Source organism: Malus domestica, chromosome 10, assembly GCF_042453785.1.
Source record: "Malus domestica chromosome 10, GDT2T_hap1".
In the NCBI taxonomy this organism is placed as follows: Eukaryota; Viridiplantae; Streptophyta; class Magnoliopsida; order Rosales; family Rosaceae; genus Malus; species Malus domestica.
Window position 1 is genome coordinate 4,050,808 of NC_091670.1, and position 144,179 is coordinate 4,194,986.

Here is a 144,179-nt window from a genome sequence, read left to right on the forward strand (position 1 = left end):
CCGTGGGAAGGCAGACTAGCAAAAATGCCCAACCTTTACTCACATTCGAGAAAACACTCCCAACAAGATTGCTTGCTCAAAAATCGAAGAGGTATCGCCCTCCGAATCTCAAGAGCCAGACTCCCAACAGGTTTCTCAAAAATCGAAGAGACACTGCTCTCTAAATCTCAAGAGTCAGACTCCCAACATGATTGCTTTCTTAAAAATCCAAGAGGCACCACTCTCCGAATCTCGAGAGCCAGACTCCTAACAGGATTATGTGCTCAAAAATCGAAGAAGCACAGCCCTCCGAATCTCGAGAGCCAGACTCCCAACAGGATTACTTTCTCAAAAATCGAAGAGACATTGCTCTCCGAATCTCAAGAGTCAGACTCCCAACAGGATTGCTTTCTCAAAAAATCGAAGAGGCACCGTTCTCTGAATCTCGAGAGCCAGATCTCCGACATGATTGCTTGTTCGAAAACCAAAGAGGCACCGCTCTCTGAACTTCGAGAGCCAGATTTCCTTGGATAAAGCTTGTCTGTAATCTTCACACGCAACATCAACTTTCCAGATACCACATACCACTTTTTCAAAGTGCTTTGACAAAGTTAAAACACGTGAAGCTTGCAGCTCCCACTACATTGATATGACCAAGAAGGGTAAAGGAATAGCACTACTACTTGTTGTTAGAGAGACTCCTATATATGTCGACCTCCATCCTCCACAGCCAGGTAGACCTGCAAATAAAAAAAATGCTCAACTTTTCTTCACATCCGAGAGGGCACTCTGAGCAGTCTCTCGAAATACTCAGCTTCTTTTCCTCCCAATAATATCTCTGCAAACAAGCCATACCAAAGCAAAAGTATCTCATATTATCAAGGTTAAAAGCAAGAGTATCCCATATCATGCTTTTTCCTTGTTTTATCCTTTGGCCTTGTTCTTACCTGTAAGACAAAGAGAAAGAGAACAATTAGTCAGCATTTGAAATCAAGCTTCCAGTCAAGAACTGACTTCCTAGAACCCCTTGCCTAATTACTTACCTGGCATTACTCTCGAGTACTCATCTTCAACATTTTATGCTTCCAGATAAGATACCACATCTACTTGAGGAACAAATAGGGCAAGTGAGAAGGATACAAGGAAACATGTGGAGACAAGCGTAACAGAACAAGTGCCGATACATCCACTACTTTGTCAACAACAAAAGTATCCCATATCATTAGGGTTGAACGTACTCTAGATTTGATGGACTTATTTTGACCCTCAAATTCTTGAGTCGGCCTTATACTCTGAAGGAAACCAAAAAACCCTTCAGCCCAGTTCAAGAATAAGCTTGTGGAAAGTTACTTCTTCAAAAGTAAAAGTATCTCATATCATCTCTTCTTTATTTGCTTCTCCTTATCCTTGTTGCTGTTTACGACACAAGGAGAAGGAGAACAATCAACTGGAAGCCGAAGTCGAACCTCCGATCCAGGTTGCTTGCTTGGAAGTCTGATTGTTTACCTTGTCTGTTACCTCATTTGGCAAATCTCCTAGCTCGGCGACTTGGGGGACTCCTACTTTAGGGTTTGTATCGCACTTGACCAAGCCTGAAACTACAAGTAAGCTTCAAGTGAAATTGATACATTACCTTGTGTATCTTCATCAGTTAAAGATACCACCACTGGATGGAGCAAAAGTACTTCCAGAGAAGATGCGACATCTACATATGAGACAGATAAGGCAAGTGAAAATGATACCACACTTCGGTACTTAGAAGTTTCGTGATTACTCAATAGCTTGGATCTTGCAAGTCCCCAACTGAGGAGCTTCCCTTACTCGGGAACTTAGGGGAGCACTGTTTGTACCATACTTGACCAATCCCGAAACTACTGAGCACTGGTCAACGTTATACCGTCAAGGACCCAGAAGAGTTTTCCCTCCAACCAGGAGGCCAATCACAGCATGACACGTGTCGACATCAGAAGCTAATCATAGCGCGACACATGTCAACATCAGAAGTCAATCACAACACGACACGTGTCAATGTCAGAATGAAACTAGAAACTCTATTCTATAAATAGAGATCATTCTCTCACAATATTTCCGAATGTCATTTGTACTAAATCATTCACTAGTACTCACTAAATGAGAGTTTGAACCTATATACTTATGTAAACCCTTCACAATTAATGAGAACTCCTTTACTCCGTGGACGTTGCCAATCTGGGTGAACCACGTATATCTTATGTTTGCTTCCCTGTCTCTATCCATTTACTTACTTATCCACACTAGTGATCGGAGCAATCTAGCGAATGTCACAAACTTAACATTTTCTGTTGTACCAAAATCTTCGCTGATTTTGTGCATCAACAGGTATTGTTCCGACAAGTATAGGAAATGCCTTACACATTAACTCCATTTACATTGGTTGGGGGGGGGGTCTTCAATTTAATCTTTTTCTTTTCCATTGAAACCTTTAAAATTATTATTTTATTAATTATTCTCTCTTATCACTGCTTAAATTTCTTTATAGCTTATTTGATATAATTTGAATATATTGATGAGAGAAATAATATAAAGTTTAAGGGCGTGTTTACTAATCCGTAATCAGATTGAGATGAATTGGATTGAGGAGGAATTGGAATGAGGTGGAATCAGAATCAGATTTATGTTGAAGTTGTTTACTAAAACTGTCTGGAATCGAAGCAGTAATGATGCTGAGTCCATATAAGTTGTTTACTAATTCACTTGCATCGGAATAAAAATCAATATGATTACTAAAATACCCTTGTTCTATTTTGTTTTATTTCATCCATATATTTATTTTTAATAACATTTTAATTTGTTTTATTTCAAGCCTTTATTCCAAAAAATTAAAATTGTATACAAATTTATTGAATTACCAATATTAAAATATTAAACAATTTAATAATGCTCTTATTCAAACCCAGCTGAATAGAAGTATAGAACACTTATCCTCTCTCTGCAAGTCTGCGTACCATTCCTCTCCTGACCCTCACCTCCACCTTCCCCATGCACCCTACCCCATAGCCACCACCTCTTCTACTTGCGAAGTATTTCATGATTTATGGGTTTGTTGAGTGATTGTTTCCACATATTTGTGGGTTTGGATTTGAATTATTTAATTTTTTGGGATTTTGAATCCGATTTGCGAGATACATGGCTGGGGTTCTTAAGCTGGTGGGATGGGAAGTGAAGCACGATCGCACAGGGAGGTGGCAACTGGAAAGTGATGCGCAGACACATGAAGGCAGGGTGCGCAAGGAGTGGTGGGATGTTGGGTTGAGTGGTAGACTTGAAATTTTAGAAATAATGAGAGGGTCATAACAGGTATAAAAAATACATTCCTAATTCCCTCACTCACCCAGAATCCAAATATCTCATCCATCTAAGGAGTCCAATTCCTCCAATTTGGGGAGTTGGATTCCTAATTTCCGTGTGGGTCCCACGATTCTTTTGATTCCCTCAGGTTTGGTAACGCTTCAATACTCCGTAATCGGAATTCAACTCCTTATTTTGATTCTGATTACGAGTACGTAAACACGCCACAAGTGAGCACAAACCTCTGAAGGAATTAATTAGCGCCAAGGTCAAATAATCTCCAACGTATTCAGGTAACCCAATACATTTGAAGATAACAGAACAGTCCTTAAGCGAGTAGCCATATTACAACATACTTCATAAAGACTCCCTTTAAGCAAGTAATGGTGGACTAGCCTTTCTGCACGCACTAATGCGCGTGCAAAAGGCATTTTTTTCATCACAGTGCGCTACGCACGACTTACACATTTTAGATGTATTTATATGCAAGGATTTGTTCAATGTATAGAAACATAAAATAAAGACTATTATCATCTCTAATAATAGAGGCAGTAATTTAAAGTATTTATCTAGAACGAAAGGCAATGATAATGTAAAATAACTATTCATTCAATCTTAATGGATGTGGCTTAATAATTTGTACAAAAATATTCATACAACGTATGGATTTACAAACATATAATTAATAGAGACAAAAAAAATAAGAAATCATAGTTACTCGCCGATGTTGGTCCTATGTCATCTTGGTTTACTTTCGTTTGATTTTGTACTATATTTATTGAGTTCAATCGGGGTTTGATAATTGGCACATCGTCGCATTGAAATTCGAGCCCACTATGATGAATTCATAGATTGTCATCTTTGCCTTTGTTGATTGCTCCTACGATACCTTTGGTTTGACTGTTGAGAATTGTGAACATTTGTTTGTTCGAAGTGAACTCCTTCATTGCCGACCAACATTGAGAAATTGCCAAAAAGAATGAATTTTATTTTATTTTTGAAAAAGAAGAACAAATAAATCATCTCTACATAAGAGGAATAATGTAGATAAGGTAAGAACTTCTAATATATTGGTTCTATCAATTCCCTCCATACTTGATATGTTGAAGTCCTCTGGAAATCTTAAAACTGAAATTTCAATTTGATGATTCTTAATAAAAGTAAAATTGGAGAAAAATAGGGAACCATAGCATTGAAATTCAATAATGGAAAATGATGTTTGCACAAATTAGATCATAGTTAAAAGCAAGGAATTAAATATCGATATTATCGGCGAAATATCGCCGATAATATCGTTTTTTTCCAACAGCGATATTTTCAGAGTATTCCAATTGATTATCGTGATAATATCGCGATATTATCAATAATATCGATAATATCGCTCTCTCTCTCCGTCGTCGGAACGGCAACCGAGCTCCGTCGTCGCAGCTGCCAAGATCTGCGCCTCTCACAGGTGGTGATGGTGCTCGCCGGAGTGTGCGCCACGATGGAGGTCACGGTGTCATCCGCCATTCTCACAGAGGCTGGAGAGAGAAGACTGATGATGTGTGATGATGGTGGTGTCGTCCTCGAGCTGCTCGAGTCGAGCAGATGGTGCTGCTGCTGTGTGTGTGTGGTCACGGCAAGAGAGGGAGAGAGGTAAGAGGATTTTGAGAGAAAGAAAGAGAGACAGTGCAGAGAAGAGAGAGAGAGAGTCGAAGTGAGAGAGAAGGAAATGGCTTGGTCCCTGATGTGGATTTGCACTTTGAAGTGTGTATGTGCGTGTGTGCGTGTAAAAGTGTGTGTCTGTGCGTGTGTGTGTGTGGAAAGGAAAGAAATAATAGAAAATGAGGGAGTGGGGTGTGTTTGTGTGTGTGTGTGTGTGGAAAGGAAAGAAATAATAGAAAATGAGGGAGGTAGTACATCCCACGTGAAGAAGGAAGAAAGGTAGTAGAGATTTGATGGGTGCGGCAGTATGTCAGAATTAGGGTAGATTTAAAAACTAAAATATGAGTTTTACTTGAAAGTTGTAGTAAATCATTATATATAAATGATTATGGTGTGTTTAATTTTTTTTTTCATTAATTACTATATATTTTATTTACTCACAGTGTTTGCCAGCTCGCTGTATAATCAACTTAAATCAGTTAAATCCATCATGTAATGCATTTTCTTCCAATTTTTTGTGATAAACTAATAGATAATTGACTAAATAAACATCCTGCAAAGTTTCAATAAAAATTTCCAAGTTTTTCTTACAATTTCCGTGGTTTCCATGTAATTTTTATCGATATCGATATTATCCCGATATTTCCATCGATATTTCCGTGTTTTCGGACTACCGATATTTCTGATATTACCGATATTTTCTTCCTTGGTTAAAAGACTCATGAAATGTACACTATTGAATTGACAGAACACAGACTAACACAAACTAATAGAAGGGAGCCAAACATATACCACCATAACCAAAATTAAGACAATAGGCATTAAAAAGTGATGTCTTTGACGACATTCAAAGTAAATATTAAACATGCTATGCGATTGTCTACCATCTAACAAGATTAAGAATGGATAGGGAAATACTTAGTAATGAAATGAGGGAAATACCTTAGTAATGCAGTAATTCTGTTTGTACTTCTGTTTGAATAATCCACCAATTCACTGCACCAAAGCATATTTAACCAAAAAGAAATGAGGAGAACATAGACAGGGAATTGATTTTAGTAATGCAAACCACTAAATGAAACACATATACCCACTACCGATTAATAGTCCAAGTCTGTAAACCCTATTTAAGCTTGCCAAAATGAAACTCAAAATGAATTATGGTAAGTAAACATATATGCATGTCCAAGTTTGTAATCCCTATTTAAGCTTGACAGGACCAAAACGATTTGAGGTTGAGAAGTATTTTTACTTTTAACAGTGATACACACCTTTAATCGCTGAAAATGGTGGAATGGAAACCTGGGAGAGGGAATGAGAAAAGAATTTGATAGAATATCGGGGTAGTTGTGGGAGGTTACTGGGAAATAGCTAAACACTACGTCTCCTTTTACACAAAAACTCCCTAGACCAAGAAGCAGTTCCAGAGGGAAGCAGTTCAACAGCAGTCGCTGCAATACCTATGCCAATGAAAAATACAGAAATTGCAGACTAGATGAACAAAATTTACGTACAGAATATGGGCAAAATAGATAAAAATAAAAAATGCATAAGTAACTTAAAAACTGCACATAAACAGAAAACTTTACCTGCTGCTGTTAGGTATTCCTCCCATTTGCAGATCCGATTGAGCTAATTTTCCGGAGCTTACCCAATGTGAATCACAGGCACCCAAGAGAAAGCAAACAATGAGAGGCGCAAGCATATTTGCAGAGCACTTAGATTCTTTTCTATCAAACCCATTCTTCAGAAACCATTTAAAGAAAGGGTGGTTGGTAAATTTCAGTTCTTACATATCACATCCCTTTTCATAACACACCAATCCCTGGAAATGGTGGAAATTTTAAAAAATGCATAAGTAACTGCACATTAAAAGAAAACTTTACATGCTGCTGTTAGGTATTCCTCCCATTTGCAGATCCGATTGAGCTAATTTTCCTGAGCTTCAACCACGGACCCATTCATGAATCCCTAAATTTACCCAATCTTAACAACATGAAGAATTTAGTACAAATATTTAACCGAGCAGTAAACTTTGAAAGCAAAAAGAGTTACGAAAACAAATAGAAAACAGAATGGTTAAACATACAACAAAACATGGAAGAGAAACAAAAGAGAATAAGACCATTTTAAGTCAATACGTATGTTGTAAGTCTTTGCTTCTTAGTATCCTCTTAGCTCTTGTGAACTCTGTTTCTGCAAAGTAATTTAGTAATCAAACTTTCAGCAATACAACTGAAGTTTGAAATTTAAAACAATTAAGTAATGATCATTAAATGAAACCTAACACTAATACTCTAAAAGTTTCGTGATAGGCCCTAAATCAAAGAAATAACGCTTTAAATTGATTAAAATGGCTAGCACACCTTAAAATCAAATAAAATCTAACCATTTGTTTTATACTACTGCTTCAAAACTACAGTTCTTGTCTTCAGTAGCCTCACATATTCGTCACCGGGGTGTTTTATTTTATTTTATTTTATTTTATTTTTTGGGACATTTCAGCACCTAAATGCAATGACATTACCAAAGTCTATAACTGTAGAAATTAAGAAAATAGCATAATTAACATTCTACAATCATTTCATAAACTGTCAGTTTCATCAAAAGTCTGGTACCAAGAAACCAAGTGCAATACAATCGAATGTAATACTCAGATAAACAAAAGAGAGACCAACGTCCCTCCACCAACTACCCATTACAAAATATGCATAAAAAAAAAAAAGATGATGATCAAAGATCCAAGCAACAAATGAGAAAATTTTCGAGCAGTGCAACCATGTAAATGAAGAAGGAAAAAGATAAAAATACAGAAAATGCAGACTAAATGAACAAAATTGATGTACAGAATATGGGCAAAAGAGATAAAAATAAAGAATGCATACTAAAAACTGCACATAAAAAGAAAACTTCACCTGCTGCTGTTAGGTATTCCTCCCATTTGCAGATCCGATTGAGCTAATTTTCCGGAGCTTACCCTATGTGAATCACAGGCACCCAAGAGAAAGCAAACAATGAGCAGGAAAATAAACTTATTGGCAGAGAACATAAAAATGAAAATTTCTACTAAATTAATTAAAATAACTTAATGTGCAGGAAAATAAACTCATTGGCAGAAAGAACATAAAAATGAAAATCTCTAATAAATTAATTAAAATAAACTAATGTGTAGGATGAACATAAATAACATTTTGAATTAAACTAAAGAGATACAAACCAATAATAGTAAGATTGACAGGAGCAAAAAGATTGAGAGTTAAGAAGCTGTACCAAGGAAGACTCTTTGAAAATAAAAGATTAAGATAAATATGTTTTTCACTCTTGATTTTTCAATTAATATTTAAGCTTGACATAGGTTCTGAATTGAATTGGTGATGGTAAAAATGGAAAATCAAGACATCAATACCTGCTCGAATTTTTCAGAGCTTCCACTTTGTAGTCCCAGTCCTTATTCACAAATTTGCAAGGAACAAAGAAAATGAAAAGAGTGAAAAATCAAAACTGGATTGGTGGTGTAAAAATTAAGTACCTGAGCAAGTTGCAATTTTTTTGGGTGCCCTCTCCCTCTCTGCTTGATAGAAAGAAATAATCAGTAGGGATGCATAAAACACAAATATTCTAACAAACCACATTGCACATCCAAATAGACTAAGGAATCAACATATTGAAATTGAATTAGAAATAGCTCTGTAGATGCCCAAATTAACAACAACAAAACAACCTAAAATTAAACCCTAGAGAAAGCAATGAAGATGCAGAGGATTTGCATGCACCCAAGAGAAAGCAAACAATGAGAGGCGCAATCATATTTGCAGAGCAATTAGATTCATTTCTAATTAACGACAGGAAAAAAATCCATAAATAAACCCTAGTTTTTTAAATTGGGAAGTTGGGTACCTGGAGAAGATGGCAATGAAGGCGGCGGCAGCGTAGGTGGAGGAACACGGCCAGGAGATGGGCTCCTGAAGGTGGGCGTTCGGGATCGAAGGTGTGAAGAAGGATGGGTTCCAACTTCCAAGATGCGTCCCGGAGTCTGGTTCCGAAGATTGGGCTCTTTTGGATGATTCATCTGTGTGTAGCGGTGGTATGTGGGTAGTTATTGTTTAACCTTCAACTGAACTCAGATCGTGGGAACCGTAAAACTCTCCGGTTTCGACTGATAACTGAACTGGCAACTGTACTCTTTTTCACTTTCCTCCCCTCCCACGTTCCAAATTCCGTAGTTAATGTTTTTACCTTTCTATCCCTTATCAAAATTCTGTATAATCAAAATTCTGTATAATTTATTGCATGACTTAAGTTTTTTTGTTTCAATGGCTTTTGCGTTCAGTTATTTTTTGTGAATCCTTAAGACACCAAATTTTCTTTCTGTCTTTCTAATATTAAAGATTAAAGATTAAAGATTAGAGTTGCTCCTCGCAACACTATTACATACTAGTTAACTTTGTGCGTCTGATTCCACCACTCATAATTTAAAAAAAAAAAAAGTGCTTTGTACAGTACAATCGGAAAACAATTGGTTTGCTAACAAAGTTTATAATATTGGAACTATGTATTATGCATATGAATTGACGTGAGGAATGTAAGGAGAAACCATCCCTTGTTGCTAAAATCAATAAGAAAGAAAAACTTGTATTAGAAGAAATTCTAATTTTTTATTAGAGTAGATCCACAAATAGATAGTCAATCAATCTGACCAGTGATTACATCCCCAATACTACTATATAACAGTACAACATGGTTTCTAGCAGATAATTCAGGATATTTAACTCCTTTAGAACTTAAGGCAGTTTCGCAGTTACCCGCATCATCGCCCGCAATTTTGACATCATAGTTGGCCGTCAAAGGATCCTCGTATATCTCAACTTTGGCGCTTTGGAATGAAGCCACCACTAACTCGTATGAAGAAGCACATTGTTTAATAGGCTCCGTCGGATCACTCTTGAGCAAATTGTTGATGAATGCTTGGCTATCTTTTGCATTCCCTATGGCTAGGTCGAGGGCGACTTGAGCAAGAAGTATGTAAGTGGATGCCGATTTTACTCGAGGATCAGAGTGCAGAACTTCCATGCACTCAGTATTATTTATGGATTTTTGGCATACACCATCGACCAATTGGGCTGATGCATTGGCTGGTGAAGGAGAAGAGAGGAAGAAAAACAAATAACCAGCAAAGAATAATGTTAACGCATAACCAAGAGGGGACTCCATTGTAGGAAATTTGTAATTTGAAAGGTTAATATGATTTTTTTTTTCATAAAAAGGTTGATATGATTGTGCTATATATAATAGTGAGATATGGCTATAGGGTTTCATAAGAGTCTTATTTTAGGTTTTATATTAATGAGATACGATTACGATTCATAAAATGCGTGCAATCTGACGACCAATTCATGCCAGTTTTGGAAAATTGAGATCATGATTCACTTAATAATAAGAATCGAAATGTCATTTAGTATTACGGTCTAGTGATATTTCTTTCCATTTATAAGTGAGAAGTCTTAGATTCGATTATCGTGTGAATTTGAACTACATTATTATTAGCCCATTGTGAGGCTTAGCCTACATTTTCTGTTCTAGTGTAAATAATATCGTTTGTTAAAATAAATAATAAATAATAAAAATAATAAGGATCGAAACAGACTGTCCTTCTCTTATGTCTATGTCCACTAAGTCCATAGGGCAATTCTTCAATAATCTCACTCACAAACTCGACTACTTTAATCTTCTCTATAAGGAAATAAATCAAATCACATTTTTGTCCATATGACAATAAAACCTTGACGAATTCAAATCAAATCCTAACTAAATCAAATCTTTAAAATACTTTCCTTTATATTTTCCAACACCACCTCAAACTCATGATAAGAAGGAATCAAATCTAATTTGCAACTCGTTCCACTCCACCAAAATCTCACCATGATCCCTTCCACTCTTACACAAATTCACAGAAATTTTGAAGCATGACATAACATGAACCCTTCCCACTTCCTTGCACAGATTCACAGAAATTTTGAAGCATGACATAACATGATCCCTTCCTCTTCCTGTACACAAATTGACAGGAATTTTGAAGGATGCATAACATGATCCCTTCCACTTCCTTTACGCAAATTGACAGGAATTTTGAAGCATGACATAGCACAAATTGACATAACTGACGCCACTGAACGAATCAACCCTCCCTGTTGAAGATAAATATCACCACATCCCTTTCTGTTGGAGGTAAATTGTTTTAAGTTTTAGAGAGATAGAATTGGCCCGCTACTAATAACAACGATAGCATCCACTTAATCATCTATGTAATCATTTAGTGTAGTGCTTTTATGCAAAAGGCATCGGTTCAGTTATAAGTTAAACTATTTGATAGAAGTCGTGATTTGTTTTGTGGGATGGCCGATGTGAAATTTTTTTAAAGTTTCAGAGCGACGAGGCCGCGGTCCACTATTAATAGAAATGGTATTGATCCCACTTATTCACCCATGCAATCAATCAATGTGGATTTTTATGCAAAAGGCCTTGATTCAATTAGAAGTTGAACTCATTATTGCTAGCCCATTATGAGGTTTAGTCCACTCCCCCACCCCTTAGTGTAGATAATATTATTTGTTCAAAAAAAAAAATTAGAAGTTGAACAATATGATATAAGTTGTTATATGTTTTTTGATGGCTGATGTGTGACTTTTTGCTTTATTCAACATGCCGCTTATATCGAACCACTTTGGAGTGGGCCACAAGCAAAGCTACATTGGTCATGTTTGTAAATGAACACAATTTTTATGGTCCAAATTTGAAAACCTGCTTTGATACCATGTTAAATTTTTAGAGCAACAAGGGTCCAATTTTGAAAACCCACTTTGGTACCATGCTAAAGTTTTAGAGAGACGGGATATGATCTAGCACTAATAGCATCAAATTTATCCCACTTAATTACCTGTGCAATAAATATATGTGAAATTTTTATGCAAAAAACCCCTATAAAATAAGAAGTTTGATGTGACATATGCCCTTATCAATATTGTGATTGTGTAAATCCTAAGTAGAGATAGATTAGGAATCATTTGGGATCTAGAAGATCTTTCCTAATAGACTTTGTATTGCTTGAAGAGCAAGTTTCTCTCCTCCTTATTACTATAAATAAAGGCACAAAGACTAGGGAATTAACACACAATTCCTCAAGCCTATTCTCCACTCTCTTTCTCTCTATGCTGCTGGCTCTCCTTCCCCTATCAGTTAAATATAGGCCATAACACGTTATCAGCACGATCTTCACGTTGTGCTAAAGAGAATTTATTCGTCTTCAATCAGGGGAGTATTACGTTTCAAGTATTTTTAATTGATTAAATTTTGATTTTATTGAATTCATATACTTTTATTGATCCAATTTTTTTTCTTATGTTGAACATTATATAAGCTTGAAGATGAAAGCCGAAATTGAAGAAAGAATTTCTACAAACCCGATCATCCATGTTCTTCTAAAACAACAGTTTTTATCTCGATATTTTTTTCAGCCTTGATTGCATGAACCTTCATCATAATGCATGACCCAATTTTACGTTTTACGAATTTTAGATTCTACATAAATTGTTTATGCATTATATCCATAATATTGCTATTATGTGAATTGAATATGCGAGAATAAAGAAGAAAAAAAGAAAGGAAAAAGGATGTTGAAACCCTAGAATTCGTATTGGGCTTGAAAAACCTAGTTTGTCTTTAACTATGCCCAACCTTCATATGGCCAACCTGCAGCTTGTGTCGAGCCACTAACGGAGCCAAGCCACTAATGGAGCCAAGCCGGCTCCAATTTGAGCCACCACCCCTAGACGCACAGAGCCCAGTTCGAAGCAACATCAGCAAGGATGCCATGTCCCTCGATCTGAAATATTGAGACCTTCATAGCAAACAGCTATGGCGATGGTGATCCCCCCCTCACGATGATGACCTGAAGTCGTCACAGTGGTGAATGATGACGATTAGATGTTGTCCGATCTCTTCCTTGAGATTAAGGTTTCGAGATTTCTTCGAATTCTCAATGGAATTTAAAGTTTTTAATCCTCCAAAATGGTTTGGAACGCTATCCCGTCGTAACTCTGACATAATCTACTTGGAAATCGCCGCCACCTGCAGCGCCATGCCTTGTTTCATCAACGGCAGCACACCCAGCCTTCGTTGGGGTGTCCTCAACCCGACCCAAGACCTGCATAGGCCTCTATGTTTGTGCTCAGCTGACTACAACCCTAGCCCACAACTTGGGTCTGGGGCTTGGTTCCCATTTTTTTTGGGCCCTTAATTCTTTGGGCCAGGTCTTGACAGCATACCCAACAAAAAAAAAAAGTGGCAGTAAGCCTAGTTTGGCTTTCCTACCCGTTTGGGCTTTTTCCAGCCCACTTACTTTCTCCTAGTTGACTTGTAGTCCAATCTATGTGTGAGAAAACCATTTTTCTTTCTAGGCCTATTTATTTTAGCCCATATGAAACCTTAAGCCCTATTATCGAAATTTAGTTTTCACTTTTTCTTTCTTAACCCATACTTGGGTCTGAGTTCTATTAAACTAACTCTTCTCGCTGGCCCACAACCTAGCCAATTAAAATAATATTTTTGGAATTGAAGCTCCATACTTTTAGTGTCGTTTCCCTAAACTTTCACACAAAGGGTCCCAAAGCTACCCACTATAATATATTTGTTTTCTCTTGCTTTATATATTTTTGTCTTGTATATATTGCGTTTGTTTGTAGGTTTTATGAACCTAAAGTTCATAATTCTGAACCCCAAGTTTCAGAAAAGTTCCATAGAAACCTAAAGTTTCTTAAAGCGCGACACTCATGTTGAGACCCGAAGTTCTCCATGCTTAAATCCATTTAAACCAAACCATGTCTTAGAACCTGAATGTTCTAACTTTGATATTTATGGAAATTTTATTTTCTAAAACACCAATCACATTCTTGTTTCTGCCATTCAACGTATTGTCAAACCATAATAAGTTCGATTTCATTGATTTGGAAGTTTCTACAAAGAAACTACTTTATGTGGATACAAGACATGACATCCCGCTTGACTATGACTAGTTGTGAAATCATTGTAACCAGTTAAGGTGTGGAAGAGTTGAGTAAGCCTTCGCCATGATCTTTATTCGAAGACTTATGCCTGAAGCATATCACACGGAAGTACCTTAATGTTGAGGACTCCATGGCTCTTTTGACACGCTATAGATCATTTCAAAACATGCAAAGATGAATTCTTGCCCGAAGCAAAACATGATTGAAACCTTACGTCCATGAATAGGCACAATTTTAAAGTTTATATCCGATTGAATTTTGACTGGAAGAAAATCTTTCTCGTCATTTTATATCGAAATTGCTCATGAAGTAGCAGTATAGAGAGCGGAAGTTTACCAAATTCTCGAATCTGATTACTACCACACTCGTGAGAGAATGGTACCCCAGTAATTCAGCTAGGAGCTATCGAACGGTATAAACCCAGTTTCAGCTGGAGTCTACCGAATGGTGATGCCCTGCTTTGGCAAGGATACACCAACATGCATGCTCTGCTTCGACAGAGATACACCGAAGGGCATGCTCTACTTCGGTAGAGGTGCATCGAATATTAGTGCTCTGCTTCAGCAGAGGCTACCGAACGGACCTTTCCAGTTTCGGCTGAAGCCTACCAAACCCAAGTCTGGGTCTATCTTTCTCTCATACAATCTAATTTTGAGTTTGTTTTCCAACCTATGGTAGAATTTGGACCTGCCAAGAGGTGGTATCACGCCTTAAGCATGATCCTTGGCACCTAAAACTTCAAGAATAAGGGATAGTATTCCCGAACCTCAACCCTGCAAAATCTAACTCCGTTTTGACGGCATAGATAATTGATTATGCACTTTTCTGTGTTTTTATCAATGTTGTTGAGAAGTACCATTTCAGTAGTCAATCTATGAGACTAATTTTGCTCCATCTAACACATTTGGAATAGCGAAATTTAACATGGAAGGCCGTATTGGGTGAACCCCCTTGTATATTTGGTTTACTTTGTGAATAATTTATTTTATTCTTGGATTTAAGATTGGTGTTTGGATGTCACTATTATTCTCAAATAAAGAGTTAATTAACGAAAATTACCACATGTGACTACAATTAACTCATGCTTAGGTATGTTTTGTGGGGAAGTTAGCAGTCTAGTTCTATGCTAAGTTCATACCTAATCATCCCCTGACAACCTTTCAGGCGTATCCAACTTGATTATGGGGTATGGCACTACCCTATATTGTCCAATGGTACTAATTTTACCATAAAGGGAAGCCTTATACTTACTTGTTCTGGAAGAACATCTTTTGAGCTTTAAGGATATTCGAGAGTATTATTACCATATTGAAACCAATGTAGAAAATGGAGTAAAATTCATTTGCATATTACCATATTGCACTTCCTACGAATATAGCTAGAAGCATATTCTAGAGAAGATAGAATGCTTAACGAGTGGATTACTCTCATTCAAGCCCACTATGTGGCAGACCAAAAGCACGCGATTCCAAAGGAATTTTTGTTAGGGATGTACGTTTAGGATATCTAGGATGATCTGTGATGCCCCGTTTTGGGCATCCTTTTACCATAAGTAAAAACATCATACCTGGACGCATATTATACTTTAGCACCCTTCATTTTTTCTACAAAGGATTCAAAAGGGACATTTGTGGACTGATTCAACCACCCTACGGACCATTTATGTATTTTATGGTATTGGTTTATGCTTATACACGTTGGTCACATGTGTGGCTATTATCCATAAGCTGCATTCTTCACTAAGGTGGCTCAAATTAACAATGTAACAACCCATCCCGATTAATATTACGGATTTTGGAATGAAATGGTATCTTGGTAATTTTCACTTTGGGTTTAAGATATTTTGAATTGGGTTACTATTTAGTCTTAATTGGTGAGCCACGTGGGGCCCACCCTTTGGGTTTTGTCTCACCCGACCCAACCTCTCTTCCTTTCTCTATATACCATATCTCTCTCCCTCTCAGACCTCTATCTCTCTCTCTCATCTCTCCCTCTACGCATTTTGGAAAACAACCATCCCCGAGGGTAGCTTACACACCCACATACACACCAACCCTCTCTCTATGACCTTCCTCACCTCTCTTATCCATCTCCTCCCTACATTTGACGACTCTAAAACTTGGACACCACGAAAACCGATGCAAGAGCATGTGGGAACTCATGTAAGTCTCCGTCACCCCAGACATGTGTAAGCCTCAAAACACTCCAAACATTTCATTTTCATCTTTCTAGTGCATTTTTACTATGTTAGTATGTTTTTTATGTCAAAATCATGAAGAAACCACGATGGAGAGTTTTCCCAAATTCCGGCAAATACACATGGCTTCCAGGCCATTTTTCGACCAACTCCGGCTACCAAAAGTCTTGAAATTGATATGAATCTCTTCCTTGTTCCTTATGCTTCATTTTGGTATATCACATGATAGGTTTTAGTTAGGTTTTGGGGTTGAACGGAGTTGGCATAGCTTCGGCCTTCTTCTCCGACGAAATCGGCCAACCCGGCCTGGAATTGGACCAACCTGATTTACATACCTGAGTTGGCCCAACTCATTGGGCCATGGAACTCGGCCTAATTAGCTAGGCGCAAGCTCAGTTTTAGCGACCCCAACCCAAATCCATTAGACCATGTAACCCGGTTCAACCCAAACTTTAGCCCAAACCCAACCAGGCCCAAACTAATAACATGCCCATCCCAGAACCAGGCCATGCGTGCGCCTGCGTGTGAGCCCTTGTCTTGATCGACGCGTAGAGCACACGTACCTCCACCGGAGGTACTATGCTCCGTCACCGTCCAAGGCTGCTACCACGGTGGCGCCGACGACTTTTCCGACGACCCAAAATGGCACATGTGGTTGCGAAGCCGCCACCCAGTGGAGGTGTGTGAGGGCACGTGTGGAGGTACGTGGGGGTACCTAAGGTCCCCCTTTAAGTTTTTCGACATCCTGAATTCGTTTATAACATCCATTTCCCGAAATTCAACCGTTTTAGTATAGTTTTATTGATTGGTACCTTTAAGTGCTTAGGTGCAATTGTTTATGGCATTTTCGTCCTCTCTTGTTTGCATGACTCTTCGCCAACGGTGTAAGGTGAGTGGACCCCTTCTAAAATGCATATTTTTACTATTAGAAATGCATACATGAAAGTATGATTTAATGGCTACGTTTTATGAAACGCTTATGAGTAAATTAGATTTACACTTTATGAATTATCATGCTTGATCGACTTTAAGTTTTTTGTGGTATATACATACTTATGAACGTGGTTTTACAATATGATGTTTTAGTTACTAAGCTCCGATTTTATATATATATATATATATATATATATATATATATATATATTAGAAATATTATGTTTATGTTTTATGTGCTTATTTAGTGGTTACTGAATGGTCTTGCCTACGGGCGACTGATACTGCTTACGGGCGAATGGTTGAGCCTACGGGCAATTGATACTTATATTTGGCTTCGACCGGACATAGGTTGATGGCTTCGACTGGGAGATATAACATATGGCTTCGGCCTGGAGATATAAGATATGGCTTCAGCCGGGAGATATAAGATATGGTTTCGGTCGGGAGATATAAGATATGGCTTCGGCCGGGAGTGGGTTGGTGGCTTTAGCAGGGATATATAAGATATGGCTTTGGCCGGGTGTGGGTTGGTTGCTTCAGCCGATTATGATAATAGTATTCGGGTGAATGAAGTTGTGTGTGTGTGTGTGTGTGTGTGTGTACTTTATGAGGTTTTATGAGGTTTTATGGCATGCTAAGGCTTTTTGGAAAACCTATTACATATTATACTATTGAGTTTTCTAAACTTTAGGGGTTAGTACGTTGATGAATAACTGTTTCAGTATTACATATATATCAACTTAGTCTACTCATGTTTTATTTTGCGCCCCCTCAGAACTTAGAATCGAGGTGTACAACTCCGGTGTTAAGGCACTCCCTCATTGGCATCTTCGAGTCCTCTCGGTGAAGGACCCATTGTTTTATTCATTCAATTTTATATTGTTCCTTTCTAGTGTCTCAGTTTAGTTATATGCTCTGAACATGTTCCGCAAGTGCATATTCATTTTAGTTAAATTTACAAGTTTTATTTTTGTCGGTTAATTGTTCTAGTTCTCATGCATGTTAGTATGGCTTTGTCACCTTCGGGTGTCTACCAGCACGTGCCTACCCTGGTGTTTGGAAGTTATCAGGGTCGGGCATGTCAATTTGGTATCAGAGCGTGGTTTGTTCAGAGCATACTTATGATCTTCTATTACTGTAGTAGTGTGTTGGTCATGACATCATTTGGATGTTAGGACTTCCAAATTTGGTGTCATTCGGCATAATTATGCAACCCTTAGTCTGCTTGAATAGTCACATCCTATTGTAGAATACGAAATTCGTGTCAGGATTGTGGCTCATTGGTAATGAAATTGATTGTTGGACGACTTTCAACATCAGACCGATACTCTGCAACATGCTTTCCCTAGGAATTGAGGGCAGAGTCGGTTTTACATTGAAGTGAGGTGAATTTGGAATCTCTATAAGAGAAAGTCTGGTTAGGACCAACTGCAAATCCGAAGTGGCGATGCCACTCTGCAACATGCATTCCTTAGGAATTGCAAGCAAAGTCATATCTACATAAGAGTTTGGTGAAAAGAAAAATCTAAGTGGTTTGAGTTTGGGAAATCTAGAATGGTGATGTTGCTCTATGACATGCGTTCCCTAGGAATAGCCGGCAAAGTCATATCTTTATGGAAATTGTTCGAAACATTCGAAGTGCATGTTTGAGACAACGAGTAAGCTAAATGTTGCGAAGTTTAGTAAGTGTTAGTTGGTGGGATCGAATCAATGTCATCTTCCTGCTAAGGAAACTCGTGTGGATCTTTAGAACAATTATCAGCGATTGTTCTATCGATAACCTTCTTGCTTACTCCAACCACGAGGCCAAGTTCACTAAACATCGAAAGTCAGTTGTACGTCAAATTCTTCGAACGTTCTTTTGTTTAAAGTAGATACTTTTCTTGGGAGTTCTTTGGTAGCTGATGATATTCTTATCAATTTCCAAAGGAGGTTACGACCGTTGGTAATTGAAAATCTTCACAAGGTGTTGTGAAATACGAAATGTCCTTAGTCTTGTCACTTTCTTCTAGTAGTTCTTAACTATTATTTGAGCTTAGTCTATTTCCTTTTGGCTAAGAAACCAGGCAATTTTGTTGCGATGTTAACGGTGAATGAAGTTTCTGACAACGGAGTATTTATCTTATCTGATCGTTGTTCTTATACTTTTCAAATTATGATGTGGTGTATTATTATTAAATGTTTGGCTACACGTTGATGTAGCATGATTGAGTAACGCGTGTGCCTTTTGACTCTTGGAACCGCATGATGTGAACCTATAACTGATAACGATCTTCCTTGCTATAAAATATGGTGATGTTTTTCATACAGCGAGAAATGTTACATTCTTTTTTACCAAAGAAGATGTAGTGTACTTGCACACAAAAATAGTTGAGTTGGAGACAGAAGAGGTGGATGGAACTCATCGGTGAGTTGATTACACCTTTGAGTACCATTGTGGTCAGGCAACTGTCATAACTGATGCTCTTAGCCAAAAATTCCCATGATTGTCCTTCGTGGGTTGTCGAGGACCCACTAAGGATGCGAATGGAAAAGGGTGAATGTCACCATAGATTTTCGGTACAAACCATCTTGTACACGTGGAGACTATGATGACATTTCGGTACTTGTTGGTCAACTCACTCAGCATATTATCTACCAGTGGTTTTGATCACTATGCAAAAAATTTCATTCTGGACTTCGTTAGACCGACATCTCGATTACCATTGGTTTCAACCAAAATCTTTGTTTTATCTCCGGGTACTGGAAAGCATTTTAGTCAACTTTGGTGTTGTGCTTACCCTATGACATTTCATATCATTTCACATCGTATCTTTTCTAGCAAAGAGACTATTCAAGAGAACCACTTAAATTCAAAAGTTTTAGCCGGAACCATCAGTCATTCCATCACCCATTATTACCCTATCGAGCGAATCATTACCACCAGTATTGGAATATCCCTGAGATTTATCGTTGTAACAAGTTGTTGTGAATATTGGAAGGGGGGAAAAAGTTTGAATTCTGAGCTATCAGATTACTTTTGACTACCACCCGAGTCAAAGTCCGCACTCGACCATCTCGACTTACTGCCACTAAATCAAGTTAGGTACTTACACGTATTCTTGCATCAAAGTTAAGCATTCACTCCGGTTATCATATACTTTAGATTTGTTGGACTTGTTTTGACCCTTAAATTCGTGAGTGTTCTCTTAGCCTTCTTGGCATAACTATTCACTAAATCCGAGAGAAATTTTCAATGAATCAACTTGCTTAGGCATTGTGAATCACATTGTTCTAGTTTTCGGTGTATCGTCACTTTTGTACCTCATCGTGATGGGCGTGTCACTTTTAAGTGTTGTGAAGTTTTCGTAAAGGCCTTGAGTACTAAGTTGTTGTCATGCATTGCATTTTTATTTGAAGATTGTTGGACAATCTTGATCTAACTATCTAGATCTTGAATGACGTGTTGCATTCTTTTGAATTGTGGTTTCTGAATGATTAGATTTTTCACCGATCTCTTTTATAGTAGCTACGACAATAGTTTTTTTTTTATTTTCAGTTTAAGTATGGCACTATGTGAAACTTGGTTTGATAGATTCTATTAGCAACACTGGTTGGATAGTGGAGTTCTGCGAATTAGTTTTCAGATGTTTGATTTTATGATTTGAGAAACTGTGTGCTTGTGTTGTTGTTGACTTAGGATTGGACAAATTGGTATGTTTGCACCCTTAGGAAGTTACTACTTGCTTATCGAGACAACAATGTGTTGTCGGTATCGCGGGCGGCTGACTATGATATCGATGGCTTATTCGTTGGTTACGTCAAGAAAATGGACAGGTAGACTCGTTTACGATAGTTGTTACTTTTTAGTTATTGTTGGAGCTTAACCCAAAGACACACATCTATTCTCGGAGTACGTGACGTTTCAAATGCTTGGGCAAGACCCACTTCCATTTTCGGTTTTGATTTTCAGTACAAGTATATTGAATTACCTTATTATTGTTATATATTGTATTTTTGACGTTACAAATGTTGGTCGAGTCATTTCCACTTTCACTATTAAGTTTATTACGGGTTTTTCGACCTCTATGTTAGTACATATCTATTTCGACGTTATTGTATTATACGTACATAGTTTTGACTATACGTAATTATACAATTTTTGACTTTATATCCTTATAAAGTATGCTTCCATTTTTATACTGATGGGGGTTGAAGGTAAGAGCTTGGAGGCATGAAAGAGGATTTTGCAACCCGGTCGTGATAGGTGGCATATTCTCTTTGATGCAACCACTCTGACTTGATTTCTTCTTTATACATATATTCTCTCATATCTTCGAGTATTTATGTATAGTACGTTATTTAAAATTTCGGGATGAAGTTTTCTTAATGGGGGTAGATTGTAATAACCCATCCCGATTAATATTACGGATTTTGGAACGAAAGGGTATCTTCGTAATTTTCACTTTGGGTTTAAGATATTTTGAATTGGGTTACTATTTGGTCTTAATTGGTGAGCCACATGAGGCCCACCCTTTGGGTTTTGTCTCCTCCGACCCAACCTCTCTTCCTTTCTCTCTGTCCTATTTATCTCTCTCCCTCTCAAACCTCTCTTTCTCATCTCTCCCTCAACTCCTCTTGGAAAACAACCCTCCCCGAGGGTAGCTTACACACCCACATACACACAACCCTCTCTCTCTGACCTCCCTCACTTTTCTTGTCCCTCTCCCCCTGCGTGTAACGACTATGAAACCGGTGCGAGAGCATAAGGGAACTCTGGTGAGTCTCTATCACCTGAGACATGTGTAAGCCTCAAAACACTCCAAATGTTTCTCTTTTCGTCCTTGTAGTGCATTTCTGACTATGTTGGTATGTTTTGGACATTAAAATCATGAAGAAACCACCACTGAGAGTTTTCCCAGATTTCGGTAAATACCTATGGCTTCCAGGCCATTTTCTGGCCAACTCCGGCAACCACAAGTCTTGAAATTGGTACAAATATCTTCCTTGTTCCTTGGGCTTCATTTTGGTATATCACATGATAGGTTTTAATTAGGTTTTGGGGTTGAATGGAGCTGAGAGAGCTCCAACCTTCTTCTCTGACGAAATCAGCCAACTCGCCCTGGAATTGGACCATCTTGATCCACATACCTGAGCCAGCTGAACTCATTACGCCATGGAACTCGACCTAATTGGCTCGGCCCAAGCTCAGTTCTAGCAACCCCAACCCAGATCCATTGGGCTATGTAACCCGACCCAAACCCAAAATAAACCCAACCCATCTCGGAACCCAGGCCACACGTGAGCACCTATCTTGGATGGCACATAGAGCACATGCGCCTCTACTAGAGGACAATGGCGACCACAATGGTGCCGGCGACCCAAAATTACGGGTGGTGACTCGTGGCCGTTGATGCTGCCACCCCGTGGCGGTGCATGGAAGTACTCGAGGTTTCCCTTTATGTTTTTCAATGTCCTAAATCCGTTTATGATGTCCGTTTCTTGATATTCAACCATTTTAGTATAGTTTTATTAATTGGTACTTTTTTGTGCTTAGGTGCAATTGTTTATGGCATTTCCATCCTTTCTTGTTTGCATGGCTCTTCGCCAACAGTGTAAGGTGAGTGATCCCCTTCTAAAATGCATATTTTTACTATTATAAATGGATACATGAAAGCATGATTTAATGGTACGTTTTATGAAACCTTTATAAGTAAATTGGATTTACACTTTATGAATTATCATGCTTGTTCGACTTTACGTTCTTTGTGGTATATATGATTGATGATTATATACATACTTATGAACGTGGTTTTACGATATGATGTTTTAGTTACTGAGCTCCAATTTGAGATAGATAAATACAAATATATATATATATATATATAAGAAATATTATGTTTATGTTTTATGTGCTTATTTAGTGGTTACCGAATGGTCTTGCCTACAGGCGAATGATACTCCCTACGGGCAAATGATACGGCCTACGGGCAAATGGTTGGGCCTACGGGCAATTGATACTTATATTTGGCTTCGGCTGGGCGAAGGTTGGTGGCTTCGACCGGAAGATATAAGATATGGCTTTGGTCAGGCATAGGTTGGTCACTTCAACCATGAGATATAAGATATAGCTTCAGCCGGGAGATATAAGATATGGCTTAGGTCGGGAGATATAAGATATGGTTTCGGCCGGGAGATATAAGATATGGCTTCAGCCGGGTGTGGGTTGGTTGCTACGACCGATTATGATAACATTATTAAGCACATAGATATTATTACATGCCTACGGGTGGAAAATGAAGAGCCTTCGGGTGAATGAAGTTATATCTATGCCTTGTGCTACTACTACTAAGCACATTATATACGATATATGTTTTATGAGGTTTTATGGCATGCTAGGGTTTTTCGGAAAACCTATTACATATTATACTATTGAGTTTTCTAAATTTTGGGGCTTAGTACGTTGATGAATAACTATTTCAGTATTACATATATATCAACTTAGTCCACTCATGTTTTGCACCCTCTCATAACTTAGAATCGAGGCATACAATTCCGACGTTAAGGCATTCCCGCATCGGCATCTTCGAGTCCTCTCAGTGAAGGACCCATTCATTTATTCATTCAATTTTATATTGTTCCTTTCTAGTGTCTCGGTTTAGTTGTATGCTTTGAACACATTCCACAAGTGCATATTCATTTTAGTTAAATTTAAAAGTTTTATTTATGTCGGTTAATTGTTCTAGTTCTCATGCATGTTACTATGGCTTCGTCACCTTCGAGTGTTGGCCAGCAAGTGCCTACCCTGGTGTTTGGAGGATATCAGGGTTGGGCGTGTCAAACAAGCTCAGAGCTCACCACCCTGATTATTTGATCAAATCTATTTGATTGGATAAGTTGAAGAATTTACATCGAAAACTTTTGGTGGATATTGCATGTCGATTGGGTTTTTTTTTTTAAGTTGAACATTCAATACCCCATGTTCATACCCAAAACAACCCAGCAAAAGCATTCATTAAACGCCTTCAAATGATTGTGCCATTGATTAGTCACATGTACCAAGTTCCCAATCTTTGCTTAGGGCCATGCAATTTTGCAAGCAACCATGTTGATCCACCTGAGGACTATCACAACCCAACCTTATAAAGTACGTGTCAGTTGGTTACCAGATACAAACTCGACATATTGCATCTGTGAGTCTTTGGTTGTGCGGTCTATGTTCCATTTTACGCCGCCTTTATGTACAAAAGAACAAAAAGGGTCCTCAGGGAAGGATGGAAATCTATGCCAGTTATGATTCTCCTTCTAATATTCATTTACTTAAAACCTTTTACAAACGATCTATTTACCACTCGTTTTTTCGGATTGTCACTTTTATGAGACAATCTTCCCGTTGTTAGGGGGAGATAAGAACGTCAATGTTCCTAAAAGAACAACTTGAATTATCGTGGATGTCCCCACTATGTCTCATCTTGATCCCAATCTAGATCATCAGAGTATAGCCAGACACTTCCTCGAATCTAGCCAAAGTGACGAGATCACATATACCAGCTGCAAATGTGCCTACAAAGATGAATATACCAAAGGTACGACGAACCTTCGTCCTGAAAGAAGGAACGCCACTACTATGGCTGACCCTCGTATATTGGCGGCTAGCCAATCAATCTATCCTACACCAGAAGCATGGTAGATCACTCGGTTCGAAGATTCACTTCCCCAAATTTGGAGGAACATGGCATGAACGAATCTGCCCCTCGATCGCTGTCTCAATCTTTTCATCTCATGAGATTAAATTCGGATTAATCTCGAGACCTGAAGTTCTTGGTCCAGTATACTAGTTTGGATGAGATATGGAATTGGAATGAGATTATCATAGATGATGTTTCATTTATATGGTAACTGCTGACATAAATGAAAAGCGACGATAACGAATCGCGTTCCATTGATTAGTATCAACGTAGAACTGATTAGTCAACTAGAAGAATCAATTTATGACAAATGAGATGAATAAAATAGTGTGAATGACACCTTGTGGCGCAAGGTTTCTCTCATAAGCCATGTGATTTATTGCAGCATTACAAGCGTGGTTGTAGTATCTCTGGGATCCTGATACGAAACCTACATGGAGTTTCCAAATGACTTATATGTATTGATTCAAATAGTTCTAGACCATAAGAAAACTGTTTCGGTTCTTAAGAGGCTTTCACTTTGCGGATGCAGAACTATCCGAGCGGATGTGGTATACCCGTCTAAGTGAATATTTGATCAATTAGGGATATATGCCCCTACGCGTACAAAATCCGAAATTGCTAGAGTTAAGAAAACTGACTTGCACCTAAAGTCGGACTTCAAGATGAATGATCTTGAGAAAAATCGACATTACCTTAACCCAAAGTTTCGAGCTAGTTCTAATGGTATTCTAGTCCACTATTCGAACTAGACCTAGAATGTGTTACGTCTGAGTATACCCTGATCGTCTGTATGCTAGATGCAAATGAGACCTTTACGGAGGGTATAGAGTATAAGGTTCCATATTGGAATGTGAGGCAGCCATATCTAAGTACTATTGGCATTTGTTGTACTTAGCTAAATGCACTATAATCAAACATCTTATGTGCTAATAATCTTTTGGCATAAAGCAACTTTGTGCCTACACGCCACCACCAAATTTGGTGTTAAAGATGTTTTACCGTTACTACGGATTTGAGTTATCTATCCCTATGCATCTCAGAATAGATCACACCCCTTTGATCTTTGGAATGATGCCTACCTTGTGGGATTCGCTGAATCAGACCATCTGTCTGACCGCACAAGATACATTCCCAAATGGTTATGTCTTTGCCATTAAGGAACACCGCAATATCTTGGAGGTTAACTAGATAGACATTTATTGCGAAACCTTTGAATCGTTCCAAGACTCACATTATCTCATCACGTGAGAGATATGGTCGAGAACTCTTGTTAAGCATATTCAAAATTCTTGTGTTTTTCATCCATCGTTGAGTCCCAATAACGATCCATGAAGACAACGCCGTATGTATCGACCAGATCATGATACATCAACAAGTCAACACCAAGCATATTATGTCTACATCAAAATGAGCATCAGAAGATTGAAGTCAAGCAGTCTGATCCCTTATAACCTTGCCGACCTCTACACGACGTCAATGTCAAAGTCTACCTTCCAGAAGCTTATCCAAGGAATTGGTACGCGCAACTTTCTCATTTGCGATGCTTGTAGTTTCATTTGGAAGTTTTGTCAAACTCAGGGGGAGTATCCAAAAGTATACTTACTTGACCTTAATGTACTCTTTTTCCTATGATTAGGAGCATTTTTCCCACTGGTTTTTGCTACCTAACTAGGTTTTGACGAGGCACCCATCCAGCTGGGTTGGTCATACCCTTGTGTACATCCTACTTGTGTCTCGAAGTCATATAGTTTTGACTTATGCAACTTCTCACTTTTCACCTTAGCCTATGGGTTTTTCTCCCACCTTGGGTTTTACCATAACGAGGTTTTGTGAGTTTTACCACACATGCATTCTTCCATTTGTTTTGATACTCGCATTCGCTACTTGTGCCGACTAGATGAGACGACTTCATCAATTACTTCTACATTTGCCTGAAGATCTGATGCACCATCTACTTGAGTATTTGCACACTCAAGGGGAAGTGTTGTGACATATGTTCTTATCAATATTGTGATTGTGTAAATCCTAAGTAGAGATAGAAAAGGAACCCTTTGGGATCTAGAAGATCTTTCCTAATAGACTTTGTATTACTTGGAGAGCAAGTTTCTCTCCTCCTTATTACTATAAATAAAGGCACAGGGACTGGGGAATTAACACACAATTCCTCAAGCCTATTCTCCACTCTCTTTCTCTCTATACCGTCGGCTCTCCTTCCCCTGTCAGTTAAATATAGGCCACAACAAAATTGAGCTATTTAATATAAGTTGTGATATGTCTTGTGAGATAACGGATGTGGGAGTGTTGCTTTACTCAACAAATTTTTCTTTGCCCATTCATTAATTTTCGACAGCACCCTCTCTTGAAAAACCCCTGTAAAAATCCAGTCTTTGTAGAAGCTGCCTATTCCTTATGTGATATTAGTTTGCATAATCTAATCAATAAAGGCTTCGCTCTTCCTAGGCCAAATAAGAGGCAATGGTTACATCGACGCATTGCTTTAATCATCGTGTATAATCAAGTTCCTTCCCCCCACCCTCCCCATTTGTTTGCCTCAATTTCTTCTGCTCATGTGTAGAGAGAAGTTAATTTTATGGCAGATACATTAGATCATTTAAGTAATTCCTTAACTTCGAATGGAATTTGTTTCAACTGTTCCCATTTAGGTTTTTTTTTTTTAGGATAATGCTAAGGAGACTAAATTTGCAAACCAAATTATGTGTCACTAATAAGAAACAATTGACACTTATTAATAATTCAATCATCTACAAGACATCATTTGGTTTGCAAATTTGACTTAAAAAATTTAATCTCTCTAGCATAATTTTTTTTTTTTTAACTTAAGAATGTATTTTATATTGTTCCGGCAAGCGTAAGAAATGCCTTACACTGACTTTATTTGCATTGGTTGACCTAGGGGCTCTTCAATTTAATTGTTTGTTTTCCATTGAAACTTTTAAAGCGATCGTGGTCCTATATTTGGCTCTAAACTACATAATTTCCAATCTTTGGCTCTAATCATGTCCTATATTTTTATCTAACAATGAAGTTAATAAGGAGAAGAAGCGTTTCGAAATCATGTTTGAAGCTATGTGGCTTCAACCCCCTGATTTCAAAAAATTTGTGAATAAATCACGTGGGCGCAAAAAGCCAACCTAATTGGCTTCAATTAGGTGATAAGAATACAAAATATTTTCAAAGAATGGCTACTATTAGGGAAAGAAGAAATGAGATAACGAGTTAAAGATTGTAATGGCTTTTGATGGTTCTTTGGGGGCGGGCTGGAACAGGTTTTTGTGCAGGATTTTAAGATGCATTTTTCTTGTGATACTATTGATGATTTGTCTGCCATTGCAGATATATTTTACTCTTGTATTAATCATGTTGAGATTGAACAGTTATTCATTCCTATCTCTGATGAGGAAATTTGGTTAGCGATTAAAAGCATTGGTTCCCTAAAGGCGTCTAGCCTAGATGGCCTTAGTGCTGGTTTCTACCATGAATGCTGGGACATTATTAAAGCGTCTATTTGGTAAAGGATTTCTTTACTACCAATTCAAGTCTAAGATCAATGAACCATACTAATATAGACCTTATCCCTAAAATTGATAACCCTGAAGTTGTGAGTAATTATAGGTCAATTAGCTTATGTAATGTTAGCTATAAGATAATTACTAAAATCATTATACATAGATTAAAGACGTTCTTGGAGAAGTGTATTTCAAAAAAAAAACAAGAGACATTTGCGCCACATAGGTCCATTCAAGACAATATTCTTATTGCTCATGAAATGTTCTCTGGTTTTAGAAGTAAGAAGGGTAGTACTGGAGTGATGGGTATAAAAAGCTGGATTTGGAGAAGGCATACAGATTTTTTTTTAAATTGGAACTATATAAAGTACATTCTTCTAAGGTTTGGTTTTGACGATAGATGGGTGAATCCTATTATGGAATGTAGGGCTGGGCACAGGCCGGCCCAAATTTGGAGGAACCAAACCTACCCGTTTTAAAATGTAACGAGGAGGGCCAGGCCGGGTAGAAGGATTTTGAGTTTGGGAACTGGACCTAACCCAACCCGTTTCAAACGCGCCAGTTCGGGGCGGGTCCACGAGTCTAATTACCTTTTTTCCAATTTTTTCTACTTTCTCCTCTTCACATTTTCTTCATTCTCTCTCTTTCTCCCTCTACTCTTTCCCACTCCCAAAAAAATACTTAAACAACAATCACCATTTCCTGACAACAGCATCACTTGGACCTCTGCCACTGTCGATGTTTTCAACTGCAATTGTCTCTCTGTCTACAACTTCAGTTGTCTCTCTATTTGCAACTTCAATTGGCCTCAATGCCGCCACTTCACGATTCAGTGACGATTTCCACCTTTTCCCAATCTTTGACTCATTCGCACTTTCTTGTATTTAGTTCGTCGGATCTAATGGTTTCTCAACTTGCAGGTGTTGAGAGCAATTGATCTATGATATTGTCAACATATTGGACTTGGGACTTAGGAGAAAAGAAGAAGGAGTCAATGAAGCTTTTGAGTTGGGAACTGAAATGGCTAATTAAGAAGGGTTGGGAAAATAAGGTTTGTGGACCAGAGGTCGTTTTGGTGAATCAGTAATGGTCTGGGTTTGGTGATGTCATTGAGGAGAGGAGTAGGAAAAGATAAGCCGAGTAGGAATCTGGGAGAGGAGGGAGAAGTTAGGTCGCTTGGAGAAACAAATTGAAAGAAAAAAAAAGATAGAGGATTTCAATTTCCTTGGATCGAGGTCTGATGATGACATTGGTAGACAGAGCTGATGATGACGGCAGCGGACGGAGCTGGGACGGTGAGTGTGAGTCAGGGGGAGAGATCGAGTTGTGAATTAACGGGAAAAAGACAAACCAAATGACTTTTTCTAAGTCTGAGTATATGAAAAGACTAAGATGAGGATAAAATTCCAATCCAATTATTCCATGCTAGAAATGGGCCAGGCCGGAGGCCCATTCACTCTTATTTGTAGAACTGCCCTGCCCCACTAATTTTGTATACCCACCCCGCCCCGCCCCATTTTGTGTTTCAAAATTTTGGACCGCCCCATACCCACCCCAAATTGAAAGTACCCGCCCCGACCCGCGAGTCTAGGACATGTATGCCCACCCCTAATGGAATGCATCATTTCTCCGTTTTGATCAATGGAAATGATCATGGCTATTTATATCTCAAGAAGGGAATAAGACAAGGTGATCATCTTTCCACTTATATTTTTATTATCTGTATGGAGCCTCTAATTAGACATCTTAATGAGTTTGCGACTAAGCCAAAGTCTCATGTGGGAATTCTCTCATCCCCTAGGGGATTTAAAATTTCAAACCTTGTATTCGCAGATGATTGTCTTTTATTTGACAAGGCTTCTTCGGGGCAGGGAATGAGAAGTATTCTGAATTGCCTAACTATGTTTTCTAAGACAATTGGCCAACCTATGAATTTCCATAAGTCCTCTTATATTTTTCAAATAACACTTTGCCACAATTAAGGAAGGATATTGTAAATATTCTGCAAATCCAACATAAAACGACTATTGAGAAATATTTGGGTATCTATAACACTATGTGACACACCCCGACCAGGAATGTCCACTAAGACTTCGAATCGAGCTGCACTGGCCGACACCTAGAAGGTGACGAAGCCATAAAGTGTGATGATGTGGAAAAATGTGAATAAATTTAAACCTAAGAGTGCCTAAATACCAGAGTGCACTGGTGAACGGGAAGGAACCCACTTCACGCGCTATACAGAGCATAGGTATAGTACAGTAAGATGAGATAATAATTATACCATCATAAAAGGCATCTATGCTGAAAAGTGCCACGAATCCTCATCGATACGGAACTCTGCTACTAGAACCTGGAGGGGTACAAAAACAGAAAATATGAGTGAGCGAAACAAAACTCTTCAAACCAATTCCAACTACCAAAGATAGTAGCCCCTCGTTGTAATGCCTGTTTAATTTCCCAGAAAATAATAGGCATGACTATAAATCAAGACTATAACCAAAATGATAGTATTGCGGTTATGCTACATCAAATATCTTAATAGAAATGAGTAACCCATGTGAAATAAACCAATAGGGAATGGCATGTTAGCCGGATCCATACATCATGTACGGTTGAATCAATATCTCATCCCGTATATACTAGCATCACATCACATATCTCATCATAAATATATACTAGCATCTCATCATATATCATCACATATATGCTAGCATCTCATCACATATCTCATCATAAATATATACTAGCATCTCATCATATCTCATCATAAATATATACTAGCATCTCATCATATATCATCACATATATGCTAGCATCTCATCACATATCTCATCATAAATATATGCTAGCATCTCATTATATATCATCACATATATGCTAGCATCTCATCACATATCTCATCATAAATATATGCTAGCATCTCATCATATATCATCACATATATGCTAGCATCTCATCATATATCATCACATATATGCTAGCATCTCATTATATATCTCATCATAAATATATGCTAGCATCTCATCATATATCATCAATCATAGCTAGCATATAAGTCGGAGTCACCTATAGTGGCATGTACGACTGAAATCATAGCTCATTAATCATCGCTAACATATAAGCCGGAGTCACCTCTAGTGACCTGTACGGCACTACGCCTGCACACGAGTCAGAACCACTATAGTGGTCTGTACAACAGGACTGGGTGTAAATGAATACACTCAAGTGCTACGATCACGTGAAGAGTCATTTACGAGTCGGAACCACCTATGGTGGTCTGTATGACAGGCCTGTGCACCTACCTTGAATTCAAGGTGAGCATATGGTGCGGGAGGTGAACATTACGTGAAGGACTGTGCCCTGGCCACGAGCGGGAGCACTAACACCGGGGTGCAGGTTTATGAGCTTTAAATGCATCTAATACAACATGTACGACTCATAAGCAACCTATACGACAATGCTGGAGTTGCCTACTACTGAAACCTGTACGACAGTGTCGGAGTTGCTTAAAACATAAATGTAATCATACCATAAGCGTTCACCTTTGCATATCAGAGCGTTCACAATAATTATGTGCAAGGAATATACACAGTTGAAGTTCAGACTTACATCCTAATATATAAACATATAAACGAATGGTCTAGAATGCATAAACTGTAATGCCTCATTCCCAAACTATTTACTTCTGAGAGTAATCATCGATGGTAAGCCTAATTAGACACTAGCTAAATTAACTATCAATTAATTCCCTTTCCTTACTTCAATTTCTTGATTATTCACGTAATGGTTTATGTTCGACATTTAACCACTAAACATAGGGTCAAATATTATAATCTTTCCACCAATGTCCCTCAAACTGCTCAATTTCCCAAACTAGACTATTGTCTCGATTATTCATTCTCATTTATTATATAGTTGCATCTAACATCTCATTAGACTGCCTACGTACCCTAAGCAGGAATCAAGCCATTCGTAGTTCACACAGTGCTTCAAAGTATTCATAATAATCACAAGTGGGTAACATGCATAAATCAGGAGGCCAATCACAGCACGACACGTTTCGACATCAGAAGCCAATCATAGCATGACACGTGTCAACATCAGAAGCCAATCACAACACGACACGTGTCAATGTTAGAATAAAACTAGAAACTCTCTTCTATAAATAGAGATCATTCTTTCACAATATTTCCTAATGTCATTTGTACTAAATCATTCACTAGTACTCACAAAATGAGAGCTTGAACCTATGTACTTGTGTAAACCCTTCACAATTAATGAGAACTCCTCTACTCCGTGGACGTAGCCAATCTGGGTGAACCATGTACATCTTGTGTTTGCTTCCCTGTCTCTATCCATTTACATACTTATCCACACTAGTGACTGGAGCAATCTAGCGAAGGTCACAAACTTAACATTTTCTGTTGTACCAAAGTCCTTACTGATTTTATGCATCAACAGGAATTATCAATCATATGTGTGTGTATATATATATGATAGAAAGAGAAAGATCCACTCACCTGGAGTCCGTGCTACAACTTCCTAGCACAACCATCGAGGCGTCCCGAGCGATCGGCGCCTGCGGCCAAGGCCAATTTGACCGAGAAAAGTTCCAATTTTGCCCAACCCGTCGGAACCCTAGAATTGGGTGTCCTCCAATTTGACTTCCGTACTTGCTCTGACGCCTCCACCACTACGTGGGCTTTGTTCCTGGGTTCTAGAGGAGTGTTTTAGTGGTGGTAATCGAAGGGAATGGTTTCACAATTAGTGGATCCCGAGCAAGGTCTCAAGGCACCCCTGTGGGATATTGTGTAAATTCCACCCCAAATCCCTTCCAAATTTGAATGGAAATGGAAGAGGAAAGACTAGGTGATGATTAGGAGTAGTGGTTTGGTCCAATTCGTGGGAAATCTGGTGGAAAACCATAGAAAAATATGGAGAAATGGACTGGGTTTGCACGGGTCACGGGTTGGGTATCCGTTTCCCCCTTTTTCCCCGTTCTTCACTCTCCCTCCTTTCCTTCCTTTCTTCTCCCTCTGATTGGTCCCTCACTTCTCTCTTCTTTCTGGTTGGCCCAACTCCTCCCTCTCCCCTGTTCCGATTGGGCAGCTCTGCCCAGTTCTTTCTCCTTTCCCTTTTTCCCCTTCTTCTTTCCTCTTTTTCCCACTCTTTTTAAATCATTAAAATGATAAATAAAATAGATACCTAAGAAAAATATATAAAAAATATATATATAAATAGTGACCAAACCAAAAATACTTCAATAAAATGCTAATGGATTAATTCATACACTTCGCTATACGTTGATCAACGAAAGTCAATACCCCGCCTCTAAGGGCATTTTTGTAAAATCAAGCTTTTAAAATTAATAGAAATGTAAAATTTGGGACGGGTTGTCACACTATGTTTTGGAAAGACCTTGTTAATGAGAACAAGTTGTTAAAAAAGGGTTAAGAAAAAGCTAGCTAGTTAGAAGTCTAATACTTTATTGAAAGCGGGAAGAATAAATCTAATTAAATATAATTTAATGGGAATGCCTAATCAAGCTATGTCTTGCTTTAAGTGCCCTGAAAGAGTAACAAAAAAATTGAGCAAGGATGTAGGGGCTTCCTATGGGGTAGGGATAAAAAATAGGGAAATTAGGTTCTCGTCTCTCTTTTTGCTACTCCATTGATTAAAACATTATTCCTTTTTAATTTTTTATCAAGGTCCTTAGGTTTTAATAAACGTCATTAATTATTTCAATAACAAAATATTTTTTTTATTTCTAAATATATTCATTTATTGTTAGAAATGTTACATAGGGTATATTTATATTTATTGCTAAATTTGTAATCATATATTTTCATTTTTAGTTTGTACTCATTTTTAATTTGCAATCCTTTTTTAATTTGAACCAATTTTATTTTTAGTTTAATTTGTACCCATATATTTTTTTTTGTGCCCATATTTTTTAAACTTTTATTTATTTTGTACCCATATTTAATTTTTCTAAATGTACCCATGCTAATTATATGTATTTATTTTATGTTTTAAAATATATCAATAGTTATTTTTTAAAATAGGTTAATAATTATGTGGGTACATTGTTTTTTTGCTATAATTTTGTGAAGACCAATATTACTCTATTATTGATTTTTAAGTATTTATTATATTTTAAAAGTATTATTTGAATTTGTTTAAATTTCATAATTTGTGGGACATTAAATGCATGAGTTAAATCTCTTAAATGATGCTAAGGACCCCAATCAAAATATTTAAACAAATAAGGTTTCAATCTAACAATTAGGTTGATTAAGGACCAGAACTAAAATGACCCGATAAAAAATTGTTTCCACTTTCTTGGACAGAGTTTGTTCCCGGAAAGAGGATGGCGGGCTTAGGATTGGACAACTTGACCACTTGAATAATGCATATCTCGTTAAGTTGGGTTGGAAGGTCTTGACTAACAAAGATAATTGGTGGGTTCAACTAGTTAGAATGAAATATCTTAAGCATGAAGATCTTTGGGATATTAAAACTAGACAGAATTATTCTTTGGCCTGGAAAGGACTTCTTGATTGCAGGGATGTCTTAATGAAGGGGATGAGGTGGATTGAGGGTAATGGTCAAAACATCTTGTTCAGAACCCACAACTAGGTTTTTCCTTACCCCACTATTCCAGCTCATCCAGTGGAACAAAGACTCTATCTGAATAAGTGATTTTATTGATGATCAGTGTTGGGATAGAGTGAAACTTAACCAGGTGGTTAGCTATGAAGTGGTCAAGAAGATCTGTAATATTTCTATTACTTGCTGTAATACTAATGACAAATTAGTTTGGGGAGTATCAAGGTCTGGTTCGTTTACAATTAAGTCGACTACTTGGTTGAAAAACAATAGTCAGTTCGGTAAGACAAGTCCTTTTAAAGAGACTGTGGAAGCTGAATATTCCCCCAAAAGTCAAAATGTTTACTTGGATGTTGATTCATGAACGGCTCCAAACAAGAAAAGAATAAGTTTGTTAAGGATGTGGATAAACGATGTCCTCTTTGTAATAACGGCGAAGAAGATCAATGCCATCTCTTTTTCAACTGTCATCATGCTAGGTTAGTTTGGAGTATATATCATATTACTCCGATTAATACTTTAGCCAATGGTTTTAACGGTATACAAGCCTGGATGGAAACGCTGTGGATAAGTATGAACTAAGTGACCTTAAAGCTGAAAAATTTAGAATGACAGAAATAATAAGCATTTTAGAAGTGTTGCGTGCTAAGCTCCTTGCAATTTGCACGGGTAACACGTTCCTTGAAGCTAATGCCAAAAAGGTTTATAAAAGTTCATGCCATAACTCCACTGTTACCAAGTGGCACCCCCTGATGGTAATTATGTTAAACTGAATTTTGATGGTTCGGTGGCGCTTCAGAAGGCGGGTGCGGGTTTTGTGGTTAGAAATGAGAATGGGCCCACTCTCGGTGCTGGAGCATTTAACCCGGATGGAGCTACTCTCCCTGCAACTGAGGCTCGAGCGTGGAAAGATGGATTGGCGTACTCCTTGTAGAAGGGTTTCTCACATATCATGGTGGAAGGAGACTCCTCTTTAACGATTCAAGTTGTTGTTGGCTCCTGTTCTGTGCCCTAGAATCTCATGACCATTGTTGAATGTATTAGGTGGTTGGTGGACAAATTCTCTAATATCAACAGAAGCACATCTTCACGGAGGCAAATTTTGTGGCATATATATATATATGTTTGGTAGATCCGGTTTAAATGTCACTAGTAGTTATGTTTGAACTATTATTGCTAACATATTATGAGGCTAAGCTCACCCTTTTAATGTGTTAGTATCGTTTGTTCAAAAAAAAATATTTAAAAAAAAAAAAAAAGTAAGCACTCTCGGAAGGAATTAATTAGCGCTAGGGTCAATCTCGTAAGTATTGAGGTGACCAAATACATATGAAATATAAGAAACTGCCTGCCATATAAGGGAGGAAGTATTTTGGTGATGAAATTAAAATAACACAAAAAATAAGTAACATGTTCAATTTATAGAGTCCTCTTCTGTTGATGGATTCTTGAAATAAACTTGTTTGATGACTTCTTGCGGGGCACAACCACCACTGCATTTCGAATATTCAACCGTCCATATTATGCCACCAATTCTAAATACCCTAGCCGTCTACAGAAAAGCAAAGAAAAAATTATCTGCCGCCGACTCCTCCCTTTGACTTTGGGGTTGGCGGCAACCTTTTTGAAAATCATTCTCAATCTCTTTCCTCTTGCTTTTTCGTTTACGTTATTTGGTGTTGAATTGCCATCGTAAAACGCTGTCGTCACGTGATAGTCCTCATCTTTTGGTCCACACACACAATTACACAAGGTTTTGGGTCCAATTATCACCTTCAAGTTTAGTCAGTACGACACTTTGGGTATAACCGGTGCAATGATATGACTTTCGAATGTCCAGAGGATGTGGAGTGGCGACATGATTTTATCCTTTTATTTTGTCTCTGTTTAATAATTTGCAAGAATTGTTGTAGAGTTTGGTTTAATTTCTCTATGTAGGAGAGTTGTGCTAGTTTGATTGCTCTCCATACGAGTGTGCATGATTGTAATTCTCGTTTTGGTGTGCTACCTATTTTGGATCTATGTGTGAAGGTTGGAGCGTTTGATTTGTTGGACTTACTTCATTTGGTGTTCTAGGATCGTGGTAGGTGATTAGATGTTGCAATAGACTCATGAGCATCGCACTCCCTATCCCGATTTATGGTTTGAGATTTCCATGGCAGGTGATTAGGTGATGTTATTGGCCCATGGGCATCGTACTCCCTATCCCAATTTATGGTTTGAGATTTTGTTCTCACATTATTTTCGTGTGGTTCCCGATGAGCTCGGCCAAGTGCTTAAAGTCTACTTATTGCTTTGCGATTAAAGATGCTTTATTGTAATATTTTTTGATCTACTTTGCAATGAACCTTTCGGGTCCAAGTTGTTCATGATATGTTTTTTTTTTTTTGAACAAACGATATTATCTACACTAAAGAGGAGGAGGGTTGGCTTAACCTAACAATGGGCTAGCAATAATGTGGTTCAAACCTGCATTTGGTGACAATCGAACCTAAAACGTCTCACTTACAAGTGAAGAGGAATACCATTAGACCGTAATCTTCTAAAAAATTTGCCTCACGTGAGGGGGCGTATTGAGAACGAATCCCACATTGATGAGAGGAGGGACCTTGCATGGGCTTATAAGAGGTTGGCCTACTCCTCATATTGCCAATTGGTTTTATGGTGGAACCTCAACTTTCTTCATGGTATTAGAACATGTTGTCCTATGTGTGAAGCCTAATGGCCACACGCGCTCCACGTCACCCATTTTAGTTGTCCACGTGTTAGGTTTGAAAATTCGTCACACGTGAGGGGACGTTTTAAGAATGAATCTCATGTTGATGGGAGGAGGGACCTTACATGAGCTTATAAGTAAGTTGGGCTAAATGGTAGTCATATGACATAAATTCGAAAACATATGACCATTGAACTAAATGGTAGTCATTTTAGTATTTCTTTGAAGAAACATATTCGTCTATTTTATTCACTAAAATTGAATGTCATAATGGTTTTGTTTAATTTTTTGTAAGGATAATCTTTGAATGTTAAATTAAAATATAGATAATTTGAATCGTTGAAATATTTTACAAAATAGTGTCACTTAGATAAAGTAAATCATTTATGTGATCATTTTTACTATGTACGTGTTCCTTTGTGCTTGAGGACTGCAAACATTTTTTTTTTTTAATAATGGAAACGTTTACATCCTTAGCAAGTATTAAATATAAATATCAAGGAAAACACAACAGTCCTCAAACAAGTAGCAATATAACGTACATCATAAAAATAACTTAATGGTTGATTGGACTTGCACCTCGAAAGGAGGACACTTGACTGTAATCGCTACTTTCAGCTGCCCTGCATTGGGTTTTAGAAGGTAAAATTAATCAACTTACTTCGCAAAGCTCAAAATTTTGCTTGCTCACCATTCGAAACTAAAAGCGCTTTGTACTTGTACGGTAGAATCGGACAACAATTGGTTTGCTAACAAATTATATAATATTAGATCTATGTATAAAAGTTAAATAACCAAAATGATCCCTGAGATTTGCATAACTCATCACTTTGGTCCTTGAGATTCCAAATCAATAAAAGTGGTCTCTGAGATTGTCTACCATCCATCATTTTGGTCATTCCGTTAAAAACTCCGTTAAATGTCCCAGAGCTCTTGGCCTGAAGTTTGGGCAATTTTCAAAGCTTCGTAACTCAATCGTTTCTTAACCAAATTCGACCCATAATATATCAAAATGAAGATAGAAAAGTGTAGAATAAGATTATACCTATTTGAAAGCCCAATGGTTGCCGGAGATGGCCGGAAAATAACCTCAAAGTTGACTGGTCCGAGCAAAAACTGGAAAACTCGCTGGAAACTGGGTAAACTTTAAACGTTCATAACTTCTTCAATACTCAACAAAATCAAGTGATTGAAAAACGAAAATCATACTTCTCGACGAGACAAAGAGAATGGTATCTTTTGCGACCACTAGATCTCCGTGTTTTGGCTGGAAAACGGCTCGAAAGTGGCTAACTCGAGACTAATACAGCCACTTTCAAGCCGTTTTTCAACCAAACAAAGTCGAGTTAGCCATCAAAAGAGGTACCATTCTCTTCTTCTCATCGACAAGTATGATTTTTGTTTTTTAATCACTTGATTTCGTTGAGTATTGAAGAAGTTATGAATGTTTAAAGTTTACCCAATTTCCGGCGAGTTTTCAAGTTTTCCCTCAGACCAGTTAACTTTGAGGCTAATTTCCAGCCATCTCAGCAACCAGAGTTTTCAAGTTTTCCCTCAGACCAGTTAACTTTGAGGCTATTTTCCAGCCATCTCAGCAACCATTGGGCTTCCAAATAGGTATACTCTTATTCTACACTTTCCTATCTTCATTTTGATATATTATGGGTCTAATTTGGTTAAGAAACAATTGAGTTACGAAGCTTTGAAAATTGCCCAAACTTCCGGCCAAGAGCTCTGGGACATTTAACAGAGTTTTTAACGGAATGACCAAAATGATGGATGGTGGACAATCTCAGAGACCACTTTTATTGATTTGGAATCTGAGGAACCAAAGTGATGAGTTATGCAAATCTCAGGGACCATTTTGGCTATTTAGCCTTGTATAAATTGATGTGAGAAATATATTTAAGGAGAAATCACCCTTGTTGCCAAAAATCAATAAGAAAAAAAGCCTTGTATTAGAAGAAATTCTGATTCTTTTTATTAGAATATATCTGCAGATAGATAGTCAATATCAATCTGACTTGTGATTACATCCCCAATACTACTATATAACAGTACAAAAAGGTTTCTAGCAGATATTTTAGGAAATCTTACTCCTTTAGAACTTAAAGGCAGTTTCACAGTTACCTGCATCATTTCCAGCAATTTTGACATCATAGTTGACCGTCAAAGGATCCTCGTATATCTCAACTTTTGCGTTCCGGATGAAGCACCCATTGATTCGTATGAAGCAGCACATTGCTTAATAGGCTCCGATGGATCACTCTTGAGTAAATTGTTGATGAATGCTTGGCTATCTTTTGCATTCACTATGGCTAGATCGAGGGCGACTTGATAAAGAAATATGTAAGTGGATGCCGATTTGATGGATCGGAGTGGAGAACTTCCATGCACTCGGTATTATTTATGGATTTTTGGCAAACACCATCGACCAATTGATCTGCTGATGCATTGGCTGGTGAAGGAGATGAGAGGAGAAAAAACAAATTACAAGCAAAGAAGAATGTTAACGCATAACCAAGAGGGGACTCCATCGTATGGAATTTGTAATTTGAAAAGTCGATATGATTATGCTATAAATAATAGTGAGATATGGCAGTTGCTAGGGTTTCATAAGAGTCTTAGTTTTGGTTATATTAATGGTAAGGATCCAAATCTAGGCAACATCAATCCAAAGATATATATATATATATATATATATATATATATATATATATATATATATATATGCTCTCAATTAACAGGTTTAGTTGAATATTACGGATTTACTAATATTTTAGTGTTCCTAATGGAGTAAGATTTTCTCTCTTCCAAATCATGTCCCCTTTCTTTTTTCTTTTCTCATTTTCCTCTTAATTTAATTGTGACCGTTCAAATATGAACAAACTAAAGAGGAAGGAAATTTAAAGGAGAGAATTCTACTACGTTTTTATTATCATGTGTTAATGAACATTTCCATGGATGCTTTCAATGTTTGTTTGCTTCACCCGAGTCCAGTTTAGACGATAAAACAAAACATAATTATGGTTTTTTTATGAGTTTGGGTCACAAATATAAAAGAGAAAACTTGATATAACTCCAAACTTGGTAGCTAATATTAGAAATAGTCAAATTTTAAAAAAGAGAAGTGATTTCTATCTTCACTATTTGCTTTCTCTATTTATATTTTATATTTATTATTTGACATATGTATTCGACTAACAAATTAAATTATATAATTAATCCATTAAATTCATAAATGTTGCAGTCATATGTAGAATAGAAATGTGATTGTGTAAATTCAAATGTATCTAGGAATATATTTTATATTCCTTTTAGTAGTCTAATTCCTATTAGAGTTGTAATCCTAAAAGGGTAAAAATTTTACCTATCCTACTACTATAAATAAAGACACAATGGGGGTGATACAACACACACCTCACAATTAAATCTTTCTCTTCTCTCTCTCACTACCGCCGGCCTCCCTCTCTCTATTCCCTTAGAATAGCTCAATTAAATAGGCCTACAACACATTATCAGCACACTATTGCCAGAAGCTGAGGAACTGACGGATCGTAGAAGGAGGCTATCTTCTATAAAATTCAAAGACTCTTATTTGTTTTCTGTCAATCGGGTACGCTTAAAATAAAGGAAGATATTTGAAATATCCATGAAGCATGAAAACATTCCCCATGATGCATGAACCCCTTTATTCCTTTTGATATATATATATATATACATATATATATATATGTATATATATATATATGTGTGTGTGTTTCATGCACTACACAATTATATTGTTATGTGGAATTGTGAGTCAAACCATATAAATAAATTAGAAGCATATTAGGGTTTTTCAAACCCTAGAGAAGTCGAAGAAAAAAAATTAAGAACCGTGCGGCATGGCCGCCGCACCACCACCGTGGCACCGCCGATATCCTCTGTGCTGGCCTACAGCCCAGTCGTGTCGAGCACGCCACCAAGACTACGTCATTTCAACATCAAGACCATGGCAGCAGCCTTTTGAGCTTTGTTGTGACTACATGGACACACTAAGCCTTCTACCTGGCTGACTTACACTGGCCTGAAGCCCAACCCATCTCCACAGAAAGCATGTAGCCTTTCTTGGATCTATCAATGTGCTCCCGGCCAAACCTGCCAGCAGCCTTATGTTGTTGGGCTTTATCCTGCTCCTTAGGCCCGCCTGCAGTAAACTCATCCGCTTACTGGGCTTTGACCTCGCCTAGGCCTACTTTCCAGCAACTTTTCCTGGTGGGCTCGGTTTGCCCCGACCCGAAACCAGCTTCAGCTAGGTTTCTCGGACTAACCCAAGGCCAGCTTTCACTGGGCCTACACTCGTGTCCAATTTTCGGCTCAATGCCAGCAGCCTTGGCTGCTAGGCTCACCCAGACTGCTTGGCCCGAGCCCTGCAACCCTCCCCGATGCCCAATAAGCCTGCAACCGAATCTACAAGGCTCCACTCTCGCATTATTTTGCTTCCACGATCAACTATGTTTGGTCCTGATCTATTGAATTAATTAAAAGTGACCTGCAGTCCATTAATCTGATAATTAATCCAAAATTATTGACCTGAATATCACTTTTGGACATTAACGATTCAATAATTTATTTTTATGCTTTGAATTGTTGACATCCTTTCGTAGTCTCAAAACTCTCACACTTGAGTTTCTGAAGCAACTCAAATCCACTACACTTAAATTACCATATTGCATTCTGTGTTCTTGCAGGAACCTCTCATTTATGAACTAATTGTTCATAAAACTAAATTGAACCTGTAGTTTCATATTTAGTGCCTTTGAAACCCAAAGTTTTCATTCAAAACTTACCACATGAAACCTAAAGCTTTCATGCATAAATTAAACCAATACATGTCTATAAAACCTGAATGTTCTACGATGTATATTTATGGATTACCATATGACTATGTTTGTGTTGTACCTTTCATTTTACGGACATGTCGAACTTGAACAAGCTCGATTTCACCACTCTGGAAGTATCTAGAAGAAACTACCTGAAGTGGGTTCAAGACGTGAAGCTCCATCTTACTGTAAAGGGTATTAGAGCCACCATCGAAGCACCTATCGACGACAAACCTGTCGACGAAGGTCAGAAAGCTACTGCAATGATCTTCATTTGAAGACACATCCATGATGCTCTATAGACCGAGTACCTTGCTGAGGAGGACCCACGCACCCTTTGGTTTGCTCTGACCAGAAAGACATCTACTTACCTGAAGTAAGACACGACTGGCAGCATCTTCGCTTCCAGGACTTTAAGTTCGTGAATGAATACAACTCTGAAGTTTGTAGAATCCGATCACTACTGAAGTTCTGTAAAGTGAAACTAACCGAATCAGATCTCCTAGAGAAGACATATTTGACCTTCCATGCCACCAATATTGTCCTGTAACAACAATATAGGGCACAGAAGTTCACCAAATTTTTGGATTTTTTTCTGTTTTACTTCTCGCTGAAAAGCAGAATCAGCTTTTGATGAAGAATCATTAAGCTCGACCGACGGGATCGGACTTCGTGCCTGAAGTGCATGCGACCAATTCTAGCAGCCACAAATGATGCAAAAATCGTCATGGCCAAGGCAATTGGCGGCAAGCCCTACCACGGGCCCAAGGTCAACAGAATCAAGGCCCACCCAAAGGAGGAAATTTGACCCATAAGCACCAACCCATTGCCCATAAGGTTCCAAACTTTAAGAACAAGGGAAAAGCTATCGTTCAATCAACTTCCATTGAAATGGACATGTGCTACCGCTGTGGATCAAGGGATCATTGGTCACATGTCTGCCACGCGACCCTCGAGGCTATTGTCAAGTATCATTCCCGTCGTGAGTCTAACTTTGCACATGTGGATCATTCGAAAGATGCTACTACATCCATGAAGATATCAGATTTTCAGGAGGTATTAGCTCCTATGGACAAATAAATTTTAGACATGTTTTAAGGTGTTTTACCCCTGGTGGCCGAGCCCACTAGAAGTGGTCGAACCCTCTATTTTTTCGGTTTATGGTTTAATTTTGGACAATTTTTCTAAGTATACATAAAAGCTTGTATCATGTTGTCCAATGGTACCGTCTTAACCATTAAAGAGGCCCTCTATTCTCCACGCTCTGAAAGAACGTTGCTGAGTTTTAGAGATATTCGAGATAATCAATATCATATTGAAACCACTGAAGATAATGATTCTGAATATCTTTGTATCACTTCATACGAATATGGCCAGAAGTGTATTCACAAGAAGTTGAAACATTTCCCGAGTTTGTTGCACATCAAAACCATTTATGGCATAGAAGCCACCATATGGTCGGCTCTATGCCTGAGTTCCAGAACACTTTGCTACTTTGGCATGACCGTAGGAACATCCCAAATGTGATATGATACATTGTATCCTCAAATCATCACATGGGCATCATTTACATCCCTACGTTGGATTCCCGCCATGCAAAGCTTGTTCTTTAGGGAAGTTGAATACTCAACCCTCGATTACTAAGATTATTCACAACCCTACTAAGTTTCTTCAGATGATTTAGGGGGATATTTTTGGACCTATCGAACCAACATGTGGACCATTTAGATACTTTATGGTGTTGGTTAATGCATCAACACGATGGTCACATGTTTGCCTGTTGTCCACATGCAACGCTACATTTGTGAAACTCCTAGCACAAATTATTAAGTTAAGGGCTCACCATCCTGATTATCCAATCAAGAGGATTCGACTGGATAACGCTGAAGAGTTTACGTCATAGACTTTTGACGATTATTGCATGTCACAGGGATTAAAATGGAACATCATGTACCCCATGTTCACACCTAAAACGGCCTGGTAAAAGCTTTCATAAAGCACCTTCAATTGATAGCTCGAACTTTGGCTATGTGAACCAAACGGCCGGTATCTGCCTAGGGCTATGCAATATTGCACACAACTATATTGGTTCGCCTGAGGCCTACCGCTACCCAACCTAATTCACCTTACAATTTGTTACTGGATACGAGCCTGACGTCTCGCATTTACATGTGTTTGGGTACGCAGTTGATGTGCTAATAGCGCCGTCACTACGTACCAAAATGGGTTTTCAAAGAAAAATAGAAATCTATGTCGGTTATGATTCGCCATCAATTGTTCGTTATTTAGAACCTCTGACATGAGATCTCTTTACCACACATTTTGCGGATTATCACTTTGTTAAAACAGTCTTTTCATCGTTAGAGGGAGAAGCATGCTAACGTTCTTAGAGAAAGTTGCGAAGTGTCGTGGTATGCTCCCACTATGTCTCATTTAGATCCCCGCAATGCCCAGTCTGAAATTAAGTTGCGACAAATTATAGATCTTCAGTGTATTGCTCAGAGCATGCTAGATGCTTTTAATGATCTATCAAAGGTGATAAGATCACATATACCCACCGTAAACGCACCTACAAGGATGTACCCTGCGTAGTTCACAATCATGCCTGGGAAGGCCAGGCCGTCCCCAAAAGTGGGGAGGCAGCACCTTCCACACGGACTGGTACATTGGCGGCTAGCCAATCATCTGCTCTGACCTTGAAGCATGGCAGACCCCCTAGTTCAAAAGATTCACAACCCCGAAAGACGAAATCGGCACTAACTAGTGCCCCTCGTTTGAATCTAACCGTCACTCACTCATATGTTCCAACGTATAAGGTTATTTTAGATTACGGTGATGTCTTAGATGAAACAAACCGACCTTCCGAGAATCGCAAGATTTCGGTCCACTATGCAATATTAGATAAAGTTTGAAACGGAATGAGATGATCGTCAACGATGCATTTGCATACATAGTATCTACTGACATCATGCTTAGCGATGACATTGAACCACGTTCTATTTATGAATGTTGACGTGTAACGGATTTGTCAAACTGGAAACAAGTAATCCAGGTCAAACTCGATTCGCTTGCGCAACATAAAGTTTTTGGACCTATAGTTCCTACACCACCACATGTGAAGCTCGTTGGCTACAAGTGGGTTTTCGTGATGAATCGTAATGAGAAGAATGAAATAGTGCGATATAAAGCATGCCTCGTAGCGCAAGGCTTCTCTCGCCCTAGGATTGATTACGAGGAGACTTATTCCCCTATAATGGACGTTATAACGTCCGCTACCTAATCAGTTTGGTAGTTTCTGAAAAACTAAATATGCAACTTATGGACATGGTAACCGTGTATCTCTATGAGGATCTAGATATGGAAATCTACATGAAAGTTCCCAAAGGACTTCCATTGATTAGTTTAAATAGTTCTAGGCCACGGAACACTCTCTCTATTAGATTGAGGAGATCACTCTACGGATTGAAAAAATCCGGGCGAATGTGGTATAACCATCTAAGTGAATATTTAACAAGTCAGGGTTATGTGAACAACGAATTATGCCTATACATATTCATAAAGAAGTCACATTCCGAATTTGCGATCATTGCAGTTTATGTCGACGACATGAACCTCACAAAACTTCCGAAAAGCTTGAGGAAACTGCTGCACACTTGAAATTGGAATTTGAGATGAAAGATCTTGGGAAAACTCAATATTGCCTCGGCTTGAAGATCGAGCATTGTTCGGATGGAATCTTAGTACATCAATCAAACTACAACCAAAAGGTGATGCGACATTTTAATGAGGATAAAGCGAAGCCTTCGAGTACTCCTATGGTCGTTCGAACTCTAGATGCTAAACGAGATCCCTTCTATCCAAATAAAGATGAGGAAAATATTTTGGAACCCGAAGTTCCATAACTAAGTGCAATTGGGGCTTGTACTTGGTTCAATGCACTAGACCCGACATCTCCTTCACTGTTAATCTTTTGGCTAGATACAACAATGCGCCCACATGCAAGCACTGGAATGGTATTAAAGACATTTTTCGCTACCTCAAGGGTACGACGAATTTGGGCTTGTTCTATACTCACGAATCTTCGAATGTTGTCGCCCCCATCGGTTCTCGGATTGATTCCCGCCTTGTTGGTTACGCTGATGTTGGATATCTGCCTAACCCACATAGGGCACGTTCTCAAACGAGTTATGTCTTTACCGTTGGAGACACCACTATATCTTGGAGGCTACCAAGCAAACGCTAATTGCGACTTCTTCAAACCATGCTGAGATTCTCGCCCTACATGAAGCATCGCTTGAGTGCTTTTGGTTTATAGTAGTTATGGAACATATTCGAAACACTAGTGGTCTTACTTTCGTCGTTGACCTTCCTACGATGATCTTTGAAGACAATGCAACATGTATTGAGCAGTTAAAGAAGGGATACATCAAGGATGAGTGTTGCAGTCATATTTGAAATAGGAATGTGATTGTGTAAATCCTGGTGTCTCTAAGGATATCTTTTATATTCCTTTTAGTAGTCTAATTCCTATTAGAGTTGTAGTTCTAAAAGGGTAAAGATTTTACCTATCCTACTACTATAAATAAAGGCACAATGGGGGTGATACAACACACTCCTCACAATTAAATCTCTTTCTTCTCTCTCTCTCTCACTACCGCCGGCCTCCCTCTCTCTATTCCCTTAGAATAGCTCAGTTAAATAGGCCTACAACAATAAATTCTAATTTTCCATTCACCTTAAAAACATGAATTTGTAGATTCATCTTATTAACATGTGAAACTAGCATTCATCTTATTAACATGTGTCAAGTGATGAGTGAGAAAAGTAAATAGGAGAAAAAAATGGAAGAGATAGCTAGCGTTCATCTTATTAACATGTGAGACCACGGAATCCTTTTAATTAAGGCTTTATACTCAAATTTATAAGAATTGGATTTTTTTCAGCAATATATTTTTAATTTAGTATGTCTAAATAGTATTGATGAGAAACCTTAATAAGAAATCAAAATCTATCATTAGTAATCCTGCAACTTCATGATATTATTATTATTGGGATAGTTTATTTGGATGTTTTACTATACGAATATAGGCAGTACAGTCAGGCAAGTTGGTCGGTGATAACATCTCCAATACTACTGTATAAGTCGACAACATGGTTTCTAGTAGATATTTTAGATACTTTCACCCCTTCAGAACTCAAGGCAGTTTCACAGTAACCTGCATCATCGCCTGCAATTTTGACATCATAGTTGGCCGTCAACGGATCCTCATCTATCTCTGTTTTGGCGCTATTGAATGAACCAACCACACCTTCGTAAAAATAAGAACACAGCTTAATTGGCTTCCTGGGATCACTCTTGAGCAACTTGTTTATGAAGTTTTGGCTATCTTTTGCATTCGCTATAGCTAACTCAAGAGCTACTATAGCAAGCTCCTTGTAATTCGATGCTGAACAAGATCGAGGATCGGAGTCGAAAGCTTTTAGGCATTCAGAGTTACTGATGGTCTTTTTGCAAACAGTTTCAACCAGTTGAGTTGATGCATTCATAGGTGAAGGTGAAGAGAGAAACAAGAACAAAGAGGTAAAAAAGAATGGTAACACACAGTGAATTGGGGACTCCATTGGATGCATTTAGTGAGTATCTTGGCGGATATGATTGTGCTCTTTCCTCTATATAGTAGTGAGTAGTAATGGGATACTACTAAATTTATTGAATACTCACGTAAAAAGAATTCAGATTCACAAAACTAATAACTAAATTTGGAAATACTTAAAATTAATAACAACGTATATAATGTTTACCAAAAAGAGTGAATTTGGAACATATTTCTTATTCTCAGAACCCTGAACATTATAAAGGGCGTCTAGTGCTTTTGTTCGAAATACGTCGAAGGTTAGTAAGTGTATTTAGAAGGCATTTTTATGACTCATAAATACTAATTTTTAGAGAAACTAATAAAAAAGATTCAATACTTTGATTTTTAACCAAAAGCATTCAAATAACTTTATTTAATAGTTAGAACGAAAAGAACAAATGACACATTCCACACATCACACATTACACGCCACACACACTAACACCCGAGCCTCTTTCACGTGGTCTGTAAATTTTGTCTCTTTCCCTCTCTTTCACTTGTCACTGTCATTTATTTTTTCTGTTTTCCCCTACAGATTCTTTCCTTTTATTGCTCTTTCACATCTCTCTCTCCTGTTTCTAGGGGTGGGCACGGTTTGGTTTGGTGCGGTTTTGAGTGAAACCGAAAATTTTTGTGGTTTGATTCGGTGCAGTTTTGAAGCCAAAACCGAAATGAAATCAAACCGTTTGGTTCAGTTCGGTACGATTTCAAACGGTTTCGGTTTGGTTTTTAAGAAAAAAATATTACAATTTGCAATTTAGCATATTAATAAGCATTTCCCAGTAGCTATAGGAAAAAAACATTTGTTATGTAAACAATTAGCATGTTGAATGCAATTGTGATGTTAAAACATGTTTGTGTAACAAAAGGGTATCCCATACAAGGTATAACATAAAACAAGTTGAATAACTTTGAATTCATTTAACGTGAGTGAAACTTTCATACTAGAATATGTGATATCATGCTTATTTGTGAAACTTTCATACTAGAATATGTGATATCATGCTTCAAATAAGCTCTCTCTCTCTCTCTCTCTCTCTCTCTCTCTCTCTCTCTCTCTCTCTCTCTCTCTCTCTCTCTCTCTCTCTCTCTCTCTCTCTCTCTCTCTCTCTCTCTCTCTCTTCTTTTTATTTATAAGAAAATAAAACACTAGATAGAGTGACCGCTATCATAACCCAATTCCAATACAATCGAACAAGAAAGCTTTTCTTGTCACAAAAGCAAGGTCCTACCCAAACATGGAAGTTATCAAAACTAAAACTAGTACTAGTAATTGTATCAGCCAAAAAGTTAGTCTGCCTATAAACATGGTTCAATGAAATGGCTTCAAACGTAGTTGCCAACCACTTGATATCTTGAATTTTGTTCCTTAGACGCCAAGGGGTGAAGCATAATTAGTTACTAATTTTCAACAAATATTTAGAATTATTGACTATTTTTTAGTAAATATTTTAAGAATAGTGATTGTTGGCCAAAGATCGCCCTTTGTTTTAAAAATAGTGATTTTTTCTCAACAAATATTATAAAAATAGTGATTCTTTTTCAATAAATGTTTTTAAATTAAAATTTTTCAATAAATATTCTAAAATAGTGATTATTTCTCAATTAATATATTAAAAATAGTGATTGTTTTTAATTAGTTTTTTTTTATATTGATTGTTTATAAGGAAAACTAATGAAAATGGCTTGAAAACTATGAGTTTTAATGATAAGGACAAAATAAAGGGTAAAGTGAATAGTACCATGTTTGACTTTTTAGTGTAAAAATGTGGTTTTTCGTTAAAGTGAACAGTGCCGTGAGCTTTTCGTTAAAACTCCCTTGTTTATATTGTAAATAAATAATCCATACAATGAAGATAAAAAAAACCAAGAAATAAAAACTAAACAATGTATTGTTTATGTATTTAGCATGTAAATGAAGGGAGAGCGACATGAGAGAGAGAGAGAGAGAGAGAGAGAGAGAGAGAGAGAGTGGAGTCGGTGAGAGGAGAAAAAGAGAGATAGTGGGAACGGGTGGGTGGAGTGAAGATAGAGAGAGTAGAGTCGGTGAGAGGAGAAAGAGAGAGATAGTGGGAATGGGTGGGTGGAGAGAAGATAGATTTTTTAATATGATTGGTATACGGGATGATACATCATGTGTTATTAAATAAATTATGAGATATTTGTACTAAAAAGTTAATAACTTAAAAAATAAAATTTCTCATCATTCCTATGAAAACACGTGGTGTACCACTTGTGTTGTCGTTACAACTAAAAATTTCTTAGACGAGAGAGAGGAGAGAAGAGACAGAGAGTTAACTGACGCGTGTGGCCTGCATGCGTCAGCTGTCATGGGATTGGACCACGTGCTATGAGCGCATATGTTTTCCGGGCTTTTTTAATTTTTATTTGTTTTTTGTCCTATTTGTTAAATAATGCTTTTTTAGTGTTTTTGGTTAAGAAAAATTTTGCAAAAGCCTTTCCAACTAAAGCTCTTTCTTTTATTTCATTTGTAGTTCGGAACTCATAAGCATTTTTTTGTTGTCAAAAATCGTTTTTTTTTTAACCCTTTTTTATTTATTAAAAGGGGGCATTGCAAATTCATATCAGGAAGAACTCGACCTCAAAAGGATCCTTACAAATTAGATCTAAAAATATGATAATAAAGCATCATTAATTGCAGAGCAATGAGTAGAATTCAAACACTTATTGAAATCCAAGCTCATCAGGAGTCACAAGATTACACAAATCAATAAAACTACTAAACATCATATTACACGGACATCATGTGAAAATAAAAATCTCAAACCATATTGGGACATGGAGTACAATGCCCATGAGTCTAATTGCATAACCTAACCACGCCACGATCTCATAACATTATGTGAAATAGATCCAACAAATCAAACAGTTCCACCCCCACAAAGATCCAAAAGAGATGTAGAACATCAAAACAAAAATTAAAATGAAGCAACTCTCTATATAGAGAAAAAACAAACTAGCAAACTCTCCCAAAGAGAGAAAAAATTCAAACTCCAAAACCATTTTTGAAAATTATTAAACAAGTACAAAATAAAAAACCATGTCATCGCTCCACATCCTCCGGATCGGCTAAATCTATAGTGTCATACATGCTAAACTTGACCCCGACATCTTCCATGGCTTCCAACTTCAATCACATATCGAAGGTTTTAACTAGATCCAAAATCTTGTGTTTATTATGTGCGTGGGTAAAAAAAAACGATTACAATATTTCACGGCGACAATTCTATACTAAAACAAAGTAAACAGAAAGGGAAAGGGGGAAGAGATCAATAAAAATTGTTGCCGACCCCAAAAAACCAAAGGCAGAGACCGACGGCAGAGAATTTTTCATTGATTTTTGCTATAGACAGCTATGCCTTTTACTCTAGGAATACAAAGCGTTTTTCACACTTTAGCATGCCAAAAATATCCCATTGGTAGTCTCAACACAACACATTTAGGACTTGAAAAATGCTTGTCTCCATGGAGTTGCGCCTTCATCTGTCGATGCAAATAGTGCGCTAAATAAAGCTAACAGCCTCACAATTAATAATAATAACAACGCAAGATTTTCGATTCTGTAAAATGGAGCACCTTCAAAAACTTTTACAACTTATTATGCAAGGAAACTTCAATTAAAATAGGACTTGATATGGTTTGACATGTTAATTCCGTAAGTTGGAGCACTTTTCGGGCTTAACAAATACTAGCCTCTCCGCATGCACTAACGTGCGTGCGAGAGGCATTTTTGCATCACGGGCGTTATGCGTCCCTAATTTTTTTCTATTGTAATTATCAAGATATATTTTAAATGTATTGTGCAAAGAGTTTCTTTACCATGCAAGTCCTAAAAAGTTGTCATTTTTTTCGTTTTCACTTTGCGTAAGAGAGAGGCTTTTACCTGTTATTGATAAGTGCCCCCTAAGATATGTACTCTCTCATACACAGCAGTGTCTTTACCTGTCTTCTCTAACATTACCTTCGCAAGCATGTTATATTAACTTCTTTTCTTTAATATTACCTTCGCAAGCATGTTCCTAACCCTTCGAGACTATGGATCTTGAAATGCATCGAAGTTTCAAATAATGAGAAGATATGTGACATTTACTAACATTTAATAAACAGTATTGTATATATTTACCATGACCATAGTACAACACAAACTTACACCTTAATCCATGTGATAAGGAGTAGTATTTTACAATATAAAGATATCAATCTCATTGTTTATTTGAACCATCTCTCCATAATTGTTTCCTGTACAAATTTGTGGATGATCCTGCAATTGAAAAACCCAAATGTGAAGTAAAAACAACCAAGAGAAAACAGAAGCTAAAAGAAATCACACTAAAAAAATTAATTGAAATTAAGCAATCACTGTGCATTTGATCGACCCTAAGGTGACATACAAATGCCAATTGCCAAAAAATTTAAGGAACCATTTTGAAATGGAGTAATTAGGTTTTCATCCTTATTTTTACTACTCTATTGATTAAAACCTTATTACTTTTCAATTTTTGATCAAGGTCCTTTGTATTAATAATATCATTAATTATTTCAATAATAAAATATTTTTTATTTCTAAATATATTCATTTAATATTAAAAATGTTACAATTAGTATATTTATATTTATGGCTAAATTTTTTATCATATATTTTTATTTTTAGTTTGTACCCATTTTTAATTTGCAACCCTTTTTTAATTTGTACCAATTTTCCTTTCAGTTTTAACTTGTACCCATATATTAATTTCTTTTTGTGCCCATATTTTTTAAAGTTTTATTTGTATTGTACCCATATTTTTTTTATTTATTTGTACCCATTTTTATTTTTGCTAAATGTACCCATGTTTTGATACAATAATTTTTTGGTTATTTTTTATGAATGTACCCATGTTTACACACACACACACACAATAGTATATTTATATTTTAATATTTTTAATCCCACAAATTATGGTTTTTTATTTAAAATCTCATTACTATAAACAACTATAAATTTTAATTTTTAATTTAAAAAATATAGTAACGTACATAGAAATAAATTATCAATTAATTTCAGGGACTTGGATCAAAAATTGAAAACCAACAAGGTTTCAGTCAAAGACTGTTCATAACTAGGGACCGCATCCAAAGTCTCCCTTTTGAAATTAAGCAAACATTGTTCTAATAAGAAAAAAAACCTCAAATGTACAGTATAATTGAAATTAACTCCATTTGGAGGGAATTAAAGAATGCCAAAACCACAATAACTTCATATTACATTAAACATTTTGACTAATATGTTATAAGCACAACCAACTCATCCATATTAAGAACCCAACAGAAACATAAACCAAATGATGCAATCTGCCAATTAATTGTTCCGTGCATCAACTTGTGAACGAAAGGAAAGATATGAACATAAAATAAATTCAACAAAACTGGAAAAATGAAGAGAAGAAATTCCACTTATGAAAGGTGGTTAGAAAAAAAACCAAAATCAATCGAAGTAGACGAAATTCCACGACCGACCTACGCATTTATCCTATACAGCATTCGTTGTCAAACTCTTCAGTCGAAGCTCTACACATTGGTTATATCTGTGAGATGAATACAACAAACATTTGACGTTGAATTAGTGAATCTCAAATACACTGGAAAAGAGAAAATGCAGACCACATCTTGATCAACAAAATTAGAGAAAATGGCAGATAAAAAATAGAAAGGGAAATCGATTAGGAACTCTTGATTAAAGGAAGATTAGAAATTTCATTAAAATAAAAAGAAGAATTGAAAGCAAAATCAAATGTAGAAGAAAATTCCATTAATTGATAAAACACTCACGATTTGTCAGATTCTTACAGCCTTACGGGAAGCTTTGCACTATGCACTTTTTTTGCCTGAAGCAGCAAAAGGCCCACTCCTCACATCATGATCTGCCACAATTTAAGGAAGTCGAAGTAGTACAAAGTCTTGGCAGAACAAAATTGAAAACATAAAGCATAAACCCAATAAGAGTCATAAACTAATGAAGAAAGAATTTGAAAATTTTCAAACTACTAACCCTACAATATTGTCTCGCCCACACAACATACATCACATTTATCTCCACTACCTGCACTGATACAAATGATTTGAAACCTAATGGAAAAAGCACGATAAATAATTGGAAAATGGATTAATATAAACAAAAACTCCCCAGAGCCAAGAGTTTCCCAACAATCATACATGAAAATAGAAGGAAAAATGAATTTGGTTAATGGTGGACAACCGCTGGAAAGAATGCAGAGATCATGGAGAATCCGAGATTGAAAGTTACCTGCGATAAGAATCAATTGATGTAGAGAAAGAGTCTTTGTCAATATATCTACATGTCTGTTTCTCCCTCCCCCTCGTTGTCTTCTGCTTGATTTCTGCACGACTACAAATATGCTGCAAAAATTAATATGAAACTAAACTTACCCAATGAAATTTGAACACAATGAATTACTTCTCCAGTGTAGTTCATTTCCAAATCCTACTACTTTGAGAGGATTTAAAAAACCCCGTTTTCTAAAAATTTGGAATCTCTAATAACTGAAGAATCACACTATGCAAAACCCAAGTCGTTTGTTAGGACGAAGAATCGCAAAAGCCTCAGAATTTGAAATCTCATATTTCAATGTAATTTCTCTAATTGAAAACCCAACAATAATAATCCAATCGAAATTGATTGTAAAGACAAAAAGCGAAGGAATTTAGGAAAAATCACCTGAAATCTTGTCTAAATCGAGTGTGGATGCTGAAGGAACTTCAAAAAAACATGAAGAAGAGGGGTCTATGCGGAAGACAAAAATGGGTTCGTTTCTTCCAATGTATGACATGTTGTTCACTCTGTAGCAGATGGCGGTTCCATCTCCTCTAGTGTTTACAACCGCTGCGGTTCGATGTGGTGTTTGAGAGTTCTACTCTTTCGTTGAGGTTTTTTTTTTTTTTTTTCACAAAGCAGTATTTGTGGGAGGATTAATCCAAGGGTCAAAATGAATTTGAAGTGCAAGTATTTTCATGCCGGTGGTTGTCAATTGTTATATTTAAGATGGGTGTTTATATTATTAGCAGCGGATAATTTTACATTTTATAATAATTTTTAAATTGTACGATATTACAATTTTGACCCTAATTTTATTAGATAGTTAACGTTGGTATAGTGTATGAAATGAGGGCATTTTTGGCATTTTGAAAAGCTTCACCTATTTGGACTTCTCACTTTATATATATAGACATTTTATAATAATTTTTAAATTGTATGATATTACAATTTTGACCCTAATTTTATTAGATAGTTAACGTTGGTATAGTGTATGAAATGAGGGCATTTTTGGCATTTTGAAAAGCTTCACCTATTTGGACTTCTCACTTTATATATATAGATAACACCGGGGCTCTTCTAATTAGATCAAGAAGGTTGGGAGTTGGGAGGGAACACATTTGGTGAACAATACACCCACCAATGAACTTGAGTTCCCAACTTGAAACTACTTGTTTGTATATAAATTTGAATTTTAGCCCAAATGGAGATACATACATACTTACATACCTTGGTTCCCCATTTACGAGGGTCTCGACGTTTATCGTACACAATCTTACTCTTGTTTTGCAAAGAGGTTGTTTTCATGGCTTGAACCCATGACCTTTTAGTCACAAAAGAGCAACATTTATGTTGCACAAATACTCGCCCTCCCACATTAATTCATGTGTGATTTCATTATATCTATGCATGAGTTACACACGTACAGTACCTTTCAGTTGGCTGGCATAATGCATTGTGATCTTCATGGGTTTGGGGTTTTTAAACACAAACTTATTAATTTCATATGAACTAAATGATTGAGACGGTCCAATGGCTACCTCTGGTTCTAAAAGCCAAGTGATAAATTTCGCACGAACCATTTCCCTCCACCGGTTTGAGAGAAACTTCCACCATTAATTTGATTGTCTCAACTTTTGCCAATGTAGTCTACTCCATGCATAAACTCAAGATGAAGAATTGGCGAAAGTTGAGACAATTAATGGTCAAAGAGCTTGGCCCATCTCTCAAATCGGTAGAGTATATATTGAATCCAGATCCTTTCCGGATCTAAGGATCCTGAGCTTAGGGATCAATTGATCCGGCTCGATTAAATTTGATCTAACGATTACAATTATTATAACTTTTAGTAGGACCCCCTGTTTATGACCGTTAAATCAAATTTCAACAGACCGGATCAATTGATCCCTAGGCTCAAGATCCTTAGATCCGGAAAGGATCTGGATCCGTATATATTTGCCAGTGTGGTCTACGCCAAACTCCTCCACCGTTAATTGCTTACCCCCTAAGTGCCTTAACGTGCATATGCATATGAAGTAAGAGCATCTTCAATCATGGTCTCTTTTTCATAACAAAGTTTTAGTTAAAATTATCAAAATATTATTGTAGAAGGTCCTTAAAAGAGTTATACTCCAACCATACTCCTTACTTGAGAGTCATAATGATTATGAATCAATAATTAACCAATAATTTAATTTTTAAAATAATATTAAAAAAAAACTGTTATTAACACTTTAAAAATTTCATATTCTACACTCCCCACATATGTAATTTTTTTTTTCTTCCACTTATAGAAAGTTTGGAGTGCAAGATGAGATTTTTTAAGTACAAATAAACTGTAAAAAGTAAGGAGACAAAGAAGACATACAAAAGCCTATAACAAAAGCAACATAAACTGTAGAAAGTAGGGAGACGATAAACACCCAACGCGCAGGCCAGGGTCCTCCCCTTACCGCCTCCAATACAACAAACTAGCAAGGGGGACATGGAAGCCCATCCTTGTTCAGAATACGAACTAACGAAGATGGAGGTCTACACAAAAGAATGAAGCCATTATAGCAAAGTGGATTCACAATTTCAGTCGCAATAGTTACATAATACTACCAGTAAAAAAGGAAAAATAGAAAAAAGTAAGACACGAAAAATGGCAACGACGACGCTATTCCTTCATTCCCAAACAATTACAAACACGCATTCGCACAAAAAGGTCACACATGTTTTTACACCTGACGGGAATACATTCAACTCCCTTGCATAATTGCGAGTTTCGGGTTCATGGCATTCCCTTCCCTACCTGGAAATGACTATCCAATAATCACTGATCATCCAAATGCACACCATCTTAAAATCAATAATACAAACTAACCCCATCATTGAACTGCATCCTTCGACGTCACATGACCTCTACTTTCAGTGATATTGACATTAGCAAGGACGTCCGGTGCAATTTCCCAACTCCCACTTCTTCCCCAACTCGAGTGCCTAGCATCAGATCGAATAGTGGGAGCCCGGTCTGAACCTAAAGCAGAGAGCACCTCTGAGGTATTATGAGGTCCGTTGCTCCCTCTACTGCGTATGTCCTCATCAATTTCTTCAATGTTACGACGCTGTGAGATCTTCAACAGATCTTCACCAATATCTAAATCATCCTCAACCTTTGAACGTGGATCCCCACCAGATTCATCAGGTTCTGCTTCCCGTGCAATGGGCATAGGGGGAGGCCTTTGTACCTCCTCTTCAACGAAAGCTCGAAAGTTATTTCTAGAGGGTTTTACTTGTGTGCAAAACACTTCGAGAAAGTTATTTAAACAGCCCCGGTTGTAAACATTGATCCTATTGTCAGCTCTGTACCGGAAGTTTTCATACGTAGTCTGAAAAAAAAAGGGGGGAAATATCTATTGAAATGAATATCATCAGAATAATAATAGAGTAAATAAATCAGACAGTAAAGCAACGAATATGTTCTTCCAATGTAAGGGTTGAAATGATTATTGAAATACTAAAGTGTTAACAAGACTCAAAATACTTTCCCCATAAGGGAAAAGAAAGACACTCAAATGAACCATGTACTGCCAGGTTCCTCTGCCTACCATTGCGACACTAAATGACCACCAGTATGAAAAAGATATCAATGCTCAACTCTTTTCTCTAATTCATCAGATGGTTTCATAATCAGTTCGGCTTCTGTCCTCACTACTAGTAAGTGACACAGGATGCATAATTTCATTATTTCAACAATATTATGAGATGACAGATGTATCCGACATGCTGTCATCTTGGACTTCATAAACAGTTATGTGAACTTCGTGAATTAGTACTACCACTTGGGCCATACCGTTCAAAAGGACTTAGACATCAGCCAACCCCATATCTTTCATACAAAACTGATGTAAAACCCCGTACTGAACCAAAAAATACACATGGAATATGACTGACCTGGTTGGTACCAATAAGGTACAAATGGAAGCCGGTTAGTCCACCAACAAACCAAAGAGAAATGAAACAGTAGGCCATTAGAATCACAGATGCAGGAGATTCTTGCATTGCCTTCCAAACTGTCCTGTGATCATCCATCAGAATCTTGATGTACACAGCCGATAATGAGAATACATAGATGCACAGCAGAGTTGCAGAAGAAACGAAGAGAAAGAAGTAACGATAATTGCACTGCACATAACACAAGAAATTAGATTTTTAATGCAAAATGCCTCCTGAATAAAGGAAACAAGAATCAACTACAAAAATGAGAGAACAAATCAATCTAGCACTCCCAAACATTACTAATGAGGAAAGTACAATTCACATGACACAATTTTTAAGTGCCGGCTAACAGCATACCTGTCCAATGCATTGGCCCACCCAAGGGCAGTGGTGATCAAAGCGCTCCACACAATTGTTGCAAATAGAACAATGAGAGCAACGAGGCGGACGATATAGCATACAAGTATCACAATATTTCACTCTCACAGGAATGCCATTGACCGTCACTTCTTTTGTTCTGGGGAATTGAAGGCTTGGAGTTTGTCTACCACCAGCATTAGATGCCACTTGTCTTCCACCAACATCAATGGACACTGAAGAGTCATAACGGAACTCTTCCTCTGGTGGATGTGCATTTCTTGGAATAATCCCTGGGTCCCGGGCTGAAGTAAGAAAAAGAAGCACCAACACCTATCAACATCAACTAACGAATTAATTTATGCCCAAAACTCAGACAACGATAGAACTTCAGTGGAAACACTTTTGAAAAGATTGCAATCGATATGAATACTACTGTTGTTATTTACAACAGTGAGTATAAAACATTCTAGAGGGTGATTAATATCATATTTGAAAACTAGAGTTGCAAAAGAACTACATTTCATAAATGTCAGAGGAAGATTAAACAAATAAATGCAAGACCTAGGTTAACTTATCATTCACAAAATGCATAGTCTAGGTGACTTTGAATCAAGGCCTTCCTTTTATTTCACATCTCTCTCTCTCTCTCTCTCGTACTTTTCAGCTCTAATGTAAGCTTCTTTCTTGTTTGGGGGAAAAACACAACAAACATATAGGCCTTGTGCATAGATTTGGTACTGACAATATTTATGTCACAGTTTAGTAAATACAACAGTGTCTGCCTTTATCATTTATTCCTCACAATTTCCTGAAACAAAAATTTATTTATTCCCCAACTTAAAAAGTCAATTCAAGTAAAAATCCTCAAGATCTAAATATAAGATTTACCAAAATTAATTATGAGAATTTTAACTACCAATACAACACCACCAATCCACACATGTAAAATGTTGAACTAACGGTGCAAACTTAACAGGCAAATATATGATCTCTTAAGCTTTGCATTAGAATTTCATTCTATTTGTGGGGGTTCCCATTCCACAGGGATCTGGGGTTACGATTTAAATATTCACATGAACGTGTGCATAAAGCATTGATAATAACTTATGCAGACCCAGCGGAAGATGGCACAGTGCAACCCCACAAACAGTATTAACATTCAAATGCAAAGCTCAGAGGTCACATGTGTTGGTTAATGGCCACATTACCTAACCATTCATCTGCATGCGGCCATGCCAAACACATGGTCTATTATTTGTGTAAAAACTCAAAATAATGTCTGCCAGATTACAAAATTAAAAATAAAAAGGTTTAGAGGACTTACATAGATAGTAAATACAATTGCTACAACCAGAATTGCATAGCCAGCATTATATGAAGAAAATTCATGCCGGAGATGCCATGCGACAAATACACAGAAGATAATAACCGGAGCAATGATTAATAGTAATGTGACAAGCAGTGACCTAGCATCTGGCCCAAATATCAACCTTCCACCAAGGATGAACTTCTGCAAAAGGATGAAGAAAAAGAAAGTTGACGAACCGTAATAATACCACAATAGAGAGAAATCAATCAAACTAGAGTAATTACAAGTACACCGCGGATAGTATAGTCAGCCTCATCATGTTAAGAAGTCCCAAAATATATACCTTTTCTCATATCATTAAAATAAAAAGTCAAAGCCAATAGTCATAAGAGCTGTGTTTTTACGGCAGGGATTTGGCCATTATGAAGATGTGTCATATTCTTGCAACCAATAACAATAGAAACTCACCAAACTAGCAATAATGAGAGGAAAGATTTCAGCAATGTCTATCTATATAAACATACAAACAGGGCATTCCTTTTTAAAAACAACACGGTTAAGGCCCAACAAGAATACATGGTATGAACTGTTCAATTTTAAGGCCTCCATTCAATAATCAACCTTAAAAATATTCAGTCAAATTAAACGCTATCATCATTACAATCATTATCATTTGAGTGTTAATTGGAAACACTGTGTTCATCTATTTGATCACAGCTAGACAAATAAATGACTTCTAGTTGCGAATTTTCTGTAAGAATATTCTGACTGACTCCCATTTTACAATTAACTTCATTTGTAAAATCAAAATCTGATTCAACTACACAGAAGCACATTCAGCTTTATTTCATAGAACGGTACAAAGCCTTAATATAAGTTTTAACAAGCTCAAAATATAAGCATTTAGATAAATTAAAGCAATAAACATCTATCAACCAAACCAGATAACAAAAAATGGTAAAGCAAGAGTGCTGCAGACTCAGAACAATATCAGGACTCGGTCTGAAAATGGGTTTGACCAAGAAAACAATGCCTAAATATTAAAGTATTTTATTGATTGACTAGCACACAATGCCCATGCATGGCTTCAATAACATAATCTACTCACACCAATACTTGCATTTTTCATCCTTATACCAGTGTTTGCTTTCATACCTCCTGACCTAATCAGGCTTAAAGCCATAAAAAGAAGTCAAAATGTAAAACCGGACATTAACAGGAATTCATGCATCCAAAGCATGCAATCCAGCAACAAGCAGTCATCCAAATATAAAACCCGGTGGCAGCATTGATATATAGAAAGATGGCCCTCGGGTGGGCAATAAACAATACCAGATTGTCTTGACAAACAAATAAAACCACTGTGTTACAGGCTTCTTGAGAACTAAGTTTGTTGTGGAGATCGTAGTCAATAGACAATAAATTCCTACAATACTGATCACAAACAGCAATATAGCTGTTAGGACTCAGAAGTTAGGTTAAAGGTTCTTTCAAGCATGTATGTAGGACGGCCACAGGAACTATCAACAGAAAATGCAGATGTTAATTAAATGTTCTAAATGCAGGACCTTATGGTGAAAGAATGTGTTTCAGATGATAAACCACTTAATCAACCAGTAAATCACAACCTAATTCGAACCCAATTTAGAACTGTAAGTCTATAACACAGTAAACCACTTAATCAACAAAACCCACTAATTTTCTCAAAACCCAACAAATTTAAAGCATACCTAGATGATAAATCCTAGTAAAAATCCCAAATTTGAAAACCCAAAAAAAAGCAAAGGGGCTTACATTACTTCCTTTCCAGACTTCGTACACGCGCTTTGCTGCCATGAGAAACCCTGACCTTGCTTCTTCTATTCACGCACTAGGCAGGAACAGAGTCAAAGATTTGGAACTTGTGGGCGTTCATCCCTCATTCGCATTCAAATTTGAAACCCCACACACAGACACACTCCCCCAAAAATTTGATTGAATACTATAAAATGGCTTCCGGAATTGATCTGTTCAATGAGAGATAATGAGCGGAAGACACAAAAATCAGGTAGTGAAAATGAGAAAACTAATTAAATAAGAAATAGGCATGAATAACAAAATGCAACCAAAAAATATTTGGAAACAACAAAATGCAACAATAAAAGAACCAAACCCATAATCGAAAAGCAAATAAATTACACCCACCACTTACCGTCTTTAGCCTTTAAGAAGCTTTAAGCTTTAATGTCTGCAATCTGGAGAAAGATAAATCACAGACAGACACAGAGACCAACAGATTTTACAAAGAGGAAAAAGGCAGCCTGCCTTTTGTTGATGTAGGAGTAGACATGGCTGCGAAGGCGAGTTGAAGGGGCTATGAACAGAGCGATTGAGTTATGGATCTGGATTTGTGGGTTTGCCGTCCAACTCCGGAACGATCTGGAGAAATTTGGGTTTTAGGGTTCTAGGGATTTGAGTGAACTGAAATTGATTTGGATAAGCAATTTTTTGTTTCGATTCGCAGTGGAGCAACAATGAAGCCGTGGAGAAGGAAAGAACGAAGCTGGGAGAAAATTTGGTTTCGATTCGCGGTGTTTGGTTTCGATTCGCAGCGGAGGAAGAAGGAAGCGGCCGAGAGGAGGAACGAATGAGGCTGCGAAAAGATGCGTAATGAAACGGTGTGGAAGAATCTCTAAAATATTAGAAAGCCAGATGAGTATTTGTGTTTCAGGGTTTCACATAAAGGTTTTGGACAAAAACACCCCTCAAACAAAAAAAATTCTATAACCGGCCGGAAATTGATCATTTATAGTTCAAAGGGTGTTTTTGGGATAAAACAGATAATAAAAAAGAAAAAAAAAAGAAATTAACTTCCAAAGAATAGAAAACGTGCAACCAGAGTCGCGAATGGACAAGTTTTGGGGAATGAAAGATAACTGCAACGTTCGGTAAACTTCTCCCGATTCCCCAACTCCAGCAAGCTAGGATCGTAAAATATCAAAGTTAATCAAATCAGATTCTTATACCGAATTGCTTCTCGTCCATTGCAAGTAACATAAAGATTAAACGGTTTTTTTCTGTTTATATGCCTCCGTCGATTTTGTAATACATTATAGATGGTTTATCGTGATGTCTTAAATTCGCAAAGCTCTTTTCGATGTATGAAGTCATGTTTTCTCGATTATTACAGCTATTGTTGTCCATTTCATATTAGAGTTTGAATTTTTTTTCTTGTTCCATTTTGGTAGATTAGAATTATAAGACCAAAGATAACCATTTTCATATTTGTTTTATATTTTATTATATTGTATTTGTTTTTTCTTTTTACAGGTTTGAAGCGAGAATTAGATTTGGAATCCAAAGAATGTTAATCTTCCGAACAGTAATTTCCTTTTTCCTTTTAGCCTCTTTTTTTCCTTATCTCAGTGCTTTATCCTTTTTATGCTTCTAAGGTGCAGTTTGGGATTGAGCAGTTTGGGGTCGAGGTGATTAAAAAAAAGTTGGGAGCTTTTTTGTATTTGGTAAACATTCAGCTTCAGCTTTTTTTCATAGTTTTTTGTGAAAAAAAACAAACCAAAAACAAGAAGCTGCAAAACCCAGCTTCGAAAAATCGGTTTTTTTTTCACATCAGTTTTACATAAAAGTTTACCAAACACTATAATACTGATTTTTTTTCAAAAGCATTTTTACAAAAAAGTTTACCAAACACTCTACAGTTTTATTTCACAGCCGCTTATTCTCACAGCACAGCAGAGGCAGCTTTTTTTCAAAGCACGGCAATACCAAACCAGCCCTAAGACTGCTATGATTAGTCGTTAATTTTTTTCCTAGTGTTCATTAGTTTGTTGCCAATCCTGGTTTATTTGGTGGTGTATGTTTGGAGAGAACTTACTAGACATGGATCTTGACAGTGTCAAGTTGATTTCAAGATTTTAGAAATTCATACAATAGCGATCAAAGAGAGATAGGTGGGCAAGCAAGTTTTCCCAAGAAAAAAAAGGCATTCTTGGTAGATTTGTATGTTTCGTAGTAGTTTGTTTCACTATTTCGTTGAGTTTCATGTGTAAATTGATAGGTTTTATGTAACGAATTTTCCTAATCAATTATGATTAGAAAAAGTTGATTATGAATTACTAGCCTTTTGAAAGAGTTATAGGTTGCAAATGTGGTGTCAAATGACTTTAATTTTAAACAAACAAAAAAACTTATATTTGGCTTTTAGTGTTTGTTCAAATTGCTTGCAACCTTAAATTTGTGAATGTGCATAATTCCCATCTTAATTAGTTACAATCTTTATTTTATCATTATCGCTTGCAAGTTGACAATGAAATGTAAAGCACCAAATGCAAACAAATGGGTAGCAAGCATGGCTGTGATGTAAGTAGTAGACGCTATGTTCACATATGTACATATTTTGCTTTGGTTAATACATTAAAGCATATCATCATTAAAGAGAATGGCACCATCAAAACAGACCATCATACAGGTAGACTTTATGTATTTTCATGTATATATTGTTCATCTTTTGTTTTGGATTAATGTATCATACCATTATTTGGTCATGATAGCTTGAAAAAATATGACCTACGTCATACAATTAAACAATGACAACATTTTCATTTAGACATTTAACGAACATATTAAAAAGATTTTTAGAAGCGCTCAACGCTCATGACAAATTAGAGGCCTTTCACATGTGCGTATGCGTGTGTAAAAAGGCTAGTGTAGATTGATCTAAAGAGGCATGGGCATTTTCGCACATGCAACCCAAGCAAAAATGAAATTATACAAACCAAGCAAGGGCAACATAAGCAGCAGACTGTTCAATGAACAGTGTTTTAGTTCATTTTCTCTTTTAGTATAGGTATAATTTATTGATTTAGCATTATCATTATACCATCTTTATATAATACATCAAATACATGAGTGGTTACTCAAAGGTTCTCTATAGTAACCCAACAACTTCTCTACATTATTACGATGTTTATGATAGTTTACTAACATACATTATTTGTTTCACTACACTTTCCCTTGGATGTTCTTGTAGCAATGATAGTTGTCTCGACAAAACCTTGCTTGGAAATCCTAGTGGGATAAAACCAACACGAAGGAGAAAAACCGAGCATAGTTAAAAAGACATTGATAAGTTGTTGGATGTGCATAATTTTGCCTCGTCAAAACTTTGACATGAAAAATCTAGGGGGATAAAACCTAGTTGAAGGGAAAAAAACACAACACGCTTAAATTCCCCCTGATGAATAAGCTTGGGTAGAACTTGACCTGGGGAAATGCATAAGTTTATAGGGAGTTGACAATAGCTGTTTGTGTTCATGCAAAGAACAAATAAATATAAAATACACTAGGAGTAATATAAAACTCCATGGTAAATATAAACCATATATTAGCCTTGTAGGCTCTTCAAGAGTTTTATGTCGGGCAGAGGCTCTCTGATGGTCAAGTTAGTAAGCAATTTTAGAATCAAGCAATGGGCAAGAGAATCTGAGTATTGAGAATTATGTTACTAGAGACGAACCCTAGATGAGTGTATTTATACCATTGGGAGAGAAACCGTTTTAGGATAGAATCCTCGTTCTAATATGGGAAAATCCTAGAAGATATCTAAAAATAGATATTGCACCCTCTTAAAAGTTATGATTATTTGAGGCACACGTCAATTCCTAAATTTTAGGAACTTCAAGATATATAAGGATCTGATTGAAACCATATTCGGATCAGATTGCGTATCTTGTAAAACAAACGTGGTCATCTAGCAGAGTCGCGCGGACTTCGCCTATTGCCCCGGAACACGGTGATGGTGGCACTACTGCTCTGTCTGGTCCAGCTCCGCTCGGAGCTGTCAAGTCCATGACCAGACTTCTAAGGTAAATTTGGATCAGCCTTACTATAGCCCTGGAAAATCATGGTTTCACATTGTAATACCTTGAAATTTTAAAATATATGAATATGTGGAGTAAATTGAGAATAAATAGATTTATGGTTATGGAAAATTGATTAGAGAAATTTTAAAATTTTGTTTCCAGGATTATTTATTATAATTTACGTCAAAAAATTTATTGATAAGTGAAAAAGATGAAAATGCCCTAGTTGACTAAATGTAATTTTACGAGGACATATTTTATCCTCATGTAATTTAAATTATTTCTTGATAAATTTGGATAAAGCTCGGTCCTACAAGTGTGTAGGCACAAACCGTTTGACAAACGGAGTTATAACGAAGGAGTTATTAACGTTCAAAGTTAAGGACATTTTGGTAATTGTCCTTCAATCTAGAAGGCTACAGATTTTCTAGAGCAATGAAATGTGCCACGTGTGTGGCTGGGATGAAAGGAAAAGAAGAGAAATGAGAGAGATGGACAGTTGAGATGGAAAGATAAGAAAAGAAATGTGGTGGGGAACTTGCCAATCAAAAGGGGGGGAATGAGGGAAATGAGGGAAAAGAGAAAGAGGGAACCGGACCCCTCGTCAACTCGCCAACCCGATCCCGCTATATCTCCCAATTCCGGCCACCGTTGATAACGGGACCGGTGTCATGTCGATCCTCACCTCGAACCCAGTCGATCCCTCCTTCAATTTCACCCAAAAACCAACGTGTTTTGGCATGTTTCACTAGGAAAACCCCTCGATGCCGCGTGGGTACCTTGGCTTCGATCCGCCATTTCTAAAACAAATTCCATCAAATACCACCACCAATAGACTCCCCTCAACCCCAAGAACAAAGCCCAAGCATTGGTTAGGGCGTCAGAACTGTTTTGGCGTCGAATCAAGAACACCAAATTCAATGGGTTCCAATGGTTTGAGGGTAATTTGAGGTGTTTCCCCGTTGAATTGGACTTCAGCCTAGGTATGAACGTTGTTCCTCTCATTGAACTCTACTTGCCTGTAAAATTTGGTAATTTTTAGAGTTAGTTAAAAAATTGGGTTTTCATTCGTCAGAAACCGCCACCTGTGGCGGAGCGTGGCCAGTGGGCCGATGCTGCCATTTTGTGCAAATTTTGATATTCTAAATACGAATTGGGTATCCAATTGATGTGTTTGATTATTAAACCCAATGTTGGTTATTTTGGTTACTTGAATATTTTCGGAAATGGATTATAATTGAATGGTGAACTACGAAAACTTAATCCCGTTTAAGGGTACGTAGGCAGTCTAACAGGAGTTAGATGCAGCCTTAAAATAACCGAGATTAAGCTTTATCGAAAATTAGAAAGAAGAAAAGGGTTTGGGTGTTTAGTATAAAGTTTAACCTTATGTTGTTGGTAAATAAATTTAGCTATAGATTTTGCGAGAAATTAAGAATTTATTAAATAAATTGTGATTAATGATATAAAATAAACAAGAGTTTAATTTGGCCTATCACCATAATTAGTTGCCAAAATAATTTTTTTGAGTCGGGGCGTTATACACACCCTTTATAAAAAGGATAGTGTTATTCACACACCTATTTTTATCTCCAATACACTCTTATTACTATTTTATCATTGATATTATTCAATTTATTCGATCCGATGACCAAAAATTGAGAAAAATATATAAGAAGTAACAATAAGTGTGTAGATAACACTGCTCTTGCAAAAACTATGGAGCATGCCTTGTGGTATAGAGTGCATGAGGCGAATTGACATAGTTGAATCATACGAGGTGAGTTTTTTTATCTACAAAATTGTACTATACTACTTTTTATTCAACTAATTTATGTATTTTTATAAATTTATCAGGTTGGTTCAAGAAGAAAAAAAAATGGTATTCCATTGATATGAAAGAAAAAAAAATCACTTTGGATCATTATTTTTCAGAATTTCAATCTCAAAAATAATATTTTGTGTTATTGTAAGTTGTTTTTATCATTTTAGTATTTTCTTTTTTAATAATAGTAGTATAGTTGAATGGTTACCCTTTAAAAAAGATGGGTGCACCGTGCACCCGAGAGAGAGAGAGAGAGAGAGAGAGAGAGAGAGAGAAGGGCACAAAACGGTGTCTCGAGCATAAGCCAAGCGACCGGAAAGAATGGAGTCAGAGGCAGATCATACACACTGTGAAATTGACCAGATTGAAGAACACTGTGCGCGTCAGCTGCTCTGCCTGACGGAACAGCGTACCGGAGAAGAGCCGCGGTACACCCACATTGAGCAAAACGAGTTCTTGCATAGAAGGTGAGTTACAATCACTGTCTCACTGTTAGTTTTTAGCTTCGGCATGAGCTTGTGCAATTCGGTTTATGGAAATCGAACTGCATTGGTTGATGAATTGCCAATCTGTTATCTGGGTTTCTCAATTTGTTGTCTTTTCTTGTAAATTTTGGGGTTTGTTTAGTTTTTTAAATACGGGATCGGAAAATTATGCTGTTGAGAGGATTGATTGTCTATTTCATTTGGTTGTGAATCTAAAGTATGAGGTTTTGGGGTTTAGGGTGTAAGATATATGATATGCAGTTATTTTCTTAATTGAAAATATTATCTTGTGTTGCCATGGCTGAAATACATCTGCTAACCTGCTCAAGGAAAGCTTTCTGCAGTTTGTTATTGTTTTTCACATTCATATTTAAGTCACTGTAAATTAGTACTCTGTCGTCCACACATGGGACAATGTTAATTTCTCGACTTTCTTGCAGACTCCATTACTTTGTTTTCTTGTTTTGGGTGGTGGTGGTGGTGAAGTTGCAGGTCATATCATAAATACTTGCATTGGAAATTTAAAATTATATAACAAGGGTTTCTTCTCTTCTATTTGTTTTATTTTTTGCAGACATAAGACACAGGCGGAGGAAGATATTGCTATATGTGAATGCAAGTATGATGAAAATGATCCTGAAAGTGCATGTGGGGAGAGGTGTTTGAATGTAATAACCAACACAGAATGCACTCCTGGGCATTGCCCTTGCGGTGTCTATTGCAAGAATCAGGTAAATTTTTATTTTTTTCCTCTGTGTGTGTCTTCTCTATTTTCTCCTGCTCATGGGTTTGTGAATATGGACCTGATAGCTTGCATATTATTTCTTCATATTTGTCTTTTTCTGTTTATACGTAAGCCTTCATGACATCGCCAAGTATAATTCAGAACTTTGTACATTGTGATTGTAGAAGATTATACTACTTAACCAATCTGTATTTTATTTATTCTATTTCCAATTCTCTTTTGTATTTGCCAATTCATATTATCCTCATGTAATGTTTACCAGCATATTGGTTTTAGCAGTATTGATCTTAACCGATTTTCATCTATCAAATGTTTCAATTCTTCACAAAAAGAGTAAATATGGTGGTAAGACCACGGTTACCACTGGAGGTGAGAATTTGTTGCCAAATACAAGGAAAGTTTATCTTTGATAGCGACATCATACTATTTGTAACCAAAAAATTTAGTTAAAGGTGGGCAGGGAGAACTAGATGGGGGGTTGGCAATGGCACCACTCTTCAATGTTTGTCTTTCATAGTTGCATCTGTAACTCTATTTTGTTTTTTAAACATTCGTTATGCTGTTTTCAACTGTCTAATAAATTATCTAAAACAACTTTTCCTTTTCTTGAAAATATTGGGATAGTGATGTACTTAGCATGAGTTTAAGATAATTTGAATCTTCAGTTCCCTGTTCAAATACTATGAAATTGATATTATTCATTTCTGATACCTCATTTGTTTACTGTCAACAGAGATTTCAGAAATGTGAATATGCCAAGACAAAGTTGTTTAAAACAGAAGGTTGTGGTTGGGGTCTTTTAGCTAATGAGAATATAAAGGTAAAGCCTACTAGTTTGTATTGATTTATTACAATTGTATACTGACTTCTCTTTACCTGGGTTCTTTTCTATTCAATTATTTACTTGAATCAATTATATACAGATTACTGAATTTTAGGTAAGTTTCTGGTTGCTGTTTCTTTTTGAAACATTTGAACTGTATAGTGCATCTTGGTATGTTATTTATCTTCGGAACTTTTGTTTTTGACTCAACTGAGAACATTGAAGCTTTATAAGTCTATGAGCTTTTTATAGTTTTATCTTTTGAGTGAATCTGTAATTTCTTGTAAGCTATTTGATTTGTTTTATACAATGCAGGCAGGACAATTTATTATTGAGTACTGTGGGGAAGTGATATCATGGAAAGAAGCAAAGCAAAGATCTCACACTTATGAAATCCAAGGTGATTTAATAGGCTTACCAGATATCTATTTGTATTACTTTATTGAAACTGACTTCAATTTGTGCATTGATGTAGGTCTCAGAGATGCATTCATTATTTCTCTCAATGCTTCTGAATCTATTGATGCCACTGAAAAGGGAAGCGTTGCTCGATTTATAAATCATTCATGGTGAGCCTCATCAGGCAAATCTTTCTGGGAAAGTTTAGTATGTTAGTCTAGTATATCTTTAGACTAACTAGCTGTTATCTTTTACTTTTATTTTACTTGCCCCAAGTTGAGATTGAGTTATTATACGTTAATGTTTTCAGCCAACCAAATTGTGAGACAAGAAAATGGAATGTGTTGGGGGAAATTAGGGTTGGAATATTTGCAAAGCAAGATATATTGGCTGGAACAGAGTTGGCATATGACTACAATTTTGAATGGTATGGGGGAGCTAAGGTTCGCTGCCTCTGTGGTGCTTCTAGCTGTTCAGGATTTCTTGGGGCAAAGTCTCGTGGTTTTCAGGTAATTTATTGATTGACAATTCTGGATACAAGTTTCATTTTAGATATTAAAGATGAAATAGCAGTTGTTTTGAGTGTGTGCTATAGGTGGCTGATATCTCCATAGCTGCTGCATATTATCTATTTCTTATTATAAAATTATCTGGATACTGCTGTTGAACTAAAAAAACTTAAATCTTGACTGTAAAGCATAATGCAAGTTCCTCAATCTTTCTGGTTACATTTTATTTTAATCTTTTGAGTTTCTTTTTCTCTAGGCATGGGCCCATTGTTCTTTGAAATTCATTGCATAACCTCTCTGAAGCTATCAACTTTCCAGGATCATAAATACATATATTATACTTATAAAATGGTTTTAGGTTTTTTCAGTGTCCATAGTGTCCATCGGTTTGCAATTATCCTACATACTTTTATGGGGCATATGTCTGACGCTTAGTTTAGAGGCATTGTTTCAATTAGTGTAAAGAAAGAAAAACTTAGGCATTCCTCACCTAGTCACCCTGAAAGTTTCTTAGGGCATACAAATGTTTTGTGAAATTTCTAAAAAGTATGGTATAGCAAACTCACACTTAAGATAAGTAAGAAAAAAGGAATTCTTTTGTTATGGGTTTTATATTATTTATTTTTTAAAACCCTAGTAAATAGAACCCCAAGTCTCTATCATTCATACCCGCACGCTGTTACGCAGCCAATTGACCCCCTAAGAAGCATGCAATGCAAAATTTGAATGGTTACTATATGGCAGCATCTTCATCATCAGTTGGGAGTTGAATTGTAACAGTTGGTATTTCAAATTTTTGTTCTTCTAGTGGTTTTTATTCTTTCAAAAAGGGTTTTGTAGAGTTCACGGTATTTCAATTATGCTCTTAATTCAGAAAATTCGTAAACGTTGAGGTGTTTGGCAGGAGAGAAATCTCTGGTTTCATCTCCTTTTCTTCCTCAGCGAGACTACTCACAACCTGAAAAATATATATTTACGGTTTATCACGGGCCAGTTATTGGGTTTCATAAATGAATTTGGCTTTGCCAAATTTGGGACCAAATTGGGTTGTTTTTAACATGTCTCATAGGGACTGAATATGAGATTGCCAATTTTGTGGTTTTAATGGTTTTAGGCCTGATCAGCACGCTCTGAGCTTTAATAATTCTTCTTAATGACTATGGTAACCTTTGGAAAATGACTTAAAAAAACTTAATTCACATCTAAAATGTTTTCCAGTTTCTCAACCATATTCACTCAGGCTTATACCTACCCTACGATCCAATTATAACCATAACCCTATACCTATCACAATCTTCAAAATCAGCCCTTCCTCACTCCATAAACCCCAATCACGTAATACCACCCATATTGAGTTTTCTTGGTCAATGGAGCATCAAATCATCATTTATGACAAGTCAGTGAGAATGGAAAGGTATGTTATATGCCAAATTAGTTGAGCTTATTTTGTCCTTTTGGTTACTAAAAACTGGGCTTATGTTTTGTTTGGCTACTTAGAGCTGAGCACTAAACGTACTGTGCAGTTCTATGTGGCCGAACAACAATTCATTAAATGTAGCCATCTATTGCTGCAGAGCACATTTGGAGTGTAACCAGAAATGGCTGCACACCAACATGAAAGTGGAGCCAGTATAGCCACGCAATTCTCTCTATGTGCTGTATTCTGATACAGAACACTGACCAAATTCTTTATCTAAACTTGTTTTCTCTAATGCAGGGCGAAACTTCTTCTCGAGGTAGTGGGGTTGGCTCAGAATGTGCAACGGACTACACAAGTGAATTTACAACTAATGAGGTTACCAACTCTATCTTTAAATTGATAATGGACTTCATTATGAGACAGCTTCACTAGCTTAGGGTTTGGTCAAAATATTTCTTGCACCAACATGGAAGTGCTTCCATCAGTTACTATGGCTCCTCTTGTGACGTGTTCTTTATTCAAACTTGTTTTTGAGAATGCAGGACGACAATTCTGCCCGAGATAGTGGGGTTAGCTCAGACTGTGTAATGGATTTCACAAGTGAATTTACTACTTATGTGGTAACCAACTTCATTGTTAAAATAGCATTGGTCCCAATAAGAGCCTTATGGATATTTTGGGTACTTATATGCTAGTTTTCTATTGTTTTGTAGATATTCAAGACTAGAGAGTCCTTGATGCAGTGGGCTCGTGAGGCTGGGAAGCGAAATGGGTTTGTTATTGTGACAATACGATCTGATATGGGTAGTAAGAGTACGAAACCAAGAGTTACATTAGGTTGCGAGAGGGGTGGAAGATTTAAGGAGAAGAAAACTAGGGCTGCAAAAAAAAGACGTGGGACAGGCACAAAGAAGTGTGGGTGTCCTTTCACATTGAAAGGGGAGAAGTCAGCGAATGGGGACGGATGGATGCTAAAGGTTGTATGCGGAGTGCATAACCATGCATCCACTGAGTATCCTGATGGGCGTTCATATGCAGGGAGGTTATCTGAGCAGGAGACTTCACTCTTGATAGACTTGTCAAAGAGTTTAGTACGACCCAAAGAAATCCTGAGCACTTTGAAGCAAAGGGATGAACTCAATGCTACAACCATAAGGACGATCTATAATGCACGCCAAAGGCAAAGAGTTAAAGAGAAGGCAGGGAGGTCTCAAATGCAACAACTGTTATGTAAGTTGAATGAGCATGACTATGTCGAGTGGCATAGGAGGTGCCCTATGTCAGATAGTGTGCAGGACTTGTTTTGGGCGCACCCTGTGAGTTTGGAGTTGTTACGTGCATTTCCAACCATTTTGATGATAGATTGCACGTATAAGACCAACAGGTACCATTATCCCTTACTAGAGGTTGTAGGCGTCACATCCACTGATATTACATTCTCAGTTGCATTTGTTTTTTTGGATTCTGAAAAAGAGGACAACTATATATGGGCATTAAGTAAATTGCGTGGTGTCATGGTGGAGTGTCCCATGCCAAATGTAATTGTCACAGACATGGATTTGCCATTGATGAGAGCCATTGAGGTAGTATTCCCTACAGCTAAAAATCTTTTATGTAAATGGCATATTAATAAGCATGTGTTGGCAAAATGCAAAAACTTGTTTGAGTCCAAGGAAATGTGTGATAGATTTATTATGAAGTGGAATGTACTTGTGACCTCTCCTACAGAAAATGATTATATGTGGGATCTAGCAGTGTTACAGAGAGAATTTAGTATGTACACTGAGGTCATGGAGTATGTTACAAACACCTGGTTGAATCCTTTCAAGGAAAGATTTGTGTCGGCTTGGACGGACATGATCATGCATTTTGGTAATGTAACATCAAACAGGTAATTTCACGAGGTTATATTACTCACACTACATTACATTATTGGTTTAATATGAAGTTTGTAACTTTGTGTTAACTTGCTTGCGTTGTTTTATGTTTTAATAGGGTCGAGGGTGTACATACCAAGCTTAAGAGGGAGCTTGGTATGAGCCAGGGGAATTTTGAGGGTTCTTTTGAGAGGATACACCCTCTTATTGAGTTACAGCACAATGACATAAAGATATCTTTTGACAAGTGTTTGACGGTCACACAACAAAGCTTCAAGTCTTCAGAATTCAAATATTTGAGAGGAGTTGTATCTATGTTTGCATTGGAGAAGGTGTTATCTCAGTCCAAACTAGCCATCTCAATTGGTGCTGGTGGTTTAGGATGTGGTTGTGTCATACCCAGAACCCATGGTCTACCTTGTGCCCACGAGATTGTGAAATACAAGAGGGAGTGTCGGCCAATTCCTCTTGAGTCGCTTGACCCCCATTGGACTAAACTTGATATACTACCTCCGAGTTCTGCTCAGGAATCTATGGATGTGAATGAGTTTCCTGAGTTGGAGTTGCTTCAACGATACTTTCTGGAGGCAAATGCAGAAAATAGGTTGATGCTCAGGAAAAGAGTGAGAGAACTTGTAGCACCCTATACAACTAGTCTTGTTGAACCAGGACTAGGAGTCAAGTCCAGATTACAAGGTCAACTGAGGGAGAAAATTGATATGTCCACTCAACAGGACCCATATGCATTTGAGTTGAAATCTGCATTTTTGTATAGTCACTCACCTAGCGCAATGGATGATCAACAAAATTTTAAACATAAGCAAATGGAGCGAACCAAGGAGGTAATAAAGATACCAATTCCTAAATCGAATATCACATAGTTACCCATTTATACATAATGTTCATATTCATGCAGGTGTACCGGACATTATCAATGAAAGGTATTTCGTATATTGATGCGTTCCCAATTGGATTGAGGCCCTTCATTCAGCAAGTCAAGGATGTATGTCATGATGGTCACTGCGGGTTTAGGGCAGTTGCTGATTTGGTGGGATTGGGTGAGAATGGGTACCTGCAAGTTCGTAATGACTTGCTTACTGAGTTGTCTTCATATTCTGCGCATTATGGCGAGTTGTATTGCAGCACAGACAGGGTTCGTGAGTTAGCACAGATACTATCATTCTTTGATGAAGGTAGAGCACCATTTGACAGATGGATGATGATGCCTGACATGGGTCATCTTATAGCATCATGCTATAAGGTTGTGCTTTTCCACTTATCATCTACTCAGTGCCTTACCTTCCTACCGCTTCGGTCAGCACCAGTTTCTTTGCCAAGGCGTCGACAGATTGCTATTGGTTTTATGAATGATTGTCATTGTGTGGAGGTATGATACCAATAATAATGGACTGTTCTATTTTATTTGTAGATAGGCAATGTAGATTAATGTTACATATATTTCTTGTAGGTGTTCTTAAGGCCGGGGCATCCTGTGCCTCCCATTGCGTCTGATTGGATCAGATATCATACGCCAGCTGCACAAGGATGGGACACTGTGTATACTAGTTGTATTTTACGCTTCAAATCTCTTGTCAGCTGTGATCAAATCTGACTCGGTCAGGTGCAAGTAACGACTCCAAACTTTCTCAAAATATGCTTAGAATGGTCAGGTTTGATCACGTCTATGCACAAATGCGCCCTGAAAGGAGTGCCATGCAGTGGATGTTGCTCTCAAATCCCACCATAAGGATCCAAAGTACCTACACAAATAATGGAAACAAATATTTCCAGTGATATATACTTAGTGGTAAAGTGTTAAACCTTATAGTATGGACAGGGTATCTTATATGTCACCTGTTACGAAAGCATCCAGCACCTCTTGTATCCTACAAATCATTCATAGTGGCAGCATTTGACAATTGTGGTATCCAACGACAAACAAGCGGTTGACCTGAGATAGATCATGATATGACCATGTCTCAAAGAGCAAGAAACTTACATACATCTGCCTCAAAATTTGTCAAGTATCCTGTTATCAGTCTAATACCTTGTTAGGTGCCCCAAATGTACATGTGTAGGCAAGGGCCACAACTCCCCATACGCACCACTCATCTGACTAAATTCCATAAGTATACAGTAGTAGGTTTTATACACACTCGCGTAAATTCCGCAAGTATACAGTAGTAGATTTTATACACACTCGTGCACCACTCTTATCAGTTAACTGTACATGTCAACATAAACAATATTCTTAGTATCTTGATCGTGCACATATGAACAAAATTGGGAAGAACTGAAAATCCCTTAAAACTTCACATTAATTTGTCGGTTCTCCATCACTAGTGCTGAAAATCATAATCTCAGCATAAAAGAAAAACTAGCTTCTCTATACTGTATACTTTTTTTTTGTTGTTCCAAGTAGTTTTTGTTTAATCCTAATTGTATTATCATACTTATCTTGTAGGGCATGTTTATTTTATTTATTTATCTCCTTTCTTCTAAGTTTTAGCATTTAGCATTGGGTGTTCATGTGATTTCTAGTGTTCATTTGCTGTTACTGTGCATTTGTTCAAGATATTAGTTAGTGTTGTGTATTTATAATTTTATAGAAACATCTGGTGTGCGTTTTGCTGTTATTTTTGTTTTGTTCAGTAAATTGTTCTTCTTGGTAAATATTTTAACCTGTGTTATGCAACTTTTTTTATAAATAGGAGGATACTTACCTATGGGAAGACGACGATGACAGGTATGTACCATACATTGGGATGCATTTCTCTTCAAAGTTTCTTTCTGCAGAAGTGATTGTTGCATGAATTTCTTTCTTTAACATGTCCTTAGCCTATGCTTTGGTCTGCCCTGCATGCACTTGCTTGTTGATTAGTTGTAGATTTATACTTTAGTTATTGTCCTTCGAAATTTTGTTCCTCATGTTCACGTAATAGGCATTGATATATTGTAATCTAGCAACGACACTTCTTTGAAGTTGTGTTTGTCAGACAACAACACAGTGCTCTTCTATGTGGTCTGTGTGCATTTTTTTACCACCCAACACCCCGTTGACATTTTCCCAACACTTCGATGAGATAGTTGAGGTGAAAATATAGTTTGTTTCTTAAGAGATAGTAAAAAGATGTTATACAATAAGGGTGGGTGCCTAGGGATAAAATTCAAGACTTAGCAACAAGGTGACTTAGTTAACCATGTCCTATGGATGTTACATGTGAATACTAATTCTTATATTTTTTTATTTCTATATTGTTATTTTCATACTTTTATGACACTTACAGAGCTAACACTTAAGTGTGGCTACATTTTGAATTTTAATTATAGGGTTGGATTTATTATGCTGTAGTAATATGGAGTTAGGACTTTGGTTTTACTTTCCCTCGATGAACTTTTTGTCTATTAACTTTATTACAAGCTTTGACTATTAACTTTATTACAAGCTAAGTATGCATAAAGATAAAACTAAATTGTAAAACAATAAAAGAATGTATACACTTCCTGAATCCATGGCGTGTGGTATTTTAATTTGTTAAAACTTGCCTTGTCATTGTTGATGTGCCAGTGTCGTGTCGGTGGCTCCTGATATTTTATATATTTTTGTTCTTTTCCTGTAATCCTATAGTTTGTGATTTTGTATACTTTTGATAGATGGGCAACTTTTTCTTCTCTTTACATACCTAATTTTCTTTAATAAGTATATTTTGTGCATCGTACAAAAGCAAATAATTCTAGTTTAATCTGAAGTCCTGGGCCGTTTCAGACCTTAACTGAACTAATAGGGTAAAGAGAAAACTCTTCAAAGAATTGTGAGTTTTGCGGAAGACTAGAGTTTTGGGAATATCCCCATTCATAGGTATGAGATCCACATCTATGAATGGAAATCAACTCTAAAATCAGTTGTTAGAATCAAAAGGTCTTCAAATCGTTCATTTGAAACAATAGAAACTCTTATTGAAGGATCATGATGTTTTCCAAAAATCTAAAATCTTGATTGATAGAGAAACAATATCACCATTTTGGTTCAGTAAGATACATGAATCAAATGAGTGGATCAGTGCAAGTAGTTTCCACTTATATGGTGGGACTGGTTATCTTGCTAAATTTCAGAACTATTCTAACACAAGACTTGGGTTATCCTTTTCCTTTTGTGGCCTATGTAGTTGAAAGGTATAGGTTTTATGATAGTTTTATCTTGACTATGTCTTTAGTTTAGTATCAAACAAAAATCTCTCAAACGTACCACATTCACTCACGAACACATGTACATATATAGAGATTTTCTTGAAGAATTGTGCATTCAATTTACGACTTTCCTTTCGTATTCAAGTTATATACACAACTGCCTCTTTGTGACAGATATTCAGTTGAGAAAATTCCACTGTACGATTCTGCAGAGGATGAGCCTTCGTCTAGGCTCTTCAAGGCTGTGAACTCCTCAGAGTTTGATGTTGCTGGGATGATGGTGAATGTCAATGTGGATTCTGAACATCAGTTGATGTCTACTGCTCTTGTTGTGCAATCACTTGATTCTGTTCCAATGGAGGGTGTAGTTGTGGAGGTAAAAACAGAAGTGAGCGAGGGGAGGAAACTTTATTCAGAAAACAATCAACTGTCTATATAAAAAAAGAATGCGATGATATCTCGTATCCGCAGTAATACTGCAGGTCGGAATTATCACATTGGATCAGGGTCCATGTCAAACAAAAGATCAAAACAATATAATGGAAAGTTGAAACATGGTGCACAAAAGCAAGTTGACGCCAAGTGTGTTGCTGCGCTTCTAGCATCAAAGGAAGCACAAGAGGAAATTTTAAGTTATGAGGTATTTATTTTCAGTTTTTATTGATCTGCTTGGTGGACTAAAATATCGCCATTAACTTTGCCCTTGCATGTGCATCCATGCGTCACACCCTGTACCATCTTACTGGAGTTGCGTTATTTATATTTTGTTGAAGTACGGTTTTAGTATTTTAACATTATGATTTTTTCACTCTCTTAGAAGTGGTCTATTTATCAAAATTGTTCATGTTCAAATTTCGTTTGCAGCGGATGAAAAACGACTCTGCCACTCATCTTGAATCTCTCTACAACGAGATACGACCTGCCATTGAAGAACATGAAAGGGACAGCCAAGACAGCGTAGCTACCAGTGTAGCTGAGAAGTGGATAGAAGCCTGCTGCATGAAACTCAAGGCGGAGTTCGACCTTTATTCTTCCATTGTCAAAAGCATTGCCTGCACTCCGCGAAGGCCATTTGGCCAGGCCGAACCTTCTGACGGCAGCACCGAGAATGAGATTAAGTACTTGCAGAATTGATCTTTCTTCTAACCACGATCATTGGTTTGAAAATTGAAAACCGAAAAACGTTACTTCTGTTTCGCGACCATCAGATTTACACTATGATTCTGGTACTATTTTTACATATTTGGCGTTGTGAGTTACCAATTTACGTATTATGAAGCTACATTTTTCTTCCGGACAATAATCCGACTTATGGTTGTCATTACCTACCAACTCTCGATCTCTTGGAGTAAGTTGTGAAAAAAAAAGAAAAGAAGCAGGACGCATAGGAACTGCGTCCGAATTTTTTTGGGGCCTAAGCCCCGCTGTGGTAGGCTAGTTGGTTATAACAGTTTAGAATAACGCGTTTAGAATAACGCATTCATTTTGTTGGTTTACATTAGAATTTGGATGTCCAAAGTGGCAGGAGTATCTTTACATTTGTTTCTTCGAAACTTGTACAACGCGCCGAAGTATGAGATATGACGGACTTTTATGAACATTTAGATTTTTATAAAGTTGTAACGGTTTCCCTGAGGCTTCTCTGGCTTTGTTTGCGTACGTGGGCAGGTGGACCAGCTACTAATCCTGGCCCCACATAATGACGCGTGGGTCCCTGACCATTGCACACGATTTCTGGCAGGTCCCGCGCAAAATGTAGGTCGTTCTCGACTTCTTGTATTTTTACTTTTGTTTTGTTATGTTTTAAATAGGAATTCTCTTTTTATTCCACATATTACTTTTCAAATCAAAGGTTTTTTATTTGTTCAAACGATAGACGAGATCTCAAATTTAATTATCATAGCCAGCGGATTACAAATTTATTTGAAAAATAGTTATAATAAACATACTTCAACATTTGATTTATAGAAATTATTGTTTTTTAATAATGACGACATATATTAATTATGTAACACTCTAGAAAAATAAAAATAGGGTGCCCCTCCCTTTCTCAATTTTAATATAGCATTCAACCCGTCCCCGTTATTCCCTTCATACTTATCACTACCCATCCAAATTTCTTGGCATACCCTTTCTTGAAATGAAAAGATACCAATGGTCATGAAGGAAGAATTCTTCAAGACATTTGGTATCTTCTAAAAATATTCCAATAGTCAAATAAACAAAAATAATACGTAATTACATGTTATATTATATTGATTACGTATTTTACTAACTATGCCAAATAATTTGATTTCAAAGTAGACGAATTTTGGCGTTGACTCGTCTTCCTTGACTCGCCGACTGATCATCGCAATCTCCCCATTCATACTCAGTCAAACCCACCTTCCACGCAACCCCGTTTCTTCCATTGCAGCCTGCTCCCTTCCTCCCCTTCTCCTGCCCCACATCGATCATATATCTCTCTCACCAAACCCCCTCTTTTGCTAGTTATACCCCCCACTCCCTCTCCCTCTCCCGATCAATTTCGATGTATATGGACAAACCTGTCCAATCCGTCCTCGCTGCTACCGGCGGCTTCTTCGTCGTAACCCTCATCCTCGCCGCCGTCTACCTCGTCTGCAAGGACTGCAAATCCAAATCCACCCGCTCCCGCCCCGCCCGTCCCCTCTGCAACCCGGCCGCCCTCTCCGCCATCATCGTCGACGAGAGTACCTCCTTCGATCCGTGCCTCAAGTTCTCCATGGAAGAAGTCGTCAAGGCCACCAAGAACTTCTCCGCCCATCTCGTTGTCGGTGACGGCGGCTTCGGCCTTGTCTACAAGGCCCAACTCCCCGACGGCCTCACCGTCGCGATCAAGAAGCTGGATCCCGACGCCTTCCAAGGGTTTCGGGAATTTCAGGCCGAGATGGAAACCCTAGGTAAGCTCCGCCACCCCAACATCGTCAAGATTTTAGGATACTGCGTCTCCGGCGCCGACAGGATATTAATTTATGAGTTTATTTCAAAGGGAAATCTCGACCGTTGGCTTTATGACTCGTGGTCGTCGGACGGCGACGGTTATGAGGACGGGCCGGGGTTGAGATTACCGTTATCTTGGAAAACGAGGATTAAGATCGTTAGGGGAGTGGCGAATGGGTTGGCATATTTGCATGGGCTTGAAAAGCCCATTATTCATAGGGATATTAAGGCCAGCAATGTGTTGTTGGACAAAGATTTTGAGGCCCATATTGCTGATTTTGGGCTGGCCAGAAGTATGGACGCCTCCCGGTCTCACGTGTCGACTCAATTTGCCGGCACGATGGGTTACATGCCCCCGGAATACAAGGAAGGGTTCACGGGGGCAACCGTCAGGGCGGACGTGTTTAGCTTTGGGATCTTAATGTTGGAGGTTGCGACCGGGAGGCGGCCAAATTTGCCGACGGTGCACGACGGGAACCAAATGGGGTTGGTGGAATGGGCTAGGAAAATGGTGGAACAAAATCGGCAAATGGAAATGGTGGATTCAAGCATTTCGAATGAGGATTTGGATGAAGGGGAAGTGAAGGAGTATTTTAGCATTGCTACTACATGTGCTCGTGAGATTTCAAGAGACAGGCCCGCCATGAAAGAAGTCATTGAAATGTTGGACCAAATTTCGACATGAATATTTTCAGTACAGTTTTTGTTGTTTTGAGTAGTGTTTGTTTATTTTACGGGATATTGAATAATGTTGCTTGGAGTGTTCACGAAAGGGCATGTGAATGTGATGTTGAGCCAATTAACCAATGAAATGTCACAAGTAGGAGAATTAGTACTTAAATTGTGTAATTTGTATTTCAATATTATATTTAGACACATAAAACTGACACGACAAATTCTTTAATACAAGTGAGTCTCACATATAATGATTGAAGTGATTTATAATGAAGAATTTTAGTTTTGTGTGTTCAAATAAAATTACTGTTTTTGTTTACAAGTCCTTTTATGAATGGTAATACCAAGATCCCAACTAAAGGATGAGAGGATCCTTTTATAATTATAATAATTATGGTTGTATGGTGGATTACTTTGATGATTAAAGTCTCTCTTCAACTTATTGTCTTATGGATTTAAACTCATTCCCTCCCATTTATTGTAGATTAGTATAAAATATTATTTATAGTAATATTTAAAAACATGGTTGTTGTGCTTTTGGTTGAACTAATAAATTGGTTAAGATTGTTTTTCGATGAGAATTAATTTATGCCGCACAAGAAAGGGAAGAAGAATACTATAAGGTAATGCTAGGAAAACTAAAATTTTAAACTAAATTGTCTAAACCAAATGACGTGAGCAATTAACATCATGATATTACCAACTAAGTGTTGCAAAAAGAAAAGAACTCCCCAACCCTAGAGAACGATTAAAACCGAGCAACGTTAGTCCAATCTATTTCCAATGGGAGTATATACTCGAGATATCAATAAGCGTGAATCTTGTGGAGTTAAGTTGTGTGTTGTTTAATTATTGCTGTAGTTTGAAATAATTCCAGAATCTCAAGCCTCGCTTTAGTTGAGTAGGCCGGAACTTCATATTCGCTACCTTGAGCTGTAGCATGATAAGCTTTATAGGCTTAACATGATGCACTATCAACATCACTGATATTATCTCAATTTAACCATCTATTACTAGATGTTGGGTAGGAATAGGCAACGGTTATGGCAGGACGGGTAACCGCGGTTGTTTACCCATAACTGTTTAAGTCCTTGCCCGCATAACCGTTGGGTAATTGTATAAATGGTTATACCCATATCCATAACCGCGTACCCATTTAACTCTAACCGCATACCTGTTTATCCATTTACCCGTTTTAACCCATTTATCATTTTTACCCATTTACCCTTTTTTTACCTGTCTGCACATTTTTTTTTTTACCCATTTATAGGTACATTTAACATGCACTACCGTGTTTCAATTTTTAAGTTCTCATACTATTCCAATAATTGAAATTATAATTTACGGACAATATTTGCAACTACATGCACATTTTTGCTCGGTCCAATCAATTCTAGTATCTTATTAATTAATGCAAGTTAACCTTTTTTTTTCCTTTTTTCTTTATACAATCCCCTTAAGCTTACAAAACTTATTTGCCCTATTCTGTGAAGGTCAATTGAAGGGAATTTTATATGTGCCCTACAATTTGCACATTATACCTCACAACTTATTGGAATAAGATGGGAATGCCGTGAATTTGTAGGGTATGCTGCAAGTTACTTAAGAAAAGTGAATTAGTAAGAAATCAAATGCTATTGGCCTAGCGTGCAGTCTGGATTGTAAGTAAAGCTCTGATCAAGTCATTTGGCTCCGTTGGAAGCCAGTAACTCTCACAGCATTTCCATTAACAAGAGAACCGGGTTTCGTTTTCCATCTGATCCTCTATGTTTTATCAAATCATGTGACCTTTTGGGATCACACTAAGTATATTTGGATAGAGCTTGATTCCGCGAACGCATAGACGAAAACCATTCATGAATCGGAATTATAATGAGAGAGATTTAAGCAAGCGAAGGCAAGGGTAAAATGACACACCCCGATCCTAGAATCAAGGCGTGCTGGCCGTCACGTGAGTGTGACGTAGCCAAAAAGTGCGACACGGAAGCAAGATATAATAGAAATATGAAGGAATTTAAACCAACCACTAGCAGCATAACCTACTAGCATACAAGAGAGAGTTATAAAGTAAAACACACGAATTCAGAGCGTAGGTGTAAGTGCAGTCAAGTAGGACCATAATTAAAGTACAACACCCGCAGGTGAGTCCTACATGCAGAACGTCTGTCAGAATGCCGAAAAGACCTCGTGAGTCACCAACTGCTAACTAGAACCTGGAGGGGCGCAAAACAAAGATGAGTGGGTCAGTAAAACCAAAGATTTTCCAAAACATTTCATTTAAAACATTTCTAACCCCTCACCGTAAAACCTGTATACTTTCCCAGAAAAATAGTATATAAACATATATATATACATAAATCATCAAAACTCAGCTTACCATCTATCAAAATAACATCTCAGAAAGAATATGCCATGCCATGCCAAAATATAATATGAATGCATCAATATAACTCAGGTGAAATAATAAATCAACCGGAGACCCTGCAGTGGTCCTGTACGACTGATTCTATAGCTCAATATCCCATCCAGCCGGAGTCACCAACTGTGACCTGTACGGCCGTGCCGGAGTCACCAACTGTGACCTGTACGGCACTACATTGCACATAAGTCGGAACTACCTATAGTAGTCTGTACGACTAAGATGGTGAAATAATACATTCTAGTGATTCTCTCATCAATCATCTGTGCACATAATCTAAAGTCACCCACCAGTCGGAACCCCTCTAATGGTCTGTACGACTGGCATGTCGGAACCACCTCTAGTGGTCTGTACGACATCCACCTACTTGGATCCAAGGCGAGCGTACGGTGTGGTGAGTACTATAAGCACTAATACCAAAGGTGCAGTTTATGAACTCACAACGCAATCACATCATCATTCATTCATATAAACCATATAAACTCACCTGATACTCACCTGTGCGTCCACGACACCAATTCACACACATATATATGCATCAATTATCAATTCATAACTCAACAATTACATGCATGGCAATTTAAATCATATTTTCATATAAACGCATTTTCTGGGAAAAACAATAGTATATAGGTAATATGAAAACAAAACTGCCCACTCACTAGTAAGTCAATGGGTCGTAACCCCCGTGACGTCCCTGGATGCGCTCGTCCTCGGGATAGGTGTCACCTATATGCGACACAACTATAAAAACGTTAATTTAAACACATAACCAACAATTCGAAATAACTTCTCATACGATGCTCAATTTGGGTATATGAATATACCACATCGACCTATTCGACGTCACGGACGTCGAGAAATTTTTAGATAAATTTTTGGAGGCCGCACGCGCCCCCACGCGCCGGGACAGGCACGGGGACACGCGCCCCCATGCGCATCATCTCTAACCTCGGCTCGCCAGACTGAACTTTCCTGCGGCCAGTTTCCGGCCAACTTTGAAACTCCTTGTTCTCCTTCGTTTCTCAATCATTTTCTTCGTATTTTATACCAAAATGAAGCCCCAAACATGTAGAATCACGATACACTACCTTTAAGCTCCAAAAACAACTAAATCTCACCGGAAAATTCCAAGCAAAACCGGCCAAAATCGAACCTAGTGATCCCGACGTCCAAAACCTTCAAACGAAGCACTCCGAGCTTCCTTGGGACTTCACTAAGCTCACAATAAGCTTAGAATTCCCTGAAACACAACATTTCACGTGTGCATGAACAGTGACAAAAAATGAGGGGTTCGGGTTCACGTGATATCGAAGGTTCCACGTCCTAAAACTAGCACTAATCAACTCAGAACATCACAAGGATGAAGAATCTTACCTTGTTTGCTTCGATCCACTGAGTTTTGGATGGTTTTGGGTCTCGTCCACTTCGAGAGTGAGAGAGAGAGAGAAAGCCGTGAGGGAGGAGAGAGAGAGTGCTACGGGAAGGGAGAGAGAGCAGGGGGTTTAGATGGTCCAACATCCAATCCTCACCCTCCATCATCTAATTCCCTAACCAAAATTTTATAAAACTAAAATTTAAATCCAAAACTTATATAGAATTAATCCAAATAATGTCACACACACGTACCTTAGCCCCCGCTAAGGGCAAATCCGACATTTCACGTCCTTAATAAGAAAATCTCGGGACGAGCTGTGACATAAAATGTTCATTTGAACCAATAAAAGGTTAAACGGGTACCCGTTTATAATCGCAGGTAATACTCATAACCACCCATTTAAATTTCGCGAGTAAATAGTTATACTCATAACCGTTTATTTGTTTAAATGGATATTCGTAATCGTGAATTTTAAATGGGAGGGTAACTGTGGTTACCCATATCTGGAAATATTTTGCCCATCCCTAATGTTGAGTTTTATCACAAAAACCCTCAGTAATATTTAAAATAAAAACTCTATATATTAATTGTGTATTATTTTAATATATTTCCGATATGCGGTTCTATTCTCCAACGTACCATAAGATAACCACATGTTTTACAACATCATCTTAGGAGTTGGACACAGAAGCCCATCCTCGACAAATCCCACATATCAAGTTTCTCCACTTCTATTGGAAACTAGTAAACAAAAGCCACTCTTTTCTAGCAAAAATCATTTTAATTGCGACTCTCAAATCCCAAAGAAAATATGTATAGGTATTATGTTTTTCCGGTAACAAAAGATAATATCCAACCCCTCAGACAAGTTAGTTAGTCTCGCTATAATCGCTATAAGGTCAATATGGTAGTTCTTTAGCATAGTACTTGAGGTAAGTTGATTGAGTTTGTTAGGTATACTGGAAAATGGTGCATTTTTTTTTTAGTACATCAATATTTTTACACTAGGGGGAATAGAAGTTCGGCTAAGCTACACAATGAGCAGCATAATTTGGTATCAAATTCGCCATCCACGATATTCAAACTTAAGACCTCTCACTTCTAAGCGAATAGAAATACCAGCAGACTGTAGTACTGAGTAGCGGTAAATGGTGCATTAAGATAAGGTGATTTAGGGCCTAGATAGAAGGATGACTTTTTCTCTATTTCATAATTCTTATAAGAGTTTTTATCTCTCATGATATTGCTGGGAGCACAGGGTGCGTTTGGTACGCAGACGGAACGGAACGGAACGGGACGGGACGGAACGGGACAGGATGGGAAGGAACGAAGGTGTAATTTTTGAAAAAGACATGGGGTATATTTGTCTTAAAATGGTAAAACATTGTGTTCCACAAACGTGGAACAAACCCGTTCCAGGGGGGGGAGGTGGAACGCAAAAACACTCAAAATCTGTCCCGTGGAACAGCCCGTTCCACCCATTTTTGGCGCACCAAACGCGGGACGGAACGCCTCGTCCCGTTCCGTCCCGTCCCGTCCCACGTATCAAACGCACCCTAAATGCACTGATTTCTATGGGTCATGTGTTTCTTTTAACATTGCCTTGCAACATTTGTGACTATTTTCTATTTTCATATCTCTGTTTTCATATAACATTTTCTTGTCGTTATGTTCTTCATCTATATAAATAGTGTATTTGATACTTTCATGAATATAGACACGACATAGCAATTATCGAAACAAATAAAAGCCATTAAATTACAACATATTAGTCAGAACATCTAATCAAAAGTAAACCCTAATTGCTACCGGTTTGTACCTGCAAAATAACTCAATGTGAATGAGTTCGTGCTTCGATCTTCTCTTCTCTTAGTTCCTTATAATTCTCTCTTCTCCCTCACAGAAGGAGCGTATTTTAACAAAGTTGACATGAGAAGAGAGACCAAAGACATGCCTATATCTGTTAGTAACCACTCCTCTTATCATGGAGTCGGTTACAACCAGTTTCCTAAGAGGTTTTAACCACCTCTTAATTCAAAACGATTTCATTTAATTTTCCTCTATAATATTTAATTAGAATTAAATATGTTTAGTCCAATACTAATGTCTAATACAATTACTTACATATCAAAACACATATATACCAAATATAGTTTGGTCTCACTCACAATCAAAGTAAATCTCTTAAAGTCTTGGGAATGGGTTTGGTAATGAGAAATTGTTGCATTTCCCATGTTTGGTAAGAGCGTCTTCAAGAATACCAGGTAAATTTTGGTTATTGTAGCTAGTCAAATCCACTACCAACAATATTTGCTATTTTAGCTAAAGTTAAAATGATTTAATACTATTTTTTCCTAAACTTAACAACCCAAACCCTTTTTCTTCTCTTGAAGGCCACAAACAGCACAATTTTATAGTTTTTAATATTTAGCAAAAAATTAACTTTTTCTCACCCTAACTAAATTTAGTTAGTGTTCACTAAATTAAGATAGCTAGCCTGTTGAAGATTGATTTTTCTATGCTCTAATGTCATGTTTGAAAAGTAATTCCCCCACCATTGGAAAATAGAGGGGAAAGTGATGCCCTCTATCTTGTGGAACCTAAAATAATCCTAAAAATTCTAGAGGCGACATGTGGATTTTTGCTCAAAAAAGACATGATTGTCCAGATTAAATGGGTAGGCTTATCAGATACTTCCACGCCCATCTCAGCACCACTGAAGGTCCAAATAGCTGAATACGTTTGCCTACACCTCACCTGCCCGGGGCAAGGAAAAGTCAAAATATTAAAGATAATGATTAATTACCCAAATCATATCTTTAATACATTCCAAACTGAAGATCGACTCCATTCAAGTAAGTAATGCCTATTTAAATCAATTAGAGATATTTACACCATTATCTAAAGAAATTATTTCCCATTTAACATCTTGAGAATATAGCTACTTAGTAATACGGTCTAGTGATATTCCTCTTCATTTGTACGTGAGAGATCTTAGGTTCGATTCTGGTCGAAGGCGAATTTGAACCACATTATTGCTAGCTCATTGTTAGGCTAAGCCTACCCGACTCCTGTTAGTGTAGATAATATCGATTGTTTAATATATATATATATATATATATATATATATATATATATATAGAATATTCTCTCCATAAACCTTGGCCAATAGAATGTTGTTGGACGTTTGACTTGGGCCTATATGACATGACTGATCAATAGAAATACTCTACTACTTCACCTTTGTCATATATTCCTTACATCTCATGTGTAGGTGTAGACATCGAAATTTTGGTGAAATAAATATTGACCAATAATTAAAATTTCAGCGTTCACGTGTCACATAAATTTTACACGTAGCATGTGACTCAACAAAATATCGAAAATCATCAGACAAGTCATCAAATATGACACGTGTCAACACTTGGCAAAAATGATTTATTTCATCTGATTATTTAAATCCAAAAATCAAGTTTTGGAATTCTATAAATAGGAAGCCAAGGCATTCATTTTGATTCACCAATTCACATCACACCAAAATCTTGAAGCTTTGAAACTCTAAAGCTCTCAAGCAAATCCCGAAGGATCAAGAAAGCTCTCTTCATTCTTCGTCAAATCCTCCTTCAAGATCAAGTCCCAATGGCCCTTGAAGAATTTCCACCAATTCAAGATCAAACCTCGACGGCCCTTGAAGAAAGTGCTCATCGTTCATCATCCGTTCATCCTAAGATCAAGTCCCAACGACCCCTTGGAATAACAACATCAACAAATCCACACATCCATTCTTCAAGATTAAGCCCAAAATCCCTTGAAGATCCGTTCATCCCCGTTCTTCAAGATCAAGCCCAAAAGCTCTTGAAGATCCATTCATCCATCAACCTTTAAGATCAAGCCCCCGAAGGCCCTTGATGAAACTTCCCTTAACCTTCAAGATTAAGCCCTTAAGGCCCTTGAAGAAACTTCCAACCGTTCACCCAAGATCAAGCTTTGACGGCCCTTGGATCAACAAAATATCCACAAGTCTACATCTTACGGAGATCGAATCAGAGGATCAAACTATAAAAAGATTGTAACCCCAAATCGTTACTACAAAATATTATTTTGTACACGTGTTCTTGTTTAATTTGTTTCAGGAATTTCCGTGTTTACTAATTTGACACACCCAGTGGGACTATCTCTACCTCTCATCTCTTTCTCAGTTCAAGGAAATCAAAGCACACATTCGAAAATCAAATGGCATCAAGGAAGGTTCAAGTGGTTCCCGCAGCCAACGCGAAAAACAAGAGCGTCATTGCCGCAAGTGGTGTCCCTTCGGGCATCACAACTCGAAGCAAGGCAAGAGCTATTTCTGCAGCTTCTTCCACCCCTACATCAACTCTGCCGAAGGAGAAAAGGCACCAGAGGCACGAGCCCGTGATCACACTGGCCTCGCTAAAAGCACCAAGTGAGGAAAGTTCGAAGAAGTACTCTGAGTCCCTGCTCTCCGATGCTGACTCGAGCAGTAGTACAACCATTCAAGTCATGACCACCGGAGCGACTTCCGTCGATGAACAACTGGCTCAAATGAATGAAGCGATCGCAAAGCAAACATGGATTGTGGAAGAAAAAGACTTGTAAATCGCTGCACTCGTCAATCAACTGGGAGCACAGGACGACGAGAAACCCGACCCAAAGGTTAATCTACTAAAGAAAGGAGTCAGCGAAAAAGATGAGCCTCCGGTCGAGAAAGTCGATGTGAAGCCGGAGCCAGACCAAGCAACGACACTCATGGAATTTCTTTCTATCCAACAGTTGTAGGAGATGACCACCAACACCATCAAGGCGTAGTACGAATGGAGCTCACATACCTCCATGTTGTACTCAAAGCCCTACTCCAAGAAGATTGATGCCCTGAAGATGCCAATGAGTTATCAACCACCAAAGTTCATGCAATTTGATAGAAAGGGAAACCCTAAGCAACACGTCGCTTATTTCGTTGAAACTTGCAACAACGCGGGGATGGAATGAGACTACTTCGCCAAGAAATTTGTGTTCTTGCTGAAAGGAAACGTCTTTGAGTGGTATACGGACCTAGAGCCTGAGTCCATCAATAATTGGGAGCAATTATAAAGGGAATTCCTTAACCGCTTCTACAACACCAGCCGTACTGTAAGCATGCTGGAGCTGACAAGTACAAAGTAATGGAAATATGAGTTAGTTGTTGATTACATCAATCGATGGCACACTTTAAGCCTCGACTGCAAGGACAGGCTTTCAGAGACCTCCTTAATCGAGATGTGCGTCCAAGGCATGCAATGGGGATTACAGTGTATCATTTAAGGTATCAAACCATAGACCTTTGAAGAGCTAGCCACCCGTGCCCATGACATGGAGTTAAGCATCACCAAAAAACCGATCGCCGACTACAAGAACGATAAAGTTTTTGGGCCAAAGGTGGAGAAGGCTGCGTGGAAATCCACCAAGGAAGCAATGTCGGTCAACACAGCTCCTGTCAAAATCTCTACACGAGGCAAGGTGATTCAAACTTAAGCTTTTCGTGATCAAGAGATGCGTAAACGCACTTTGAAGGAGGTCGATGAGAAGACTTATCCATTCCCTGACTCTGATGTGGTTGCCATGTTGAAAGACTTGCTTGACAAAAAGGTGATCGACCTACCTAAGTGCAAACAGCAGGAAGAGATGAATCGTAATGACAATCCAAGATACTGTAAATTCCACCGCTTCATCAGTTATCCGACAGAAAAATGCTTCGTGCTGAAAAATCTCAGGATGAAGCTGGCTCAGAAATGAATCATTAAGCTAGATCTTGATGATGTGGTGAAGTCAAATTATACCACCATCACTTCTGGCTCTGTCGACTCAAAATCTTCACCTCAATCGCTGGGGGCATGCTCTAAAACCATGCCAGTCAAGCAGAGTGAATTTGAAGGATGGACTCATGTCACTTCGAAGAAACTGCACAAGAAGCATACATATTGTCCACAAGTTCACCAATTGGAAAGGGGAAAATCAGCTATCATCAACCTCCGAAGCGATGTGAAAATGTTGAGAATGATGAAACTTTGACATGAAGATCATCCATCCCCATCACAATGCGCAATTTCTTCCTCGAAGACTTCTTCAATCACTCGGTTAAGACTTCTTGCTATGAGGATTATAAGGAATGCCTTTCCAAGATCATTTGACAAATTCACAAGCTTATCGTTCGCACGAGCCTAAAAGGCGACAACCAAATGCTCATTGCCTGCACAAGCTGAAATTGCAAACGGCACCAAATGCTCATTGCTTACACAAGCTGAAACTGCAAACTGCACCAAACGCTCATTGCCTGCACGAGCTGAAAATGCAAACGGCACCAAACGCTCATTGCCTACACGAGCTGAAATTGCAAACGGCACTAAATGCTCATTGCCTACACGAGCTGAAATTGCAACACGGCACCAAAAACCCTCATTGCCTACATGAGCTAAAATTGCAATTAGCACCAAACGCTCATTACCTGCATGAGCTAAAACTACAACACGACACCAAAAATGCTACTTACCTGCACGAGCTGAAACTGCAAACGGCATAAAATGCTTCTGGCCTGCAAGAGCATAAAATGCGTATGGCACAAACAAAGAAAAGAAAAAAGTATTTGAACACTTGATCCCTCCTCAACCGAAGGTACGTAGGCAACTTGAAACTTCAAAAGTTCAAGTACAATTACATTATCAACAAAAACACAAGCATATATTTGCAGTGGCTCAAGACATCTTCAAGCCACTCCTAGTAAAACTTAGCAAAGGTGGCTCATCCAGTAGTCGACAGGGTGCTACTCCAAGTCACAGCTCCGTTGTGGATACAATAGACAAGAAGCTAAAACAAAGCCGGAGAATTGTCACGCGCATGGTGCGAAGGGTTCAAGATGAGAATTCTCGATGAAGAGTAAGTGCCTTAAAGCCAGTCAACTGTGTACAAAGCTTCAACTTCATTTCTCTATCTTACGAATCGTTTTCCTTCGCAAGAATGGTGATGGTGTTGCTCCTAAAGCACTTGAAAAATACCAGGGCTGCAATGGAAAGATCAACCACAAAGTTTGAGCAGCACATCAAAGAGGCTAGCTACAAGACTATCTTTCAAAGCACGCTACAGTAGCAAAGAAAACCAAAATGCTACGCAATCGTACTATTCAACCCTACATCGATTACACAAGCAGTTTTTTGCACTACAAACGACATCATCACCAAGGAAAGTTGTGACCAAAAGGCACTACACAACATAAACTCGCTGCAGTCTTTTACACAACCCCAAACTGTAAAAGTGACGCACTGCAACAAGCTCTAAGTAGCGGCAAGAGGCACGACGATGTCACCATTGAGAAAAGTTGTGACAAAAGGCACTACACAACATAAACTCGCTGCAGTCTTTTGTACAACCCCACATGATAAAAGTGACGCATAAAAGGCACTACACAGCATAAACTTGCTGTAATCTTTAGCACAACCTCACACGGTAAAAGTGACGCACTGCAACAAGCTCTAAGCAGTGGCAAAAGACACGACGATGTCACTACCGAGGAAAGTTGTGACTAGAAGGCACTACATAGCATAAACTCACTACAATATTTTACACAACCTCATACGGTAAAAGTGACGCATTGCAACAAGCTCCAAGCAGCGGCAAAAGGCACGACGATGTCACCACCGAGGAAAGTTGTGATAAAAGGCACTACACAACATAAACTCGCTGCAGTCTTTTGCACGACCTCACACGGTAAAAATGATGCACTGCAACAAGCTCCAAGCAGCGGCAAGAGGCACAACAACGTCATCACCAAGGAAAGTTGTGACCAAAAGGTACTACACAGCATAAACTCGCTGCAATCTTTTGCACAACCCCGCATGGTAAAAGTGACGCACTGTGACAAGCTCCAAGCAGCGGCAAGAGGCACGACAACGTTGCCAACAAGGAAAGTTGTAACCAAAAGGCACTACACAGTAAAAGGCATAGCTTATTCCAGACCTGAGGCAAAATAAAAGGGAGAAGGGCACTTCACAAAGACCATCAACACTCTTGGATGCAAAAGCATACCCAAAATCTTCAAACCCGTTCGCGTTCTCTCTCTGACCGAGCCCTACACCGAAGCCTTTCAAAGTATCAGCATCAATCAAACATGTCTGCTTACAGAGGAAAGAAGAGGGTGACACTGATCGATACAACTTTTAAGACGAGCATGCTCAGCAGCAGCAACAGGCAGCACACAGCGAGCGGTGAGTGTTGGTTGTCGTACCACAACCCATGCACCCATGACTTGAAGGAAATGGAATGAGGATCAAATACTTGCCTAAAGCCTCATAAGAAGGTTTATTTATGCACAACAGAACTTGAGGAATTTGATCTACATTACAGAGCACATGCAATGAATGATGGGAAAAGCTTTAACAAAGTGTGTAACATATATTTTCCTGATACTGCAAGCATCATATTTAGGGAGAAAACAAGGACCTGCGGCTTTAGTTGTATTTTGAGATTATAGTGCAACTACCATGTGCTCAACCTAATGGTTTTCCACTTCGATATTCAATGTAGAAAATGATGATCAGATACGCAGTTCGACTCGTCTTCGTCTTCCTTTGCAAGCCCTCTCCTTCTGCCCATTAGCTTCAGCAGCACGTGCAACCCCTCCTCCTTCGTCTTCTCTTGAACTCGGCCTGGGGTTTCACCCACGAACTCAGCCTTGCAGAGCACCATATATAAAAGAAAAAAAAATGGTGGAATCTTGGTGGACAACACCAGGCAAAAAAATAAAAAAATAAAAAAATTATAAAGGTTTCGGTGCATCAGGCACCATCTAAAAGAAATAATAAAAAAAGAAAAGAAAATGATAGCCATCATTTGTTAAGTGATGGTGGCGTGCGTAAAGCAAAATGGACAGACATGTAGATTGGGAAAAGAAAAAAAAAAATCAGAAAACAAAGTAATAATAAAGAAGAGAAATATTGATGGTGCTAAGCGCACCGAGAGCAATTACAAAGGAAAAAAAGAAGAAAAAAGAAAAGAAAAGAAGGGTTGATGGTGCCATGTGTGGATATGTTTATTATATACAAGCTGTAATTTTGTGGAGTTTGAAACTCACATGGTGCTAGGCGCACCGACATCAGAAAATAAAAACACTGAGTGAAATAAAAACTCATTTATTGATATATTTTGAGAAATTACATATATGTGCATACAGGTGAAAAAAAAGGAGGGAGCCTCTAAAAAGGTGGCTCACGTGAAGCCTCATCACTCGGCGGAACTCCAGGAAGAAGGGGCGCCGAAGGTTGATTGTTTGGAGCCTCAACACTCGGTAAAACTCTAGAGGACGAAGGCAATAGGTGCCTCTAGAATAAAGCCACAAACATCCGATGGTCACTCTGAATCCGACTTTCGGATTTCGGCAACTAGTCAAGCTTTCTCTTTATGCTCGTCGAGTAACTATTGGCAATCATGTGCAACTTTCTGTTTTCATGCTTAAGCCCCTCTAATCTCTTGCTTAAGACTCGCCACTTCAGCCATCAGTGACTCAACTTGACGAGTTCGAGTAAGAAGACGTTGACCCATATTCAATACAGAGCCCGCAAACTGAACACTGAAAGCTAAAGAGTCTTGAACAGCCAGCTCATCAGACAGCTTGGAAAGAATCTTGTTATCCTTGGGGGTGAGAAGATTTCTAGCTACCACCGTAGCGGTTATGTCATTCTTCATCACAGAGTCCCCAACTGTAAGAGGACCGTTAGGGGATAAGAAGGATGAGTGCCATATGTTGTCTTAAGAAGACATGTCAGCGCCTTCCCCAACATTCAAATCAAGACGACGGTCAGAAGGGCAAGCCATTTGCAGAAATGATGAAGGGGGAAGAGGTTGGGTAAATCGAATTCTTAGAAATACAAAAATGAGGGAAATTCCTACAGGTAGTAACTCTCTGGGCATGCTTTTGGAACGCAATTGATGCCTGTATAAAAAGAAGAGGAAACAGGGCCCTTTGTTCGGAAATCGAAGAGGCAACAAGGTCGTTTGTTCAAAAATTGAAGAAGCACCACTCTCCGAATTTCAAAAGCTATCTAGTTGTTTAGAAATTGAAGAGGCACCGCCCTTCGAATTTCAAAAGCCAGATTTTTTGGGATAAGGCTTGTCAATACCTTTCACACACAACCACAACTTTTCAGATATCACAAACTACTTTGTCAAAGATTTCTGACAAAGAAGAAAACGCGTGAATCTTACTGTTTCAATTACCCAACAGTTGCCGACAAAAGTAAAGGAATAGTACCACTACTTGCTATTGGAAAATCCCTATGTCGATGTTCGTCCTCATGGCAAGCAGACCTGCAAAAAAATGCCCAACTCTTCCTCACCTCCAAGAGTACACGCCCAGCAAAATCTCTCGAAATACTCAGTTTTCTTCCTCCCCGAGAATACCTCTGCAAAGAAGTCACACTAGAGCAAAAACATCTCATATCATCAGGGTTGAAAGCAAGAATATCTCATATCATGATTTCTCCCTATCATTTTCTTTGTCCTTATTCTTCCCTGCAGGATAAGGAGAAAAATAGCAATCAGCTGGCACTTGGAATCAACTTTTCGATTTGGAACCAACTGCCTAGAAACCCTTCCTTGATTACTTACCTAGCCTTGCTCTCGAGTACTCATCTTTAGCTGTTGATGTACTTCCAAAGAAGATACCACATCTACCTGGAGAACAAATAAAGCAAGTGAAAATGATGCATCAAAGCTTGTGGAGACAAGCGCAATAAAAATACGTGCCGGTTCATCCGCTACTTCTTCAAAAGCAAAAGTATCTCATATCATCAGGGTCGAAAGTACTCTAGATTTGATGGACTTGTTTTAACCCTCGAGTTCTTAAGTCGGTTTGCTAAGGTGTGGAGAACTACACGTGCCAATTCATCCCTGATGGGACAGAAAATCACTTGCCACATGGAGTTACTCGTGGTCCCATTCCATTCAAGAACAAGCCTCGACAGCTCTTGAAGAAATCACAAGTCCTATTCAAGATCAAGTGTCCACCACTATTGAATCAAGTTCAGCTCTAGATAAAATGAGTAAATTCAGACATTTGGTTGAAGTTTGGCAGAAGAAACCCCCAAGCCCGATTCAAGATTAAACATATGGAAAACTACTTCTTCAAAAGCAAAAGTATCTCATATCATCAGGGTCAAAAGTAAAGATATCTCATGGCATGTTTTTTCCCTGTCTTTTCCTTTACCGTTGCTTTTACCTGCAAGATAAGGAGAAAGAAAGCAATCAGTTGGAACCTGAAATAAAATTTCCAATCTGGAACTGATTGCCCAGAACCTTTGCATGGTTGCTTACCTAGCATTACTCTTGAGTGCTCGTCTTCAACTGTTAATAAGTCTCGAGTTTCCTCAGCGAATACTTCAGAACAGTTGATATGATGTTGACTCTTTACATTGAAGCTACCAAGCATGGATGAGTCGCTGATAAGTGATGCTCTGAATCACCATTTAAAGGTAAAAGGTTGCACACCACTTCTGCCATGCAAAAGAAACAAGCAGAGAAAAATGCAGCATGGTGAGCTGTAACAGATCACTATAGCAAGACACCTTTCCCTGCATAGTTGCATAACCTAGACGGAGGAGTCTAAGTCAAATCCAAGCTCAGCCTTGTTGTTCTAATCAATGAGCTCGAGAAGCTTCAACGACCTTTCAATGGCACCGTCACCGAAAAGCAAAGCCTCGCCGTGCAACGCCATCAAATCACCACCATCACCAAGGAACTCTACTCTTCCTTGCTTAGATCTCCAGCCCAATTCAAGAATAAGCCTGTGGAAAAGTCAACAATTGGAGGAAACCAGAAAATCCTCCAACCCAGTTCAAGATCAAAGCTGGAAAGTCAACAAGCGCAACAAAATACGTGCCGATTCATCCACTGCCAAAGCCAAAGATCATCTACCATGTGAAGCTCCTTGTGGTCCAATTTAATTTAAGATCAAGCCTCGATGGCCCTTGAAGAAATTTCAAACAAAATTCAAGAACAAGGCTCCACGACACTTGAAGAAAACTTTCAGCTCAATTCAAGATCAAGCCTCCATGACCCTTGAAGAAATTACCAGCCCAATTCAAGATCAAGCCTTAACGACCCTTGGATCAACATCTACATTAAGGGACTTCAAAACGCATCTTCTACATATGACAAGTACATGTATACGACGCTCCTTGAAGTGGGGGAATTTGTAGACATCGAAATTTCGATGAAATAAATGTTGACCAATTATTAAAATTTCAGTTTTCACGTGTCACATAAATTTTACACGTAGCATGTGACTCAACAAAAAATCGAAAATCATCGGACAAGTCATTAAATATGACATGTGTCAACACCTAGCAGAAATGATTTATTTCATCTGATTATTTAAATCCAAAAATCAAGTTTTGGAATTCTATAAATAGGAAGCCAAGACATTCATTTTGATTCACCAATTCACATCACACTAAAACCTTGAAGCTTTGAAACTCTAAAGCTCCCAAGCAAATCCCGAAGGATCAAGAAATCTCTCTTCGTTCTTCGTCAAATCCTCTTTCAAGATCAAGCCCTAACGGCCCTTGAAGAACTTCCACCAATTCAAGATCAAACCCCAACAGCCCTTGAAGAAAGTGCTCATCGTTCATCATCCGTTCATTCTATGATCAAGCCCCAACGACCCTTTGGATCAACAACATCAACAAATCCACACATCCATTCTTCAAGATCAAGCCCAAAACCTTTGAAGATTCATTCATCCCCGTTCTTCAAGATCAAGCCCAAAAACCCTTGAAGATCCATTCATCCATCAACCTTCAAGATCAAGCCCCCGAAGGCCCTTGAAGAAACTTCCCTTAACCTTCAAGATTAAGCCCTTAAGGCCCTTGAAAAAAACTCCCAACCGTTCACCCAAGATCAAGCCTTGACGGCCCTTGGATCAACAAAATATCCACAAGTCTACATCTTACGGAGATTGAATCAGAGGATCAAACTATAAAGAGATTGTAACCCAAAATCATTAATCCAAAATATTATTTTGTACACTTGTTCTTGTTTCATTTGTTTCAGGAATTTCCGTGTTTACAGTAGGGTAAAACCCTAACACCATGGCCGGCCCCTCCTCTTATAAATACCTCAATCTTTACCAAATTTCGATAAGCTTTTGCTACCCCTAGAAGTCCTAAAGACTTACTCTTTTCAGAGAAACTAACTTAGGTATTGGAGATCCATTGGCCTAACCTCCCATCTCGTGGGCTCATGAGGCTTAGGTCTTTGATCAAAGCTGTTGATTGTTTTGTAAGTACATTTTTGCCAAGGGTGAAGATGGCGAAAATTTACATCGACATATCCAACATTGGGAAATAATTTCCATCTCATGGGAAACCAACTTAAGGATTACTTACTTTCTTCTATGACAAACCTACCCTCATTCATAAGTAAAAATTAATACCTAATATATAAAAAAGGGTATTTCCTTGTTTCTTCCCTCTCACTGCCAAACATAGGAAAGAAAATTTCCATTTCTCATCCCCTAAGAAAAGGAATGAGAAATCATCTGCCATCAATTCATATGTTTGCTTACCAAACGTATACGTAGCCTAAGAAAAAAAGAACAACGTTATGATATTAAAGATGTTATAGGGTACGCGGGAAATAAAGTAATATTCATGAAGCAATTGTTCAAACGCCAAACGTTTTGATTGCTACAAGTTAAACAAACTGCAATTGGCATGAAAACTTGTTCTAACGTCTCATTAACAGCAAAGCAATCGACTTGAAACAAACTGCACCACTATTAATATGTGATGTAGGTTAATCAAATTTGACTGAAGTAACGACTCAGACTACATTGAATCTAAATACCAATTAAAGTGATAGTATTTAAACACAACACTGGTTCTCCACCTTCTACGCTCCTAAATTTAGACCTATACCCTTCATGGGTAGCTTACATATATGATACTCCATTCATTCATTGCTTGACTCCACCAAATATATTGTTTTTACTATAGCATCGATACAAAATCATATGGACTCCCGAATCCGTTACGTAGTGTTTCTTGCTTCCTTGCTTTTATGTCTCTCCTCATCTCCAGCGCCATTTGCAAATGCAAGAGCTTCTCCAATAGTCAGAGGTGTTTGCAAGCAAGCCCGAGACAAATTAGGACGAGACTATAAGCAATGCATAAGGGCTCTTTGGCGAGATACTCCAGTTCGATTAGCTTCTAATCTCAAAGATCTTGACATAGCCATTCTTAAATTAGCACTAGCAAATGCTGGACAAAGCAAAGCTTTCTTTGAAAGTATGCTCAACACCACCAACAGTGTTAAAGGCACCAAAGCTATAAAACAGTGTGTAAGTTCATATGATTTTGCGTTAGGGGGTTTTGTTTTCACAATACAAGGAGTCAATGACGGTGACAAATCAAGCTCTGAAGTCCTCACACAGGTCCAAGATGAATTTGTGGGTTGCGAAAGAGCGTTGACCTTTGATAGAGTTCAGCTTCCTAATTTATTATCTGCAAAACATTTTTTGACCATATTATTTAGAGATGTTGCATTACTTGTTACTTCTCAGTTATGAAACATCTAGGAATAGATACATGAATATTGTGTTAAAATTTAGAACGTATCTTACGTATCAAATAATGTATCTATGATTACTACAACAAAATAAATGAATGAAAGAAGAAGGTTATTTTGTTTTTGAACAAAAGAAGAAGGTTATTTAAACACTTACTAGACAAAATAAATGAACGAAAGAAGAAGGTTATTTTGTTTTTGAACAAAAGAAGGTTATTTAAACACTTACTAGAGTGAGTTATGTATCTTGACGACCATGAAATTGACAAACTTTTTAGGCTTAACATGACCCTTCATCAACATTATCGAGATCGCCTCAGACATGCCATTCTATGCTGGTGGCAAGATACAAGTTTCAGGACAATATTGATGTGGTTAGAAAATGACCAGTGATCTTTCTCTTTCAATATTTGACAGAAATTAGGATCCCTCATAATTTTGGTCGCTGAACTTGAAGATTCATTAATGTCGTCCTAAAGTTTACTACTGTGCATCAATCTTGTCGCTGTTATTGCATTCTATCCAGATCTCTTTCGTTGATGTGGAACATGAACGTGGTTTACCAAATCGCTTATCAGGTTGGAAGAACCTGATGATTTCCATTATCATTGTAAAGATATTTATACAGATTGTCAGGCTGATAATTCACACGTTTGTATTTAGCTAAAGTTATTCATGATATCAAAATTAGTTCTTGCCCTTATCAATAGAAGAGTCCATAATAAAGTTGGACTGAGATGGTGAGCTGATACGCCGCGCAATGTCTGGTCTTGAGCTGCGGATGGTGTGGAGAAAGAGAAGACCTTTTGAGAGCAGGTCTGCACTGATCAACTGAGGGAATAAATCGAACATGAGGACTCCTCAAAGCGGCTCTTTCATGGGTTAGCCACCATATAAGTTGTGCTTAGGTTGTCGGAGTAAAGGAGAAAACGAACAGGTTCACACGACTCATAAAACAGATAGGAAATCCAAGTTGTTTTAGTGCAGGCATTAGCAAGTACTCTATATTCAGATTCCACGCTTGAATGAAACACTTTTGGCTGCTTTTGGGAGCACCAAGAGATTAGCTTATTGGGAAAATTGCGAAAATAAATAAGATAGCCTCTTGTTGAATGACAAGCGTAGAGGAAGTCGGCACAGTCCGGATCAAAGAAGGCACAAATGGTATGAGTAGACAGTTGCGGACGAAGGAGGCCATGATCAAGTGTACCTTTGATGTAACCCAAAATGCGTTTGAGAGCCATGAGGTGAGACTGTTGGAATATGAGTGTGATTCACACGGTTAAGTTGTTGGGGATTAGCATGAAGAAGTCTCAATATGTTTGGAAATTTTTAAGAATAGCCAATTTTAGAAGCATAAATTGAGGTGGTCCGGAACTTGTAGTATAAAATCACAATCCCTGCTCTCACAAAGGTAGCGCTCCTCTTGTTCCAATTGCCTATAAGTTGGAGAGTATTGTGCTTTGCAGAGAGGAGAAGATTATGTGCAGAATTTACATGGCTTCTACATCTACAAACATGTCTGCAGGTATGCATCGATCAACATGTTTTGTGCTTTATTTGGTTATTGTTTATATAGTTCAAAATCTGTGATTTACTTGATCAATCCTTGTGTTCTTGGTGGTTATATTAAATCTTTTGTTTACACTAACAGAGACGTGCTAGGAGAGCTCATGGTTTGGGCACATTTAAGGAGAGGTCCAAAGCATTTGAGCACGTTTAAGCAGAGGTCCAAAGCATACTTAGTCTGAGAGATAAGCAAGCCATCAAGGCAGAGATTGTAAGCCTAAAATATAACTCAAGGATCCCTGCAGATCCTTGATACCAAAATCTTGGCTTAAAACATGAATGAAACCATCGAGATCCAATAGCACTAGTGTGCGGCTGGGTCTCAGACAATGTCATAACCTTTCTGGAGGGGTCGGGGCAATAAACCAGTAATGGAGAACGAAAATGAAGCTTATTATTGTTAACCAAACTAGGTTTTTTTTTTTTTTTTTTTTTCCAAACGGTAAATTTTGTTATTAGATGTTAGATTAGTTAACGACGAGATTCGAACCCATGACGACATGCAAGGGCTTAACTCGTTTCCAGCACTATGGTAAATGGTCACTTGTCTAAACTAGATATCTAAACTAAATATTAATGAAATCTCTTTGTCAACCAAAAGAAAATGAAAAGACATTTTTGTCATATATCACAACAAAAAAGTTAACGACAATAACGTAAATTCACAAAACAAAATTTTAATTTTTTTTTAAAACCTCATCTACAGGTGATTTTATCATCTTTAATTAAAAAAAAAGGGTAAATATCAGTTTACTATCCTCAAGTTTCGTGGTTTTTAACATTTAGTACATGAAGTTTTTTTTGTCCCAGAGTCATGTGAAGTGTTAATTTTGGGACAATCTCATACATCCGTTAGTCTGGATGTTAAGTCTTCTGTTAACTGATGACGTGGTGTCCATGTGGACAATGACTGAGCGCCACATGTCATTAAGAGGTCCACATGAAAATTAAAAATTCAAAAAATAAAAAATAAAAATAAAAATAAAAAAACCCAAAATTTCAAAATTCAAAACCACCTTTCCATTCCTCCTCTGCAACACCAAATCTTCTTCCAATCCGCCAACGCCACCACCACCATGTCCCAAAAATCCAAATCACGATGCAAAATCCCAAAACTTAAACAAAGGCCAGCACCTCCAATCCAAAACCCAACCCTACCAGAGTTCTAATTTGCCATAGCCAGTCTCAGATCACCCAATTAGTCGGATTCAAATCCATGAAGCCCTCCACCCTTGAAACCCTAACCCACATCGTCGTCAAGTACATTGGTGCCATTGCCTCCGCCTCGGCCTCCTACGCCGCCATGGCCAAGCGCACCAACACGAACTTCTTCGACTTTGCCAATGCCTTTCACGACTTGCAGTCGGTGCAGGGATTCATAGGCGCCTCTGCCCTCCACGAAAACGGTGTATTGGGTTCGAGCGTTTTGAGCGATCTCGCAGTGTTCGTGAGGTGGAATCAGGAAACCCCCTTCGCCAGTTTGATTCTGCGGGTGGAGAAATTGGGCGTGGAGAAAAGGGGAAATGAGGTTCCATTCTGCTGGAATTGGATTCCTGGAGGGGCTTGCATGTGCTGAGATGGCTGCCGACATTTCCTAACATGGGAAAGGCAGTTGGGAAGAGGAGGAATGGGGAGAGAGTTGCGGGATGAATGGTAAGGCGGTTGGGAAGAGGAGGAATGGGAAGGCATGTTTGAATTATGAAATTTTGGTTTTTTTTTTTGGTTTAATTTTTAATTTTCACATGAACCCTTAATGACATGTGGCATCCAGTTATTATCCACATATGTGTCATGTCATCAGTTAACGGAAGACTTAACAGCCAGACTAACGGATGTATGAGACTGTCCCAAAATTAACACTTTAGGTATGACTCAAGGATGAAAAAAACTTTATGTACTAAATGTTGAAATCCACGAAACTTTAGGGTAATAAATTGAGATTTACACTAAAAAAAAAAAAAAAAAAAAACCAAACCTGTCTCCCTTTCTCCCTACTCCCACATTCTTTCTCATTCTCTTCCTCTCTCCTTCAGTTTTAAAAACAAAAGTAAAAATTTTCACACTTTATGTGTGGGCATATATATACTATTATTATTATAAGGACAGAGATAAGGAAAACAAGTACATCCGACCGCTTTTAAAAATGAATAATCAAGTTCTTTATGAAACAATTTTTTATATAAGAGAAATAACCTAAAAACTTTGATTGGAGACAGTTAATCAAGTAGATTGCGGTGTGCATGGCCTCAACCTAATAGGCAGGAGTACGGTTGGTTTCAGTTCGGTAACTGAACCGAAAACCTCATCCCAAAAACCGAATTGAAAATCTCATCCTAAAAACTAAACTGATAATATTGGTAAATGATCAAAATAACTGAACCAAACTATTTTTTTTTTGGTTTACCATCGAAAATTGGGAAAACCGAAAAACAAGATTTCTGTATTCGGTTGTTTTGGGTTGATTTTTGCCTTCAACCCCCAACAACCGTTGCAATCCACTGCCCCAAGACGCTAGCCATTTCTCCAAATTCAGCGTCAATTCTCGTCTGAAGCAGGTGGTGTCCTTGGCTCTTCAATCAAATTCCCCAATTCGATTTTACAAATTCCAACATTAAAATCAAAAGATCACTAGAATACTTAATCTTAGTATTATGCAATATCTTACCTTGAACACCAAAGAGAGAGCTCACATATGTGGTTAACGGTGAGATGATAGAGGAGTTGGTGGTGGGAAATGACACCAAAGAGGAGAAATATATAGGGTTCAAGGTTCGAAGGTGGTGGTCGATCGTGTTTAAGGGAGTGGATGAACTTGTGCTGGCTAGTGGTGGATGAGTGAGTAGCGACGACTGGTGATGGATGAGCGAGTCACAACGGCTAGAGGTGGTTGGTGGTCTAGGTTTGAGATTGCCAACATCATCAAAAAGAGGATGAGAGAGACTAAACTTTGTCCAATAAGTAACCTTGCACCACTATATATACCTCATTGTTGTGAATCTCTTTTCTTTTGCTTTTCTCTGCCACCTAAACACCATGTGGCCACCACAATCACCACCGCTACTACTACTATTTCACCACTTAAGACAACACCTATACTATCATTATCCTGTCGACAATCACTAGGTGGCACTTGTACCAGCATCATTGTCACCACCACCTCATATGACCACTTTGTCATGGTAATATTGATGTAGGCACCACAATAAGTATGGTCCCTAAATTAAATATGGATGTTGGTGGCTTCTCATATATCAAAGCCATGCTTTTATCTATTTTAATTAGTTTGCATTGTAACTATAATGTGTTATTAATTGTCTATCCTACCAATATGTATGATTAAGAAGTCAATTTAGTGAATTATAATCAATCTAAGAAAAGAGAATTTTCTCCTTCTTAAAATCAAGTGTGAGGCTTGGTCATGTTGAGCGATTCCACGATTAGTGACGTGAGTGATTCTGTTGCCCCTGGTTGAGTGATTCGCATGTTCTATCCTCATAGAGGCGTGAGTGATTCTGTCCCCTCTAATTGAGCGATTCCCAAGTTATCATTCCTCGTCATCGGAGCAGGTTTTCCACTGCGGTTGAAGATCATGGCTGTGATTTACAATTCGTTTGAAGATAGCCCTATTGAAGAAATCAATTTCGTAGATTGGAATTCTCCACCAATTTACGATGAGTATGTCGATGATGATGACAACCTCAAAGAGAACTTTTTCGATGGGTGTTCTCTACTAATTTATGGCGAACAAAGTGAAGATTACAAGGCTATGTTTAAGGTGGTTAATCACCAATGTTGTTTGCAACTTGAAGTCGATGCCAATCCTGCCCCAATTTTTTATGAATACTGTTATGGTGACAAAGGAATGAGTTCGTTTGTGAAAGAACAGTGCGTGCATTATCATAAAGAGGTAATATTTGACCTTGATACGCATTATATATGTGACTACATTTGGGAAGCCTTTACTGCTTTCCACAGTAGGACAATACATTTGGAACAAAGTATTTTTCCAAGTCATCAATATCAAAAGGAAATCTGGAAGGTTGATGTGCATTTTTCAAAAGAAATTGTTGCTATCATGAAATGGTGAAGGGGTGCACAGAACTAGAGAAAATTTTGGAAAGCAAAAAATACTTGGAATATTCTACTAAATGGATTTGCTCATGGAATTGGTAAATTTTGGTGCTAAACTGGTTATTGTGGAACATGTTGGTCAAACATCCGAAAGATCAAGGAAAGACCAATGTAACTTGAGGATGAGTTTTTTTTGGAGAAGAGGAGTATGATGTAGGCACTACAATAAGTATGGTCCCTATATTAAATATGGATGTTGGTGGCTTCTTATCTATAAAAGCCATGCTTTTATCTATTTTTATTAGTTTGCATTGTAACTATAATGTGTTATTAATTGTCTATCGTACCAATGTAAGGTACCCTCCTATTTAAAGGGCTCCATATGTAAGATTAAGAAGTCAATTGAGTGAATTATAGTTAATCCAAGAAGAGAGTGAGTTTTCTCCTTCGCAAACCAAGTGTTAGACTTGGTTGTGTTGAGTGAATCCACGATTATCAATGTGAGTGATTATGTTGCTCCTGGTTGAGTGATTCCCAGGTTCTATCCCTGTAACGACATCGAGCAAATCTGTTGTCCCTGGTTGAGTGATTCCTAGGTTTCTATCCTCCGTCTCCTTGAGACTCCCTTGGTTCTCTACTGCATCAAATAGTCACCATATTAAATAATGAAAATTTGAAAATAACAATGCCTATTAATAAATTAGTCGTTAGTATGTCCATGACAATCCACAAATTTTTACTGGATTTTTTTTATAAAAATCTCACAAACTGTTGTGGTCTATTTTATCTGACAGAGGGACTAGGGCCGGCGGCAGAGAGAGAGAGGAGAGAGATGTGTGTTTGTAGAATTGTAGGGGAATGTGTGTGTTGTTATCCCTCCTACATTGTGCCTTTATTTATAGTAGTAAAGGGAGAGAAGATATTCCTTCTTCTCCAAGTAATACAAGTTGTAATAGGAAAGGATAACTAGAATCAAATCTTATCTAGGATTTACACAATCATACTTAAACTAGGAATGTTTACAACACTCCCCCTTGAGTGGGTAAATACTCAAGGTAGATTCAGCATCATGCAGAAGTTGAGGAAGTCGACTCGTTGGCACTGATTCCAAGGAACAACGCTTATTCTCAATAAGGTAGGAACTTGCATAAGTAGTAAGTCTCACTAAAAAACCCTAAGGCTATGGCAAAAACCCAAGTAGGGACAAAATCCATAGTCTAAGGAAAAATGCGTGAGAAATGCAAAGTCAAAAGAAACGTCTACAGGACGTCATCAGGGATATGACCAGCCCAAGGTGGGTGCCTCGTTAAAACCTAGTTAGGTAGCAAAAACCCAGTGGGAAAAATGCTCATAATCGTAGGGAAAAAGAGTACATTAAGATCAAGCAAGTATCTAGAAGATACTCCCCCTGAGTTTGACATAATTCCAAAGAGAAATAGCAAAGTTACAACTCAGAAAGTTTACGCATACCAATTCCATGAACAAGCTTCTGAAACGTCACCTTCGGTAGTGATTTGGTGAAGAGGTCGGCCAAATTGTCTTGTGATCGGATTTGCATGACTTCAATCTTCTGATGCTCTTGTTGTTGATGTGTAAAGAAGAACTTCGGCGCAATATGCTTGGTGTTGTCTCCTTTGATGTAACCCTTCTTGAGCTGTTCGATGCAAGCTGCGTTGTCTTCAAAAATCGTCGTCGGGGCATTAACGGCGGGATGAAGATCACATGAGCTTCGAATATGGCCCACTACTGCTCTCAACCAAAAGCATTCCCGAGTTGCTTCATGTAAGGCGAGAATTTCAGCATGGTTAGACGAAGTGGCAACTAAGGTCTGTTTAGTTGACCTCCAAGATATTGCGGTGCCTCCAACGGTAAAGACATAACCCGTTTGAGAACGCGCCTTGTGCGGATCAGATAAGTATCCAGCGTCGGCATAACCAACAAGGCGAGAATCAACCCGATGAGCATAGGGTGCGGCATCACTCGAGGATTCGTAGGGATAGAATAAGCCCAAATCCGTAGTACCCTTAAGGTAACGGAAGATGTCTTTCACGCCAGTCCAATGTCTGCGTGTTGGTGCATTGCTGTATCTTGCCAAAAGATTAACAGCGAAGGAGATGTCGGGTCTAGTGCATTGAGCTAAGTACAATAAAGCGCCTATCGCACTTAGATAAGGAAGTTCAGGCTCCAAAATCTCTTCATCATCCTCCTTCGGACGGAAGGGATCTCGCTTTGCATCTAGCGTACGAACGACCATAAGAGTACTCGAAGGCTTCGCTTTATCCTCATTAAAACGGCGCAACACCTTCTGGGTGTAGTTCGATTGATGTACTAGGATTCCATCCGAACAATGCTCTATCTCGAGGCCGAGACAGTATCGAGTCTTACCTAGATCTTTCATCTCAAATTCCGACTTCAGGTGCGAAGCAGTTCTCGCGAGCTCTTCAGGAGTTCCGATGAGATTCATGTCATCGACATATACTGCAACAATCGCAAATCCGGAATGTGACTTCTTAATGAACACACAAGGGCATAGTTCGTTATTCACATATCCCTGACTAGTCAAATACTCACTTAAACGGTTATACCACATTCTTCCGGATTGTTTCAAACCGTATAGTGAACGCCTCAGCCGAATTGAGAGCGTGTTCCGGGGTTTGGAAATATTTGAACCAGTCAATGTAAGTCCTTCGGGAACTTTCATATAAATTTCCGTATCAAGATCCCCATAGAGATACGCGGTTACTACGTCCATCAGCTGCATATCCAGTTTTTCGGAAACTACCAAACTGATAAGGTATCGAAAAGTAATCACATCCATAACGGGTGAGTAAGTTTCGTCATAGTCAATCCTGGGGCGTTGTGAGAAACCTTGTGCTACAAGACGAGCTTTGTAACGCACAATTTCGTTCTTCTCATTACGCTTCCGAACGAAAACCCACTTGTAGCCAACGGGCTTCACATGTGGAGGAGTAGGAACTACAGGTCCAAACACCTTACGTTTCGCAAGTGAATCAAGTTCGACTTGGATTGCTTGTTTCCAGTTTGACCAATCAGCTCTACGTCGACATTCATCAACGGAACGCGGTTCAATGTCATCGCTCAACATGATCTCAGTAGCTACTGCAAATGCTAATGCATCGTCGACAATCATCTCATTTCTACGCCACACATCATCTAAACTAGCATAATAGACCGAAATCTCACGATTCTCGGGAGGAGGATTCGTCTCTTCAAGGACGCTTCCATAATCTAGAATTTCCTCATGAGTTGGGTAAAATGAGTAAGCGATAGTCGGATTCACGGTAGGCTCTTCAGGACCTTGTGCCGTGGTTTTCCTCTTCCGGGGGTGTGAATCCTTTGAACCAAGGGGTCTGCCACGCTTTTGTGTAGGGGCAGATGATTGGCTAGCCGCTAATGTACGTGGATCACCAGAATTGGCGTCCCGGGCTTCCAGGAGGGTAGTCCGTCGTACATTTGGTACATCCATCTTTGCAGGCGTATTCGCAGCTGGAATATGTGATCTTGTCACGCGCGCTAGATCGGTGAAAGCATCTGGCATGCTCTGAGCTATGCTCTGGAGATCTAATATGCGCTGCACTTCAGCTTCAGACTGAGCGGTGCGGGGATCTAAATGAGACAAAGTGGGAGTCGTCCACGATAATTCGCGTCGTTCATTAGGAACGTTGACGTTCTTATCTCCCCCTAACGACGGGAAGACTGTCTCATAGAAGTGACAATCCGCGAAACGAGCGGTAAACAGATCGCCTGTCAAAGGTTCTAAGTAATGAATAATCGAAGGAGAATCATATCCGACATAGATTCCCATCCTTCGCTGAGGCCCCATTTTTGTACGTAAGGGCGGCGAGATTGGCACATAGACCGCACAACTAAAAACGTGCAGATGCGATATGTCGGGTTCGCATCCGGTGACCAACTGAAGGGCACTAAATGGTTGTGTCGCAACAGGCCTCAGGCGGACCAACTTTGCTGCGTGCAATATTGCATGGCCCCAAGCAGCGATCGGGAGCTTGGTACGTATGACCAACGATCGAGCAATCATTTGTAAACGCTTAATGAAAGCCTCTGCCAGGCCGTTCTGGGTGTGAACATGGGGTACAGGATGTTCAACTTCAACCCCAACCGACATGCAATAGTCATCAAAAGTTTTAGATGTGAATTCTCCAGCATTATCCAATCGAATAGATTTGATCGGATAATCAGGGTGGTGAGCCCTGAGATTGATAACCTGAGCCAACAGTTTGGAGAATGCAGCGTTCCTTGTGGACAACAAGCACACGTGTGACCAACGTGTAGAAGCGTCAACCAAAACCATAAAATATCTAAATGGTCCGCAGGGAGGTTGAATCGGTCCACAAATGTCCCCCTGAATCCGTTGTAGAAAAATGGGAGGATTCGAACGAATCTTGTCATAAGAAGGCTTAGTAATAAGCTTTCCCATAGAACATGTTTGACATGCAATTTCATGGATCGAACCTAAGCTTCGGGTTAGTGGATGCCCGTGTGAAGTTTTGAGGATACGGCGCATCGCTATTCGTCCAGGATGTCCCAAACGATCATGCCAAAGTGTAATTTCGTGCGCGGTCCTTGTGGTAGGGCCGGCCACATAGTGGCATTCTATGGGGCGTATGGTCGTAGTATACAGACCACTCGGGTTACGCTTCATCTTCTCTAGAATACGCTTCTGGCCATATTCGTAGGAAGTTACGCACAGAAATTCAACTCCGTTTTCTACGTGGGTTTCAGCGTGGTAATTGTTATCTCTAATGTCCTTGAAACTTAGTAACGTTCTTCCGGAACGTGGAGAATAGAGTGCCTCAGCAATGGTCAAGATTGTACCATTGGACAACATTATACGTGCCTTACCGTATCCTTCGATCAGGTTGGATGGGCCTGAGAGGGTTGTCAGAGGTGCATTCTTAAGTACGAAGTTAGTGAAATAGATGCGTTCACGCAAAACAGTATGCGTGGTTGCACTATCTGCCAGACAACTAACTTTCCCACTAGTCATACCTAGAATGAAAAATTAATTTGAATCGGTCACATGCATAAAAGTTTATAAAAACAAGTATCAATTCAAAATAATTTCATTTATTCAAGGAAAAAACTTAATATCCAAAATAAATCGCCAACTAATAATCCAAAACATAAAGGAAAATTGTTCAAAATCAACCAAAAAACAAGGTGGGGTTCGGCCACAAGGTGGAATTCGGCCCCAATTGTCTTATTTTAACTGAAAAATAAGTCTATGTCTAAGATTCTAATCTTCCATAGGAGTGGTATCCTCCTGAAAATCAGAAACCTCCATCTTTGTAGTCTCCGGTTCGTCCACTTGCAGGAAGTTTGATTCAAACTTCGTACGACGAGAATGATATGCATCCACAACCTTCTTGGGAGCACGGCAAATACGGGACCAATGGTCCTTGGAACCACAACGATAGCACATATCGTCATTCATTGTGGCAGGTGCTTTGCCCTTATTCTTGAAGTTCGGGGCCTTGGGAGCGAGGTTTGGGCGCTTCTGGGCTTTGTTTCCTCCCTTGGATGGGCCTTAGCTCTGTTGACCTTGGTGGGATGGCTTCTGGCCGCCCTTACCACGCCTCTTTTGGTGTTTTGGGTGCTGATTAGTGCTATAATGTGCTTCAGGCACACCAGTAGCCCCAGTAGGTCGAGCTTGATGATTCTTCATCAACAGCTGGTTCTGCTTTTCAGCAAGAAGTAAAACAGAGATCAAATCCGAGAACTTAGTGAACTTCTGAGCTCTATATTGTTGCTGCAGGACAATATTAGAAGCAGAGAAGGTCGAGTAGGTCTTCTCCAGGAGATCCTCTTCAGTCAAAGTTTCATTGCAAAACTTGAGAAGTGATCGGATTCGACAAACTTCAGAATTATATTCATTCACAGACTTAAAGTCTTGGAAGCGCAAGTGCTGCCAGTCGTGTCTTGCTTCAGGCAAGAATATGTCCTTTTGGTGATCGAAACGATCAGCCAAAGCGACCCATAATGCACGTGGATCCTCCTCAGCAAGATACTCAGTTTGTAGAGCGTCATGGATATGTCTTCGGATGAAGATCATAGTAGTGGCTTTTTCAGCCTCGCCAACAGGTTTATCTGTTGCTTCTTCAATAGCAGGACGCAAGTTCTTTGCAGTGAGGTGGAGCTTCACATCTTGAACCCACTTGAGGTAGTTCCTTCCAGAAACCTCCAAAGCGGTGAAGTCGAGTTTGTTCAAGTTCGACATGTTCCTATCACAAAATAGATGGACAAGATGTGGTTAGTGTAATGGAGAAAAAATCAATCCATTCACATAGGAGTAGAACATACAGGTTCTAATAGACATGTATTGGTTTAATTTTGCATGAAAAACTTCGGGTTTTCATGGGTGATATATTTAAGTGAAAACTTCGGGTTTTCAAACAAGGCATGTGTATAAGAAACTTCGGGTTTCAAAGTAATTATGAACTTCAGGTTCATATATTCCTGCAGGCAAACACAAATATATATGCAAACAAATATGCAAAGAATATATGCAGAAATATTGTATAATGATAAGTGAATTAATTTATTTTTGGTCTTCGGGGCCAAATTAGAATGTGGGTGAAAATATAAAAACCCATATTATTTAAAAAAAATTAAATAATAAAATCTCGGGGCCTAAAAGTATAAGCCAAGAACCCTCGGGTGGGATTACAGGCCCACGGGGTGAGAAGAGGGGAATGGGCTGCTGTGTGCAGCCCTAAAAATTTTTTTTTTTTTTCTCGGGCCGTTCCAGGCGAGCCCAGATTTTTTTTTTTTTTTTTTTTTTTTTTTTAATTAGATGCATATATAATTCAATGAATCACATATTTACGTTGATGCATATGCAAATAATAGTTTCAATGCATGTACATATGTAGGATTCAATTCATGACAAATATCAAATTCATATAATTGTAGCAATTTTGATTATGAAGCATACACAATTTATGTAGAATCTAAAATACGTAAAACGTAAAGTTGGGTCATGCATCATGGTGAATGTTCATGCTATCAGGGCTTGCAAAATATCGAGTTAAAAACCGTTGTTTGGAAAGAACCTGATTGCGTGATGATATAGATGAACTGGTTTGATGCAGAAAAATTATTTCTTCAATTTCGGCTTTCATCTTCAAGCTTGTATCACGTTCAACATAAGAAGAAAAATAAATTGAATCAATAACAATATATGAATTCAATAAAATCAAGATTTAATCAATTAAAAATAATTGAAACGTAATACTCCCCTGATTGTAGACGAATAAATTCTCTTTAAATTCTTCTAAGCACAGCGTGAAGAGCGTGCTGATAACGTGTTGTGGTCTATTTTATCTGACAGAGGGACTAGGGCCGGCGGCAGAGAGAGAGAGGAGAGAGATGTGTGTTTGTAGAATTGTAGGGGAATGTGTGTGTTGTTATCCCTCCTACATTGTGCCTTTATTTATAGTAGTAAAGGGAGAGAAGATATTCCTTCTTCTCCAAGTAATACAAGTTGTAATAGGAAAGGATAACTAGAATCAAATCTTATCTAGGATTTACACAATCATACTTAAACTAGGAATGTTTACAACACAAACTCCATTATAATTCAAATAGAATTCAATTAAAATCCACATGAATCTATTAAAGTAAAATAAACTCCCTCAAAATTCAAATATTCATAATTCTATAAAATAAAAAAAATACCATCAAACTCTACACGATACACCGTCTAAGATTATCTTAAAACTAGTAGGCCTGATTTCTGAAGCCAGGATGATTTTGTGCAAACATTAAAAAAATAAAAAAATCTGCCTAATTAAAACCACACAAGTTTTCTTTGGGGATGGACCAAGGATCATCTGTGTGATGGGTGTGATAAGAATTAAGAACAAGGCTTAGGCATGCCACACTTTACTTTTTCCATTTCGTCTTTTTCCTCTTGACCGACCTAAGAACTAGTCGGTAACGAGTTTGTCTATTATGATATGGGGATGGATGTACAAAAAATATAAGCAACAGTGGATGGTCGTCGTGCAAGGTTACTTTGGAACAACCTAAAATATTTAGGTTGTAATTTTCGTGAGTTTGTTCTGGTTATCTAGTCCTTAATTGTGGGAGAAATGATCTTTTTTTTTTTTATAGATGAGGAGAGTCCCCTGCTTCTGTCCACGATCGATGTAAACTCTAAGAGCTTTATTCATGTCTTGATTGGTCCCTTGATTGGAGAACTTATGTGCTTCGGCAAGAGTGCTTCATCAAGAACCCTTTAGTAGGTCTTCGAAAGTATAAAGTTGATAGGTACTCAGTAGTTTCAGAGTTGGTGAAGTATGGTACAAACAAATTCCTTTAGACAAGTTAATGTAAAAACTGTCTATATTTGTATTATAATTGTAATTTTTCATTAAATTTCAGAGTATTTATTATACTCGACATTCATGCATTTTGAGAACAACTAGGAATCATAAATTCATCACACTGACTTTAGGTGACGTTGTATAGATGACTCGCTGCATGAAGCTACTTTACCCGAGTGCTAGGCCTGGCAACATTTATGTCTCTTCATGGACCTTTTTTTTCATCGATAAGCAACACGTGGCTAGGAGTTGATGTTTGGATAAAATTGTCTTTGGAGTTCCATGGCAGAAAGTTGTCAAGTCTGCCAGTTGCTTGAGTGGTCGGAAAGTACTTTAAGTTATGTGCGTGTCTCTTCTTAATAGTAGACATTCCAGGGCTATAAGCTATCGTTGATAGCGGTCGTTTTTTGTTCTTATGGTGATGTTCTATCATTTGGATATCTGGGCTGACTTGTAAATACAATGTCTTCAATCTTCCCATCCTTTAATGGGTTCCTCTCCAGGCCCATCTATTGAGTTAAAAAGGCTAAGCACACTCTATCTCCTTAGTGTAGATAATATCTTTTGTTAAAAAAAAAAAGACTCTACATTCTTCTTAAAAAAATAAAAAAATAGACCCTACATGAAAAATGGTAAAAACGACTCCTCAAACACGGCATCACAAAAAGCAAGCAAAATTGCGCTAATTGGATCATGATGTGCTACAATTCAGTTTACGAGTGGATTGAGTATATAGATCGAGCCAACACATTGACAACCAAAATGCCTAACATCAGCAATGCCTAGTGTTTTAAATTCGCGATAGCTACTTTGAATGGTTCGCATCGTTTTCCTTAATTTTAATTCCAATATCTTTACAAGTTTTCACACATATTCAAAACTTCTTGTTGCCCCTTGTACAATTTCAACTTAGGTGACGCATAAGATTTATAAAAATTAAAGAAAATAACAAAACTTAGTACAAGTCTATTTAGCATTTTTCAAATGAAAAATTTACGGTTAATTATATCTTAAGTTTAAATGACACACCCCGTCCTGAAGGAGGGCATGTTGGCCGTCACATGAGAGTGACGTAGCCATTTACACAGTTCGGAAGCTTTAAAGATACAATTACTAAGATGTAACACCCGAGGGTGAGTCCTACTTTTGTGAATTCTGTCAGAACACCGTTGGATTCCTCGTGGCCACCAAAGCTCTGCTATCTTGAACCTTGAGGGGCGCAAAACAAAGTTGAGTGGATCAGTAAAACAAAGTTTTTCGAAAATCATCTCATTATCAAAACACTAACCCCTCGCTGTAAAACCCGTATACTTTCCCAGAAAAATAGTATATATATATAACCATATATAACAGCAAATAACCCCAATCACAAGTCTTTAACACTTTTCAAGAAATATGCCATGCTATGCCTCAAAACATGATAAGGATGCATCAATATAACAGGTGAAATAATGAATCAACCGGGCTGTCCTGTACGGTTAATTCTATAGCTCAATATTCAACCCAACCGGAGTCACCATTGTGACCTGTACGACACTACTCTGCACATAAATCGGAACTACCTGAAGTAGTCTGTACGACAAGAATGGTGTAAGAATACACTGTACGGCACTACTCTGCACATAAATCGGAGTCACCATAGTGCTTCTCTCATTAACAGCTGTATAATAATCTAAAATCACCTACAAGTTGGAACCACCTCTAATGGTCTGTACGACATGTCGGAACCACCTCTAGTGATCTGTACTACATGCACCTACTTGGATCCAAGGTGAGCGTGTGGTGCGGGGTGAATTATATAAGCACTAACACCAATGGTGCAAGTTATGAGCTCTCAACACAATTCATATCAAACAATAAATCATATATACAACATAAAACTCACCTGATACTCACATGTGCATCCACAGCACCATTTCACATATATGCATCAAATACTAATTCATATATTTCATATATTATGCATGCATGGCATTTTAAAACGTACTTTTAAATTCAATTTCTGGGAAAGATCAGTAGTATATAGGTATAAACAGAAAATAACTGCTCACTCACCTGGAGTTCGCCCTACAACTCTCTAGCACAACACATCAAGGCGCGCCTAGAACAATCATCAAATCAAACATCAGAAATCATATCGATAGAATATATAACTTATATAAAACATGTCACTACGTAGTTCGATCCGGAAGATTTGCAACTCAGATTTCCAATCCATAACTTCCAGAGGTTCACAATATATCTCTATAACGACATCCTAAAATTTCCTTACCATCCAACGGTCGGATCTCCGTCAATTGTCAAAACCATGTGACGGTTAACATTCTATTTTATGAACTTACAACTCCAATTCCGGAAGATCCGTAAATCGGATTCCCAATCTGTAAGTTCCTATAATCCTCAAATATTATGTATTACAACGTATCAAAGTTTGATGACGATCAAACGGTCGGATCGTCAATTCACATTTTCACCTAACCACGAATCGTAACGAACTTAGGTTCAATTACTCAATTTACATCAATCAATTATCAAAACTGAACCTAGAACATTAAACACATGCTAAGAATAATATTGGCGGGCCACTGGCCACGCGCCGCCGCACGAGCCGCCGCGGGTGGCGGTCGGCCACCCCGGCTTGCCGGAAATCCAAATATCTCCAAAAATTACCAAAATTTACAGAAATGAAGATCTCAATGAGTAGAGTAAACTTTATACCTGAGGCTAAGGCCAATTTGGCCTGGAAAAGCTCCAATTTTTCCAAAACCGTGAAGAACTCTAGAAATTGGTGAGTTCCAATTCATCCTCAAATCAACTCCGCCGTCCCAACTAATGCTTGGGATTTTTTCTAGGCCTCAAGAGGATGCTATGGGTGGTGGTTATTGGAAGAAATTGTTTTGGGTTTTGGTGGAATTTGAACAAGAAAGTCGCGGCACCCACAGGTGCGTTCTTCACCAAACCACCATCAAATTTTATGATTTTTGGGGTGAAACATGAAGAGGGAAGGTCTAGGTGTTGATTGGGAGTGGTACCTTGATCAAATTTGTGAGAAATCCAATGAAAATCGTCAGAAAAATAGATATGGGTGCGCTGGTACACAGGTTGGGGAAAACCCGTTTCTTCCTTTTTTTTCCCCCCGCTTCTCTCCCTTCTCCTTTCCCTCCTTTCTTGCTTTCTGATTGGTCTAGCCCCTTTCTCTCCTCTCCCCATTTGGCCTCTTCTTCTTCTTCTTCTTCTCCGATTGGGCAGCTTTGCCCAATCTCTCTTTTTCTCTATTTCCTCTGTTTTCCTTTCCTCCTGATGCCTTCCTCTTTCTTTTACCATTCCTAATAACAACTAATAAAAATAATAACACACAAATATATATATATATATATATATATATATATATATATTGTTGATGCACAAAACCGGAGGTCTTGGAACAACGTAAATCCGACCGTGAATCTGCATAAAATGTAAATGACACAAGATGTATCGTGGTTCACCCCAAGGTTTGGGCTACGTCCACACTGATTGTATTATATTTCTCTGTTGAAGAGGGAGAGTTGAAAATGGAGAGAGAGCTTAGGGGATGTGAGGAGCTTTGAGAGGGGGTGAGAGGCTTCGGGATTGTGAGGGTGATGAGGCCCTTTTATAGAATAAGGGCTCATCCCCTAATTACATATTTGCCCCTTCCTTTATTACATAATTACATTTAAGTCCCTCGAGTATTTATACGAGGCCCTAAATATGGTATAAACAGTAGTCCCCCAAATCTTCAGTCAAAAGAGTCTTTTGGCTGGAGACTTGAAATTCAGTCCATGTGTGGGCCGAAGTAACTAGATGTTGTCTTGAACTGATGTTCGATGTAAGGCGGTGCTCAATTTGAAATGATGCTCAACCAGAAGTAGCACATGCTGCGAGACTGCTCGGCTTGTGGCTTATGTTGCCTTGGTTGGCTCGGCTTGTGGCATTTGAAGGTGAAGGAGTCCCTTTTATAGAATAAGGGCTCACTCCTCAATACATAGATGATGGGCTAGAGTTGATGCTCTCTAATGATGGTGAGGGAGTCCCTTTTATAAAATAAGGGATCGCTCCTCAGTACATGAATAATGGGTTATGAGTGATGCTCGTGGTGAGGCGGTTGCTTAGCTGACGGCGATGCTCTCTAACGAAGGTGAGAGAGTCCTTTTTATAGAATAAGGGCTCGCTCCTCAATACATGAATAATGTGCTAGAGTTGATGCTCGCGGCGAGCCGGTTGCTCAGCTGGCGGCAATACTCTCTAATGATGGTGAGGGAGTCCCTTTTATAGAATAAGGGCTCGCTCCTCCATACATAAGTAATGGGCTAAGTCCCCCGAGTATTTTTCATGAGGCCCAATATATGGTGTATATTTTTCATGAGGCCCAGTTGAGGCCCAATATATAGCGTATATTTTTCATGAGGCCCAATATATGGTGTATAGTGTAGTCCCCCAAGTCTTCAGTCAATAGAGTCTGTTGGCTGGAGACTTCAAATTGAATCCATGTATGGGCCGAAGTGGCGGTTGGTTAGAGGCAGTATTTGTATACCCTGCACTGAAGCTTTGTAGGTGAAGCTTTGCAAGTGAAGCTTTGTAGCTAGAGCTCTGTAAATGAATCTTTTGAAGTTGTTTGACATGAGTGATGCTCATGAATGTTTATGTTGATTGACATGAGTGATGCTCATGTATGTTGTCATGAGTGATGCTCATGAATGTTAATGTATGATTGTCATGAGTGATGCTCATGAATGTTTATGTATGAATGACATGAGTAATGCTCATGTATGATTTGAAGTACTGGGCGTACTTTTGATCACCTGGTTGGTGGCATGAAGGAGAGTACGGGTTGTACATTTCATCACCTGGTTGGTGGCATGAATAGTTAGTTGCCAAATGATATTAGAGTACGGGTTGTATATTTCATCACCTGGTTGGTGGCATGAATGGCTAGTTGCCAAATGATATTAGAGTACGGGTTGTACATTTCATCACCTGGTTGGTGGCATGAATGGCTAGTTGCCAAATGATATTAGAGTACGGGTTGTACATTTCATCACCTGGTTGGTGGTAATAGCGACAGGTTGCCGAATAATTTTTGGAGTACTAGGCGTACTTTTGGTCATCTGATTGGTGATAATAGCGGCGGGTTGCCGAAAAATTTTGGAAGTACTGGGCGTACTGTTGATCACTTGGTTGGTGATAATAGAGGTAGGTTTCCGAATAATTGTGGAGTACTGGGCGTACTTTTGGTCACCTGGTTGGTGATAATTTTGGGCTTATGGGCCTTCGCCCTCCACAACATGCCAGCCCATTTATTTTGGGCCTTGCCTTTTTTTTTTTTACCCTCTGATGGGGTTTATACAGATATCTCCAAAAGATAAGAAAAATAAATTACATCATTCAAAAACACTGTTGTAGATGGGTATGGCATATGGTTGGATAATGGGATAGTATATGCACAATTGAAGATTGGGTAGTGGAATGGTAGATGGCTGCAGAAGCTTTTGCTTTACTTTTTCTTTTTCTTTCTGCTTGTCCTTTCTGCATGGTCCACGAGTCCCCTGCGATTATCCATGGTCTTCCGCAATTATATCTGTCTACCCATGTTCTATGGTCTTTGAAGACCATCTGACTTTAAGCTTTTAATTGTCATTGCTTTCCTTGCTTTTCTCTAGAATGACAGTTGCTTGGACAGACACCACCCATTTGCTTTTATCTCTCTACTCCGAAATTATTACATCCACTTTCTCTGGCAGGATAACATCCTCCATGGAGCCCTCAATCATCTCATCCACTTTCTCCATCTGCTTTTCAGTCTCTCACTTCCTCCAAATTTCAGAAAAGCATTGATAAAGCTTTACGAGGCCTGCTCTGCTTAAACCCGGAATCGCCCTCCCCGCTTTCGGTACCTCCACCTGAAATCCAACTCAGGGTAGGTGTCGCCCCAGATCCACTGCTGAAAAGGGGTTCTACGGACGGTACTGGTTTTTACGTCGACAGCAGCGGCAATGTTGAAACTGTGACTCTGTCAGAGTCTTGGGTTTTTGAGGCTCGATTGGTCGGGCCTCGGCATTGCAGGTTTTGCCTCGGATTTGCGAGGAGAGAGCCGGGTGTTTAAAGAGCGTGTTGAGGACGACGGGGGCGGCGCACATGTGGGTGACGTCGTAAATGAGCCCTCATCGGCTTCTTCGTTTCAGCAGCAGCCCAGGACATGGAGCTGCCAGTACTCGACGTCATGGAGTAGGTGGTAGGGGGCACGAGCTTCGTGCGAAAGGTGAGATCTCGGCGGGGGATGTGGAACCCGATGCCGTACAACTGTTCAGTAGTCATCCGTGAGACCTCGCCGGAGCTCAATCAAGCTTATGTTGTTGCGTGAGCTGGAGCGTGAGCCTATCCTCACTTTAGAGGAAATTTGGTATTTCTTGCAGCTTTTGGCTATGGCGGAAAGCTGAAGACGGAGAGAGACCAAGCGTTGACCACGATATTTTTTGTCTATGTCGATGATGCCATCTCAACAGCCTTCTATAGTTTGATACAGATCAAGCTGCTTTTGTCTTTGTCGTTTTTTATCTCTCTACTCTGAAATTATTACATCCACTTTCTCTGGCAGGATAACATCCTCCATGAAGCCCTCAATCATCTCATCCACTTTCTCCATCTGCTTTTCAGTCTCTCACTTCCTCCAAATTTTAGAAAAGCATTGATAAAGCTTTACGAGGCCTGCTCTGCTTAAACCCGGAATCGCCCTCCCCGCTTTCGGTACCTCCACCTGAAATCCGACTCAGGGTAGGTGTCGCCCCAGATCCACTGCTGAAAAGGGGTTCTGCGGACGGTACTGGTTTTTACGTCGACAGCAGCGGCAATGTTGAAACTGTGACTCTGTCAGAGTCTTGGGTTTTTAAGGCTCGATTGGTCGGGCCTCGGCATTGCAGGTTTTGCCTCGGATTTGCGAGGAGAGAGCCGGGTGTTTAAAGAGCATGTTGAGGACGACGGGGGCGGCGCACATGTGGGTGACGTCGTAAATGAGCCCTCATCGGCTTCTTCGTTTCAGCAGCAGCCCAGGACATGGAGCTGCCAGTACTCGACGTCATGGAGTAGGTGGTAGGGGGCGCGAGCTCCGTGCGAAAGGTGAGATCTCGGCGGGGGATGTGGAACCCGATGCCGTACAACCGTTCAGTAGTCGTCCGTGAGACCTCGCCGGAGCTCAATCAAGCTTATGTTGTTGCATGAGCTGGAGCGTGAGCCTATCCTCACTTTAGAGGAAATTTGGTCTAAATACGAGGCCCTAAATATGGTATAAACATATATATATATATATGTATATATTACCAAAGTAAAAGTACTTCTCAGGTTAGAGTTCCGTAAAACTTTAACCGTAACTCCAAATCATGAACCGTCTGTGTCCACGCTTCCGTAGTGACGAGTACTACGAGGATATGACAAGAAAACAAATCTTAGATGGCACGACACAACGACTAACCTCGAATAATGCACGTACGTCAAAGGGCATTTTTGTAAAATCTTTTATTAAACTTTAAAAACTCTTAAAATCAGGGACGGACTGTGACATTAAAACATTACAATATCTACACAAGCTTACTATTAATTATATTTTGCACTTTGAATTTTTTTTCCAAGGTATTTGAGCTGGGAGAGGGAGAGTGGTGGTGATGGTGGAGAATTTAATTGATTCATGTGAAATCCATTTTTTTTTTTTTTAAATCAAGCCTTTTATTTTCCCTTTACTTTCCCAACTAGCGAACATAAACCGGAGACAATCTCTTTGTGCAAAACACTCCACCAATGCAAGATCAAATCTTATACTCTCATTTTATGTGTGATTTCTCTGTAACATTTATCATTGATTGACACGTATTAAATTTATAATAACAAAGTTAAAAAGGATAAGTTTATTATCACACGTCAACTAATGATACAGGCCATAGAGAAGCCACACACAAAATAAGTGCATAAGATTTGGACACAATGCCACACAATGTCTCAAGACTCATGCTTTAGTCTTAAACCCCATGGTTTTGTTCCATGTTCGAACTAAATTTGCACACAACTGCGACGGCTAAGTTTATGTTAGAAACTTCCCTGCAGGCCAGTCCAATGTAATATAAGGCTCTGTGCATGATTTAAAATGAAGGCCCTCGTCTAAACTACAATTTTGTATGTAAAAAAGTTATTGATTAGTGTAATATGTCTGCTTCTTACGTCCGATTACAAATCCTCGTCCACTAGATTATAGTAATTGAGAGTAAACTGTCATTTTTCCTCACTTCTCATTCATCTTTAACTTGACATCATTTTACTATACAAATATCATAATCATAACTATTCATGCTTTTTATCATCATTTAGAGTTCATCTCAAGAAAATTTTGTTCAATTTAGAGATCATATATATAGCCACCTATATGTGTCAAACAAATTACTGATTATGATAATAGTAGCATTCTTATGATGAACTCTTAATTTTTTTTATATATATATGGATGACTAAATGATCACTAAATTGAATGAAAATTAGATGACTTTTAAATAGTGACAAAAAAGAATAAACGACTCTAATTATAGCATGTATTCGATGAAATGATGTCATATAAGGGAGGGCATTCTAAGATTATATTCTTAGACTTTTAAAGATTTTAATTTATTATGATATTTCTAATTCTAAATTTATCAGCAAAAGTTGTCTGAAAGAAATTAAACTATAAAACAGAAGGAAAAATAGTATAGCTCAAATGGGCCAAAGTGAGTACTCTGCCAGCACATACCCATTAGAAAAAGAATACTTAATAACGAATTTATAAAAAGCATAGGATTACAAAGAATTCATAAAAAAAATTTATATTTTAGAAAGTCCCCTAACTCAACATTTCTCCCATGCGTGGTAGAGGAGTTAAATAATTAATTGGCTTATTAATAAGAAAAAGTTAAGCAAATAGATGTCAGACTCCATGTAGGGACCTAACCATCCAGGTGAAATTGCTACTTTTGACAAATTTACTCATTTAACTATAGACACATGGAATCGAGGAATCAAGGAATCGAGGAATCATTACAAGCTTGTGTTCTTGGTTGCCAAGTTTGATTACGGTTGGCAGAAAGATTGGATTTTTCACCCACCATCCTTATCTTGTAGCGGGATAAGATTTTTCTATGACTTTTCCACAACAGTGTGCAGCGGCTCCAGCCCTAGGTGCAATAATATGAAAGGGTTGAGTCTCGAGATGTGCTTACCACGTGGCTATTAATCAAAAGTCATTTTTTAATTTATTCTCCAAGGTAAAGAAGTCATTAATCCTTTTTATTTAATATATTCAAAATATATGTATTGCGTGTCATGATCAAGGTCTAAAATAAAATATCGATGATATCGAAAATATCGGTAGTTCAAAAACATGAAAATTTCGATAGAAATATCTGGATATTATCAATATCTATAGAAATTGAATAAAAACCATAGAAATTGTAAGAAAAATTTGGAAATTTTTATTGAAACTTTGCAGGATGTTTATTTAATCAATTATCTATTAGTTTATCACAAAAAATTGGAAGGAAATGCATTGCATGATGAATTTAACCGATTTAAGTTGATTATTTAGCGAGCTGATAAACATTGTGAGTCTAGAAAATATGTAGTAATTAATGAAAGAATTTTAAACACACCATAATCATTTATATATAATGAATTAGTACAATATTTTACATTTTATACATTGCATGGTAAAATACATGAGTGACTTAGTACCACATAGAGTTCCTATCAAGATCATGATATCAGAAATAACGATAGTTCAAAAACACGGAAATTTCAATAGAAATATCGGGATAATATTGATATTTTAGACCTTGGTCATGATAAATTGTATACGAATTTGTCTTTGAGATACGTAAAAAAAAAATTTAACGAAAAATTTTCAGTACAATTTATTTTAACAAAAAATTATATTTTTATATTAAAAAGTCAATCTTAATACTATTTACTTTACTCTTTATTTTATATTTATAGTTAAAATTCAAAGTTTTCAAATCATTTCCATTAGTTTTCCTGGAAAAAATCTCTTCAAAATAAAGAGTAATTTCCTATTCATATTAAAAAATGGAACTTTAACGAAAAGCTCATAGTACTATTCACTTTAACGAAAAACCACATTTTTACACTAAAAAGTCAATCCTGGTACTATTCACTTTACCCTTTATTTTATCTTTATCGCTAAAACTCAAAATTTTCAAACCATTCTCATTAATTTTTCTTATTAAAAAAGCTTAAAGCATGGAATATGCGCCTATAAAGAGAAGGGTCTTTGTCCCTCAAAACACACAGAAACGCAAAAACCATGGCTTCATTAACCTCTCTGCTTCTGGTTTCATCTCTTTTCCTTTCTTCCTTCTTTTGTGTCTCGGAGGCACAGTCCTCTGCCCCCGTGGTTCAAGGACTTTCATGGAACTTCTATGAGTCTAGCTGCCCTAAGGTTGACGACATAGTCCGAAAGCAGCTTAAGAAAGTCTTCAAAGCGGACATTGGCCAAGCTGCTGGCTTGCTCCGTCTCCATTTCCACGATTGTTTTGTTCAGGTAACATTTAGCAAAGATTATACAGTTTTTGGTTCAGTGTCGATTTTGAGAGCTATTATCGGCCCTTTAGTTTCACGATTGCTTTGTGTCAGCTGTTTTATTGTCTTTAGCGGTAACTAAGGTTTTATTCCTTGAAGTTTATCCAACTTTTTGTATACTATGATATTCTACTTTTAGAGATAATTAAATTATTATATAGTACAATGTCATTTGGTAAGCTTAATGGGAGTAATTTAAATTATTTTAAAAAAATTGAAAATATTCAAAGGTGCTTTCTGAAGAACACATGGGTTTGTCCATAAACACTTTTTATGATTCGTAAATGTTTTCTCTTATAAACGTAGTTGGAAGATAGTTAGAAAATACTTGTAACCATTTTAGAAGCCGTCACAGAAAATATAAGATCGACTAATTAAATTGAGAAAATGATTAATGCAGGGTTGTGATGGATCTGTGTTGCTTGAGGGATCAGCCAGCGGACCAAGTGAGCAGGATGCACCTCCCAACCTAAGCTTGAGGGCGAAGGCCTTTGAGATCATCAATGACCTCCGCGACCGCGTTCACAAGAAGTGTGGAAGGGTCGTCTCTTGTTCTGATATCGTCGCCCTCGCTGCTAGGGATTCTGTTTTCCTGGTAATTTTTATATTTATTGATTGCCTAAAATATTAGTTAGTTTTCACGACAGCTTTAATTATCTTTTTCTAAAGCTGAAATTGCACGGCAATAAACCCTATTTTTCAAAGCTTTTGACTAAACTAAAGTATGATTTAATGGAAAGATATCATCTTTGATCTTTTCAGAAGCTCGGATCAAATGATCTAGACCTTTAAAATTTGATCAAAACAGTCAAATTATTAGAACTTTTAAATTTTTTTTACTAACTTTTCAATTTTTAACTGTTTGATTAAATTTTAAAAACTCGGATCACCAGATCTTTGGACTTTAGAGAATCTCTTTCCAATTGATAACTTGACCATAGTGATGGATGTGGATATTTCGTTCCACTGGAATACTTGCTTTTACGTAGGAAATTTCATTGATGACTTTTCGCTCTTTTTTCTTCTTCTTTAAATTACAAGAATGCTTTTAGATTTTTCCTTTTCATTTTTTAATTAAAGGCGCGTTCCAACCATACATATTGATATGAGAAAGAATAATGCTTGTATTCTTTCGTGTAAACATATTTGTTTTCTCACTTATGGGTAATGCTTTTTAATTGTATGAACAATAAATTTGGAATTGTTCATTCTCTTTATTATCATCAAAAATTCATATTTATAAAAATTAGTCATTTATATCTATCAAACAAATAGATAATTTATACCAAATCCGTTCACTTATTGATGCATATGATTTATTAACCGATCTTCAAATTAAATAATATTTTACAGATATAATTTTTAGATGATTGTAAAAATGTAAAATATTCGATTATAAGGTTCGTACGGAGAGATAATTTCATTATAAAGGAGGGTTTCCGGGAAACACATGCAAGAATTTGTGTGGTGCAGATGTTTTTGACAGAAGCGGATACCTTCCCTGTTGTCCTTATCGAACAACCAACTGCATTCAATGTTCTAAAATATCTTACCATAGATCCCAGGGAACTATTACTCTACATGGTTCAATATAGTTGGCTGTAAGTGGATAAATGATAATCAATATCTGCATGTTAGCAATTTTCTGGACATTTATACATCCCATGCCATAAGAGGTAGAAAAACTTAGATACAACGGATTCCATCACAGGTGTCATGATCAAATTTATATATTTATTGTTTTATTGAACGGAACTTGATGTTGACGGTAAACCTGTTCCGTATAAATTATTTTCATAAGAGAAAGATATCACAATCCTGTATGCTACTGTGACATTACTAAAGGCTGGTTTGGTATTGCTGTATTTTGAAAAAAAAGCTGCTTCTGCTGTGTTGTGAGAATAAACGGCTGTGAAATAAAGCAGTAGAGTGTTTGTTAAATTTTTTTGTAAAAATGCTTTTGAAAAAAAAAGTAGTATTATAATGTGGTAAACTTTTATGTAAAACAAATGTGAAAAAAAATCGGTTTTTCAAAGCTGAATTTTGCAGCTTCTTGTTTTTGGTTTTTTTTTTACCCAAAATTGTGAAAAAAAAAACTGAAGCTGAATGTTTACCAAACACAAAAAAACTCTCAGCTTTTTTTGATACCAACTTTTTTCAGAATCACTTTAGTACCAAATCAAATCAGACCTAAGTAATACTACAGTAGTTTATACGATTGTTGAACTCTAGATGATAAATGTGATATCATTGCCTAGTTAGACTCCTTCCAAGTGTTACTTATCTTATGCTTTGATATAAACATTTTTAAATGATTTACCTTCATGGATCTCATCTCATGGGCATCTGAATGAACTAGTTAATTCATTTCCATATCCCCAGTCCATGTGTTATAATTTAAATTAAAAAGTGTTCCCGTTTGTGGAGTTGGTAGAACCTTTAATATATCACAACAATATAGAAATATAAGAGAATCAAGACACATGATAATCTATTGCATATTTTTCGTTTTTACATTTTCCTCTAGCACATGACTATCTGTTTTTTAATTGTTTTACTTGACAAGTAGTTAGTAGCTTTACTTAATTAATGTAGTAGTTGGAGTGGTGTTACTTTTTCATATTAATGTACGAACCACTGAAGATGCCCACGATTAGGAACAAGTAGAAATTGTTAAATCTTAAACAATGACCAAGACATTCTCTTTGGCGTGTACACATAAAATTTTAGCACTAATTAAATCTCTAATATTCCGCCACTTAGAGCATTTCGATGCAATCCAATTGATGTTAAAGAAAATGGGACAATCCATTGAATTATCTAAGGGCTTTAAATGACAAGAATTTAATACTCCAGAGTACTAAAATGTCACTCGAAACTTTTTGTTACATGATTAAGCGTTTGTTTTGAATATTGTTGATGCAGTCAGGTGGCCCGGACTATGATGTGCCCTTGGGAAGAAAGGATGGACTAAACTTTGCCACACAAAATGCAACCCTAGCAAACCTTCCCGGACCAACCAGTAACACAACCAAGCTTCTAACAGATCTTGCCAAGAAAAACTTAGATGCCACTGATGTTGTAGCCCTGTCTGGAGGTCACACCATTGGCCTCAGCCATTGTTCCTCCTTCACCGGCAGGCTCTATCCGACGCAAGATGCTACCATGGACAAAACCTTTGCAAATGACCTCAAAACAGTTTGCCCTGCAAGCGATACTAACGCTACCGTCCCGCAAGATATCCGTACCCCTGACATATTCGACAACAAGTACTATGTTGATCTCATGAACCGCCAAGGTTTATTCACGTCGGACCAAGATTTGTACACCGATAAGAGGACTAAGGAAATTGTGAAAAGCTTTGCCGTTAACCAGACCTTGTTCTTTGAGCAGTTTGTCAAGTCCATGATCAAGATGGGGCAACTTAGCGTGTTGACTGGCTCCAAGGGCGAAATTCGTGCAGATTGCTCGGTCAGGAATTCGGACAATGCTAACTACTTGGCCTCTGTGGTGGAAGATGATGAGAGCTTGTCTGAGTTTTAAGCAATATATCTGTTAACTTGTTTATGTTTGTGATGAGAGTTTAATTATGGTCCAGAAACCTCCATCTAACGTTTTAGTGTGTTTTGTGTTAAATATGTGTAATAACGAGCTCTTTATGCACGAATTGAGTTTGAAGTTATTGAAAAATCAAAAAATTATTCAACTTTATTTTTCTTATGAAGTACTTAGGGAAGTCTTGGTTCGAATCAAGCGAAACTGAAGGCGTTCATTTGACCTGAGATGCTAAGGATCGAACACTTCTAGAATACTCTGTTAAGAGTTTATCTCGATACATGTTTCCATCTAAGGTTTGGTCTCATATAGTCATTGCGGGACTACAAGACTTAACTAGTATTTAGGGATCGGATTAGACTAACACTGGTAGTCTCATGAGCAGTATCGAATTGTATATTCAGAGGCTGAAGGGGTTCAAAGAGTCTAGAACTCTACGTTGGCCTGAGGATCAAGCAATTGGCTGTCAGGTGGGTTGTAGTGTTCTTTTATGGATGAAATTCCTCGAGCCACTATAAGTACAAGGGATCCCTGCACATACAGCATACGCAACAAAATCTTAAAACTCATCACTGAGTCGAGTGCACAAGGGCGTGTGTAGAAGCTTTCTTGTGGTTCAAGCAACCAAAGTTCTCGAGAATGACCGCTCCAGGTATGTTACACGTGCTCTATTAGTTGTAATCATTTAGGTCTAAAATATTGAACAATACTTTTCCACTTTTGAAGTTAATGATAGAAATGCATACATGAGAAGTGAGAAAGACGAGTTGAAATTTCAAAGACGTAGCCAAGTTAAGGAGTAGTTGCAAACAAGCAAATTTGAATTATTTGATACCAACTATTTATACGCCCATAGCACATGATTCATGGGCTGTCTATTATGCTGGTAAGTTTGTCCAGTCCATACAAATTTATATACACATCAGCAAACTCGATTTTATACCTGATATGAGATCAGATTTAGTAAATCCTTTAAGCTTATGGAAGACAACATATACATATCTAGCTATTTATTAGCAAATGCAGCTCAACAAATTACAAAATTATTGCATATTAGCGATACTACTTTAAACTACACTAAGAAGGAGGATTTGAACACAAAGCATAATGAGTTGAAGCGAAATGTTCTACCTATGTGGACAATCTATCATATACAATAATAAGATTTAATTTATGGTCAAGGACATAGCTCAATCATTTTCGCATTATTAGCGGTGGCAATTCGTGTTTGTGATATTCGATCGAGGACCAACACGAATGTGAGACTCATAGACCAGCATAAAAAGAGTTGATCTGGTTAGTAATTAGTCACATTTGGGTTTGCACGGGTTTTTTTTTTTTTAAATTTTGTTAGGAAGATTTTGAAACTATTACAATAATTTAGAGGTTGTTTCGAACAAGGGATGCAGTAGTAGAAACTCAACGCTCTATCCACTAGGGGCTTGAGGTATGCTGTTCCGGATTTCGTGTCCCGTTTGTGTCTCTTGTTTAATTTTTTGACATGTGTCTCTTACTTTACACCCACATCTAACACTGTTAAGTTTTAATAAAACTAATTAAAAAATAAATAAAAACCAAAAGTTAAACCAAACAGGTTAATCTGGAGCGTCTATTCTCATCGAACAATGACAAATCCAGCAGAGAGAGAGCATTCGACTTCTGTGCTCGTCCGCCTCGCAATCGCAAACCCAGCATAGACAAAGCCAGCAAGGAGCAAACTGAACTCATCGCAGAAAACCTAGAAAATCAAGCTAAAGAAGAAGATGACGACGATGGGTTGCTGAATAAAGAGACCAGCGAGATCGGTCGGCCAAGAAAGCCGGAGCCCACACGCTGCAATTGGGAGCGAAACGGTCGGAGCTCTGATTTTTTCGTTTCTTTTTTCCATATCTGATCAATCATGATAACAATGGTATGCAGTTCTTTGATTTTTTTTAGAATTTGTGCTTGACGGCACCCCTCATCGGAACTGTCTTTGAATTATGTACACCTGACTTCTAAATCACAGTCCAACCCAAGAATTCCCAGGTGAGAGAGAAAGAGAGATGAAAAGTCTTGGGGGTGGGTCTCGAGAGTTGCTTTCTTTAATTTTTTTAGTTTTAAAGAATTTTATAAAAAGTTAACAGTGTTAGATGTGGGTGTAAAGTAGGAGACACTTGTCATAAAATAAAATGTTCTCGAGAGTTGAGAACATTTTGTATTTGGTTTTGGTTGCAGCTGTAGCTATGCTACATACAGTAAATTCTCTCTAAAGTAAGACTTAATGTTAAATTAACATGGCTAGATTCCAAATCCAACTCAAAACACACATCCATCCATTTTTAGGTCACCAAGGCTCACCAACCATGTCGCCAACCATGTCGATCCGAAGGCCAAATCTAAATCCAAGGTGTTGAAGTCGGCCTGCCACAGTGGCTACTTCCAATGTACTCGACACGTGGCCAAATCTAAGACTTCCATTTCAAATTATATTCTCACTTAATTCAACAGTTCGTTTTATTTTCTCTAAAAAAATTTAAAAATCCAAAAAATATTTTGAAAAAAATTCAAGAAAAAATCAGAAAAATAATCAAATAAAAATTAAAAAAAAAATTAAACGGTTACATGTAATTATTAGGTTTTTTTAGGATGTACCACAATTCATTTATGAAAGTCTAAACAAAATATTTAATAAACATGGACACGTAACATAATCATAGTCGCCTATTCTAAATTAATCTCATCCATTCAATAGTTACTAAATAATTATATATACATTAAAAATACATAAACCTTTGTGAACAGTAACAACCATGTCAGATCTATTCACAATGGATGAATAGTACTAGTGAATAGTAATAGCTATGGCAGTTTACTATTTAAGTGAGTGGTAACTGCCCATAAGTCTATTCCTTGATTCAAATCCACCAAAATGGGTTGAAATGCTCTAAATGAATAACCTCCTTAAAGTAAAAAAAGATTTGGGTCCCAACTTGAGACCAATTACGTATAAGAATAAACTCCACATTGTAATAATTTTATTGGTCTCGTCCTATGGAAACAACCTTCCACATAGTAATAATTGTCAACAAGTACAAAAGTACACAGTATCACAAATAAAGTTGTTTGGAACAATGTTTTAGTTTCTAGAGTATATGCCACATCTTTGAGCTTGTGGGTACATACGTGCAGACACTATTTTAAAAGTCTATGCCTAGCGCTGCTTAGGCGGTTAGCGGCTAGCTAACGCCCCGATTAATCCATAGGTATTTGAAAATTAAGAAAAGGCACTTAGACTTGCCTAGGCGGCCGCCTAACCCATCTAGACCTGCTTAGGCACCCGCATATGTCTCAACTCTCATTTAAATAGAAAATTGATAACTTTCATTCTGCATTTTCTTTTTTCAATAAATTGTAAGAGATTTGTTGAATATGTGGATAAACATTCATTATATGCGTGTTCTCCATGTTTTCAATATGTTCTAATACTTCACTATGTCATTCTATTTTGGAATTTATGTTTCCCAATACAATTATGTTTTTTTTTAAGTATAAGTATACATTTATTAATATGTTATATAATAAATGTAATTGAAATTAAGAAAACCGCCTAGGCCCCTACCCTCTGCCTGACTAGCGCCTAACGCCTTTTAGAACTTTGTGTGCAAAAAATAAAATACTTGACTCCCAAGAAACCCTATTTGGAAATACAACATTCATTTAGTATAAATAAGTCAATAAATAATATCTTTTAACTGCAATGTTACTAAGTAATAACCTTCTTAAAGTTATAAAATTGATTTGGTCCCACTTTATAACTTTATAAAGATTTTCTTGTACATCAACCTGCATTAACATTGAGAACAAGGTTAAGGATTCATTTGGCAATGCTTTTGAAATGGCTGAAAGCTCTTTTGGTAAAAATGCAAGTGAATCTTGAAAAAAAAAACATTTGAAGTGTTTTATGCAGGAAGCACATGATTGGTGCTTCTTACAGGAAGCACTTTAAGTGCTTTTGGAAGGTAAAAACATTTTTCTCTATAAATACTTTTAGTCATTTTAAAAGCACTTTCAAATAAGTCCTAAAATGCTTGAAGAGAATGAATAATGAATATACAGAACATGGAAGAACCTGACACTAAAAAACAAAAGGAGTAATTAGGTTTTCATCCTTATTTTTACTACTCTATTGATTAAAACCTTATTACTTTTCAATTTTTGATCAATGTCCTTTGTATTAATAATATCATTAATTATTTCAATAATAAAATATTTTTTATTTCTAAATATGTTCATTTAATATTAAAAATGTTACAATTAGTATATTTATATTTATGGCTAAATTTTTTATCATATATTTTTTTTTTTAGTTTGTACCCATTTTTAATTTGCAACCCTTTTTTAATTTGTACCAATTTTCCTTTCAATTTTAATTTGTACCCATATATTAATTTCTTTTTGTGCCCATATTTTTTTATTTATTTGTACCCATTTTTATTTTTGCTAAATGTACCCATTTTGAAGAATGTATCCATGTTTTGATACAATAATTTTTTGGTTATTTTTTATGAATGTACCCATGTTTACACACACACACACACAATAGTATATTTATATTTTAATATTTTTAATCCCACAAATTATGTTTTTTATTTAAAATATCATTACTATAAACAACTATAAATTTTAATTTTTAATTTAAAAAATATAGTAACGTACATAGAAATAAATTATCAATTAATTTTAGGGACTTGGATCAAAAATTGAAAACCAACAAAGTTTCAGTCAAAGATTATTCATAACTAGGGATCGCATCCAAAGTCTCCCAAAACAAAAACACCGTGATCAGCACGTACGATGTAGAATAGAGCTTACTATATTCTTTCTTAAGTTTTCCTTTTCTTTCCCTATATTCCTCTTATCTTCTCCTCGAGCGTGACTGGCAAATTGTTCAACTAACTTACCTCAAAGAAGATTAGGGAAGACAGTGACCTAATGACTATTGACTTTTGTATATATTCTTGTAATCTTGAGATTCCCAGCTTAGTATGATTTCATGTAAATTATTTCTTTCCTTATTGATTTGATTGTAATATCTTATAAATTCCTCCTGGAGAGATGAAAAGAGACACAATACAATTCCAAAATAGCATTCTCTTCTTGGCACCAAAGCCTAGGTTAAGAAAAATAAAAACCCCACTGCTGTGTGCAGAATCCATATCACTAAGCCGTGCCGCTAGATTGTGCAGCCCGTCGTCCGATCATCAGTTGCATCGCCCGTTGTGTTGTGCACCGTATAACCAGCGAGCGATGCTGTTGTTGCTTAATCGAACCCTTATGTTTGTTTGCTTTGTCATACGCATTGTGTTGAAGCCCAGAACTCAGACCCCTACATCTGCCACTATTGGCTGTCGCCTGATAGGAGTATATTTATGCAACTTAGTTAGCTTGTTTTTTGGCATTTATGTTGTTAGTTCGTAGTTATTTTAGTATTTTAAGCTATTTTCGTGTGTTTGTAGGTCCAAAGGGTTAATGTAGGAAAGAAGTGCATTTTGGAGCATTTTGAAGCATTTTTTGGTATGGAATGGATAGCATATGCTTGGAGTTAAAGGAATGGACGAAATTTGAAGTTTGTGCATCATCCTCTCCCTATAAATAACCATTTTAGCACACTCATTTCACCCAACACATCCATTCACCTACCACTACATCCACTCCTTTCACCCAACACATTCACCTACCACTTTCACCCAACACATTCACCTACCACTACATCCACTCATTTCACCCAACACATCCATTCTCCAAACATTCATCCACTACACCCATTACATCCACTCATTACAACTCCATACACTCCTCTCCCTAGCCTATAAATACATCCACCCTTCACCATAATTTGGGGGCCATCATCCAAAGACACTACATTTCACATCTCACAACTCTATACACTTACACTTTCATTCCTTGCCGTGGCACTCATCCAACCAAAAATCAAACACAATTCCATATATTTTCCTTCCCTTGGCCGAGACATTCACCAATCCTAAATACATTCCTAACCTTTCCATATATCCATACACATCCTAGACACTTGTGCTGCAACAAGGTGGTGAAACACAAAGGTCCTTGGCGTTTCAAGCTTGGAACTTTGGAGCGTTTTAGGTGTACTTCGTTCTTGCTTTCAATGTCTACTTTGTTATTTTCTAATTTTGTTGCAATTATGAGTGGCTAAACCCCTATTTAGTTAGGGGGAAGTTTGAAGCCATGAACATGCTTGAGATATGAATTGATTTCTTCCAATTGTGATTTGATAAGTTGTGATTGCAATTCAATTATCTATTTTATTCATAACTGATTCTTGTATGTTTATTAAGGATGCATACTTAGTTTTCATGCATGAATTAGATGCTAGAATATAAATGAGTTTCACCTAATCGTTACAAGTTTATATTCATGAGTAGTGAAGGTTGTTTATCACAATCGCGTTAATTGAATTCTTGGCAAATGTATCATGCATTCATAGTTATAATTGCCTCGTCAACACTTATGATTTTCATTGAAAGTAATGATCTCTGATTGTATCTCTATTATGCATTCATATAGGGGACTTTTAGAGAATGATTTGGGTTGTTGCATGCATTCATCCAACTCAATGAGTAAAGGAAAATATGAGGGTTAATTTGTGCATCACGGTTAATCTGGGGTGTTGAGCATCATAGTTTATTGAAAAGCAATTGGAAATCAATTCATGTACAAGTGTGTCATGTGTGAAGAACGGACCTCTAACTAATCCATCCATCATCTCATTTCTTAAATTCGCTTTACAATATGTCTAATTTTATAAGTTGTTTGTTTGTTTCGAATTCGTCAAAACCAAAATTCCCCTTTTACTTTGTTGTTTCAAAGTGTTAAATTTCTATTTCGTTAGTGTTTTTGAGTGTTTTGATTCAAACCAAAACACTAAATTCATCCAAAGTTGTGTTAGAGTCAAATCTGCCCAGTAAGTGTTTTTAGGCAATTTTGAGTGTTTTTAAGTTGTTTTGCGTCTTTAGAATCTGTTTTGAGTACTTGAGTCTATTCAAACGTTTTTAACTTTGTTTTTATGTTTTTGAGTTAGTTTAGAGGTTTTAGCAAGCCCTCCTAATCCTCAGTTTAGAACGATCCCTACTTGCATTTTTACTACAATTTGACAACAAGAGGGTTTAATTTGTGTGTTAAGTTAATTTTCGTATCATTGCCAGTTGAACCTCTTTGCCTGAACTAACCCTGCCACTGAACTTGCTCACACCTAACATCGCACCAATCCACGAACCATTTGCTGCAAGTTTTTTTTTTTTGCTTGCAAAAATCCCATCCGCTGCAATCCTTTGGTATCTGTGCGAACTAAATGAAGTCTAGAGAAAGGAAACAATTAAAAAAGGGATAACGCAGAAGTGTTGAAAAAGAAGAAAAGAAAAAGGAAAGAAGAAAAGAAAAAGAAGAAAGAAAAAAAAAGAAAAATAGGGAAAACATTGTTTTTGAGTTGCTGTTTGTTTGTTTTTTTTTTCTTTTTTGTGGCCCACACACTACAATCAAAATGGCTCGTGATGAAATTATTACCACTCGGACTTGTGGTTCTTCCTATCGTCCACCTAGCAAGTGTCCTTATTGTGGTTTGAGAGGACATTCCAAATCTCGTTGTTTCGAACTTATTGGCTATCTTGATAATTGAGACTAGACTCGTGATTCTCGTTGTAGATAGTCACATGCCTTGTTTGCCGAAGCTAAGGTTGATTCTAAACATATAGCTAAGAAGTTTCCCCCTTGCTCACTGATACATGTAACAATGTAATGTCTTAAAGGTTTTTGTATTTGTTACGAACATGGATAATTGATTCTGATGCTACTGAACATATGACTTGTGATTCTAGACAGGTACAAGCCATAATCCCGTCCACCAAAACTGTTGTAAGTGTTGCCAATGGTAATGATGCCCTTATTATCGGGGAAGGAGCTGTTTGCCTTTTTGATACCCTTAATCTAGATATCGTACTTGTTGTTCCCTTTGATTATAATCTATTATATGTTGCCTAGATAATCGTTGCCCTACATTGTATTGTGATTTTTTGGCCTTATTTGTGTGTTTTTAAGGACATTCAGACTCGTAAGACGATTGGTTACGGTATTAGAAATGGGAAGCTCTACTACTTGGAGCTGACATCGAACAGTAGCCAGATGTTGACTCAAGCTCTTGCTGTGGACGAATCTCATAGGGAGAGGAATAAATCTACAGAGGTTTGGTTATGGCATTGTCAACTTGGACATGCATTTTTCGATTACTTACGAAGGTTGTGAATTGGCTAAAAGTCATCGTACTTCATTTCTGTCCAGTTTGAGTAAAAGTTCAGTTCCAATTATCATAATTCATTCTAATGTTTGGGGACCCTCTAAAACTGGTACATTGGGTGGTGCAAATACATGTTATCAGGAGTGATAATGGGGGCGAGTATGTGAACTTTGAACTTCGTGCCTTTTTTAATCATCATGGTATTGTTCATCAAACTAAATGTCCCTATACTCCACAACAAAATGGGGTTGCAGAACGTAAGAACTATCATCTTCTGGAGGTTGTTCATGCTTCCTTGCTTGATGGAAGTCTCCCATTATCATATTTTTAGACACCACTTCAAGCTCTCTCCTCACATGTTGATTCTCTTGCAATCCCTAATCTTCCACCTCACGTGTTTGGCTCTGTGACATTCATTCATCTCCATAAACAACATATGAGTAAGCTTGAACCTCGAGCCTTACAATGTGTGTTTGTAGGATATGCCTCAAATAAAAAAAGATATCAATGTTATCACCCTCCGACGAAAAAGTTGTTTGTCATTATGGATGTTGCACTTCATGAGCATGATATGTACTTTGCCAATCCCGAGTCTTCACTTCAGGGGGAGAACCAAACAGAAGTTCAAACTCTCGATTATACTGTTCCAGACACAAATATTGTGAATGATTTGGATTTACGTGGTGATGTCTTGGAAATAAGTGGTGGTCATTCACAAGAAAATAATAAGGTGAATGATTTAGATTTAAGTGGTGATGACTTGGAAACAAGTGGTGATCATTCACAAGAAAATAATAATGTGAATGACTTGGAATTAAGTGGTGATATCTCGAAGACAAGTGGTAATCGTTCACATGAAGACAATGTTTAAAACCTTGATAAAGCAAGCTGACACCATCAGGCAACTCACTGCCTTCTTCACCACCGAACAATCCAATACCGTCAGCTATCTTACAGTCAGTCTCGCCACTATTGAGCCTTAATGACCATAACCAATCATTTTCGATCCCGAATACACCACCACCACGTTGCCTCCTTAACCATGTCACTCGAGGTATTACTAAACTTACTTATGAAGCTGACCCTAAGTGCAAGACTAGGTATTCAATGAATAAACTCAATCATGAGTTTAATGTGTTATACTCGTTAAGAAATTATGTGTCTACCAGTCGTTTGTCAGAACCAAATAAGTCATTTGTGCATCAATTATCTACTGTATATATTTTTAACAATGTGCATGAGGCTTTAGCTGATTCACGTTGGCAAGCAGCAATGAATGAAGAGTTGAAGTCTTTGAAGAAGAATGCTTCCTGGGAGATCACAGACTTGCCAGCTAGCAAGAAACTTGTGGGATGCAAATGGGTTTTTACTATGAAATACAAAGTTGATAGGACGTTGGATCACTTCAAGGCAAGACTAGTAGCAAAAGGATACATTCAAAAATATAGAATCGACTATACATATACATTTGCTCTAGTGGCCAAGATCAACACGGTCCTTGTTTTGTTATCCTTTGCTGCAAATCTGAATTGGCCTTTACAACAGTTCGAAGTGAAGAATGCCTTCTTGCATGGAGACTTAATGGAAGAGATTTATATGGACTTCCATCGGGATGTAATGCTTCAGATAACTACAAAAGAAAGTGCAGGTTGAAGAAATCCTTGTATGGCTTGAAGCAATCTCCTCGAGCTTGGTTTAGAAAATTCACAAAATCAATGAGAGCATTTAGCTACAGACAAAGTAATTCTTATCATTTTTTTTCTTTCTAAAAAGACAAAATGGGAAGCTGACTACACTTATTGTGTATGTAGATGATATGGTGGTAACAAGGAATGATCCGGAAGAATGTGATGCTTTGCAAAGCTACCTATCTATAGAATTTGAGATGAAGGACCTTGGATCTTTGAAATATTTTCTAGGGATTGAGGTATCAAGAAGTGGTTATGGAATTTTCTTGTCTCAGAGGAAGTATATCATTGATTTGTTGCAAGAAACCGGCATGTCAGTTTGTCAGCCAGTCACTACACAACTAGAAGAAGGGTTGAAATTTAGTGTAAATCCTAATCAAGTACCAGTTGATAAAGGGAGATACCAAAGGTTAGTAGGTCGTTTAATGTACTTGGCATAAACAAGACCAGACCTTGCTTATGCCTTGAGTGTAGTAAGTCAATACATGCATTGTAAAGCCCCGCCCCGAAAATTTACTTTTTCAGAAATAATTTCGGTGATAGGCCCAATTTTAAAATCTTATTTAATTTAACTACCATTAATCACGATTCTTTATTTCAATTCCTTAATCCCTCACAAAAACAAATTTATAATCACAATTTTCTTACCAAAACCTAAGAATTAATTTTACAATTAATCACCAAATTTCTTTTCTTAATTCAAATTCCCAACAAAAGATTAATTTCAATTATTTAAGGTTGCATCTAACCCCTGTTAGACTGCCTACGTACCCTCAATAGGGATCAAGCCTTTCGTAGTTCACCATTCATTCCTTTATCCATTTTCTAGATCACAATTAGTAAACATGGATCGATATCGAGGATAGGGTCCACAACCCTAGAAATCTAAACTGAAAGATTCGCCTATCAGATTTATGATTCATAACTTCTCAACATCCACATTATGCTTCTAGAACAACATCCTAAAATTTCGTTACGATCCAACGGTCGAATTTCCGCCAATCACGAATTCAAGTGGCGGTTAACATTTTATCTTACGAACTTACAAATCCAATTCGGGAAGATCCATACTTCGGATTCCTGATCCGTAAATTTATAATGTCCTTAAATATTACATACTATAACGTATTAAAGTTTGATGACGATCCAACAGTTGGATCGTCAATTCAAATAATAATCAAGTAATGCACCTTAATGACACTAGGTTCACAATAATCAAATCACATACTATGGGCGTCAAATCTAAGATCAAGATATCAATTTAGTGTAAAATAGCATCGGCGGCTCACTGGCCACTCGCCGCCACACGCGCTGCCGTAGGGGGCGGTCGGCCGTCCCGACTAGCCGAAAAATTCAACTATTTCCAAAAATTACCAAATTTTATAGGAAAGTAGAGTTCAATGAGGGGAACAACTTTCATACCTGGGCCGAAGCCTAGTTCGGCCGAGAAAAGTCCCAAATCACCACAAATCCGCTGGAAACCTAGAATTTGGGTGGTTTCGATTCTTCTTTCTCGGTGCTCCATTGTCCCTACAGTTGTTTGGGCTTTTTTCCTGAGCTCAAAAGGAAGCTATAGGTGGGGGTGATCGAACAAAAACATTTTAGGATTTCTGGTTGTTCGACAAGATACTACCGCACCCACCAGTGCAGGTTTCACCCAATCAAGGCTAAATTTTCCCATTTTTGAGGTGAAATTGGTAAAGGGAAGATCATGGGGGTGTTTCCCAGGGGTTGCTCGACTTAAAACGCCTGAATTTGGCCAGAAAGTGCATCAGAAACCCTAGGTTTCAATTGGGTCACAAAAGGGAATGGGTCGAAGGGGTCATGTTCTTCTCCTCCTTCCCTTCTCTCATTTCCTCTCCCTTCTCCCTCTTCTGATTGGCCAGTCTCAAACCCTCATGTTCCTCATTTTCTTCCCATTGGTTTCTTCCCCCCCCCCTTTTTTTTTTCTTTTTTTCTTTTCTTTCTTTCTGGTTTTCCCCCTCCCTCTCAGCCACTCCCGTGGCTCCTTCTCTTCTTCTTTTCCCCCCTCTTTTCCTTCCCATAGCATATTTCCATCCAGAACCCAATCTGGAACGTTCCCAAAATCATGGCAAAATGACTATTTTGCCCCTACTTTCATTTGTTTCTATTTCATTCGTTATAACCTCATTTGTCCAACAGTTTTCGCCTACACACTCGTGGAATCATCCTCTATCCAAATATGTCAAAATATATAAGGATAAAATGCGTCCTAGTATAATTACGTTAAGCCAACTAGGGACATTTCCATCTTTTTAACTTAACGATAAATTTCACAACATAATTCATAATAATTTATGGAAACAAAACTTTAAAAGTTTTAAAATTCAAATTTTCATACCCATAAATCGATTTATTTCAATTTTCTCCACATATTCATAATTATGAATATCTAATTCATATATTTAAATGTTCAAGGTATTACATTCATGACCCTAGAGAACAACATATGAATGCAGTAATGAGGATTGTGCGATATTTAAAGGCAACGGCGGAGCTAGTAACAGGGCTAGGGTGGGCTCTAGCTTTGGGAGAGTTTTAGTTGTTTAAGGTTAAAAATACTGATAATTTAGATTATTTTATTATTTTTAATTGTTATAGCCCATCCAATGAGTAAAAGTTCTGAACAATAGGACTACTTTTAGAAAAAGTAAGAGTTAATAAATATTAAATAAATTATTCACTTTAATCAATATCAAAATTTATTATTATTATAATTCAAATCTTACACTGACACACGTCCCATAAGTCTATTTATTTTATTAGTTTTTATGGAGTAGTATAGAGATTAGTTTAGGTTTCCTAGGAGTAGAGTAGTCATCTCATCCGGTTTTAAAAAGTAAATTTAATATTTTATTAATTTAGGTTTCCTAGGAGTCGACTAGTTTATTATTTTATTTCGACTTTTGGGGTACAACACAGTGACCCTTTTTGAGTTTCGGAAAAGCCTTTGTCTCGTCTCGACATCTCTTCTCTGCAGTGCAGTTCACAAAAACCGAGCATACAATACAAGTGAGAAAACTTATTGATTTTTCTTATCAATAGGTAAGTTTTTAATCACTTTATTCTTATGTCTTGATTATTTTATTTGTTTATTACTTTAATTTTAAGAATTCGTACTTTAAAAATTCAATTTCAAGTTTAATATATTTTTTCTGATAGTCTAATAGATTTTTGAAAAATTCAATTTCAAAAAATGTCTACTACTTTGGAATTATGTCGGGGATTAGTTGAAACAAAGAGGTCCGAAAGGTACTATTTGATTGATAGGTTAATTCAACTTGTATTGACTTTTCCTGTTTCTACAGCAACTACTGAACGAGCTTTTTCAGCAATGAATCTTATTAAAACAAAACGTCGCAACAAGATGGAGAGTGAATTTCTACAGATTCAATGGTTGTGTACATTGAAAAAGAGCTTGCCAAAAAGATTGATTCAGAAGAAATAACAAAAGATTTCTGTTGATGCACAAAATCTGCGAAGACTTTGGTACAACAGAAAGTGTCAGGTTTTGTGACCTTCGCTTGGTTGCTTCGGTCACTAGTGAGGATAAGTACGTAAATGAATAGAGACAGAGAAGCAAACACAGGATGTACGTGGTTCACCCAGATTGGCTACGTCCACGGAGTAGAGGAGTTCTTATTAGTAGTGAAGGGCTTACACAAGTACAAAGGATCAAGCTCTCAATTTAGTGAGTTCTTGTGAATGATTTAACACAAATGGCATTAGGCAATATTGTGGGGGAATGACCCCTATTTATAGAAAAACTTGTAGCTTTGTCACATTGACATGTGTCATGTTATGATTGGTTCTTGATGTCGACACGTGCTGCGCTCTGATTGGCTTCTAATCTTGACACGTGTCGAGTAGTGATTGACCTCCTGGTCGGAGGGGAACTCTTCTGGGTCCTTGACAGTATAGCGTTGGCCGGTGCTCGGTAGTTTCGGGATTGGTCAAGTATGGTACAAACAGTGCTCCCCTAAGTTCCCGAGTGAGGGAAACTCCTCGGTTGGGGACTTGCAAGATCCAATCCCTTGAGTAATCATGAAACTTCTAAGTACCGAAGTGTGGTCTGATCTTCATCTGCCCTTCTCTGGAAGTACCTTTCCTCCATCCGGGAATGGTGTACTTAGCTGATGTTGACGCACAAGGTAATGTATCAATTTCTCTTGAAGCTTAGTTGTAGTTTCGGGCTTAGTCAAGTGTGATACAAACCCTATAGTAGGAGTCCCCCAAGTCGCCGAGCTAGGAGATCTGCCGAAAGAGGTGACAGACAAGGTAAGCAGTCAAACTTCCAAGTAAGCAACCCAGGATCAGAGGTTTGACTTCGGCTTCTGGTTGATTGTTCTCCTTCTCCTTGTCTCTCATTCAACTGCCAGGATAAGGAGAAGCAAATGGATAAGAGATGATATGAGATACTTTTGCTTTTGACGGAATAATGAATGTGGTATGGAAAGGTGTCGTGCTGTAGTGATCTGTTTCAGCCCACCGTTGAACCTTCTGCTTCAATCTTTTGCATGGCAGAAGTGGTGTGCAACCTTTGCATTTAAATGGTCCTTCAGAACATTCCTTCGTAGTGACTCATCCCCGCTTGGCAGCTTCAGTGTAAAGAGCCAATATCTGATCAACTGTCATGAGGTATTTGCCGGTGGAATTCGTGACCTTGACAGCAGTTGAGGATGAGTACTCGAGAGCAATGCTAAGTAAGCAACCAGGCAAAGGCTCCAGGCAGTCAGTTCTAAATTGGAGGTTTGATTTCAGGTTCCGACTGACTGCTCTCTTTCTCCTTGTCCTGCAGGTGTGGACAAAGACAAAGACAAAGACAGGGAGAAAGCATGATATGGGATACTCTTGCTTTCGACCCTGATGATATGAGATACTCTTGTTCTTGGTGTGGCTTATTTGCTGAGGTATTATCGGGGGGAAATAAAGCTGAGTATTTCGAGAGGTTATGTTGAGGGTGCCTTTTCGAATGCGAGAAAGGGTTGAGCATTTTTGCAGGTTTGCCTGTCCGTTGAGGAGGGAGGTCAATGTATATAGGGATTTCCCAATAACAAGTAGTAATGCTATTCATTTACCCTTCTTGGTCACAGCAATGTAGTGGGAGTTGCCAGCTTCACGTGTTTTAATTTTGTCAGAGCACTTTGAAAAAGTGGTATGTGGTATCTGGAAAGCTGATATTACGTGTGAAGATTACAGACAAGCTTTATCTAAGGAAATCTGGCTCTCGAAGTTCTGAGAGTTGTGCCTCTTCGGTTTTCGAACAAGCAATCCCGTCGAGGATCTGACTCTCGAGATTCGGAAAGCGGTGCTACTCCGGTTTTTGAGAAAGTAATTATGTTGGGAGTCTTTTCTCGAATGTGAGTAAAGATTGGACGTTCTTGCCAACCTGTCTTGCCGCAAAACACGGAGGTCGACACACATAGGGACTTTCCAGTTGTCAAGCAGTGGTGTTGTTCCTTTACCCTTATGGGTAATAGTAGGGTAGCTGGAACTTCGAAATTCTCGTGCCTAAACTTTGTCAGAGATCTTTGACAAAGTTATATGTGGTACCCGAGGAGTTGATGGTGCATATGGAGAGCGGTGATTGAACAGTAAGATTCACGTGCTTTCTACTTCACCAGAAATCTTCGACAGATTGCCCGTAA

General features: G+C 37.9%; 8 protein-coding genes, 2 long non-coding RNA genes and 1 pseudogene across 24 annotated transcripts; 5 read left to right on the forward strand and 6 right to left on the reverse strand.

The window, feature by feature from the left end:
- Nucleotides 1–3,891: 3,891 nt before the first annotated feature.
- Nucleotides 3,892–9,275, reverse strand: LOC103433938 (uncharacterized). Of its 11 annotated transcripts, none has more exons than XR_011572164.1 (8): nucleotides 8,851–9,273; nucleotides 8,483–8,521; nucleotides 7,869–7,931; nucleotides 7,079–7,143; nucleotides 6,543–6,939; nucleotides 6,225–6,413; nucleotides 5,896–5,949; nucleotides 3,892–4,434 (listed from the first exon to the last, which is right to left on the reverse strand). It is a non-coding gene; the product is annotated as an uncharacterized lncRNA (long non-coding RNA). The 11 variants fall into 11 exon arrangements; XR_011572166.1 differs by having other exon boundaries at nucleotides 6,543–6,697; nucleotides 6,840–7,149; XR_011572161.1 differs by having other exon boundaries at nucleotides 7,079–7,149; nucleotides 8,851–9,272.
- A 360-nt stretch (nucleotides 9,276–9,635) lies between these two features.
- On the reverse strand, nucleotides 9,636–10,164 carry LOC103444712 (pectinesterase inhibitor-like). Its single transcript, XM_008383665.4, has one exon. It carries the CDS (start codon nucleotides 10,162–10,164, stop codon nucleotides 9,637–9,639), a length of 528 nt encoding a protein of 175 aa, XP_008381887.1. The 3' UTR covers nucleotide 9,636.
- A 29,489-nt stretch (nucleotides 10,165–39,653) lies between these two features.
- Nucleotides 39,654–40,207, reverse strand: LOC139188502 (pectinesterase inhibitor-like; annotated as a pseudogene).
- Nucleotides 40,208–47,549: 7,342 nt separating this feature from the next.
- LOC114827350 (pectinesterase inhibitor-like) lies at nucleotides 47,550–48,191 on the reverse strand. The gene has a single exon (XM_029109093.2). The coding sequence runs from the start codon at nucleotides 48,164–48,166 to the stop codon at nucleotides 47,633–47,635; it is 534 nt and encodes a 177-aa protein (XP_028964926.2). The 5' UTR covers nucleotides 48,167–48,191; the 3' UTR covers nucleotides 47,550–47,632.
- Nucleotides 48,192–52,293: 4,102 nt separating this feature from the next.
- LOC139188470 (uncharacterized) lies at nucleotides 52,294–55,117 on the reverse strand. The gene is made up of 6 exons (XR_011571921.1): nucleotides 54,908–55,117; nucleotides 54,476–54,577; nucleotides 54,221–54,297; nucleotides 54,001–54,092; nucleotides 53,689–53,756; nucleotides 52,294–52,453 (listed from the first exon to the last, which is right to left on the reverse strand). It is a non-coding gene; the product is annotated as an uncharacterized lncRNA (long non-coding RNA).
- A 1,918-nt stretch (nucleotides 55,118–57,035) lies between these two features.
- Nucleotides 57,036–62,911, reverse strand: LOC103444680 (protein S-acyltransferase 8). Of its 2 annotated transcripts, none has more exons than XM_029109409.2 (6): nucleotides 62,344–62,911; nucleotides 61,947–62,158; nucleotides 60,168–60,353; nucleotides 58,841–59,173; nucleotides 58,439–58,669; nucleotides 57,036–57,873 (listed from the first exon to the last, which is right to left on the reverse strand). In XM_029109409.2, exons 2-6 carry the CDS (start codon nucleotides 61,986–61,988, stop codon nucleotides 57,373–57,375), a joined length of 1,293 nt encoding a protein of 430 aa, XP_028965242.1. In that variant the 5' UTR covers nucleotides 61,989–62,158; nucleotides 62,344–62,911; the 3' UTR covers nucleotides 57,036–57,372. The 2 variants fall into 2 exon arrangements, with proteins under 2 accessions (XP_028965242.1, XP_028965243.1); XM_029109410.2 differs by having other exon boundaries at nucleotides 62,337–62,838.
- Nucleotides 62,912–68,060: 5,149 nt separating this feature from the next.
- Nucleotides 68,061–78,907, forward strand: LOC103411920 (uncharacterized). 4 transcript variants are annotated; one of them, XR_011571827.1, is made up of 14 exons: nucleotides 68,061–68,302; nucleotides 68,895–69,051; nucleotides 69,799–69,885; nucleotides 70,204–70,288; nucleotides 70,364–70,457; nucleotides 70,598–70,796; nucleotides 72,514–72,591; nucleotides 72,759–72,836; nucleotides 72,930–74,107; nucleotides 74,212–74,935; nucleotides 75,010–75,480; nucleotides 75,562–75,900; nucleotides 76,805–76,839; nucleotides 78,456–78,907. XR_011571827.1 is itself a non-coding variant. In XM_029109407.2 (14 exons), the coding sequence occupies exons 1-12, from the start codon at nucleotides 68,157–68,159 to the stop codon at nucleotides 75,703–75,705; spliced, it is 3,441 nt and encodes a 1,146-aa protein (XP_028965240.1). In that variant the 5' UTR covers nucleotides 68,061–68,156; the 3' UTR covers nucleotides 75,706–75,714; nucleotides 76,805–76,839; nucleotides 78,456–78,907. The 4 variants fall into 4 exon arrangements, 2 of the variants coding, with proteins under 2 accessions (XP_028965240.1, XP_028965239.1); XM_029109407.2 differs by having other exon boundaries at nucleotides 75,562–75,714; XM_029109406.2 differs by lacking the exons at nucleotides 76,805–76,839; nucleotides 78,456–78,907 and having other exon boundaries at nucleotides 75,562–76,012.
- On the forward strand, nucleotides 78,456–79,613 carry LOC103444714 (histone-lysine N-methyltransferase ASHH1-like). Its single transcript, XM_070805756.1, has 2 exons — nucleotides 78,456–78,921; nucleotides 79,146–79,613. The coding sequence occupies exons 1-2, from the start codon at nucleotides 78,733–78,735 to the stop codon at nucleotides 79,413–79,415; spliced, it is 459 nt and encodes a 152-aa protein (XP_070661857.1). The 5' UTR covers nucleotides 78,456–78,732; the 3' UTR covers nucleotides 79,416–79,613.
- An 878-nt stretch (nucleotides 79,614–80,491) lies between these two features.
- Nucleotides 80,492–82,083, forward strand: LOC103444681 (leucine-rich repeat receptor protein kinase EMS1-like). Its single transcript, XM_008383631.4, has one exon. The coding sequence runs from the start codon at nucleotides 80,812–80,814 to the stop codon at nucleotides 81,925–81,927; it is 1,116 nt and encodes a 371-aa protein (XP_008381853.2). The 5' UTR covers nucleotides 80,492–80,811; the 3' UTR covers nucleotides 81,928–82,083.
- Nucleotides 82,084–99,674: 17,591 nt separating this feature from the next.
- LOC139188437 (uncharacterized) lies at nucleotides 99,675–100,388 on the forward strand. The gene has a single exon (XM_070805818.1). It carries the CDS (start codon nucleotides 99,768–99,770, stop codon nucleotides 100,320–100,322), a length of 555 nt encoding a protein of 184 aa, XP_070661919.1. The 5' UTR covers nucleotides 99,675–99,767; the 3' UTR covers nucleotides 100,323–100,388.
- A 24,222-nt stretch (nucleotides 100,389–124,610) lies between these two features.
- On the forward strand, nucleotides 124,611–128,670 carry LOC103444775 (peroxidase 12). The gene is made up of 3 exons (XM_029109405.2): nucleotides 124,611–124,921; nucleotides 125,360–125,554; nucleotides 127,885–128,670. The coding sequence occupies exons 1-3, from the start codon at nucleotides 124,685–124,687 to the stop codon at nucleotides 128,500–128,502; spliced, it is 1,050 nt and encodes a 349-aa protein (XP_028965238.1). The 5' UTR covers nucleotides 124,611–124,684; the 3' UTR covers nucleotides 128,503–128,670.
- The last annotated feature ends 15,509 nt before the right edge of the window (nucleotides 128,671–144,179 follow it).

Excerpts from the sequence above, each read along its gene's own strand:
- LOC114827350 (XM_029109093.2), bottom strand. The coding sequence starts at position 48,166 with ATGCATCCAATGGAGTCCCCAATTCACTGTGTGTTACCATTCTTTTTT.
- LOC103444775 (XM_029109405.2), top strand. The coding sequence starts at position 124,685 with ATGGCTTCATTAACCTCTCTGCTTCTGGTTTCATCTCTTTTCCTTTCT. Across the intron at positions 124,922-125,359 it reads TCCACGATTGTTTTGTTCAG|GGTTGTGATGGATCTGTGTT; the intron begins GTAACATTTAGC and ends TGATTAATGCAG. Across the intron at positions 125,555-127,884 it reads CTAGGGATTCTGTTTTCCTG|TCAGGTGGCCCGGACTATGA; the intron begins GTAATTTTTATA and ends TTGTTGATGCAG.
- LOC103444712 (XM_008383665.4), bottom strand. The coding sequence starts at position 10,164 with ATGGAGTCCCCTCTTGGTTATGCGTTAACATTATTCTTTGCTGGTTAT.
- LOC103411920 (XM_029109407.2), top strand. The coding sequence starts at position 68,157 with ATGGAGTCAGAGGCAGATCATACACACTGTGAAATTGACCAGATTGAA. Across the intron at positions 70,289-70,363 it reads TCACACTTATGAAATCCAAG|GTCTCAGAGATGCATTCATT; the intron begins GTGATTTAATAG and ends GCATTGATGTAG. Across the intron at positions 74,108-74,211 it reads GGTAATGTAACATCAAACAG|GGTCGAGGGTGTACATACCA; the intron begins GTAATTTCACGA and ends ATGTTTTAATAG.
- LOC103444714 (XM_070805756.1), top strand. The coding sequence starts at position 78,733 with ATGATATCTCGTATCCGCAGTAATACTGCAGGTCGGAATTATCACATT. Across the intron at positions 78,922-79,145 it reads AGGAAATTTTAAGTTATGAG|CGGATGAAAAACGACTCTGC; the intron begins GTATTTATTTTC and ends TTTCGTTTGCAG.
- LOC103444681 (XM_008383631.4), top strand. The coding sequence starts at position 80,812 with ATGTATATGGACAAACCTGTCCAATCCGTCCTCGCTGCTACCGGCGGC.
- LOC139188437 (XM_070805818.1), top strand. The coding sequence starts at position 99,768 with ATGGACTCCCGAATCCGTTACGTAGTGTTTCTTGCTTCCTTGCTTTTA.
- LOC103444680 (XM_029109409.2), bottom strand. The coding sequence starts at position 61,988 with ATGGCAGCAAAGCGCGTGTACGAAGTCTGGAAAGGAAGTAAT. Across the intron at positions 60,354-61,946 it reads AAGTCTGGAAAGGAAGTAAT|AAGTTCATCCTTGGTGGAAG; the intron begins GTAAGCCCCTTT and ends ATCCTTTTGCAG. Across the intron at positions 57,874-58,438 it reads ACCTTATTGGTACCAACCAG|ACTACGTATGAAAACTTCCG; the intron begins GTCAGTCATATT and ends TTTTTTTTTCAG.